Raw genomic sequence first — 144,179 nt, 5'->3', positions numbered from 1 at the left:
TCATAGATGTACAACGCCAATATAAACGTAATATAAATGTAATATAAACTAAAGACTTTGGATGCTTATGATGTGTCAATGTAGGTTGATTAATTGTAATAAGTGTACCACTCTGGTGGGGGATGTTGATAGTGGGGAAGACTATGCCTGTGTGGGGTGGGGACTATATGGTAAATCTCTGTAACTTTCCCTCAATTTTGCTGTGAACCTGAAACTGCTCCAATAATAATAATAATAATAAAGTTTTAACTAAAAAAAGTTTTTAAATGTGAATGAAAGTGACATGTGGAAGCTTTAAGAGCTAGTGCATGATATGCTTTCCGTTTTATTGCTACAATAACCAGAATGTTTCAGAGAATGACTGCTCTCTCATCCTGGTGCTATAGACTGAATGTTTGTGTCCCTCCAAAATTCATATGTTGAAACTTAATCTCCAGTGTGATGGTATTTGGAGGTGGGGTTTAGGGTGGTGATTGGGTCATGAAAGTGGAGGGTTCATGAATGGGAGTAGTGCCCTTATAAAAGAGACCCCAGAGAGCTCCCTTACCATGTAAGGACACAATAAGAAGACAGCCGTCCATGAACTAGGAAGTGGGTCCTCACCAGACACCCAATCTGCCAATGTCTTGATCTTGGACTTCCCAGCCTCCAGAACTATGAGAAATAAATGTTTGTTGTTGAAGCCACCCAGTCTGTGGTATTTTTGTTATGGCAGTCCAAACTGATTAAGACCAGAGTGAGAACCACACAAAGCAAAGCCTCCACCTACCCTGTAATTCATATTCAGCATGAATGAGAAAGAAACTGTGTTGTTTTAAGCCACTGGAATTAGGGGACTTTTATTGTAGTATTACCTGTCTCTTCTTACTGGTGTAATGAGTATATAAATATTTTAGACTGCATAGTCAAGTAGTACACTGTGCCTAAATTCTCTATTTTTCTTCGACTTCTCTACACTATTTCCTGCCCTGTGCTACTCAGAGAAAATCGATTTCCTCTTTTATATCTTATCAACTGTTCAAAATCATGCTGTAAATTTGTCTCCATTTTCAGTTATATGTCTTATACATTTAATTTCTTAATTGTATTTACCATTTTGCCTTAATATCAATGTCATATACAAATGTTTGGTTTACCTTAGGAGTGGTGGTCTTTAAGGGACTATTTATAGCAGAGACATAGAGCAGAAGTTGGACTCTAAATTCATAGATCCCACATGAAATAAACAGGGAACGAACCTAATAGAGAAGTTAGCATTGGAAGGGATAATATTCATCTACTTTTTTGAGAAAGGATGAAAAGAAAACAAATAAAAGAGATTCCGAAAAAAATTATATGCATTATAGGAAAGTTAATATTCAGGAAATAACTTCAGTTAAGTTGGAAGCAACTTCACCTCTTGTGAGTCCTAGATGGGGGCAAAGCATGATAAAAGGTATCCTTGATTACACAGACATTTACTGTGCAATGTTATTATGCTAGGGCCTATTGAGAGTTAAGTTATGTCTAAGACAGCCTCTCTCCAACAGGAAGGGACATCTTCTAAAAGGGAATACAGTAAAGACAATAAACGAATAGTAAATACTTCACCAGAAATACACTTGCTTCCTAGAATTCAGTTGAAGTATGGGAGATAGACAATTTTTAAAAAGTAAAGGTAGGTCTATATGATTAAAATGAAACATTCCATGGAGAGAATATCATGGGGACCATGACATCTTAGAACTCCAAATAGGAGTACCTGTTTTCAAGCTCATTGAATTTCTAAGCAACACACATTTCTTGAAAAGCTGCTATGAATAACTTGCTGTACTAGGCCTTGTTTCAAAATGTTTGTCAGCATTTCAAATACCACATATTCCCCTACTCACGAATTTAGAGAAACTTTCTATTGCTTAAAAAATCTTAAGCCTAGCCATCAATACTGTGTAGTAAATGAATCCTTCAGGCCTCTGTATATTCAACTATTATGATTTCACACTATGTTTCTATTCACTACCCACAGCAACTGTAGGCCTCCCAAACGAATTATGTGATGAACTCTACCTCTCTGCCTCAACTGCTGTCCTCCACTTGGTCTCACTTGGGGAAACTCTCTTATTTTCTTTCTCTTCTTCTAATCTTTTCGCCTAATATACTTCAAAACCATGCTCTAAACATGTGCCTACTAGGACATCTTAATTTACTTCAAGCCAGTTCTGGTCACTGTTTTATTCTAGTCTGCTTCATTACTTATAGATTTATCCAATTTTATTGCTATAAGAAGACATTTTATAGGTGAAGAAACTGAAGCTTAGAGATGTATAGCGATTTGTCCAAGACCAAAGTTATTTAGGGGAAAGCCAGGGTTAAAAGCTAGTTCTCCTGGGGTCAGCCCAGTAGCGTAGCCGTTAAGTTCGCGCATTCTGCTTCGGTGGGGCAGCTGAGGGTTCACCGGTTCGGATCCTGGGCGCAGACCTACTCACCTCTCATTAAGCCATACTGAGGCGGCGTCCCATGTAGAAGAGCTACAACTCTACAACTACGATATACAACTATGTACTGGGGCTTTGGGGAGAAAAAAGAAAAAGAGGAAGATTGGCAACAGATGTTAGCACAGGGCCAATCTTCCTCAAAAAACAAACTTATTAAAAAAAAAAAAAAAAAGCTAGGTCTCCTGGCTCTCCATTCATTTCCACACTTCTTATGCCATGTTTTTTTACTCCTGATTGACTGTAGACCTGACATTTCTCTGAAGTTGATTTACAGATTTTTTCTTCTCACATAGAACATAGTAATTTTAGATGTATTTTTAAAATAACAGTAATAAGAACTATCATTTAGTAGGAAATGTATGTTAATATATTTGCTCCTGGGGGCCAGCCCCATGGCTTAGCGGTTAAGTGCATGCGCTCCGCTACTGGCAGCCCCAGTTCAGATCCAGGCGCTCACTGAGGCACCCCTTCTCCAGCCGCGCTAAGGCGGCGTCCCACATACAGCAACTAGAAGGATGTGCAGCTATGACATACAACTATCTACTGGGGCTTTGGGGAAAAAAAAGGAAAAGAAGGAGGAGGATTGGAAATAGATGTTAGCTCAGGGCTGGTCTTCCTCAGCAAAAGGAGGAGGATTGGCATGGATGTTAGCTCAGGGCTGATCTTCCTCACAAAATAAAAAAATAAAAAAAAATATATATATATATATTTGCTCCTCCATCTGATGAAATAGGTGTTATCATAATGACTATTATTATTATTTTACATATGAAAATTTTGAAATGGAGGGGCTTAAATAACTTTTTCAAGATCACACAGTAGCTAACCTAGGGTTCAAGCTCCGAATGCTATGCTTATAACCACATTGTTATAGAGGGATATTTCCAGAATATATGTATCCACAGTAGCGTAGGCTCTTTCAAACCAGTCAGTTTGGAATATTACACATTTATACCAATTATGCTAATATTTTTCCCAGAATAGTTTTAGACCTAAGCTTCTGGAATGAACATGAGAATATCTGGTGCACTCTTTTGAATATTTTCTCAACAAGAGCAAATCGTTTCCCTATGTGGAAAATTTCTGTATTGGAGCTAGTCAAAAGTCAGTCATAGTAGGGCTAATAAGTGAGATGGCTAATCAAGTTTTATAAAACCTTATCCAATAGAGAATGTACTGGGAATATGAAATAATAAGACTATTCTTGAAGGGGTGATTCATAAGTTTTCCATCTAAGACAAGAGTTCCAGAAATATTTTGAATAAACTTAGCATCCCATAAATGCCTGAACAGATTCTAATAGATAACCTTTGATTCCATAGCATTTACTTCCTCTTCTTCCAGCCACATTGCCTATTTTCTCTTGGGGACATTGCACTTCATATGGTCGGGGTGATGCTTTTTGGCAGAATCGAGCAATGGGCATGCGACCCAGCATTAAGTTGGTCAAGCACTCATGCAACATCCACAGTGATTGGCTCAGAGGGGACACATGATTGAAGCACATCTGTTCAAAGTGACCCTCAGCCTCAGGACTCTTGCAACCACTCTCAGAAAAGAGATGGTCTATTTTCCCTCAACATGGAGTTGTGAGGCAGGGAGACTCTGGATGGGGGACCCAGTTCACCGCAACATGGAACCTGAGAATGAAATCAAAACATGGAGAGGAGCAGGGTCCAGCTAAGGGATTAAGAGAGACTAGGTCCTTAGAACTTGGTTTGAACCTCTATATCAAACTAAGCTTGAAATCAACTGTACCTCTGGACTTTTTGGTTATGAGAGTGAATAGATTCCATTTTCTATCACTTGCAGAAAGAGTTCTAACTAATGTACATCTCAAGGTGACTACAAAAAAGATACCACTCACTAAGTTTCTATGAGCACCCTCATCACTCTATGGTCATCCCTAGTGACTATAGTTTTCATTTCTATGCACAGCAGGGACTTAGTATAAGTTTATTATACTATACTTCTGGAAAGTTTTAGACTGGGGCATTCTATTTTCACTCCAATACCTGAAAACATCTGACATGCACAAATTTAATCTCACAGTCATCCATGTAGCATTACCTTTATTCCATGAGAGTGAGACCAAAATTGTGGGGAAAGAGCAGAAACCAAAATTTTATTCATATAGTCATTTTTCTGAATTACACACTCTTAAAAAATTAAGCTTGCATGCAGAGATGCAATAGCAATGCATTTTTAAAAATATCTTTAAATTTACAAGTGAGAGCTATAACTAAAATACTCAAATATCTCAACTGTTGATTTTGAAAGTCAGTTTATCTGGATAATCTGAGACACAGTTAAGCATTTTAATTTGATTTTATGAATATGATTTGAAAGTCAATATTGAGGCTGATCCTTTGCACCCTGCAAGACAAAATTATACATAATCAGTCATTTTAAAGTGATGCAAATCCGAATTAAGCTAGATAAAATAACATACAATAAACTAGAATTATTATTATATTATGTGAAATAAAATCTAAAATGTCAAAATAGCCAATATCTCTCCAAGGTTAGATATATCATCAAATTGCTACTCAAATGTAACAAATTTACGTAAATATACTAGTGTTTCTTATTCAAACTGCACACCCCAACTTTTGTAAATTTCTTCATCACTACTACTAGTGATGCAAATTGCATTGCCCTGTGTTATTTAAACTACATTAAATTTAATTTTCACAAGTCCACTAGAGTTATGTTAACATAATTTTTGTTTGTTTGTTTGTTTTCTGAATTTGGTTTCTATTCCTTAGAAAGAATGCATTGCAGACAGTAGCTTTCAAATGAGAAATACAATTAGACCGAGGAATAAACTGACTTATTCTGAGTGATTTAAAATTATTTTAATAAAGTCTCAATTCCCTTTGGAATCGACAACCAACATATATATAAAAAGCAGTGAGTAGGATTTTCAGCAAAAATAGCCAACTGAAGTAACTATTTCTCTATAAAATGTCATTTTTCCTGCCGTTAAATGTTATCTTCTTTTCAAGTCAAACACACTACAGGCAATTTTGGACATTCTGAATAATTTAACTTTCCGTTTACAATGTAAAACTTTTGCTTGTAGCCTCTGAGTTAAAATTATCAAACAATAACTTCTGCTTTCCTCTTTACTAATAGAACCAGAACCTTCCAGTCATGTAGTTTGGGTGCCATCATCCTAATCCACATTTCTAGTGATTGGACTTGAGTGGTCTGTGCCAAGCAGCAGAACTAAGTAGACTGTCCTTGCTTGCCACAGGTTGGGCTCAAGGGGGTTCCTATAACCCAGTTGAAGCCATTCATTGATTCATGCTTCCCTGATCACATTGACCCGTTCACTGAGGGCAGGTGACTTAAGTTGGTCCAATCAGAGTAAACTTGATATTTTTGTTCAGAGTTTGAAAAAGAGATACACTTCTCTTCCTGGACTTGAACAAGAAAACGGGAATTGTGTTTTCCCAATTATTGTATCCAGACAAGTTTACTTAATGCTACACTGATTTGGATTTGCTAGTATCTACATAGAAACAAGAAAAGTGAGAATTTGCTACTTAAGGTGAATTTTAAAACGTAGATAGCCAAACCAAGTAATTAAATCTTAGTGAAATAAAAAAATATTTTGTTCTCTACATTTCTAGGGAATGTGCATACAGAGGTTAAATCCAAGTATCAGAAAGAACTTCACTAGTCAATCATAACCACTACAAAATTAAAAATTTATTTCTGGTAATAAATATTTTAATAAATAATTTGTGTTTGCAAACAATCTTATATATACATTTCAAGACAGTAAAACCACATTCAACTATGACAATAGGTACACATTTGGTATTGTCAGTAGTCACAAGTTTTGTGTAGATCCCTGACAAGTGTTGAAATAACACATGAACTCCAGTTCTATTCGTATTAAGTTAAATTCCTGAATATCATAGAGTGGGATAAAGTTTTCAAAGATAGTCATTTTTTGGGTTGGCAAAGGGAGCAGTAAAAAAACAAAATCATTGAGGTATCCATTAAATATTTTGCTTGAAGGGCCGCACTGTGGCTTAGCGGTTAAGTGCACGCACTCCACTACTGGCGGCCCGGGTTCGGATCCCAGGCGTGCACCAATGCACTGCTTCTCTAGCCGTGCTGAGGCCGCGTCCCACATACAGCAACTAGAAGGATGTGCAACTATGACATGCAGCTATCTACTGGGGCTTTGGGGGAAAAAAAGTAGGAGGACTGGCAATAGAGCAGGTCTTCCTCAGCAAAAAGAGGAGGATTAGCATGGATGTTAGCTCAGGGCTGATCTTCCTCACAAAAAAAAAAATTTTGCTTGGAAACAACAAGAATATTGGAAGGTATAAAATTTCAGATACACTGCTTTCAATATCCTAGTTTTTCCCTCATTTTGTATGAAATAGAAGAGCAATATTTTGAGCAATAGTTGCTCATAGAAGAGCAATATTTTAGGTCTTTTCTATTTTTTCAAGATTATTCAACTACTTTTCTCATCACCTCTCTATTCCACAATGCACAAAACCCATCAGTTTTTTCCCTAAGCTCCTTGTTTCTAGAATAATCTGCACTCTTGACAGACACAAACTACTTGGGAGTTTTATGTTAATAGGCACCTGACAACATTTTCATAAGTTTCTTTTGACGCTACCTCTTAATTAACAGGATGGAGACTGAATAAGCCTGTCGGATGTTTCAACAAAATAAAAAGGAATATGTTATAAACTCACAAAAGTACATTGATTGTGTCTACAAAGATATATAATTAAAAAGTATAAATCAAGGACTGCTATTTTACACTTGACTTCAGTTATTTTGAACACTTGTGGTCTAGTAGTGCTCATTGTTAAGGATCTGATTTTATGTGTTTAGAGTAAATCTGCTGTAAGCAATATTATAGCTTAATGAAAATAATTATAGTTTGAGTAAGTAGTATGAAGTGTATCTGACGCTACTTCCCCCAAATAAGCTGGGATATAAATTATCATGATTTATTATTGTTATTCTTCTGGTCATGTTTGGAGTGGATTCTAGCAAGTAATGATGATTCTAAAATTGCAAAAAAAGCCTTTCAAGCTATTTTTTTTCTCAGGTTCCATCTTTAATTCCTCTATAAAATTGATACAATTTCTACTACGGTACAGTGTGTGCTACTGTGAAGATGACATTATTGTGCTGTCAATTTGACAGCTTATTTAATTTATATCATTTGGTGAAAGAATATATTTTTAAATCTTTTTTAATATATCATATGCCACTGTTGCTATTTGTTCTTCATTTTTTAGCCTATCAAACAGTAATGCTATGCTCTAATGCAAAGCCATGCATGTCCCTATTTAAACTGTTTACAGTGGCTGCGATGGCGGTCTCCTATTTTGGTAAGTTCTTAACTTCTCGTCAAAAGTCAGAGTAACAGATATTTTTCTTTTCTTTTTTAAATTGAAAGTGTTTTCAGACCTACCTATAATTTACATACACCTGAATCCACCCAAGTGCTCCTTTGACGTATAAAAAGGGGTTTCATAGGATGTAGGCATTCTATGAGCGACTGGATGATCAGAAGCAAGGCTCAAATAACTCTACACTGAGTAAAATATCTGATTAGAAAAATCATGGCTCAGTTTCGTACTTCCAAGATCCTCATTCCACTAATCACATCAATTCATTCTTCCAACAGACACTTATTGAGAACCAACCACACGTCTGACCTTGACCTAGACACTGGTGAAAATGATCAGGCCTAGAGAAGATAAACAGTTAGGTTGACAATGATACAGGAACATAATGATTTCTACAAGAGAGCAATGCACAAGATACTATTGGGGCACAAGGAAGGCCATCCGATGCACTACAGGAAGCTCAAATCCCAATGCCACAAACCAAGTCTGTGCGTAAATAGACTCAAAGTGTCCAAAGAACCAAACATTAAGTATAAAAATATCTTCAGATAGCAGGACTTGCTATACCACTCTTTCTCATTATCAGTTGGAAAATGTTTTGCCCTTTGAATTTCATCGTTAGAGCAAAGTTGGTCTATGTTGTCTTAAGGTTACAGAATCATTCTGGGTCTTTTAGCTATCTCTTTCTTATTTTTTCCTAAAACTGACTCCAAAGCTTCCCTGAAGGTTTAAATTACCACTCCTTAAGGACTTATTCAACAGTCAGTTGAAACACTTTATTAAAGGAGTCAGATATTGCACATGACAGAGGTCTGCCTTGGTTTACTGTGATAATCCCATTCATTGTAAACACAGGAAAGTGATGGCCATGGGTACATGAATATACAGGGCCTCTCAACCCCAACTGCTTAGAGAAAATTAAAAAAATAAAAAACTTTATTTTTTTATCACTCAGAGTTCAGACAAGACAGGAAAATGATTTTTTAATTTATTCTTAAAATTAATATACATCAAGACATTTGCATTTTGGTTTGGTTATTTTTGCTTGCCACTGATTCTTGCTAGGAGTAGCATTGATCCGGATATTGACTCTCGCTAGTTGTATGAGCATAGGTTTGAAGTTACATAGACATGGCTTCTAATTCAGGTCCCATTATTTTTACCTGCTATGTGATTACAACTAAGTTATTCAACTATTGGAGGCTTTGGTTTGCTAATTTGTAAAATGGAGGTAATATTTCCTACCCAAAGGATTGTTGTGAGGATTAATTATATAACAAAGTGCCTAGAAATTGCTCTGTGTCATTTATAAGTCATTCATAATATTTGAAACTACCTGATGCCAAGTACCAAACAGGGGTTAGGAAAAAGTCATTTTCTTGATAAGTCATAGCCAGGGAGGTCTACTTAGCTAACTATATACCAGAGGGGAGACAATTAACCACTGTTTTTATTTTACCATGTCAACATTTTCTGATTACTAACATGAGCATCAGTTTTGCCACCATCAGTACCTTGATTCACTATACACAGCAAATGATAATTGTATCATTATTATCTGAGAATCTTTTAAGGAACTCAAATTCCTGGGTCCCACCTTAAACTCACCAAGTCAAAATCTGCAGAGGTGAGACTGAGAAATCTGTTTGAAATTGCTTCCCAGGTGATTCTGATGCTCAAATAAGTTTAGGAAACACTGCATTAAATGACCCAAGTCAAGGTTAAGTACAGTAATACAAGTAATACCTTCTTGTCTAACCAGCTTCTACGACTTCAGTACAAAAGACTGACCTTGATCTAGCTGAAGAGCAATTAACTCCTATCTATCTTTATTCATCCATGTAAAAAAGGGCAGTGAAAGATAACACTGGGTCAGTTAAGCACCCTTTTCACAATGCTCTTCTTAATGTGCTATTTTTATGTCAATTTGCCATCATCTAAAACCTTAGAAGCATTTTTCTAAAAAAGAAAATTTTAGGATGTGGGATTTAAACATACTTCCATCAGAAGTGCCCTACCTTATTTACATACCGCTACCATTTGGGGAGTTTTTAAAATACTGATGCCTGTACCCACCTCCAGCCATTCTGATTTAACTGGTCTGGGTGCTGTCCAGGCATCCAGATGTTTCAAGTTCTCTTGTGATGCTAGTGTGGGACCCAGACAAAAATCACTGCTGTTGTGATTGACAGCTCACCTTGAGGATTCACCAGGAGTGAATCAGTTTCACAGGAGTACTTTTCCCCCAACCATCATTGTGGTATCCAAACTCCGCTGGTCCTCAGATTCCCTAAGGAATCATACAAATACTAGAGGTTCCTGAGAGGCCAATTCAAGAGAGGTGAGGAGATGTGAGAGTCAAGGAAAATGTATTGTTTAAAAGTTCTCCAGCTAACTTTAATAATGATGATAATAATAATTACAATGACTAATATCCACTGAGCACATATGTGCTAGGCAGTGTTCTAATCCCTTTGCATATATTAATTAATTTAATCTTCAATAAAACCAGTGAGTAAAAGGATCATTACCCTCTTTTCACAGTTGATATAACTGAGGAACAGAGAGGGTAAGTAACTTGCCCCAAATCACACAGATAGTAAGAGACAGACCCAAGATTTGAACCCAGGCTAAGAGATATCACAGGCATGCTCCTAATTCATTTAATTTTTACGGCAACTTTATGAGGTTGATGCACATTTTCCTCATTTTATTGGTGAGGAAATCAACATGGAAGAAAGCAATTATTTGAAGAGAACTTAAAAACCAATATAGTTAAATTATAAGCAGAGCTACTGATTAATCACACTAGCCATAAAATACCTATATCCTCTAAAAGGGTGAAATTATTTCACTGCCAATCTCTCTTCTCAGACTCTAAAATCTTCCCAGCCATGAAGGCCAAGTGCTAACAGTTGGTCCTGGTCATTTTCTAGATCAATTTTTTTACTGTTTCTCATTTCTTTGCTGGATTGGCTGCCTTTTAAATATACAGATAATTCCTCTGGAATTGAGCTAGCTGATAAAGCTGGTATGGTCCTTCAGTCACTTTGAATATTTGTTGATGTCCTGTTTTATTTTGTTTTTTTGTTTTTGGTGAGGAAGATTAGCCCTAAGCTAAAACCTGTTGCCAATCCTTCTCTTTTTGCGGAGGAAGATTGGCCCTGGCTAACATCCATGCCCACCCTCCTCTACTTTATATGTGGGACGCCTGCTACAGCATGGCTTGATAAGCAGTGCTAGGTCCGCGCCTGGGATTCGAACCTGCGAACCCCGGGCCACTGAAGCCGAGCATGCAAACTCAAACACTATGCCACCAGGCCATCCCTTGTTGATGTCCAGTTTTAAAAGAACTTGTTATTCTCCCTCTTTGAATGTGTATGTTGGCATATCATGGGTTAGGAGACAGGTCTCTTGGACCAATGGGCTGGACAGACATCCTATTCATGTTTTTATTTCCAATATATAGTGCAGTTCAGAGACAGTAGCACTTAACAGTGTTTGTTGATTGAATTAATAAGATTATAAAGCCAGGAAATCATGTCTCCTGAGCTTCACCAAACAGTAGACTTGAACATCCTCTCTGTGCTCTAATTTATCTAAGTAACATGTTCCCTTAGAATACATATTCTTCCCTAATGAAACCAGCCCTTCACTTTATGGCCCAAAATTAATGTTTATGTCAGTAGGACCATTTTCTCTGGAATTTCTGGCCATTTTAATTACAATGATTTCAAGCCAATCAATCACAATACTGTGTGTGCTACTTTTGGATTCTCAAGGGCTCTGATACAATGCTGTTCAATATGGTAGCTGCTAGCCACATAGAGTTATTGAGCACTTGACACATGACTAGGTTGAAATGAGATATGCTGTAAGTGAAAATATACACTGAGTTTTGAAGACAGTAAGAAAAAAAATAATGTAACTTACATCATTGGTAATTTTTATTATTATATTTTGAAATAAAAATGACTACACTCAAAAAAATACATTATTGAAACTAATTCCACCTGTTTTCTTTTACTCTTTTGAATGTGACTAGAAAATTTAAAATTACGTTTGTGGTTCACATATGTCTACGGGAGAGCATTTGCCTAAGGTCGCAATGATTCTTCTGGCAGCTCTTGCATTTTGACTACATTACTTATATAGCTCGGTGACCTTATACAAGTTACCTAATTTCTCTAATCCTCAATTACTTAACATGCCCAATAATACTATTTTCTAGGATTCTAGGATGCTAGGAATGACATGCTCTAATGCTTCCAAATTCTGGATACAGAACCAGGTTTCTCAATGATCTTTTCATACCACCAGCCTCTCACCCACTCATCCCCAAATGCAGTCACAACTTGGAAGGAAAAGATAACATAGCCGTTCTTCTCCATGAGAAAAGGGACAATTCATCCTTAAAGAAAAGGCATTCGAAAAATTTTAATCCTTCAACTTTTCCTGCCCACTTTACATAAAGACCATTTACAAACTCCTTCAAAGATTGAAATTGGATATATGCCAGTTAAATTTTTGGTTAATAAATAGCCAGTAATCAGGGGATCCAATCAAAAATTATTGAACCAAATGTGTTGAAGAAGCATAGATTACACTGCAATCAATCAATCAATCAAGTACTTGCAGCATATTTAGGCAGTAGAATTTAAAAGAAATAAATGAAAAACAAATAAATTATCACTCTAAAATTATTAAATTCAAATTCTAAATAAACTTTCACCATTGTATAATGTTTCATGTTAAATTTACAGCAGCAAAGATGTCATTACTTTTAAACATTTGATAGGACTAATTTTAGGATAAAATACAGCTCAGCACCTGATAAAAATAATTTAAATTCATTTATGATCTTATTCATGGAATTATTTTCTCTTCACCAGAGGTTTTCTCATCTGTATTACTCAAAGTAAAATTTTATGCTTTTGATAAATGCTGGGATGAAAATGTGTGAAATTTTGAATTTTTATAGATTTTTTTTTCACATCTACAAGAAAATCAAATTACCATAAGCACACAAGCACACTGGCGATTTATTTATAAAACACCTGAAAAATAGAACCCATATGTTCATAATCTTTAAAATGGACCCTGGTAAAATATCCATTAGTAGTAAAAACTTTATCATTGGTTGCCAGGTTATATAGTGGGAAGTGGGGGATAGTGATGCAGGATAAGGAGGTGGGTGCTAAAAAATAGTTATTTTAGAGCTTTATTCATCGTCTTAATAAGTTTTTTAAAGCAAGACATTAATACATGAGGAAATAAGAAGGTAAGTGAATACCTCCTTCCTGCCCCCTAGCCCCAAACTGGTATTTAATCTATTCTAGGTTGTAGAATGCTAACTCTCTCATTTCAGTACTTGGTGCATACTGTGTTCACATGCTGTAGAGAGGAATTAATTGACTGGCATAGTTTTATAATGAAATAATGCAAAGACTATTTAGCAAACTCAGTTATTGCTATATTTATCGAAGATGGTCTCCATGTGTTATTCAGTTGCAGGCAATTATTACAAGAACAATAATTCATGTACCAAAACTGTCTGTCTGTTTAATTCAGAAAGGCAGCTATTTGGACTTCGTTAAGACACCTATGAAGTTTTTAGGAGTTGCAGTTTGATAAATATTTAATGGAAATGTGGTTTGCATATGGCTAAAGAGCAAAGCACAATCCTCGCATAAGACTTTAGTGCAAAAGTGAATACCTAAAACACCAAATGAGCTTAAAATGCCAACAAAGCTACTAGATTACTGAGCAAAAGAGGAAACAGACAACAAAGATCTGTCTTTTCGTTCTGTAAGTACAGGTAAAATAACCTGATCTGCTTACTCAACAGCTTTTGAATTGCCAATTTATTTTCTAATGTGATAGAATTTTGAGAGCTATAAAATACTTCTCTCATAATTGAAAAATCAAGGCATGTCCCCTTAAATCTCATACGCTACAGGACATGTATATTTGCCAATTTCACAGGTTTATTAGTGTGTAAATAGAAATAGTTAAAATAGCATTTTAAATCCACAAGTTTCTAAATAAAAAATTGAAAGAATATAAGTATATGCAGTAGTTCAGGAGTTTAGGAAACTGAAAAACAGATGAAAACTTTTCTATCTTAAAGAGTGTGATTAATACTATAGACAGTGCATTGGGCACCTCTATATTGCCTGATATCAATCATGAAATCCCCAAATACTCCAAAGACTCTTCTAGCAGTACTTTCAACCCATCAGAAACTACCAAGTAATGGGACTTTTCTGAAAAAGCCTGTCTTCATGTGATTTCCAACTCTGTCTCAATACCAAATAGACTTGAATGCTTATCAGATCTGATCCGAACTGCCATGAGCTCTGAATCCTGCCCATCTGTCACCAGGTTATTGGTTCAAGACAATATTAAGACAAAGAACAAGAGACAAAATCAGTTGGAAAAAATTTCTTTCAACTTTCTATCCCTTTTCTTTATTGCCTATTGAACAGCAAGTTAATGTGTTTCCAAACTGACTTGAAGTTGAATCCCAAGTTTCAAATCAACCAACTTCCTTCAGGAATTAGTTACCACACACACAAAAATTGTTTGAAGGACTTCAGGTTACTCGTTCATCTCTCTCCTCTTTTCTCTATTCTCCCATCTTGTCTACTCCCCTCCATTCCCTTTTTCCTCCTATCCAGTGCCTTTGGTGTGAAAGAAATGCCAAAAATGAATATAAGGGAACTTGCAGGAGTAGAAGACCTCTACCAATTTAGGCTTCACTGAAGGAAAAGGCAGGGAATTTATATAAAGTTAAAACAAAGTTTAGTATGAAGTGAGCCATTTGTATTTGTAGAACTAAAGGACTTCTTTATTATAACGTTCTTTTATCTCACCTTGTGTCATTAAAATATAGGACACTGGCAGTAAAATGAAAAGTAAATATGCACATGTCTTTATCCACGTAGGGAAGCAGTAAATCTCGCTCACTGATAGCAGCTGTACCACAGCTATCATTTGAATAGTGCAGCTGCCACAACAATATCAAATTTTATAGTTAAAAAGCAGTCACAACTTTAATGTTACAGGGGAGGTAGATATATATTGCACTATAAATAAGCATCCTCTAATGAAGAAATGAAGCCTGTTTATTTTTTTTTCCTAGACATACCATTGAATAGCATATATCTCACCGACTGCAATCTGTCATAATAGAACTCATTATACTTGGACGTCTATAGTACAAACCTCTGATTTCTACTAATTAGGTTGGCTTTCATTGAGACATATGAGAACTTGAAAATCCCTTGCCTGAGAGGCAAACTTTACCTCTTTCTTTAAAAAAAAAAGAATTTTTTTTTTCCATTTCTTGCTTCAAAATATGAACCTAATGAATCTTTGGAAGGATTTGTTGCTCTTTTCCTTCCATACATTTTAAACTTGTGGGTTTGATTGGCAGAGGTGAGAGGTACATGCAGTTTGGGGAAACTTAATTTGACAAGTGTTTGAAGTGCAAATGACTAGCTCTGGAGCAGGCTTATTCAGAGCCATGTGATCTCAATCTAAAGATGGCATCACAAGGATTCTCCAGTCTCTCCCTCAGTGCTTTGTGGGATGTGGTTTCTGAGCTGGACTCTAAGCTACCAATACAAGAGTTTAGCTCTCCGCACACATTTTGAAGAGGCTGGCTTCCTCTGAGGGGAAAAATAGGAGTGTGTGTAAATATACCAAAAAAAAAAAAAAAAAAAAAACCCTTTAAGAGTCATTTTTAGATAGATTTCTGGAAAAGACAAAGTTGTTCCTTTTCCACTATCTGGTCAGTTGTTATCAAATAGGACACTTAAGTAATATGGAAAACAACATGAAACTATGCAACTCGTCTTTTGGAATGTGTCACATCTCTTCTTTAATGAGCAAAGATAGTTTATCCTAGCCAGTCTTAAAATTCTGATAAAGGAGCTCACCACAACTTTGAAAGTCTTGCATTTTACAATTCCTTTGCATGCCTATAACATTATGCTCTGTCAACTGGCATGTGGCAATACCAAAGTGACCTATTTTAATTGCCTCTCTCTTCCTCTGGGCCATAATTGGTACATTTGGCATTGAAGAAGCCACTTGAAGTAAAGCGTCCCTCACGCTATGTAGTTTTAACCTTTTGCTCACCACATTGCTATCTGAAATACAGAAAAACCAGCATCAAGACTGCTATAAATGAAACAATTAATGTTGAATCTATAAGCACCAGGAGATCCTGTAAATGAAGTTCCATTTCTAGGCTTACATCAACTCATGGATTGGACTGTATTGCTGTAAAAAAATCATGCAGAACCAAAAAATGACATTGATGTATTTCATATACTATGCTTCTTTGGCAGAGTCTGTGCAAAGGTGGCAACTAGAATCATTGATTGTGTTGAGTACATTGCTGTAAGAATAAACTTGGTGAATTGGACTAATTTCAAGTTCAATTTGGTACTGCTCCAAATGGTCCAAGAATGTACATTGGAACATTTGGGACATTGAATATTTGGGACAGGCCATTTTAACAAATATTTATTAAGTTCCCGCTAAGTCTAGAGCCTTAAGTATATCATAAGTATTATTTATTTATATAGACATAAATTATGCTCAACATTTTCTCAAAGCCTACAAAGCATAGGAAAAGATACTTCTATATATATGCATAATAAAAGGCTGAGTGTTTTAGGTACATGTTCCTACCTCACAGAGAAAAAGAGATTAATTAAAGAATACCAGGGCATTTTATTAGACAGTACCAAACACACACTCTCACTTGATAGTGATAATCACCATGAAAAGGGGATGTTATATATTCCCGATTTTGCGGATGGAAAACTGAGGCTCATTTCTGCCACTTGGACCACGGAAGGGCCTGAAGATGAGTAGGTTTTCAATACTCAGAGATAGTGAAAATGATTTCAGTCTTAGCGATCAGCATGAGTAGAGGCCCATAGTCATGGAACACCTGGCAAATTTGAGTACAAGTGAATGGTCTTGTGTCCTGGTGTATAGCAGATGTGTGCATGGTAGCTGTGGAGACACGGGGTAAGTGCAACAGAGGAAAAAAGAGAAGAAAGATGATCTAGCAAGGCCCCAGGCTGTAACTTTATCTATTGATTAATCCATTTGGAAATGGTATCATGATCCAAATGGAAAATAAATACAATCGGGGACAAGGGTGTCTTAGCCAGTTCAGGCTCCTATAACATACCATAGACTGGGTAGTTTAAAAAGCAAACATTTATTTCTCACAGTTCTGAAAGCTGGAAGTCCACGATCAGAATGCCAGCACGATTAGCTTCTGGTGAGAGCCCTCTTTCTAGTTTCTAGATGACCTTCTCACTATGGTTTCATACGGTGGAGAGAGAGATCATCTCTCACAGGTCTCTTCTTATAAGGGCACTAACCCCATTCGTGAGGGCTCCACCCTCATGACGTAATTACCTCCCAAAGGCCCCACCTCCAAATACCCATCACACTGGGGATTAGGGCTTCAGCATATGAATTCTGGGAGGATACAAACATTCTTCAATCAACCTCGGGGAGGAAGTAAGAATGTGTTAGGACCTATAACTCGATAAATTGCAAAATACATCTCTCCCACCAGTCTTGTTCCTGAGATCAGTTCCCACTTCTACATAATTTATATATATTAGGTACCACTGCATTTTCTATGAAATGAGCTATTTGAGAAAGAAACGCTAATGCATGCATTAATGCATGCATATATTATATATATATTTTTTCCATCTTAACTCTGGGTGGGAAAGTGGCCCTTCTGAACCAGAGCAAACTCTCCCACAAAGAATAAACACAGAAATGAGTGACTGAGAGCGTCTCTGTGCCATCCTAAGATAATAAGTACTTTTGAAGGAGCACTCATTTTTTCAGGCCCCAGAGACACCACGATCTGCCTGGAGATAGTAATATTCCTGCTTATCCCCAGGATACCTGGGAGAATGTGACTCACTATGGAAAAATATTGTTGAGAGCTTTAGATAAAAAGGAGTAATAAACAAGAAATCTACAGATGAGAGAGCTCTCTGCAACCTCATAAGCAAGAAAGACTCTGAGTACAGGAAGAGATTTGTTCTCTATATTTTGATAATTTAACAGTCAGTGTGGTCACAGTTTTGAAATACGTCTGATCTTCCATGGACTGAAATGCTCATCTACAAACTGAGGGTCTCAGAGAGCCTTGATGGAGATACGAATGAGGTGTGCTCGGGAAATCTCTGTGTTGTGAGGACGGAGAGTGGGGAGTCATTCCCAACCCCTAGTAAATCATCTAATTTGAATTAAAAAAATTCAGGCCCATTGTCAGAGATCCTGATGTGATAAGTCTTTCCATTTCCCAACTTACTTTTGTGAGAAATACCATGGCATGGCAGCAAATCAATAACTATTGCCTATGACAAATCTCTGATACCTTTTGTCACATTGCAGTCTCTGTGCCTAGGTTCATACTTACAAGCAAACTGTTACCTCAAAATATGAAACTCTGGCATTTAGAGAAATACAGAAATTACTCACTTCCCTGGAATTCTGCATGACAAATTAGTACTATGCTTTAACTCTAATAAATGTAGCTATAACGGAGTTTTCATAAACATTCTTGAGATGTTCTTCTGGAGTAGCTTTATTTTGGCACCCTACTTTTCCTGCTTAAACAAATGAAAAGGTTGGCTGATATTGTCAAAATACAGCACTTCTGGTGAACCAAGAGCCATTTATTAAAATAATGTATTGATGCGGTGTCATAAAACACAAAATCATATTTCTGCAGGAAAAACCTATTACCCTAAGCCAAGATTATTTTATTTTAAAAGAAAAATTATTGCAGTTGTGGATTCTGAAAGTAATATGATGTGGTTCAGACCTTGGCCTTTCAGAGGCTAACCAGACAGCTTTTAATGCACCGTGATGTGTTATGTAAAAGAGATATTTGTCTAATTAAGAAGTCTTCTTGTCTTTGTAGAAATGCATTAACTGAAAGTAGATTCTGGGTATCTTGTGACTCTAAGTAAGTAACTTAATAAGAACACAAATATGATTTTCTCTAGTTGTGGTGAGGCTTTAAACTAGCACATAGAGAAGTGCGGTAACAACCAAAATACACATACACATACACACACACACACACACACACACACACCCTCCTTGAGGGTCAGGGCTCTCCAGAGCTGACCATTTCCCTGACACCGTCTTAATCTTGTCCTTTGTCACAGCACTGCACTTTTTGCTCTAAAGATTTCAGCACTAAAAAGTGGGGAGGTGAAGCCATAGTTCAATTCAATTTATTTTTATATTGCCTCTCATACAAAGTCTCTCAAAACGCTTTACAGTAAGAGATAAAATAATCATATAACACTTGGCCATATTCGAAACAGCAACGATCACCCAGACAGCAAGGGGGTAAAGCTGTGTACAGTCATGGGTCAAAGTCCCCAGTGACGCACCCCTCGTCTAGGAGCTATATAAATGAACATTTCAGCAGAGTGACGTGGCCATATAATATCGCTCGCCAAGCCCACATTCTCGAGGGAGAAGTAAGAGGCTTCATTTTTCCATTCACATAAAGCATCATCTCCCCTAAACCTGTGGTGATCTCAACGGTGACCAGTTTCCTCTCATATGCAAAACCAAAGAGCCAAAGCACAGGAACATGTTTTCTTTCTATTGTTGCCAATTACTTTAATCACACATGATTTATGGCTTCCTGGAAAGCGGTTATTCTGGGGCACCTTTTCTCGTTGTCTGTGTTCCATATTTTGGCCCCAAGAGGTAAAGGAGAAAGGCTGATGGAAAGACTAAAACGAGTGGTCTTTCTTTTCATCAACCTATAGCACAGACAAAAAGAAATGCTTACACTGGGGACTTGAAAACTCAGAATGAATCAATGGTACTCTGGGGCAGGAAGAAGGAATAAGGGAGGATGATGGAGAAAGAATTTTTGCTAGATAAGGCAGCCCAAATTAAATAATAATTCCCACTGAAAAAGAAAAAACAAAAACTAAAAATGCAAATCCTGGCAAAAGGAAATTAGGTCAAATCGATATATCAAGTTTGTGTAGCACTTTTAATTTACATAAGCGTTATTCTAGACTTGATGTAAGGAAATTGGAGATGTTCCTCTTCTTTGAGAGTGGTAGAGTTATCCAGCATGGGAAGAAAATACAGTCAGCAGTTGAAAGCTACCACGTTGGCAAAGATGTTCTTTGATAGAGCAAATAGCAGTTTGAAATTACCAGGCCCCAGTGAAAGTAATTCCCAAAAAAGAAGCTTCTCCCCCAACCCCGACTCCACCTCCAACACGTGGTTTTTCAAGTATGGAGACAAAATATTCTCTATCAAAAACGTATTTTTTTCAAAACAAACAAAAATCAAAAGAAGCTTCTGGTTCCAGGAGAATTCACAGTATTTATATCAGTAAATAATCCAAAATGTATTTGTTCAGGAAGCACGTTTCTAGAAGGACATGAACCTTTTCTATCCTCTACTTCTTTAATAGAGTCACATCTTTATAATACATAATAACAAAACAGAATATATTGTAACTCATTTTTTGACCTTTTAATATTTCTGTCACTGATTGTCAGAGTTGAAAACTACTCTCTATCCTGAGGTGATGGATTATTTAATTAACCGTTGACCTTTTCCCAACATTTGTTGACAATGAGCACGGTCCCATGAAAGCTGCCTGCTTTGGATATCGGTCAGTTCTGTGCTGTTTATCAATAGGAAAATGCCATTTTTTGTAACTTAGATCAAATAACCAGAATTGCTTTTTGCCATTTATTTGTCCAGACCTATTTTCAAATAAATTCATGTGTTGCCTTTTAACCATCAGAAAAGAACAGTAGGTTTACTATACCTTTTTAAAACAAATTCCATGTCAACAAACATATCTAATGGAATTGAATGGAATCAACCTACAGAAAAATCATGTTTTCTAGTTTTGAATCTTTTGGAAAAAGTTGCAACAACTCATTTCTAGTGGTATACACCTCTCCAGGTCCCCAGTTGAATCCAACTCTTCCTAAGGGACAAGGCAGACCCTTTGGAAAGTTCACACAGTTATTTGTGAGTTCCATTCACTGGTAAGGAAAATGCCCCTGAATTTTCCCAAGGGCTGTTTTCCTCATAGAAGGCCAAAAAATTATGGAGGATTTTGGCTAATTAAATAGTAAAATTAGAATCTTTCATTTGAATGACTGACTTGTTTCAGTACTTGTAGTAAATAGCATCTTCATGTACCCCTTCCAACAGTCCCACATCTACACACTTTCCACCTAGAGAGGCTTTTCATCTTGGATGCCAGGGTGAAGCTAAGAGTATTGCAAGCACATGCCAGAGTTTTCATGGAGAATGCTCCATTTCTGCAGACCCCTCTGCTCCCAGAGTCAAGTAATGTGGTACTTCAGAAAAGGGGCAAGTTTTCAGAGGATCCTGATTGGCCTCTTTCTCTGTTGGCGTGATTACTACATGTTCAGCTCTCAAAGATTTGTTTGAGTTCTCATTTGATTGCAGGCATATCATAGCGTAAAGAGGTTTGGAGCCAGAAGGTCCTTAGTTCTTTTCCTTTCTGAGTGATACTGTGCACCTCATTTGTTTTCTCAGTGCCCCCATTTCCTCATCTATAAAATGGGAATAAAAATACCCACCTCTCCCACTTACTTTGAAATTGAATGGGATAATATATGCAAAGCTCTTGGCAAATGGAAAAAATCTAATGAAACAAAGCTGTTCTAATGTAATACTGAATTTTCCAGTTTGTCATGTAGACTTGGCCATTATCTCTGCAGAGTGGAATACAATATATTAGAGATGTTTCAGCAATAACTAAAGTTCATTTCCATCTCCCTGGAGGCTACAGTGTTTAAAGACTTGACACTATGGAAGTATATTGTCTTCATTAATTTCTGTTAATTTTTAATGTTAGTGTGGCAGTTTGGTGTAATATATACAAAAGCCTCTGTGTGTGTACTTATGTACACAAACACAACACACACACAGATATTGCAAGGTGAAAGGGTTTTGACCCTTAGAAAGCAGATTTTCATTAAAGCCTAAAAACCAAGGACATAAGATAAAGCATTAACTGTACTAGCAGACATTTTTTGTTTGACAAAAAAAGCAATTCTTAGAATGAAAGACGTTTTGAAATCAGCAAAAACATAGTATATTGATTGATCATATTTTATGAAAAGTGACTGAAATTAAACTATAAAGCTTTATATTGTGTCCAGTGAAACAGCACGTGCAAGCTACATTTGTGTTATTTTCTTATATATCTGTTAATCATGACATTTCCTGTGATATCCATCAATTTCCCTTCAAAGCCAAAGAGCTTATCTCCTGTTAGAACAGAGCCGGACGAGTACATCATCAGATATCTAGATGGTTAAGTTGTACGTTTGATACATGGGTGACGTTAATGTAATATTATGATGGATATCTATTAGCACGTACATCACCGAAACGTAGACTCTCTAACGTCTTTGACAGTGGCTGCCCTTTCCATGTCTGTGTCAATCCACACCAGAATCACGAGAATGAGCAAATGTGACAGGAGAGGCTGTACCAATTATAGATGAAGGGATACTCTCTACTCCCACCATTTGATGTGATTTATCTGGCGGTCCTTCTGCATTCATAGGCAGCAGATTGTAGCTGTTTATAAAGTGACAAATGGTACTCAATGACATTGAATGACTTCCCTAATCAATTTAACTTGTCTAAAAAGTGGTCGTGAATCCTAGTATTCATCAAATGTCAGCGGATATAGAAAAGGTTAAGCTTTTTACACTAAAAACATATACATATTCCAAATATGTCCCCCAAAGAGTGAAAGGAATAAGCAATAAAATTAGTTTATTTTAATGATAATTGTCTTTCAAAGGAGTTCAAGAAAACCATGTTTTATATAAGTTTTTAACTGAAGGATTTTCTTTATTCAGAGAAGTGGTATATTTTATTGACTTGAGATAGATTCTTTTTTTTTCCTGGTTTTATTTCGGGGAACGGGGAGCACCTAGTTATCTACATAAATGCATAATTCTTTGGTAGAAAAGTAAAACAATTTAACTAGGGTTGTCAATGAAGTAATTGAGGCTGCTATGATATAAAAAGACTTTGGGCTTATTATTTCAGTTATTGCCTAATGTTTTCAATTATTATTAAGGTCTTTTTAGCAAAAGTATTTTGGTCTAAGTGATTTTATTGATGAATATATTGAATTAATTATAAAATTTAAAAAATATATCTATTATGCACGGGTTCGATTGCACAAGCTAGAGTCACTTCTCTTAAACACTGCAGAAATATATACACTTTTAAACTTACACGTATTTAAAATAAGATGTTTGTCTTACACATATAACTAGTACAATGTAATAAAGTCATAGGCTGGGCTAACTTCACACAAGTGTATTTACATATTTATTTCAATTTATTAGACATAGGTAGTCTTTTACATACTTAATTCAAACCATTGCTGTTATAAGCCAAGAATGATTTTTTCCTATCTCTGTATTATTCAAATTTATTAAACAATATTTCACATTTGTTTGACACCATGTCAAACTCAGGACTCCTAAAGAACGGCTGCAGCTTTGGAACTGTTATGCTTTCTTGGACTTTAATCATTTTTGGCAAGGCTCCATTTCCTGTCAGAAAGTGAAACAGCTTTGGAATGTCATTTTCACGAAAGAAAACAGAGAGAATCCGAGAGGAAGTTCTCCTCCACTCCAGATCCCCTAAGATACTCAAACACGCTCACAGGAGGGCTGGAATACATCAAACATTAGCAGAGGGAAAAGGACACAATTTTCCCACATTAAAATACATGGATAAAGTTGAACTTCTGCTAAAAATAGTTCCCATGACTAATCCTATTAAGTTTAAAAAATTGGGCAGTATCTTCCTTGAAGCAGAATGACTCTCTGCCATCACACTGTGCTGCTGCCCGCCCCCCCAAAAGCCAGCAGCCCCTCAATGTTAGGCCCTCATCTTTCTCTTTGTAATGACATTAAGAGAAAAGGGAGAGAGAAAGAAATCGGTTGGTGGCTTTTATTCAGGTTTCAGATATCAAAAGAAACAAAAATAAGATATACAGATCAAAATTATCTCAAAATAACAAAAATTCTGAAGAGCAATATATTGTTTTATATATCTACAATGTTTTCCCACTCACTCTTGGACTCACTCAGTGTCCCCAGGGAGCAATGAGATTGCAGAAAGCAAATTAAGATTCCTCTAAACTATGCCACTTCAAGGCCTACACAACGTTGGATGCAAAAATTGAGCAGTAAATGTAAAAAGTCTATACTATTCTGGATATGCAAGCCCCTGATTTTTGCCCCATGTGACAACCATATTAACTGGATTGGGAGGAAAGGAGGGGATGAAAATGGATCACTGAAAATACTCAACAAAGCTGAAAGCTTCTGAACCAAGTGTGTATGTTGTCGTCTAAGAGAGGCTCCCACCGTCCCGCAGTTCATACAGATAGTCAATGTTCTTTTGGTCTTGGAGAGGGGGAGATATGGGAATATAAAGCAGTCACTGCAGAAGGATTCATTAGGTACCATGATATTGGCATGTGTTAGCTAAGTGATTAGCAATGGTGAGGTTCAGCTGCAATGAAACTTAAACCTAGCTGATGCCATTACCACGCTGGATCTAATGAACCCCATAGACCACATTAAAGCAGAGAAAGCAAAAGAAGAATTGGAGAATGGCGTTTAATGAAATCATCAATCCAGAAAAGGAGGGAGGATGGATGTCATTTAAGAAACCTTTGTGGAACCACCAATCATTTAAGCACTAGCTTGAAAGGACAAGCAGGTAACCTATACCTGATTATGACGAGATACTTTAGAACTTATTTGTGTTTTTTTAGCAAAGTGGTTCATCTTTCTAGTTTTGCATTAGCATGCAGAAAATGAATTGACCGACTGATTCAGAGTTTTCCACATTGTCACCATAGTGTACAAATGCTTATAGCTACAGAAGTCATAAAGAAAAGATCTTTCGTCATACGTTCTAAATCGAACTGTACACGTCTAAGCTATTCCATAATTCACAGCCACTTTAGCATTGGCTCTTATCCTCTATATACACACTTCATTGAATACTGTGACCTAGAACTCCATGAACATGTCGTTCTGTCTGGAGAAGATTCGTTCACCCTCAAGCTGACCACGTTTTTCAGTTTGCCTCGCATGTATAAAATTTCTAGCTTAATCGTTACCAAAGCCATTGAGAGGGAAATTTTTGAAGTTTATCAAAGGAAAGTAACCCTCAGGCTAACAGGCAGTGCAGTGAATAGGAAAGAATGGGGGTGCCAGAGCCTCACTGCCTGGGTTTAACCTTCAACTCTGTTACTTACTAATTCTAAAGTTGTAATTTCTGTAGCAATGTTGGGCCAACAGAAAAGGAAAGAATATAAGGAATTAAGATAGACAAGAAACAATGGAAAGCAGCAAATAGTAGTTTCTCTTCCCCTTTTGAGCATCAACCTATAATTCCCACAATGCTGAACTTCATATCGTTCGCTAGTCAGTCAGTTGGTGAGTCAGTGAGTTTGGGCCATGGCCTTCTATGGATATACATGGTTTGTCCTCGGCCTGAACCATGTAACAACAAATCTGAACCACTGTCCCCTGGGACCAGCAGGATCCAAAAGGCTATGAATTCAAAGTTTCAGAAAATTTGTACAAAGCATGTATGTCAGCACAGAAACAATTAGCAAGGATAAACCATTACTCTGTAAAACAGGAACATTCCACATCGAGAAAGGTTGCAATTTTATAAACCATTTATAAAAGTTTCAGGGCAGCATGACCCAAGCTCAGAGAACTTCAGGTTTCTGTATAAGGAGCCAAATTACAACAGATATTTTAATTTTAAAACTTAAAATAAGTAAAGGAACTGTTCTTTTGCAACACAGGGTATAGGCCCGATCTTAGCACATGTGGGCTTGTATGAAAATATAAACCCATTTCCCTAGAGTTAGAGGTTCCAGATATGATTCAGATTCCTCTGTTCTAACACTACTCGGCCACTAACTGACTGTGTAACTACTTACTTAATCTCTTTCTGCTTCAGTTTTCTGTCAAGTAAAATGGGGACGATAATCATGGCTACCTCATGGGGTTATTGTAAGAACTAAATGAATAATATGCGTTAAGCACTTAAAACACTGCCCAGGACATACAAAACCCACATTAAACATCAGCTATTTTCATTTTTGTGCTAGATATTATTGTAAATGTTTATCATGTGATGTGAAACTCTCTTAATTCCAGATTCCTGGGAACCAGTTCCCCTTTTCTTGTGCCTATAGTCACATCAGCTAACCTCTAGTAAAATTCCAGCATGAAAGATTCTTCTCAGACCCTCCTCAATTCCTCTGCATCAGTAACGGCCCTAAATCTTAGGAATCCAGTGAAACCATCACCTCCTGTTCTTCTCTCTTCTACTTGCTCTGTCCTGCTTCTCTTCTCTATTGGACTCATTTCTTTGGTCATCAACCATGAGTCTTGATGTCCCTAAATTCAACAGTCAGACCTCCCAAATTAGGAGAACTTTTTCCACAGGGCAAACATATCTGAATTTATTGACCAGCTGAGTCCATCAGCAGATGATTCTGACTGTACCCTTACTTTTCAGGGTTGCTTTTGTGTTGGCTTCTCTGCAAACCCAGCACTGTGGCCTAAACCCAGATTGCTGAAGAATGCCTGTAGGGGGATAGTCACCAAAGATCGACTCAGATGAACAGCTTGCTGCAGCTCTGATGGTGAGACATATAAAATGCATCATACATTAAATTTAATGTTGCCTCATTAGTCTTAATTAGATTCCTACATTACACCAGGATTATGGTTTCTCCGTGTTTACGGTTTCTCCTAAAAACGAGTCTACCCCAGATAATACTTCAGTGTACTTTTTAAACCTCTAAATAAAAATGTCCGGGAATGGATTAAAATCAATAATATTCTTGATCTTACAAAAGTAATACCAAAAGAAAGGCAAACTAAATTGTTATATTTCTAAGGAGTTTCATGTCATACATAAAGCCTATAAAAGATGTCCTGTAAATCAGGAAGAAACTTAAAAACTGCAAACATTTGCTCACTACGAAAAGTAATTGGTCTATTATTTTCTTTATTCCCCTTTCTATCATTATGCATAATATGTGACATGTTTTTTCAATAAAAGAAGAGTTGCTTCCTGCCTCTTCTCCCCGCTTTTCATAGTTTAGCTTCTCCTTTTATTGGCATCTACTGTGAAGACATATCACATTCAGTGTCATCATATAGCTATTAAAGAAAAAAAGGACTAAGAAACCATAGAATTTAACCATTTTTTAATAATAAAAACTTGTGGCCCAGAAGTTTTAGAGACTTGTGCAGTACACATAGGTAATGGTGGATCCATGACCAGAAGCCAGGTTTTCTGCCTACAATTCATCATATATGTGATCAACTCCATAATGTATCTGAATCCATTCTGCTGCCATGGTCCAAATGCACCCTGAAATGCAGGCCTCCCAACTCCTGACTCTGAGTTTGCATGTTCATGAAACTACCACACCTGAACACTCTGAAATACCTGTTGCTTGGCTGAATTTTTACCAGTAATCACACACTCATAAAAAGAAAACCAAAGAAAATACAATGTAAATAAAGACTGTTAGGAAGAATTCTTCAGTTCTCTGTCTCTGAAAAGTGAAAGGGTTGCTGGTGTGGAAGTCTTGAAAGACTGCATCTCATGCATGTCTATATGCCAGTAATATAAGGATTGTAACAGATATTAAACAATGGATTAAGGAATTCAGTCCTGCTGTAGACCCAGGACTAACCAGTTTCACCTCCTGGTAGAAATAGACCTCATTATTTCTTATCTTGTTCTTCTTGTCTCTCTGGGTTCCCCACTGCCCTCTAGCAATTGCTGAAATCTGGTCAATGCCACTGCACAGAAAAGTCTCATCTGGGAGGAAAATATCAAGATTCAGGGGCAGAAGAAGGAAACGAGAGTGAAGAGGAGAAAATTCAGAACCAAACAATATTCTTGTGCAACTTGGAAACACTGGCTTAGCATGGTGAACATTTAAAATTTTCCAGCCCCTTGAAACTGTGAACATGAGGAACAGATAGTCATGAGGAAAGTGGAAGGCTTGGAAAAAGCCAGTGAACATTGAGAAGTCAAAGTACACCTTAGGCCAAATAGATTTTAGAAAATATCTATATATTCTATTTCTGCAATCTACATGTTTTGGAAATGAAGACCTATTTGAAAAACTAACAAAGATACCTATATTTTCACCCAGGAATTATACCTAATTATCATGAGTCATTTTCCATCATTTTATGCTAACTAGTTGTTAATTAAATGACCTCCTTGTAACAGCCTCCTGGATAAATATTCTAAACCCTGGAGTTCCTAAAAAATTTTAACTACCTCCAAATCAATCCCAACGTTTGCAAGTTAAAGAAGCAAGTCATATTTTGGTGAATAAAACTTTTGATTACACAGTGGAATATTTAGGTAAAGTGATATCTGAAAGTTTTCTGAAGTAAAGAAAGAAATTTAAAGATGAGAACATATGCAGTATAACTGCTCATGACTTAAAATTATGTAATTCATGATATAATCACAGCATTTTTATTGTGCATATTCTAGAAGGATACAAACTTTAACAAGTTAAGCATTAAATACTCAAAAAAAAAAAAAAGATATCCCATGAACTTTTAGCAAATTTATACTGGAAGAGCCAGTTCTATAGTCATATAATGAAATGGACAGTAGCTCTGCTATTAAACTTTTGGTTTAGTAGCTAGCTATCAAACCACCCACGAAATGTCAAAATATTCTGTACACCTCAGAGTTAGAGATGCCTGACTTCCTGTGATTTATGGAAACATTATTTATAATGTATTTTCTGTTCATTTCTGTCCAGTGCTCTACCTTTTATAAACCTACTGATTAATATCAAACAGTGAACAAATCTGACAAGCAGGATTACCAATCTAACAAAACTGTTTATAATGTGAATAAAAAAAGCACACCATTTCCAGGCAGTGTACTTAATAATAAAATCCTGTTGTACTTAAGTGGTGAAGGGATTACTTAACTGTCAAAGTTCCTTTAACTATTAAGAGTTGCCACGTTAAAGATACACTATTCAAAAGCACCAGCAGAATATTTCATGCCAGTTTATTCATCATTATCATATTTTCATATTTAAATATAACATAATAGATGCGTATAAAAATAAAATAAATTCAACTATTTGAAATTAAATTAGCTCTCCCTAACGCATTTTTATGATAGAAAATAAACAAAGATTTAAGTATTTTCTTATATAGATTTAAACTCACCTTTTATAAATGTTACACAATTTTTATCAAGTAGTATGATATCAATATATACTATGGATTATATTTGAACATTTTTCTTTAGAAAAGGAACTTTTATCATAAACCTCATAATTTCTGTGAGATGTGAAAAACCTTTAATTTTGACAAACATGTGAGCCTGTCTTTAGTTACATAAATAGAATTATAGAACGACAGTTTATAGAGAGAAAGTAAAGTTTTTAACTCCATAATCGTTAAGACTATTGGAATGTCAGCAACAAATAAAATAATTTGTATTACTAAAATCAATTATTGGAAACAAATAAATTTGATAAATGAATGAAGAATTTAATAAAACTCGTCTAAAACTCTTTAAGACCATAAAATTCTCAAAACAAGGAGAAAAAAAATCACCCAAAGGGCTATTCCCATGATGATTCCAAATTGTGTTTTTGTTAGTAAAAGATATGACATTTTTAAACTTAATTTTAAAGTGACAATTTTCTTTAAATTATTTTTAATGAGCTTAAATAGTAAATCTATAGAAGAAACAATAGCTTTACAGAGTCCAAAACATCGACTTTTATTTCACATCTACATGTTGATCTTGAGCCTATGTTCATGGAAATCATAAGAGAAAAAGTTTCTGAAAACTTATACAGCAAGAAACCTAGAGGATATGAGGAAATAAAATCCTAGCACTTATTTAACTTTCCCCAGAGTGAATAAAATAACTGTTGACGAGAAGTAACAACATCAAAAGTGGCGAAGTAAGGAGTTCCATAGAGCCATCCTCTGTGAAAACAACCATTAAGCTGGCAAAAACTTTCAGAATCAACTCTTTTGAAACTCGGAATACTAACACAAAATCTTACAACAACCAGGGAGCGTTTAATGAACAAAGGAGCTGCTAAATTTTGGCATTTAAGGAAATCCCTGTCAGGTCACTGGCAGACTGCTGAGATACTAGGACAGAGACTTCAGTGACCACACATGACAAAGAACATAGTCTTTGCTGGAGCAGTTTGGAAACATTACTGAACAAATGGACAGCTGCAGTCCACAGGTCCCAACAGCAAACTCTGGGAAGGGAGTAGAAACTTATTTTCAGAGTTACGCATTATAATATGCAAAATGTCCAGTTCTCAACCAAAATTTATAACATATAAAAACATAGGAAAGTAGGGCTTACTCACAGGATAAAAAGAATTTGGCAGAAACCATACCTGAGGAAACCCAAAGGTTGAACATACTAGACAAAGCCTTTAAATCAACTGTCTTCAACATGCTCAAAGAGTTCAAGACCCATGGACAAACAAGAAAAGGAAACCAAGAGAATGATGTTGCAACAAATAAAGAATATTAACAAAGAGATAAGCATTATAAATAGGATTCAAATAGAAATTCTGGGGTATAAAGTGCAATAGCTGAAATGTAAAATTCAATAGAGGGGTTCAACACAGATTTGAACAGGAAGAAGAACTTGAAGATATGTCAACTGAAATGATCTAGTCTGATGAACAGAAAAAAAAAAAAATGAAGAAAAATGATCAGATCTTAAAATACCAGTGGAGCACCATCAAGTACATCAGTACACACAATATGGGAGTCCCAGAAGGACAAGAGAGAGAGAAAGAGACAGAAAGAATATTTGAAGAAATAATGGCTGAAAACATGCCCAATTTGGTGAAAAATATGAATCTACACATCCAAGAAGTTCTACCACTCTAGGAGAAATACAAAAAGATCCACATAGAGACACATTATAATCAAATTGCTGAAAGACAAAGAGAGATTCTTGAAAGCATCAAGGGAAAGATGTGACTTGTCTTGTACAAGGGATCCTCAATAAGTCTAACAGCCAATTTCTCATCGGAAACCATGGAGGCCTGCAAGCAGGGCAATGACATATTAAAGGGCTGAAAGAAAACAAACCTGTCAACCAAGAATTCTATGTCTGGCAAAACTATTCTTGAAAAATGAAGGAGAAATTAAGACATTCCCAGATAAACAGAAGCCAAAGGTGATATCTCATTGTAGTTTTGATTTGCATTTCCCTGATAGCTAATGATTTTGAACATCTTTTCATGTGTCTGTTGGCTATCTGTATATCTTCTTTGGAGAAATGTCTGTTCAGGTCTTTCGCCCATTTTTTAATTAGGTTGTTAGTTTTTTTGTTGTTGAGATGCATGAGTTCTTTATGAAATGCAAATCAAAACTACAATGAGATATCACCTCACGCCCGTCAGAATGGCTATAATTAACAAGACAGGAAACAACAAGTGTTGGAGAGGATGTGGAGAGAAGGGAACTCTCATACACTGCTGGTGGGAGTGCAAACTGGTGCAGCCACTATGCAAAACAGTATGGAGATTCCTCAAAAAATCAAGGATAGAACTACCATATGATCCAGCTATTCCACTGCTGGGTATTTATCCAAAGAACTTGAAAACACCAATGCGTAAAGATACATGCACCCCTGTGTTCATTGCAGCATTATTCACAATAGCCAAGACTTGGAAGCAACCTAAGTGCCCATCAAGGGACGAATGGATCAAGAAGATGTGGTATATATACACAATGGAATACTACTCAGCCATAAGAAACGATGAAATCCAGCCATTTGTGACAACATGGATGGACATTGAGGGTATTATGCAAAGTGAAATAAGTCAGAGGGAGAAGGTCAAATACCGTATGATTTCCTCCATTAAGTAGTAGATAATAACAACAATAAACAAACACATAGAGACAGAGATTGGATTGGTGGTTACCAGAGGGGAAGAGGGGAGGGAGGAGGGCAAAAGGGATAATTGGGCACATGTGTGTGGTGATGGGTTGTAATTAGTATTTTGGTGGTGAACATGATGTAATCTATGCAGAAATAGAAGTATAATGATGTACACCTGAAATTTATACAATGTTATAAACCAATGTTACTGCAATAAACAAAAAATTAAAAAAAAAAAAAACAGAAGCCAAAGGAGTTCATCAATAGTAGATGTTCCCTATGAGAAATGTTAAAGGGAGCTTTTCAGGCTGAAATTAAAAGACATTAGACAGTAACTCAAAGGCATACAAAGAAATAAAAATCATCAGTAAAGGTAACTTCATAGGTAAATATTAAAGCCAGTATTATTTTATATTTGGTTTGCAACTCTTATTTTTTTCTACATGATTTAAAATAAAAATGCATAAAATAATAATTATAAATCTATGTTAATGGACACAGATGTAAAAAAGATGTAATTTGTGGCAAAAACATAAAATGATGCAGGACAAAACTGTAAAGAAGCAGAGTTTTTATATACTACTGAAGCTAAGTTGACATCAATTCAAACCAAAATGTTATATTTTAGGATGTTAATTGTATTCTCAAGAGTAGTCACTAAGAAAATAACAAAAAAAAAAAAATGCAGAAAAAGAAGTGAGGAGGGAATTAAAACACTAGAAAAATTCAAATAAACAGAAAAGAAGACAGTAATAGAGGTACTGAAGAACAAAGAACATATAAGACAAGTGAAAAACAAAGTAAAAAAGGGAAGAAGTAAATCCTTCCTTATAAGTAATCCTTTTAAATATAAAGGATTTTATATTTAATATTTTATAAAATTTTATTTAATTTTATATTAAATAAACTCACCAATTAAAAGGCAGGAATTGGCATAATGGGTTAAAAAAAAAGCATATTCTAAATATCTGGTAGTTAAAGAGGCTCACTTTAAATCCAAAGATACAAATATGTTGAAAGTGAAAGGATGTAGAAAGATATTCCATGCAAATAGTAATCAAAGAGAGCAGGAGTGGCTATACTAACATCAGACAAAGTAGACCTTAGGTGAAATATTGTTACAAGAGACAAAGAAGGACTGTACATATTCATAAAAATGCCAAGACATCAAGAAGATAAAACAACGGTGGGCATCGCTACAATATAGCAGAATTTATGAGACCCAATTTTCTCTATTTAAAATACAACGTTAGCTACCATTTCCTTGATGGTAACCCCTAAACTGCCAACTTAAACTACTTTGGAATATTTTCTATTTGTGTAGATCTGCAAGAGGAAGTTCATTTATAGAAGCAGCATTTCTCTGTTGTTTTGTTTCCTGAGTCTCAAGTCCCAATTTATTCCATGAGCCAGAGCATCACCTTGTCCCACATAATCCTCTAGCCTAGAGGATTACCTACTGAGCAAATTGACTTTGACAATCTGGGTTTTCCTTAATTCATGATTTTCATGATTGTTTTAAAATTATTTTAATTGGGAAATGCACCATAATATTTGTCACATTTACTAATTGTGATCCTTGTACAATTATATTGCATTGATAACCATAGAATTAACCTACATACAAATTTGCATATCATTAGTCTAATAGGTCATTTTATATTTATGGGTAGAATACTCATAAGTGGATTAATCTGAATCAAATATATATAAAGTAAAGGATATAATTAATTTGTTGATGAAATATTCCATCTCAATTAAATTGCCAATTGAAAGAGTAACTAACCAACAATTACTTTCCTCAAAGTTCATCTTCAGTTAAAGTTTGAAGTTTGCTTCATTGTTCCTTGTCATTTTGTAATTGATTCATGGAAATCTTATCACTTGTTTATCCTCAAACTTCTTGGACAAGTTACCTTACATTTTGTTTCAGTATTTCTTTTCTTTAAACATGCTCATTAAAAGCCCTTGTAGATGACTAAAAGAAGAATAAAATCCAACCCCCCAAAAAGTCACATTACTTTAGGAAATACTATAATTTAAATTTGAAAAGGAAGTCTAAGATTTTCAGTTCTAATTCCCAAACGTCTGGACTCCCTTCTCCATTTCAATGAAATATACACTTGGCATTTATAATTTGCCAAGTTTTGGGTTGCAAATTATGTATCTTGATTAGTTCTTATGCTTATCTTGAACAATGTCAATTTTATAATCTTGAATACCTCATTAATATAGACTATACAGCCAAAACTGCATAAAATCATATCATGGCGAGTTAGGATTGGAGTCAAGAGAGAAGCTGGGAAGAAGACATCTGACATGCATTATTGTTGTGATCTTTCTCCAGCTCTAACTAGAATATCAACTACTTCTCCAGAGCTGAGCAGCTGCTGGGCTCAGCAGGTAGGTCACATCTGCAGGTACAAGAAATCTATGTACCCTAGGGAGAAAAGTGGTAATGGCAGGCAGGTTGTCCAGAACTAAGAGAAGCCAAGAGTTACCAAACTGAGTTCTTCCTACCACTGAGACAGCAAGTCCAAACTTCGGCTGTAGAGATGACTAGGAATGGAGAGGCTTCTATTTGCTGCCCTGAAGGAGACCAGCATTCACTGGCAGAACACCACAAGCTTACAGATGTGGATACAAAACCTTCCATCATGTGGGGAGCTGCCACCACACAAGGCAGCCAGAAGTTAAGCTGGCACCAAAGGGTAAGGAGAACAATACGCTGGCAAGTAATAATTACAATGCTCCTCAGGGACCAGCAGCCTGAGGGAAAGAAGAAGCAGAACACCCAGAGTAGGCAGTTCCTAGTAAAACAAAACTGCAGATGGAGTTTGATGAATTTGCCCACCACAAAACAAACTGTAAGTGTACATAAAATGATTCAATTATAACATTAGAAAAAAAGAACCCAAATAGAAAATACGGCTATTGAATTTTAAAACACAATAATACGTAAATTGAATACATAAATTAAAGATGAACATGTTACTGATGAGACTTGAATAAAGTCCTGAGAGATTAAGTAGAGGAGTAGGCTCAAAACTCAGAGCAAAAATACAAAGACCTAGAAATTGTAAAGAAAAAGCTTACAGACTTAGAGGATTTCTTGGGAGATGTTACATATAAATAATGCTTCATAAAATAAATTCCATACAAATTAAAGATTTAAGTGTAAACTATAAAACAATAAAAATCATAGAAAAAATTTATAATTTCATGTATTTACCTCATGGTAGGCCAAAAGATTGAAAAAGGGGGAAGAAAGGACATACTTGACTACGCAAACTTAAGTTATATAGCAGAAGAGAGCATAAATAAAGCCAATATGCACATGTAGGAGTTGGAAAAAAATCTGCAAAGAATATGAAAGGTTGTAGGTAAATAATCATAGTGTAGCAGTTATAAACCAATGAGAAAAATATAAGAATCTTACATGTAGTAGTTATCTATTGCTGCACAACAAATTGCCACCAAAATTTAAGAGCTTAAATTAACAAACATTCATTTCCTCACAATTTCTGTGTCAGACATTGAGGAGTGCCTTAACTAGCTTCCTCTTTCTCTAGATCTCCCATTAAGTTGCAATAAACTGTCGGCACTTATAGACTCATGAAGTCTCAATTAGGGAGGGGAGTCTGCTTTCAAGCTCACTCACGTGGCTTTGGCAGGCTTCATTCCCTTGCTGCTACTTGGGCATCTCTATAGGGCTGCCTCATGACACTGCAGCTGACTTCCCACAGGGTAAACATCAGGAAGCAAGCAAGAGACACCACGCAAGAAGAAAGTCTGAAGCCTTTTTATAACCTTATCTTGGAAGTGACATCCCATTACTTCTTTTGTATTCTATTTGTTAGAAGCTAATAACTAAATCCTGCCCACATTTAAAGGGAGAAGTTTACACAAGGGCATGAATGTCATGAGGCAGGGATCATTGACACCATCTTCGAGTATGACCCCTGCCCACTATGGAAAAACAGGCAAAACATTAGTAGGCAATTTACAGAAGAATGAATCCAAATGGTGAATATATATGTTTTTTTCAAAATGCTAATTGAGGAAATGCATATTGAAGTATTTTAGTAATGAGATATCACTTTGCACCCATCAGAATGGCAAACTTTAAAAAAGTAAATCCTACCAGAAATTTTAATTTTTATAATTAAAATTAAAATATACATATGTGCTTCAACCAAGAATTCTACTTCTTATAATCTATCCTGTAGAAATAAAATCAACAGTATTTAGAGGTATATGTGAAATGACATTATTTGTAATAGCTCAAAACTGAAGTTGGTTGGGAGTAGGATGAATGACTATTAATAGGATCAATGGCTAAATAAATTGTGGTTCATCTTTACTACGGAATAATATATACCCTTTTAAAATAACTAGTTAGAGCTGTACCAGTTGTCTCGGAGGGATTTTGGTAAAATGTTATGTAAAGAAGTAAACATAATGTGATTTCATTATTATAAAATAAAAATAACACCTATTGACTGATCAATTATGTAATTATGTGTATTTATATATATATACAATTTCATGAGAAGGAAAAAATATACAGAGGAAAACAGAAATATATGGAAGGATAAATACCAGGTTGTTCACATTGATTACTTCTGGCAGAGGGAGGATTGGTTTGGAAAAAAGGATGGAGAGACAAGCAAAAAAAAAAAAAAAAAATAGCTGCATTTTCTATATATACATATACACACATATAAATTAAAGTCAACAGAAATTTTAAAGTACACCTGTGGTTACATTTATGTAAAAATATAGAAAGAGGCATAGATGATAGAGAGATGGATACACACATAGATACATAGATGCATAGATAGACATCTATCTATCTATATATACATATATTTGAGTGTGTGTGTGTGCATGCAGTCATGCATCGCTTAACGACAGGGATATGTTCTGAGAAATTGCATCGTTAGGTGATTTTGTCACTGTGTGAACATCATTGAGTGTACTTACTCAAACTTAGATGGTATAGCCTACTACACATCTAGGCTATATGGTACTTATCTCATGGGACCACCATCGTATATGTGGTCTGTTGTTGACTGAAATGCCGTTATGTGGTGCATGACTGTGTATGCGTATGGAAATAGATGAAAGGATAGACAAAAATAAATCAAGATCGTATCACTCTTACAAGCATCTTAGAATCTAAAAGTAAGCAAACAAAAAAAGTTGCTGTGTCTACCATACTGTCAGTAAGGCGGCTCTTCCTCTCGAGTAACCATCCTAGGCAGGAGAGTTCAAACGGTAAAGCACATGTTCACAGGCCATCAGAGCTAGTGCTTATTGAGTGGGAGAATCCTCCTCCAGGAGATGTGGATGAGAGACCCGTGGCTCAGATCTGAGCATGTTATCCTTTTACCAGACAATTGTTCCCCGCAATTTCTTGCATTCATTTATGCTAAGTCACTCCAATGTGTTTTGGCGATAGCCTCTGTCATTTTATGTCTATCTGATTTTTAGAGTACACCGCACTTGATATACAGGAAAATTGTTAGAGCTGGAAAATGTACTACTTTGTTAGGCAAACAAGAAAAGATAACACAAAATGAAGGTCTTTCAAATCTGTGGTTGTTGCTTTATTTCTGGAGACGTAAAGTGCTTTTAAACCACAAGTAAGAGGAACAGATATTACCTGCACTACAGAGCATGGACCTTCACATTCTAACCATAAGTAAAAAAGAGCTAAAGTCTTGTGTTTCCACAGAAGAGTATCAATTAACAAATGAATTTTGAGGCACTTAAGGTATAATTCCAAAAGTTTATTTACAAAGCATGTGGAAGTTTAAAAAAAATAAAAGTGAAAGGATATTTCTAAATAGCAATCTAACCTCAGAAAACTTTGCCTGACCACAGTCAAATTCAGATCATCTTAGCTGTCTTTGGAGAGAGGCTTTTAAAACCACCAATTCCCACAATTCCGTGAAACATCAAGACACAAATAATATTTTAGTATCCTCCCTGCCATTAAAAAAGAAGATTTCTGTCTTAACATATTTCAAACTCCCATTGACTCAAATGAAAAGAGCCTTTTTACTTGTGCTCTTGTGGAAGCAATCCCTCAGCCTCATTTCATTCTTGAGCGGTCTGTTCTTAAATGCTTTTACATTATGCTATCTTCTTTCAATATGGCCTATTTACAACAGAAATGGAGCACGGTAACCAACTCCTGAATCTTTCTCAGAGACACAACATTCTCTCTGCACAGCTTTCCTTGCACTTGACACTACATCATACCGCCTCCATTAATGACGGGCCACACCTAACACTTTCTCATAGACTGCAATTTCACTCTAATTACTGTTACTTCACACTGCTGATGAATGGAACAGCTAAAATTTATATGCATACTAGACAACACTTCCTACACATTCATTCATCAGAAAGGTTTTCAGAGTTGTTAAGGAAGAGTAAAATGAATAAGTATTGACCATGTAAGAAACTCCACTATGTAGCTCACTCACTAATAAAAGTTCTAGGAGATAAATGTAACCCAAACAAAAACATTTCCTGAGCGAATGGAAAGAAGAGTAGTTCATAAAGACCTTGGAAACTCAGAAAAATACCCATCAGTGATTAGGATATTTAGAAGCAAAGGCTAAGTAATTCATGGAGGGAGAAAAACTGTAAATTCCAAATTTAAAAAAGTATAGTTAAGCACAAGTATTCAAAGAAAAAATTTGTGGTACATCAAAATGGAAAATGAATGTTTTTTTTTTTTTGTCAGGGAGATCGGCCCTGAGCTAACAGCTGCCAATCCCCCTCTTTTTTTTGCTGAGGAAGACTGACCCTGGGCTAACATCCGTGCCCGTCTTCTTCTACTTTATACGGGACGCTGCCACAGCAGAGCTTAAGTGGTGCGTGTATGTGCGCCCGGGATCCGAACCAGCAAACCCTGGACCACCACAGCGGAGCACATGCATTTAACTGCTTGGGCCACTGGGCCAGCCCCTGGAAAATGAAGTTTTAAATAAGGTTTTTTAAATAATGCCATCTATATTTTTAAATATAACAATAAGAATCTGAAGTATAAAAATTATAAAATATACAGAGAAACCAGTTCCTTGTTCAAAAAAAAAACTATGTACTGTAATGTTAACTTTTAGGTTTGAAGAGATCCTGGGAAGTGTCATAAAATGAGCCTGGGAAATGATAATGGTATTGAAAATGTCACACAGCTAGCAAATGACAGAACCAAGATTCAAACCCAGCTCTGCATGCTCTTAACTACTCTATCATGTTGCTCTGACTTATGGATCCTGTCAACAAATATCTTGCAATATAGTAGAAAGATAAGATATGACTATTAATTTGGATTTATGAATAAAGGAGGAATAATAGATTAGGAGAGTTTTAAGGTTTTGAGCCCAGATGACTGGGAAAATTATAATGCCATTAAGGGATAATAGAGAAAGAGAGGTGATTTGAGTAAAATGACCAACTGCTTTTTTCCCCCTCACTTGATATAGTTTCTCTGCTTCCCCAAATGCTGGTAGTCACTCTTATACTCTCCAGACGAGAGAATAGAAGTTCTCGCTCTGGGAAATTTATCAACCAAAGAGAAGAAGATCCAAAGATTTTGACATCAAGTGTTCCCCAAGGAAATGCCCCAGCCAGATACCCTTACAGAAGGACTCAATCACAGTCAACAAACCCCATTCATATGCTCAGGGCGTCCTAGAAAACTTTTGTGCCCCATTCTTAAATATTACCAGATAATTGAGGATATCTGAGCACCTAAAAAAATAGTCTAACATGAGAAATAAAGATGGAAATAATCAAAGATGAGGTAGGTGGAAGCACCTAAGGAAATAGATTTTATGCAAGAGGGAAAAAAAATTTCAAAAAAAAGCTTTAATTAATATTCTCAAAGAGATAAAAGAGGTTATTGCATTCCTGAAACAAGAATAAGTAGCTATTAAAAAGGAACAGTCAGAAAAATGTGCTCACAAAAATTAAAAATATGATAGCAGAAATTAAAATTCAAAGAAGGATAGAAGATACAGCTAAGGAAATCTCTCAAAAAATAAAGGAAAAGGACATAAAATAGAGGAGAGAAATAAACAAACGGAAGAGTCAGTCCAGGTAGTCCACTATCCAAATAATTCGAGTTCTAAAAAAAAAAAGAGAGAGAACAAAGGAGAAGAAATCATCCAAAAAATACTTCAAGAAAATATTCATCAATGGAAGGCATGAGCTTCTAGGTTGAAAGAACCTACTAAGTGCCCACCATAATGGATGTCATTAAATACACCCACCGTAAAGCAAACCTCCATGAAATATCAGAATATGAAGAGCAAAGGAAAACTTTTTCAAGCTTCTAGAAAGAAAACAAAGAAGCAATTAAAATGACTTTAAATCAATAGCAACACTGGAAGATAAAAGAAAGCAGAACGATTCTGTCAAAATCCTAAAAGAAAGTGGCTTTTCTGATCTAGAATTTTATACCAAAATATTACTCATATAAATAAAGACATTTTCATACATGAATACTTTCAAACACCATTCATTCTCTGTCATGTATTTTTTTCTCAGAAAGCTCTTGGAGGATGGCTTCAACAAAATGAGAGAATAAGTTGACAGAGAAAGACATGGGGACTGAAAACAGAGAATCGACACAATGAGATGGGCAAAGGGTAACACCTATGCATGAGGCACAGAGGCAACCTGTTCAGAATTGAAGAGGTTAGAAGACAGACAGAGATGACATTAATAACATTCCCGATGCTCTCAGCATGCTAGCAGGAGACTTCATCAACTGAGATGAGTTTAGAATAGCAATAGTGATAAGTACTTATTAGTAAAAAACTAAGCAGAAAAAAAAAAGAGAGGGGAAAATGATCCTATATATACATAATAAGGCTTAGATGTGGATAGCATTTACATAGCCATAATAATATAAACACTATATGTGGATCTGACTCAAAATACTGTAAAATTTGAGAATAGAGGGATAGGAAGAACCAAGATTCTGGTGTGGGAGGAGAGGAATGATAGGAAAAAGCTAAATCCCATTTTCCAGAGGTAATTGAGAAGCTAGTGCCTAGAGCTGAACATTTGAGAAATAAAAATACATACATGTTGTTTAGAAGACAGAGATAACAGAAGAAAGTGGGAAAGTGGGTCAGAGTACACTTAACAAACTTGAACTATTTGATGCTTTTAAACTACATACACCTATCTATCAGTAATAGAAATAAAAACTGAAGAGCAAGAGACATAATAATGGAAAGCCTCTCTCAGGAAGAATGATGCTGACTTGGATTTTCAACGAAGGGAAAGATGAGATCTGAGGAATGGAAGAAGGAAGGCCATTCTAGCAGACAGTCACCAATCCAACTGCCAAAATGCTAATCTAAGTACTTTGCTGATATGTAGCCTAGATTCTAGGGTTTGGGGTTTTTTGTTGTTGTTGTTGTTTTTTAGTGATCCTTATTTATCTCAGTTTTAGTCTTTTCACTGACTCAAATTTATTGCCAACTCACCTTTCAAATCACTTAACAATGTAACTTTGCCACCAAAAGTCATCTCAATGTACCACCATGTGCTATGAAGGGAACCAAGAATAGGTTCTAATGCATCCATCTAAAAACTCCATGATTAAACTCCTCATAGAATTCCCTGCCCTGAAACTGCATATAATGGGTAACTAACTGCTTAGTTGAACCAATAGCACAAATAAATGAAATATAAGCCCAGTTTATTACCATTCAACCTATACAAGCCTCAAACCAAAATCTTGAGGGGAGAAAATAGCTCCAATATCTCAGAAACTAGAACTGGTACAATATGTGTACTTAATCTTTATTTTAAAACATTCTAGGAAATTGAGAGTAACATTATTTCAACAGAACAATTAGCAAGATATAATAAAATGTTATTTATTTGAGTAAAAAAGAAATGCATGTTCTTAATATCACTCAAAATACTTTTGTAAACTCTTGCTGGATCCTGAAGGCAATCCTCTCAAATAGAGGATGCAAGACAGACATTCCTCTTCCCACTTAGAGAGGGTTCCCACCCTTGCCTGAGGCCCTTGGCTGGTCCTGGGAGCCAAGAAGAAACAATGGTCTGACTTCCAGCTCAGAGTTGATCCTCTGGTTACAAAATAGCCCTTTCTCCAAATCTCCAACCAAAATGCTTTCTTTATTCTCTACAATATGCTATAAATTCAGAAAATAGGAATATAAAAATGAATGTGGAAGGCACCTGTCTTATTTTATGAAAAGCGATTATAATATTAATAAAGTAATATAAATATTTAATAAAATCAACGTAAAATAGAAATTAATAAATAACTGTGTTGCATCCAGTGATTCCATTCTGAGTAATATCATAGAAGTACAAAGAGGACAAAAAACATAGATTAAGTGGGCCCAATATTTCACTTCATGTATTTAGTAAAGTCGTGAGAGTTTAAATATGTCCCAAAATAAATATTCTCCAGTTTTATAACTATTGAGTCTCAAATGACTTATTTCTTTTCTGGATAACAAATCTTTATATTCAGAACTGCATTACTGTAAAGAAACTTAGAATTGCGTAAAGATAGAAAACCACCAAAAAAACACGTAAGTCACTGATCTAGGCATATTTGTGTCTTTTAGGGAAATTATAATTCGTTGTAACCTTCTTTATCTCAGAATAGTTTAAGATTCTTTACCTTACCATATGCTTTTTGAAATTAGTAAAATGAAAGCATAAGACAATAGATTGATATGATTAAGTATTTTGAAAGTAATAGCATTGATCTCTTCAGCAATTAATAGCCTATATTTCAAGTTATATTATCATATTGTGCTTTCCAGAAACAATTCAAGCTCTAAATGCTTAGAATGTAAAGAACATTGAGGAATTAAACTGTAATGTAAAACAGAAAATGTTTCAAGAGTACATTTAAAGTGTGTTTGAGGGGCATGAGAAATAATAATGAATACTGTTAATTCTCCGTATTTGGAATTGCCCTCATACACACACAGATGCCTATTTATCTTTGATAAATCTTTACTATGATTACTGCACAATAGAAATGGTAAGAAACAAAACAGTAATATCAATGAGAGAGAATTTCACAGAAAATACTGATTACATTTGATATGGTTTGAAAACTGGCTTTGAATGAGTATCTGCTTAGAGAAATGCTTGGAGAAAGAATGTCCTTGGGAACAATCATAAACAGAAAACTCTATAGATTGGATTTACAAAGAAATAAATATATACATAGTCTATAAAGGCAATGTCTTGAGCGCTATGCTGGCAATTTTCCAGGAGCCCTGGGAACATGCCTAATTTCCATCTAAATTTGCAAACATCTTTATTGCAATCTCATACCCTGTGAAGATTTACTCACTCTCGCGTCCTTTGGCACAAGGGGAGAAATGAGATGTTTCTCTCTCTCTCTGAATACATCTCTCTCTCTCATTCTCGGTCTCTCTGTCTCTCTCTCTCTCTCAAAACAGTCAAATCAGTGATGTCCTTGCAAGATCCATCTAGAGGCTAAGTTTCATAACTTAAGACCTCTCCTCGGCATCACTTATATTTAAAGAATAGAAAAACCACAGTCACTACTTTACTTGTGGAATTTACTCCCAAATAATTTCCACGTTGGAATTGAGTTGTACAAATGAATCACTGAATGAGGCTACACCCCGTTGTAGTACTCTGTAACTCATCCCACCTGTGCATGTAAAACATGTATTGTCAAAGAATGTTGTTACGAAGTTGCCAAAGTTGACATCCCTTCAAAAGGACGGCTTCCTGCGTGTCTGTTTGAAAGCTTATTCCTCTCAATTATTTCCACCTTCTCCCTTTCTGCTGCCTCCTTGCTTTCAGACTAAAAACCCTCAATCCTAGGAAAACCCTCCCTAGACTAACACCCATTGAGTTACTGCCCTCTACCATCACATTTACTGCCAAGCTTTTTGAAAAATAGTTTAGGGTTCTTTCTCTACTTCTTTGACTCCTCTCACCCTCTTGTAATCTGATCTTGCTCCACAAAGTAGGGAAACTACTTACCTAAAATGTCACCAAAACCTTTGAGTTATCAAATCCGAGTGCCTCTTTCAACTCTGATTGATGAGGATGATGATGATGATGATAGCTGACTTCATTGACCATGAGCTATGTGTCTGCTACTGTGCTAATCATTCTCCATGTGCGTGTTAGCACATTTATACTCACAACAAACTTTTCTTTCTTTTTTTGCAGGCAAAGATTTGCTCTGAGCTAACATCTGTTGCCAATCTTCCTCTTTTTTTTCCCTCCCCAAAGCCCCAGTACATGGTTGTGTATCCTAGTTGTGAGTCGTTCTAGTTCTTCTATGGGAGCCACCACCACCACAGCATGGCAACTGACAGATAGGTGGTGTGGTTCCACGACTGGGAAGCAAACCTGGGCCACCAAAGCAGAGAGTGTCGAACTTTAACCACTAGGCCATCAGGGCTGGCTCACAACACACTTTTCTTTAACAAGATTTTTTAAATAGCAACTTGAAGAAATTGCAGCTTCAAGAAATGGACTAATTTTCCCCCATTTGCCCAGTTCATAAGTACTTTGCTGTAGTTCTGTGTATTTTTCATTTTCATTAATTAATAGTCATTTCTTCTTTGATGTTGTCTCATCTCTTGCCCTGTTCTACCTGGCTTTTCTTCTGGCTCTAGGAGGCACTGCCTCACTCTCCTTCTGTTAATTCCCTTCTTCGATGCATCCTTCTCAGGTAGTCTAATCCTCTCCATGATATTATCCTCTCATACCATTTCAATCGTCTCCTCCTAAGGATGAATTCCAGGTTTAGGTTTCTGGCCAAGACTTTCCTCCTGATTTGAGGTACATGTGGCAATGGTGCCCTCTTCTTCCCACTTCCTGTCCATATTTCTCTTGGTTTCCCTCACCCTTCCCATCTAGCCAATCTTGCAAACACACAGAATCTCCTTTTACACTATTTTTAAAATTTGCCTCCCCTTCTTTTCATTTCCAGTTGCCCAAGTGAAAATCACATTACTTCTGCCTGATTAATTGCAATTCCCTTACAATAAGGGAAAAAAATTAAAACCAAGAATTTAAAGTCATAAAGTCCTAAGTTTGAACCACAGCTTACACACTTACTGTGTGCTCTTGAACAAATTAATTACGTCACTATGTCTCAGTTTTCCCCTCAGTAAAATGGAAATAAAATAGTGTTCTTGTGAAGATTAAATGAAATCATAAATGTAGCTCAATAACATAACAATTCAGAAAAAAAGCCTTTATTATATCATTAACCTGAATTTTTGACCCTAAATTCTTCCCCAACCCATTTGTCATAAAGCAATTTAAAATTTTTGCAAAATTTATTTTCATGACTAAGTTCCCTTATGCTTCCATTATTTTTTCCCAAGCCTTATTTTCCAGATCTTTCCATTATACTATCTCCCATTTCTCCATCCCACCAACCACACCCTAAAGTCCCTGCAGTTCATCTGACAAGATTTCCCTCACCCAACTTCTTGCCTTTTCTTAAATAGTTCTCTCTCCTCAATATATTTTGACCCCAATATTCACAAATCAAAATTCAATTCATTCTTTGGGAATAGAGAAACTTTCAGACAATCAAAACTATTGTTTCCTGAAATCACCCAGTTAAGATGAATTTCTCCCTCTTCCACGTCCTCATTCCAGCCCAAAGCTCTATTTATTGAAATCTGTCCTTTGTTAGTGTTATTTAGTTATGTGTCTGTCTCTCTACAGATGGGAGGACAGTGTCTGTTGGTCCTCTTTCTGTCCCCTCAGTCTACCCATCTACTGCATTGCACAAAGTGCTGGATAAATATTAGACACATTTAAATAATTAAATATTTCCAGACAATATCCCCTATAAGTAATGACACAGAGGAAATTTCAATTTTCTTAATATCAGAATTTCCTCCCGAGAAGAGCTTGGTCTTTGTGGAAGGAACACTTTGCTGTGCTTGTTGGAGTGAGTCTTCCCTATGAGAAGTGTGAGACCCACAAGAGGGCATATTTGGAAAAACAATAGATGATCTATAAACTAACTTCTAAGGGGAGTTGGTTCAGTCAGTTGCAGACTTTGTAAGTGATTTGGGCATGTGAACTTGAAAAAAGGGCTCAATTTCTTATGACAAGAGAGTAGATTCAAGAGAAAGAGGGTTTGATACTGAGAGGAGACAAGGAAGTTATCTTGTAGAAAAAAAAATAGCAATGCCTACTATTTTTACCAATAATATCTCCTACTGACAATATGCCAGGCATTGTTCTAAGTTTGTTGTCTCATTTAATCCTGCCTGTAACCCAATATTACTAGTATTCCCATTTTACAGGCTTAGAAGCTTAGAAAGGTTGAGTAACTTGCCCACAGTCCCACAGCTAGTAAGAAACAAGGTCAGAGGTTAAGTCTGTTTTCATACTTTAATACAGATGTTCTCAACCACAGTATTTACTGCTATTAAGGGATCCAAAGGTGTATAATGTATAAAGCCTACCACCAAAATGCTTACAATTTATTCAGTCAGATTAAGCAAATATTCCTTAAAGGATAACCCCAAATGGTTGGGATTTGAGTTTCTAATTTCATTTTCAAAAATAAAAAATAGAAAGGCACTCGAGACTTAAACACTCTGAATGCATCAAAGTCCAAATTCAGCAAGTATTTGCACCCACGCATGGTGGTGGGTCTGACCATTTTTAGACAAGAGGAACACCAAATTGAGCACTGCGCTGAAGACCACAAAATAAGCCAAATAGATTGGTTGCTTTGGTGAACCACGTACACGCAGTCCAAAAAGATAACTATGAATATTTCTAAAGAACATTCTTTGGATCTTTAAAAAATGTCTACCTTATTTTCTTGGCCCTCTGAAAACCTTTTAACAAATATCTTACTAGATTTAGAATACTTTTTTTTCCCAAATGTCCACAAGTAAATATTGTATGCAGTCTAAAATAATTTTTAATTTCCTCTGCTGTTCTGGGTTAAATGGCTATTATATTTTCAGAATTTCATTTCGAGGTAGTCCTAAATTGTAAGCCAGTAAATTGTTGTGTTTCTACATTATGAATTTTCTAAGACAAACATCATAATTGTGTGTCTTTTCCTACTAAGAAACATCACAGTTTATTCTTGGGAATCATTTAGATGAGAGGAAATCCCTAGGAATACGCAGAAGGGAAGTGAAAGTTGATGTTGTTCAAACAAGAGAAAACCAGAAATTCTAATTGGGAATTCAAACAAGAATTGCTCTCTGGACAGACTTATAAATTATATTAAAAAAATTAGTTTAAATAAAGATCAGATTTCTATGAGAAATCATAAGAAATTCAAAGTTAATGTAGACATTAAATATTAATTCAGGAATAAAACAAAGGGCAAATCATCCGAGATAAAGGAATGTCAGTTGTATATTGAATTTTAAAACAAATAATGCTCTCTTGTTCAATCTATACCAACCTTAACTACATGATGGGATTTAAATTTTTGTGACAGACGTAAGTAAATTCACATTTTTGTTCCTTTCCACTTTATTCCATAAGTAAATATGGCTTTCATCTGAAGGAAACAAACGTATACTAGAATGTAATATTGAAGGATGCAACCCTTTACATGAGGATTCTTTATAGTAGGCTCCCAATATTTTGGTTTGGTATATGATTGCATGATTAGGTAGGTTTTTGTTTGTTGCTTTTCAACCCTTTTTTATGTACCCAGTAGACCAGAATGCCTTCTTTGGAGGTTAAGAAAAAATTACCTAATTAAGTCTTACACTGTGTGTAATAAAATCATTTATATGAAATCTATAGGGTACATAGGTAGTTATCCTGAATATTCCATCAGTTTTTTATTGAAGGAATAATAAAGTGACATTTTGACAATTACTCTACCAAATTTTGCTTTTATCTTTAATTTTAACCTAATTTACTTAAAAAATATACCATTTTATCTGGAAAATATGTACATTTTATATATGTTACATATATATTATATTTATGAGAATGTTTTTATGGATATAAAGAACAGAGACAAATTATTTGCTTTATGTTAACATAAAAACTTTCTGTCCTCATTTATTTAAAATAGTTAGAGAATTAAATATTTTATAAAGGTGAAATTTATCTTATAACCTGCTTCTGAAAAACAGTCTAGTTCTTTGCTCAGTCTCTCATCCCACTCTCATCATCATACCTTCCCCATTTATTTCCTATTCCAAAACTATATCAAATAGCTTTAAACTTAAACTTTGAGCCAGTCACATCAACTGTTGCTCTTCTTGGTGAGGTACTTTGTGCCCACAATTCCATCACAAATTGATCAATTTAACCAGAAGTGATCATCCATTCAGTGATGAATTCCACAAATAAATGCACACCTGCTCTAAGTTCTGGAGATTTAGCAGTGTACCACACATAAGAATCCTCGCCCTCATGCATCCTGATTTCTAACTGACAGTTGTTTCCTTTGAGTTGGTAAAATGAACAAGCCAGACCTGAATCCTCATTCCCAGTTACCAGACCAGACCTAAGTGTGTCAATATAAAGTAGATTTTAACCTATTCAGGGTCATTTGAAGGTCTTCTCTTCATAATGAAAACATATGAGAATATATGAGAAAGGTTTAAGAAAACATTTGCTTTCTTCGGGTGGCTTAGAGACAGGAGATTCCTGGTATGAGAGGCAAGTGAATGGCAGAAGGAGCTCAGGCGTCTTCTGACTGGGAGAGCCAGGCCCACTACTGCAGACTCAGAGCTAAAGCAATTTGGCAGCGGAGAACAAGCTGGCCGGGACCGAAGTTCATAGACAGAACGTGGTGCCAATAACCTCCAGGAACAAAGGAGAAGTTTGGGTTGGTGATTTTAGCTCTCTGAGACAGCCTTAGGGGTTATGGAAGAACTGATTCTGATACTGTGGAGAGAGGACCAAAACGTCTTCATGTTCCAGCCCCAACAGTGTGCAGTTTTGCCTTGGGAAATGATGACTGAGTATACATAGGCATGTGAAGTAAGACAACTACGGCTCTGGAGCCGCAGCATGTGGCACCACTGTGAGCTGTGCAGGGGCCCTGACATACGGGGCCGAACCAAAAGGCAAGTAGAAGCCTAGACTTTCCAGTTTTCTTAGCAAAAAACTTTGGAAAACAGGATACCTAAACCACACCACTTTTATATCAGCCAAGCCCCTGGGGTTCTTGAACAATTCAGAAGGTAGGAGGAGACCTCTCCCTATAGTAGACTTCCTGCTAATAAGCATGTGTGTGGGTGGAGTGAGGTACTGAAATAAGGAAATTATTACCAGACTTGTGCACTGGGATATTTAAAAAGGACACTCTGATTGAATTAAATTAATATCTAATTAGTATTTGTCATTTGTTTAACACTCTTTATATTTACCGTTTACATTCAGAATGAGAAAAGTTTAAACAACAACAACAAAAGATGCTTAAACTCTGAATTTGCAAGGGCATATCCAGTTTTAAATGGAAGAAGGTTTGTAACAGCTCTTCTTTCTGACCCTATAAATATGAGTGAAGACAGCAAAAAAAAAACAAAAAAAAAAACGTGCTGCTTCCAGGCTTTACTCAACTTTCTGCTTCATTTTACAACTACTCCCCGCCGTGCTATCCTCAGAGGCGATAAAGGAGAGCTGTTTATTACCAGACTTTCCCCACCCTCCATCTTGTTATTCCCTTGGCTCCACATACTTGAAGACTGTGATTGTGTCTTAACTGAAATAAATCTTATATGGAATATCTAAGTTCTATAAGGAAGCTAAAACACAACCACACTACTTTTTGATAGAGTGGACAAAATAACTTGCCTCTGAGGACCTCTAAATGTCAGACAAGTAAAAGCATCTAAGATGAACTCATTAACCCAACCTTCATGACCCTGCAGGATCAGGTCCCTACCTACTTGTACCCCATCTCTCTCCATTTCCCTGCATATCCTAAATTTTGGACACTTTGGTCTTCTTTCAGGCCCTTATATACATCATGCTGCTTTTTGCCACAAAAACTTTCTCTGGTCTGTCACCTCTACAAGGAAACTTAGTCCTTCACCTTTTCATTAGTTAACTCATCTTTCAGATCTCAAAACAATTGTCATTTCTTAGAGACACATCAAACCACCTGTTATATGTTTTCATAGTGGGAGAAACTCTGGTTTCTCACAGTTTCCATTTTTTTCCCCCCCAAAGCCCCAGTAGATAGTTGTATGTCATAGTTGCACATCCTTCTAGTTGCTGTATGTGGGACACGGCCTCAGCGTGGCCGGAGAAGCAGTGCGTCAGTGGGCGCATGGGATCCGACCCTGGGCCGCCAGTAGTGGAGTGCGTGCACTTAACCGCTAAGCCATGGGGCCGGCCCCCACAGTTTCTATTTTGTGTTGTGATTATATTTTAATCCCTGCCCGAGATTGTAAGTTCCAGCAGAGCTGCTAACATCCTTGTTTTCTTGCTCTTCGTTGTATATCTATGCCTCATGCAAGGTAGATGTTTAATTAATATTTACTCAATGACTGAATGAACAGAGAAGGCAAAGATCTCAACAATCTGTAATAATTGTGTCAACTATAACAAAATCTAATGTAAAATGAATAAATGCAAATTCCGATATTTATATCCATAAAACTAACTACACAAGTATGGAATGGGGAGCATGAAACTTAAGAGCAGCTCATATAATAGTATATTTCGGTGTTCTAGTTAATTACAATTTCCACGTGAATCAACAGTATGACATGACTGCCTCAAAACAGAATCACTAGAAGTGCAGTGCCCAAAATCATAGAAGAGATTTTCTCTTATACTCCAAATTGCTCAGACTGTCCAACAACACTGTGGAAAACTATTTTTATAGGAATGCCAATAAATTGGAGCATATTCAGAGAAAAGAAAGTGTGATGAAGAGAATTGGGAAGCCATTACAATCACTGAAAAGAGCTATCTTGTATTTGTTTGTTCATTCCTTCACTCGTTTAATTCATTCAATGAGTATGATTGAGTGTATCATACCAGGCAGAAATCTGGGCAATTGAATACATCAGGAGTAAAATAGACAAGGATCCTTGCCTCATGTAGCTTGCATTCTTTAAGGAATGACCTACGAGAAATATAACAAACAAGTAGAAGGTGATAAGCACTATCGGCAAAAAATGTTGAACAATTAAAGGGGTTCTGGGGCACTAGGGTGGAAAGAGGATGGGTGACAGGTTGAAGCATTAATAGTGTGATGAGGGTTGGCCTTATTGAGAAGTGATATTGGTCAAAGAGCAGAAGGAAGTAAAGGGGTCAACCAAATGGATATCTGGGGAAGAATGTCTCAGGCAGAGAAAACACTCTAGTGAATGCCCTACTTCAAGATGGAGATTCCTTGGCATGTTAGAGGGGCAATAACAAGGCCAATGTGGCTGAGGCAGAGTGAGTCTGTGAGGAAAACGCAGGGGAGGCTGCCTGAGAAGCACCAGGAGGCTAGATCATAGAAGGCCTTGTAGGACATTGCACAGGTATTGGTGTTTACTTTAAGATGAGTAACCAAATGAGACTGGATAAAAAGCTATAAGTTAAAAGGAACCAAAGAGTAGAAATTATAAAATGGCAAAATTTAACTCTATTTTAATAACATTACTAAAAATTAACATCATGAAAAATAGAATGGGCTATCTTATCATGGACAAAATTATTTTTGAATTCATAACTTTAATAAAATGGATCTTGAATGTACATCCTTTAATTCATGTCCATTTTATTTATGGAAAAATGAAGGCAGAAGGCAAGAAATACAAGTAAAATGAGATTTCAAGACCTCATAAATCCTATTTACTTTTTCATTTTATCATATTTCAATGCAGATATTGCCTCATGGTCCACCAGAACTTAGGAGAAAAGTCCACAAATAACAGAATTTTAGCACAGTTAGCATGTTTAAAATAATATATAATAATATATAATATAATATTTTTTAATATTATGTTAAAATATATAATTATCATATGCTTATAACACATAAGCATATATAAAATATATACATATAAAATATATTATGTATATACATATAAAATATAAATGTTACATAAATATTCAATACTGTAAAGTAATATTAATATATAATATAATATTTTGAACATTATATCACAAACATTTTGAATGTATACCATTCAGAATGTGTGTCATTCCTGTTACATAATGAAAACAGTAAGATTTCCAGAGCACATATTTCTTCTTCATTCAGGAGATTTTAAAAAGTGAGATTGTTAAAATTTATCTTTTGAAAAATTTTTAACTTATTTTTAAGTGCTACATAGTCTCTATTTGTTTTCCTAGGTGAAAATCAATAGAAGAATTTAAGTTGACAAAAATGCACTTCCATATACTATTCGACTTTTTTGAAATAAAGCTACTTTCTATATTTAAGCAATGTATCCATCTTGCAATTTTTTTATGAGGGGAAAAATATACAAAGAAACACAAACACTTGCATTGACACACACACACACACACACACACACCCCTGCCTAAAAATGTGTCCACTACTCCTCACAAGTCACCAAACAGCAAACCTAAATGATTAGACTAACTCATCCAGCTTACTAGTCAATTTAGAAAAAGGAGGTCTTCAGACTGAAGTAAGTGGACAGATTGAAGAACCAGGAGGGGGGTAATGTTTTCTGGAAGTAGCTCTTAGAAATCCTGTTCACAGCCTGAAACTGCATAAATTTTCTCTGCATATGTTATTGCTACCTTGGGGGCCATAATAGCATATGCATTTTGGGTTTTTCAAAAAATAGATATATGTACATGAATATGTGTGCTTAATGCATAAATATTATGATGACTTTTCTTTCATGGGACTCTGTAGTCCCTTCAGAATGTACTATAGTATATAGAGTAAATAAACAGTAATCCATTGAGAATGCATATATTTTTTGAGAAAACACAAAGTAGAGTTGAAAGGGGGCTGAATATTATTGCCCAATTTAGAATATCTCAGAAGTGAAAAATTATGAAGCACAATAAACTCAGCAAGACGATATAGACATTTGGTGGCAACACCGACTCCAGCAGAAGAATCAATATGAATATATAAACTGGAACACGCAATCTTGGAAAAGCAAGAAAATCACACTTACATGTTAGTGTAACAGCTAGAAAGTTAAAAAAGCAAACCAACATATTGTTAAAATGCATTATGTAATATGATTAGAAGAAAATATAACTGCTGGCCAAGTGACTTTAATAAAACTGGTAAGTTTAGTTTCTTGAACACCTGTAGGTTATTATTGTGAAAAGAATGTTATTATTTGAGTATAAATTCAGTCCTTGATGTATTTTGTTTTTCAGAATGATATATGTTCAATGTACTTAGTCTTACTCTTCTCTGTATACATGACAGAACAGGATGATAAAAGCAAATGATTGTAACATATTTGGTTTCCCAGTAAGTTCCCTCAAATACAGACTGACAAATCTAATATGAATCCACAGAAATTCAGTTACTTCTAAGCTTCAATACTCTGGAATACATAAAATAAATATATGATCAATGAAATGAAATATGACAAAATGTTTCATATTGATGTTTTCTTCTTTCAAAAAATGCCTTTTTGGTTAATGCCCCAAGTCACTTTTTCCATACATTTTCTTTTTCACAATGTATAGATTTCCTAGTTCTGATCTCAAGTTCAGGGAGCCTGGGGAGAAGTGGGAGATTTCTTCAAACCAGGGCTGTTCCTCAGCCTTTCACATGAGAAAATTGTTAGGAGCATTAAAGTATTTCTGACTATGCTGCATTCCTTTGTTCAGAGTGAGTTTTGGGAACACATCCTTTTCTCATTATATTTCCATAAAATATATTTGATCTATTCTATTCTTAGAATACCTCTGATGTGGTCTGTGAGTGGAGCACAGTATAAAAATATTTCTTTTTTATACGAGACAAAATGTTTCCATTTCTTAGACACATAAAAAAAAATCGCTGTATAGCACTCTAAGAAAGTAAAACTTGTCCGATACGTTTTCATAGTGCTCAAAACAGACCACAAAGGCCCCCTCTTCCTCTATTGTAGTTCAGAACCTCACCAAAGGCACAGAGCCCTCTGCAGAACAAAAGGAAATCTAGAAGAAAAAGGGGAGCCAGGAGGACTGGGAAAGATCCTGGATAATCCAACTAAGAAAACAAGTTTATATTTAGAAGAAATGAAAGAAGTTAACCTTCTTCCTCTAAGACTAAACGAGTTTGACTGAATTGGTATTGGGAACTAAAACATCATCAAAAGTTTTAATAGTAACTCTTCACTAATGTGAAGAGTTAACATTTCCAACTGGTGGTGAATAGTTGAAATATTTGCTTGGTTAATTCAATTTAGAAACCACTGGAAGCCAAACAAGTCTTTCTGGCAGTTTTCTACCACAGGCCCTGGGTACACAGCACCAGGCCACACAACTACAACCTGGCCTGGTTAGGGCCGCTGATCATTCCAGTAGCAAGCAATTCTTTTTGAGAGCGTTTTCTCCAAAATACTTGTCTTTGGCACTCCCTTGTAGGAGAACGACTACCTAATCTAGTTTGTCAGGGTCCAGTCGAAACTAAAAGTTAATCCTGAAGGATTGCCGCCCGCAAACTCACTCCAAAACCAAAGACATAGAAGAAATCTACCACTAGCTCTCTTTGATTACTCATATGATTTCGTATTTATAATTTTTATGGTTAACATAAGCTCTATGGGGGCAAGAATTTGGTCTATCTTACCTCAATATCTAGCATGTCTAGAACAATGCATGATACGACAGTAATTACTCAATAAATATTTGCCAAAAATATGAATAAATGAATGAATTGGGAAACTGGACCTCATTCTCTATCCTCTTTATTGCTAAAAGGGAAATATACAAGATGGCAATAATTGGCCCAGTTAAGCTGAGAACTTGCTAATTATCCAAGAAGAACTTATCCTTCCCAGATGAGATAGTTGACTATATATTTGAGAAACAATTACTGACTGCAAAATATACTATCATAGTTACAGACATGTCTGAATTCTTTTTATAAGAGATAAGTACAATGCTCCAAAAATTCTAAATATTTGTGTATTAGAGTAAAATACTAGATAGTGCTAGAGTCTCAAGCTTTCATACAGCCCCCACAGTGCTATATCCCTCTACAGATTTAACACCATCAGTATTACTGCTATTGATATTGAACCAAAATAAGCAGATATATGTACAGTCTTTCTGCAAAACAATGCAATAAAAACAATAGAGCTTATCAGGAAAACGGTGTTGGGGCATGACACTCAAAAACTTTGTCAGTGACTTAAAAAAAAAGAAACCTAATAAAAATGGTAGCATAGTTTTACACATGAAAATGGTTAGGAAACACATAAATACTACAGTAAATGTCACTGTATCTTGAAAAAGACCTGAAGTTTGGTTATATACGTGAGCCTCGGAAGGGTTTAGCTCATGTCTTATTGTGAAAGAGTAAAAAGAGGGCTACCTGAAATTAGATAGAAAGTCATAACACTAGACATGGAAGGGTGTGGTTCATAACACATGAGGTGAACAGGGAGCTGGTAAACATTTGAGGGGTGGGTGTGTGTGCATTTTATGTATTCCTAAGCAGCCCGATTCTACTGCATGCACTTTTCTATGTTCATTCTTCTTGTGTTTCTCGTAGACAAAATTGCGCATAAGCAGGCGCAAAATTTACATTATGCAAATTGTTTGCTAATATATTAACCACATTGGAACAAATTCATGTTTTCAAAACAAGTGCTATAGCAGAACTGCCTCTACCATCTTCCAACAGAAAGAAAGAGAAATTGACATAAATCTCAGCCCAATCAATACAGGATCATCCTAGCAGTTTGCACACTAAATAAAAGCTGTTTTATCTCCATTTTGAACTTCTTAAGAGCAACAGATGTTTAGCAGCATATCTAGGAGCCCTTTCTGCAACTACGTTTAATATAATAGGATTCATATTGTTTCATGAAAAAGTCAGAAGAATCATTGCAATATACCACTTCAATTAAGCAGTTTGACTGCTAAGGTAGCAGGGTGAAGTGTCAAAATTACAGTATAAATAAAGACATTGTAAGGTCATCATGGTTTTACATGGAGGTTGGCACTTGAGAACTTAAAATCTATATGCACATATATGCATCTAATAAATTACACCATAGCTATGCATCTAATAAAAAAATAGATGACGTTCAATTCCCATGATCCTATCTAATGTTGAAATTCACTGAATCTAAATTTTGAGGTTTTCTTGAAAGTAGATTAATGTAGCCCAATATTTTTGCTTCACTGTGTGCTATAAGTTAAATGGATATATAGATCTTGATAGGTAGTTCCACATTCTGGTTATTTTGGCTATTTCAGGACAGATCTGCAGCAATGGACTACACAAGAATTATCCATTTATTGAGTACCTATAATACGTGAATCACTGCACAAAATCATACCCAGTACATTGTTTCAAAACTCACTCCTCCTTTTATATTATCTATTTTAGTTAAATGTTTAGTTAATTAACTAACCAGATCTTACTGGCTGCATTGGTATTTGTTGCCTATATTTGCAGTTGTTGCTTAAACAACAAATTTATTTTTTCTTTCCTCCACAAGTTCTGCGCAGGTCAGCTGGAGTCCCTTTCCTGCTTTGTCGTCATCCTCAGTCTAAGACTGAGGATAACAGAGATACCACTATCTGGAATATTGTCAGTCACAATGGCAAAGGAAAATCACACATGGCCTCTTAAAGTTTTTGCCCAGGAGTAACACTTGTTACTCTGCTCACACTTCATTGGTGAAAGCATGTCTTGTGGCCACACCTTGTTCCAAGTCAGTAGGGAATTTGCTCTTCTGCCATGGGCTGAGAAGGCAGGGGTGCTGAAATATTTGTGAATAGTCACAGTAACATCCATCAACTTAATGTTCTTTCAAGTGTTTTGTATTTATTAAATTCTACGGTTATAAGAATAGGGCATTTTGCATTTAAGGTATGAGATTTTGGAATTTTTCAGATTATTTAGTTTGGAAATTATTCTAATATGAAATAGATATTATAGAAATGGACCATATCTATCCTTCAAAGATCCATTATTAATCACAGCAAAAATTTCAGGAGATTAAAATTTGATGGGCCGGCCCCGTGGCTTAGCAGTTAAGTGCAGGTGGTCTGCTACTGGCGGCCCGGGTTCGGATCCCGGGCGTACACCGACACACCACTTCTCCGGCCATGCTGAGGCCGCGTCCCACATACAGCAACTAGAAGGATGTGCAGCTATGACATACAACTATCTACTGGGGCTTTGGGGGGAGAAATAAATAAATAAATAAAAATTATAAAATTTGATAAAAACTATACAACCAGGATTTTAACAGTTTAAAGTGAAGAAAGGATTTTTTGTTTTGGTTTTGAACGCTATTTAGATAACACAAAAACACATGACCTAAATCCTTACAATGGTGGTAGGAATTGTGTGGACTAAAGGAAAATAAATGTGTTTGGAAACTTGTAAATGTTAGGAAAGTTTTATAATCATTAAATAGCTAAAGTCTGATGTTAGCGGAAAAACATAGTATGATCTCCATTAACGTCCCCTCGTTCTAAATGCACAGGCTCACATGTCAGCCATGGACTTGCCATGCCTGGTTAGATTTGTCTTCTTTTGTTACCACTCAGTTACTAACATAGCCAGGCTCAGTGCCTCCTCCCCCGCGTGGCTTGGCCGTCACATGTAAAAGTGATCTGGTGTGTTTAAACAGAATATTTTCTTACTGTTCTCTTTGTTATTATATATCATAGCAGAGAGCTTTGAGTTAATAAACCACCAGTTCACCACTGCCCACATGTCAAAATAGGTCATAGAACCTTCAAGGGAACATCATCAAATCAAAAGATTGATAACATCACCATAGCTTGTGCCATACATTTTGGAATGTGACCATTCTGCCTTTTGGTCCAGTGCCAATATATTCCAACCTCCATTAGTCTTGGATATTGATCTTCTTGTTCCAACTTGATTAAAAATTCTTTAGCACAGAAACCAGGCAGTGCACTTCTTTTGCATCAACTACAATACCTAATACAGTATTGAGCACGTAGTAAGTCCCCTGAATTTTTTTTTCCTGCTGACATCTATTCAAAACACAGGGAAGACAGAGGACTTATATTTCTTCATTCGAAAAACTATTTTGAGCAGCAACCACACAGCTGAACTGTATAAAATTTGGGTAAACAACCAAAAACAAGCTTCAAATCCTAGAACAGTGGTTCTCAATCAGGGTCAATTTTGCCCCTTAGGGGACATTTGGCAATGTCTGGACATAGTTTAGGTTGTCACAATTGAAGTGAGGGTGCTGTTGGCATCTAGTTCTTCGAGGCGAAGAATGCTGCTAAGCTAAGCATCTTATAATGCACAGGACAGCCCCCACAACAAAGAATGATCTCCTCCCAAATGTCAATGGTGCCCAAGTTGAGATACCCTGCCCTACAGTGTAGTGAGGGAGTCAGAGAATGAACAACAATTTTAATACCAACTTACTAATAATGGTGTCTTCTTTCCCTACTGTTCTTAAAGGCAATGATTTCAGTATTTGTATCTCATCAAACAATGTAACACTGATAATGACAACTTTAGACGCAAACACATGACAAAAACTATACAAAAGGATTACTGAGAAGACTTTTGTTACTGAGAAGATTTTCGTGGATGGAAATATAAACAGTCGTTTCCATTATTTCCTCAGAACAGAATTAGTATCTTCTTCATTAACAGAAATAAAGAAGATAATAGTAGGTAAGGTTAAGGTTAGGAAAGCTATATTTATGCTACAATTGTATTTCCGAAACCTCGGATAACTACTGGTCTACTCCACAGCCTGAGATCTAGTTAAGACTGGCTGAGACTCAAATTCTCTTCACTCAGGAGTCTTGAGTAGAAAAGTAATCTCATATAATTTCATATGTGATAATAACTATATAATACAATAGTAATATTTCAAATGAATAAGCAATATCCAGTTCATGTACAGGGATTTTTTTCAACCAGATAAAGAAGAATCATAATAAGGCAGAACCATGGGAATTTTACAGCCTTACCTTCTTGCCAGTACTGCAAACTTTAGTTTAAAAATACTGTGCTCAGTACTTTAATGCAAACTTGCAGTTGTTTGACAGTAAAATCTCCACAGTTAGAGGGCTAGCCTAGAGTTAGGAACCTTCTGGGCACTACCTAATTGTATCTACCCTATGGGGTAAGTGCCAAAATGCAGTGCCCCATTTATGCCTGTTACTGCAAAACCTCCATAAGATGTTAACTCTTCACGCCTATCACAGCTTCAAAGAATTATAGTAATAAAAAGTTTTAAGGATATACATCACGCCTTCTTTCCTACATGAGAGGTGCTAAGTCAGTCCAAGAAACCTACTTACTTATCTTTGAGTGTTGGTGTTTGTTTCTCTCTCTCTTTTTTCTTTTCTTTTTTTTCTTGTATCTTGGAGAATATAGACACAAGGCACATCCTTCTCTCTGATTCTCTTTTTCTTTTCTATCTTACCTAGAGTTGAATTAGCAAACTCTTCATCTCTTTGTTTTTTGTTTTTATTTCTTTGCTTTTATCTAACAAATAGATTTGTTGATCTATTACTACGTTTTTACGCAAGTCTGTTTTGTTCTTTATCTATATGTCTCTTTCACGCAATGAATAATTCTTTTTCTTTTTCCTGAGGAAGACACACTCTGAGCTAACAGCCATTGCCAATCTTCCTCTTTTTTTGCTTGAGGAAGATTAGCCCTGAGCTAACATCTGTGCCAATCTTCCTCTACTTTCTACGTGGGTCGCCACTACTGCATGGCTGATGAGTGGTGTGGTCTACACCCGGGATCTGGACCCGCGAACCCAGGCTGCTGAAGCACAGCATGTGAACTTAACCACTAGGCCACGGCGCCAGCTCCTCAGTGAACCGTTCTTAAGAACTAAACAGATGTTTTCCTAGTTTTAGTAATTGAATTATTTTACATTTCATTTTAAATGTTCATGCATTCATTCACTGAATTATTTAACGTATAATTATTGAAGAACTGTTGTATTCCTGGTTCATGTTAGGAACTAGGAATAAGACAATTAACAAAACTTATATTGCCCATACCCTCACTCTGTCTTATAGTCTTTGGAGAAGACAGAAAAGTAACTTGGCAATGATATTACAGTGTGATAAGCTCTTTGATAGCAGAAGTGGTATTCTCTGAGAACACATAGGAGAAGCAATTAAGTTAGTACTAAAGGGGTTGAGTCTTGAGAGACAACTGCCAGAGGTTTTGACATCTAGGCCTAAATGTGAGGAATTAGGTGAAATTACCCTTCTGGGCAATGGAAGAATGGTTATTCCAGGTGGTGGAAACAGCATCCAAACAGTGACATAACTAGATGCGTATTTTCAAAATATCCTGTTTTCCATACATTACTATGGTGAGGATGGGATTGGAAGCAGGGAGACCAGCCAGGAGACTGTTGCAGTTGTCTCTTCAAGAGGTGATGCTGGCTTGCAATAGAACAGAGACAGAGGAGATTGAAAGAGATGAACATAATTATTGTTAGTTGGGGATGAGGGTGGGAGAGCTAAGGCTGATGCCACAGCCTCTGCCTTGGTCAATTAGTAGATGATGGTACTGTTCCTTGAGAGGAAGAGCACAGAAGAAGGAGCAGGAGCCAAGAAGGTTGAGGGAGAGGAACTGAAGAAAGAACAGGATGAATTCAGTTTTAACCACATTCTATTTGAATTACCTAGAGGACATCTACACAGAGAGGCCCAGGGGGCAGTTGGCTATACGAATCTGAAACACAGGAGAGAAGCAAGTACAGTAGATAAGCTTTGGAGATAAGATTTTTTTCTTAATGGAATAAATACATTGTGCATATATTGAGTGAATTCTTTCCAATACAGATCCGGAAGTAAAGGATCTCTAGCCCAGTCCTTGATATGTATCATCAAAGGCTTTGGACATTTTCCCTTATCACCATACACTTGTGTTCCTTATTAGTATCTTTGTCAAAAGGTTGAATCAAAATAATTTTATCAATCTGTTATGTTTGTATAGTCCTTCACAGTTTACTAAAGTTCTTTCCTGTACAGCTCTGGACAAAGTCTTGAGTCTGTGAGCTGGCTCTAGAGAAGCAGCCCAAGGCCAGGAAACCAGGATAGAACCACAGACCAGGAGTTCTAATGAGGTTGCTGCAAGTATTTATTCTGGGGTCACAGCCAGTGTTCAGAACCAGAAGTCACAGAGTTAACCAAGCCAAGGCCCAAGATCCAAGCCAAGAGTCAGAGCCAAGGCCATGGGCAAAGCCAAGAAGCAGTCACAGGATTAGCACATCAGAATAAGCCCCAGAACTGCCGCTGAACCCATGGTCCTCCCTCAGGCCCCATGTACTTTGGAGGCATTCTCTTTTCATGGACTGGTGCTTTCAGAGGAATGCTATCGAAGAGTGGAATGGGGCAACTGCCTTTATAGGAACTTTGCTTTGGAGAACACAGCCAGAATCTCTCCCAAAGCATCTTAACTAACTTCTGCACATTCTTTTTAGACAAGTGAGGTTATTTTTTAAATATCAGCTTTGAGTGTTATTTATGAAGTTATTAAAACCCCTGGATGGAAAAAATCATTTTTCATATTAAATTAAAATCAACAGGAAAAAAAAATAATGATTCCAAATTCAGTTAAATAGAAAATCCCAAATTCTATTTTGAATACTTTCCTATGACATCTTATGATAGGTATTCCTTCATTCACCCTCTTTTACAGAACTTTAGTCATAATCACTAGATTATGTCTTTTCTCTTTCTCAGCTTGGATGTAGCCAAAAGACCCTAAGATCCACCCAGGTGAGAAACCTTAACTTTTTACTAAACCTGTATTCTTAGAAATGAATTTAGCAAAATACATTTGTCTTTTTAAATATAATTTTGAATAGATAATATATTCACATGGCTCAACAATTTTGAAAGTACACTTAAAAGGTATACAGTAAAACTTCATTCCCACTTCAGTCCCAATGAATTGTCCACGAAGGTAACTATTGTCGTTAATTTCTCACTATTCTTTCAGAGCTTTGTTTAAGCACAGATATGTGTTCTCATTTCTCTCCTTTTTAAGCAAAATGTAGCACACCATACACATTACTTTGAACCTTGCTTTTTTTCCATGTAAGTATGTGCAGAGATTTCTCACTTCTTTTTAGAATTGCATAGTATTCTATTGTATGGTGTACCATAGTTTATTTCACCAGTCTTTTAATCTAGACAATTAACATAGACACTTAGGTTGTTTCTTTAGCATTGCAAACACTGGAGCAACAAATAATCTCTTTATATGTCATTTTGCATATACACAACTATATCTGTAGGAAAAATTACCAGAAGTGAATTTGTTGAATTAGGAGGTATTCGCATTTATAATTTTAGTAGATATAGTTAAACAGCCTTCCGCAGTGTCATACGAATATCCACTTCCCCACAGCCTTACCAGCAGATACTTTTAACAAACTTTTAGACTTTTGCCAATCTCTAAGTGCAAAGTATGGTTCTTGATACAGTTTAATAAATTTTTCTCTTACTGTGCTTGTTATTGAGCATCTTGTCATGTATTTAAGAGCCAACGGTGTGTTTTCTTTTCACAATCTTTGTCTACATTTCTTTAAAATTGTTGGTATTTTTTTAATCATTGATTTCTAGAATATCTTTATGACATTAGCCCTTTTTCTAGAATGAGAGTTGTGAGTCCTTTTTCCAGAGTTTTGTTTATCTTTTGACTTTTGTATGTTGTTTTTGGCCACACTAATTCTTAAAATTTTTATGTATCAATTTTTTAAATCTGTATTTGGCTTCTAAAATATCAATAAAAAATACATGAATACCTCAACATGATAAAATATATCTCTCTCTTCCCCCAGTATTGCATCATGCTTATTTGGAATATACTAGATGTAGGAACAAAATAAGAATGCCCAATATCAACACTATGATTAATATTGTATGAAAGGTACTGGCCAGCAGAAATAAAATATGAGAATGAAAATGGGGGTTAAAAACATACTTAGGCATAACCAAAAAAATTTACAAGACCCATCTGAAAAAATGTTATAAATGCTACTGAATGACAAAAAGAATCCTTGAACTAATGGAAGGACTTATCATTAACTTGGGCTAGAAGACCCAACATCATAAAGATACCAATTTGCCATAAGTTAACACATATATTTTATGTACAATCGTCCCAAAACTAACAACTGGGTTTTGTTGTGTTTGTTTTTATTTGTTTAATTTGTTTTGCTTTAAAAACTAGGCAAGATAGTTATAAAATCCAAATGGAAAAATAAATACATAAAAATATCCTGGAAAACTCTGATACAGAAAAGCAATAAGTGTAGATTAGCTCTACAATATATTTAAATATATTCCAAACACTCAATAATTAGAAGAGTGTGTTAGTATCACATGAATACCAACAGTCTAGTAAAATATTATAATAAATCCAAAAATAGATCCAATACATACAGAAATTCAGTTTATGATGAAGACGGCATCTCAAATCAGTAGGTAAAGGTGAATTATTTCATAAATGCTGCTGGGACACCTGCATAGGCACCTAAAACAAAACATTGGGTCCATACTTCATACATTCCAAGCACCAGATAAATTCAGAATGGATCAATATTCCCAAAAGAAAAAAAAAAAGAAGGAAGGAAAGACAAGGAAGGAAGGGGGGGGGAAGGGAAGGGAGGGAGGAAGGGAGGGAGGACAAAAGCCCACTAAAAATGCATTGTAGCTGAGTTCTTTTATAGCCTAGAAATGGGGAAGACTTCTAATTATAAAGCAAATACACATTTTAGTATTTTAAAAAATGTTCTGTAGAATTCTAAAATCTTAAGAATCTTCCTTGGATAATAAAATATCAGCCTGTGTCAAAACTTAAGCAGAGATTTTTGAGAAAAAATGAATAATATCTTTTCTTTCAAGCAAAAAGATATATACAAGAATATCACAGGACTATAAACACAGAGAGGGAGTGGGATTTTAAAAGGCTTCTGGTTGAGATACAAAAAAAAAGAATTCGGAGCAATCTTTCAAGTTAAGTATGTTAAGCTCTTGTATACTTTAAAAAGAATACAGATTATAGTGATTCATAGTCGAAGATACAAGTTCAAGTTCCTATCCTCTTACTTAAAAACCACATGACCTTGAGAAAATTAATTAATCTTTCTGAAATTTAATTTTCTAATTAACAAATGGGATTAATGGGATAATTCCTGTCAAAGTCACCAAATTATTGTTTTGATCAAATAATCTCATCTGAAAATACTTCATAATCTATAAAAACTATGTAAGTGTTCATTGTTACTTAGTATGTTATATATTTAAGCACAACAGATGTAGATTTTAATATAAGAAATTCAGATTAATCAATCATGAGGATACTCTATACAGCATCCTAGCATTCTAGGAATTTACAGAGTAGATGTTAGAGTAAGTTTATTATTGTCTACGAAATTCTACTTTATTGATTTGAACCTTATTATTTAAAATTAAACTGGGTGATTATGTGGAAAAAGCATGATTCCAAACGGCATATTGCTATCTGCCAGAGGTCCATGGATGGAAGCAGCGGCAGGTACCATGAGGAATTGAGGCAGAGGCAAATCCCTGAGGCCCATCACTGAAGTGAGTCCATGTTGCAAAGTACTCAATAGAGAGTCTTGGCATGGGCACCTGAGCTACAGAAGAAGCGAAGGAGGCGGCTGTCTCTCTTCTCATTCTAAACCGCCACCCCTGTGTGCACGTCTCTCCATCTACAGCTTCTGAAGGGTCATGCAAATGGCAAAATGAAAAAGGAGGGCCCTTCTCCGCTCTAGGTTTTAGTAACACAGAGGATGGAACTTTCAGATACAATGCGTGACACGTCCCAACAAGAAAAAAGCATTTTCAAGTAAGGATGCTGAGAAGGGGGAGCGGCTTTGGTTTTGCTTTGGAATCTTAACTCTAATAGGCAGGCAGAGCCAATTCAATCCAGGAAGCCCTATGTAACAATACCCAGATGGGCTCTTTTATTTCTAGAGAAGAAAATGATTTTCTGAGAATGATTATTCCCACCATCTGAGATGAAAAATTTACATAGTTTGCTATACGTACTTACATGCTTTAAAGAACAGATAGTGTATTCTGATCCCATTGTCTGTTCTCAAGAACAAAATAAATAAATAAAAATCAAACACTCCCCTTCTCCTCCCCCACCAAAAAGAAAAAAAAGCAAAGAAAGAGGAAAATCTTTTGTGATCAAGAAAAATTTTTTGGCCAAACTACTCTGGATCCTTTCACTATGTTGCTCAGTTTCCACACCACATAGTTTGCTCCTTTCTTTAAGGTCCACATTACTAATTGTAGAAAATTCTTCTTTGTTTATTTAGTTGCACAAAGGATGGCTTTTATCAATTGCATTATTTGAGTAATCATCAGCAAAATTCTGTATGGGATTAAGCTTCCCTGAATATTTCTGCAGACTGTTCATTCTTGTGTTTCCACCTAGAATGATTAGGTGTGGCTCTAACCTGAGAGTTCCACGTCTTGGTTCCACCTCCTGCCAGTGGTATGCTGGAGTCAGCTTGCACCACTTGCCAAAGCTGATAATGTACATCTTTTCCCAATCCTGAAACTGGTGACATCATGGTGGTAGCTTAAATTTGGCCATGGCAGGGATATATGGAAAATGGCAAAAGCTAAAAGTCAACTCTACCCACTCAAGTCAACTCTATCCCCCTTGTTCGTCATTTTCCAGTACATCTGATTATCTACTAGGGAACCACTGTTCTCTAACCAGTGTAATGAAAGGGGCACATTAAACACATGTTGGTAGGATGATTTGCATCTTACTTGCAATATAGACCGAAAATGAGTGCCTACTCACACCAAAAGCTAAAAATCTTGTTGAGCCAAGTATAATACCATTGACATACCCCAGAAGCAGGACCTTGGGCTCTTAACTATATAATAATCACTTTATGGCACTATTGAGAACCTAGTCTTAAAAGGCATTCATATTTCTTGCAGGCACAAACTGCTTCCAGTCTTTTTATAGTGAGTGGTTTGGGTTTTTTTTAATCTTCCTCCAATGTGCTAAGATTACTAGGATTCACTGGTAACTTGTTGAGGCTGAAGTCGATTGGCTGAGTGACATAGTGTTCCATGTCCCGTTATTTGCGGCAATCCAAATGTTCAAATGATAAGTTGCAAGACTTAGAGGTGGAGGGTGGGGAGGCGGAGGAACAGGATGTTTGCTGTTCAATGATCAGCTCATGAATTAGGAACCACTGCTCTGGGGCAACAGAATAGGGGACTGTCGGTGTGAAGAAGATTCTTTTTTCCCAGTACCTTACTTCCTTTCCCTGCTTTCAGCAAATTTGGCTTTCAGCAAATATGGTGGTGGGATGGCCCAAAACACTTTCCCTCCCAGATGCCAGATAATTTGAAATCGTCTTTCAATAGATGTCCTATAGCATTTGTTATGGGCTGAATTATGTGCCCCCCTAAAATTCCTGTGTTGAAGCCCTAAACCCCAGTGGTACCACAGAATGTGGCTGTTTGAAAAGAAGACCTTTAAGGAGATAATTAAGTTAAAATGGGGTCATTAGCATGTGCCCTAATCCAATATGACTGGTGTCCTTATAAGAATGGGGGATTAGGATATAGACACCACCCAGAGGCACCATGTGAAGACACCAGAAGACAGCCATCTACAAGCCAAGGAGAGAGGCCTCAGAATAAACAACCTTGCTGACACCTTGATCTTGGACTTCTAGACTCTAAAACTTTGAGAAAAATACATTTCTATTGTTTAAGCCAGTCAGTTTGTGGTATTTTGTTATGGTAGCCCTAGCAAACTAATACGCCATTCCTCTTTGTTATGAACTGAATTTTGTGCCCCCCCCCCAATTCATATATTGAAGCTTTAACTCCCAATGTGACTATATTTGGACATAGGGCCTTTAGGGAGATAATTAAGCTTAATGAGGTCATAAAGATGGGGCCCTAATCTGGTAGAACTGATGTCATAAGAACAGAAATAGACACCAGCAATTTCTCTCTCTCTACACCTGCACAGAGGAAAAGCTATGTGAGCACACAGTGAGAAGGTGCTTCTACAAGCCAGGAAGAAAGGTCTCACTTTGGTCTTCCAGCCTCCAGAACCGTGAGAAAATAAATTTCTGTTGTTTAAACCAACCAGTGTGTGATATTTTGTTATGGCAGCCTGTGTGGTATTTTGTTATGGCAGCCTGAGCAGACGAATATACTTTGTATTAGTATCATAGTATCTTAGTACCTTTGTATTAGTATCTTCCTTTGTATGTCTTACTGCTGAATAGGTATCAGAGTATTATTAACTGAATGCAGTTACCTGTGAGGCTAAATCCAAAATGGAATCTGAGAAGAAAATAATGCCATTTTTTTTCCAAAACTTCAAGTACATTTCAAATAAGAAATGAATAAGAAAAAAGTTACATATAATACTTTACTACTCTATGGTTTTTGGCTTCCAAAGATTTCATTCCCCAAACTAGAAACATAAAGATTAGAGAGACATTTAGTTACTGGTAGACAGTGACCCTAAAAAAGCCTACCTATTATGCTCATGGGGCATAATTCTTCACTTAAGTCACCCAGCAACACAATTATTTGGGAGGAAACATGAACACTTCCTGACCACTAGGTTATCATGTAGTCTACCAATGTCAGAGTCATCCAAATGTGTGGTAAGTTCTGGTGATGCCCCCCTCCAACTCTACACTCCAGAACACCTCCAACAGAATCAGCGCCTGGCATTGCAGAGGAAATTGCAAATGAAGCTGTGCTGGATGTTTCTTCTCAGCCCTTCCATAGCTACCCTTCATCCTTTTCAATTTTGCTCTGTAACTTGGGAAGTGACCGGTACAGATGGCGTCAACAAATTACTGGGGCTGGCCCTGTGGCATAGTGGTTAAGTTCAGCGCCCTCCTCTTTGGCAGCCCAGATTCATGGGTCTGGATCCCAGGCACAGACCTACACCGCTCATCAGCCATGCTGTGGCTGGCGACCCACATACAAAATAGAGGAAGATTGGCACAGATGTTAGCTCAGGGCTAATCTTCCTCAAACAAAAAAAGAGGAAGATTCACAATAGATGTTAGCTCAGGGCAAATATTCCTGAGCAAAAAAAAACAAATTGCCTTTGCCCTGTGGCCTCTGGTTGGGTTTACCAGCAGAATATATCCAAGGACTAGAGGAGAGTGGGGCTAAGGTATTTATTCCGCTGACTGCCCTCCCCCTCTTCCAGATCACTGAACAATGATTGTGTTCCTCAATTGCAGATCACAGCTCCAGTCAGCAGCCCTGTCCATTTAAACATCCTCTCTGAGCTCCTGTAACCTCTCCTTCTACTTGCCCCTTTAGGCATAGGCTGTAAAGGCTCCCTCTTCTTCCTAGCGACTGAGTACTGCACCAATCCTTGTTCATTTCCCTAAATACTGCCCACAACTTTGTAAATAATCCCTTTATTAAACTGTCCTGAATTAATCAGTTTGCTTGAGCCATATTTTTCCTGCCAGGACTCTAATAGGTACAAGAGCCAGTGAGGGTCAAAGGTGTAGTTGAGCCAGATGACCCCAAAAAAACTCCAGATGACACCAAAAGGCTCTTCTGCACACCCCCATCCCAAGTTCCTGTGCTCTAATACTTTCCCACTTCAGGGTCTTTGTGCTTAGTGTTTTCTCTTCTGAAAAGCTCTTTCTATTATTCCTCACATGATTGGCTCCATCCCATAATTTCAGAGAGACTTTTTCTGCATGAGAGGTCCCTCTCTTTCCTTATCATTGCTCCATTTTATTTCCTTCTAACATTTATCAGAATCTGAATGTATCTTTGTTCAGTTTATTGTCTGTCACCCACTTCTGTTCTTCAGACTCCAAGAGATTAGGGATCATGGCTGTGTTACCACATCTCTAGTGCCCACAGCTGTGTCTGGGACATAGTTGGCTCTCAATAATTATATCCATCCACTTATCAACCACTCCCTACTCCCTTCTTCTCTTCATCTACACAAACACAAACACACACACCTGCACATACTCTCTCCACCATGCACATATACCTTTAAGATTATTCATTACCAAAATGTTCTTTGGATAAATACCCAACAGTGGAATAGCTGGATCATATGGTAGTTCTATCCTTGATTTTTTGAGGAATCTCCATACTGTTTTCCATAGTGGCTGCACCAGTTTGCACTCCCACCAGCAGTGTATGAGAGTTCCCTTCTCTCCACATCCTCTCCAACACATGTTACTGCAATAAACAAAAAATTTAAAAAATTAAAAAAATAAAAAAAAAATATATAGTGCACAAGAAAAAAAAAAAGATTACTCATACCCATTTTTAACAGCTAATTTCTATAGGCTGCTTTGGATGCTATTTTAATTGGATTACATATGTAAGAATTGTCGAGTAGCAAGGGTACTGTGCACACCCTCTGATTGCCCTAAGCCTAGGTCCTTCAGGCTCCCTAGAAATACCCTTTGACTAAGGCAACGAGGCAATAAATTATTACTAACATAGAGTGTTTTACTCCCAGGGAGGGACTTGGGCATTGGGGAGAAATAGTCTCAATCATTGATTCATTCAGCCAATTTCTATTTCTTTAAACAAAAAGTGGTACATCAATAGAAAGTTTAAGGATAATGATGGAACATTTAATATTAAATGAAAGAAAAACCAAGGAGACGTGGATGAGATTTGAAAGACTTTGAAGTCCACATGAGGAGGGATGTGGTCTTTTGCCTTCCACCTAGAATACATAATTAAGATGACTTTGGCTCCAATGGGTCACATGAGGACTGTAGAAGGATTGAACATTTTAGGGATTTACAACATGTCTACAGTTGTCTCTGCCTTAATTGCATAAGGGGAAAGCTTTTATTTTAACTCTGGCCAAGGAAACCCTAGTCATGAAACTGTTTTTATTTGACGAAATGTTTACTCTCACAGGAAAGAGGCAGGACTGTGCACAGTTGATGAGCCAACACTGAAGCAGTTATACATGAGCAGAGGGAGAGATCCAAGGAATGGGCATGGAAAAGTTGCCAAAATTATCACGACATCAGGGTCATAGATCAAATCTGTGACCTTCTTGCAATTCTTGGGAAATTCATGTTTACAAAATACATGGCACAATCATGAAACTTCTAAAAACATTCTCCAAACAGTCATATATTCCAAACTGCTAAATTGTATATCACAATGAATAAAATGTTAATGTTTCAAAGACTTTGAAAGCAAACATGCTTATGTATGCAGATTTCAGTTGTAGAGAAACCCTTGTCCTAAATGAACTGTGCATACCTTTTCTTTGCACAAATGTTGCCAAACTGCCAGGCAGCTGAAAGATAAAAGCAAACACTGAGAACAAAGCCCAGCATTAGAGCTAAGAGAGATCTGATTCAAGTCCTGAGGGTCCACACCACTCCTGACTGCTATGGGGTGTTTACTGTTCATGAAGGACAGAGGGAACGAACATTGATTATGAGCTCACTTGAATGTCTCTCACACCCAATAAACTGTGTTGCATTTAGGAGGTCTGGTGGGGAATGGCTGAGACCATCTTATCATTATGACTCCTCTGGAAGTTCTGAGATAATCTTGCATGGTCACAAATATCAATAAAAACCTCATTTTGCAATGCTAAATTGATGAAGGTAAATAATACATGCACAATTAATGACTATGGCAGGGGTCTGAAATTCAACAGCCTTGGGATCTAGTCTCAGTCCATCCTCTGTTTTATTCTGAAATCCAGGACACTTAAGCTTTTTCCCTCAGTTTCCTGATTCAACTTCATGTACTACCATGTATAAGCCATTTTGCTAAAAGATAGGAGGTACCAAGGTGAACAAAAAATTCACTAGGCAGTAAAGATTCTAACCCAGTCACAGTCATGTAAGTTAATACCTACTGAATGAGAAACATTAGGATTAACTCTGTAAGAAGTCACCAAGTTTTAAAGCTGAGTGAAAACAAAGGATTTGTATATCCAAACCCCCTGCGTTGAGCTCATGGAAGACAGTACAAGCTAAACATTTTATTTTTACTCTTGATTTGTGTTTATTGTTTGTTCACATATGCTTGACCCTTTAGTGAAGGCACAGTTTTTATCCTTATACAAATGTAATTTTAATGAGGACCAACTTGGATTTCCATGAGGTGTAAGCCATACCATTTCTGGAGGAAATAAAATATGATTGAAATTGTATAGCAAATAACACACCTATGAAACCTTGTCAGTTTCTATGTTGGCATGGCATTTAGAATTTTATTCTCCTTTGACTTATATTTCCAACAATATTATAAGGTCTTAGAAGACAGAAGTCTGAGATTTATACTTATGGATGAAGAGTGCCTAGCACTGAAAACTAAATACACTGGATGCTCAAAAAATCTTCTCTACAGTGTTGGATTCTCATGTGAAGCTACTTCTACCAGTGCAATTTCTAATTGGAGTGAAAGTAAGAAAAAGTGTTACAGTAAGTCAAAACATGTTTAATGAACATGGAAGGGAAAATTGATGAAAAATTAAGAAACAGAAGGGTAAAAATCTTGAATTATATCTATATGCGTATTACTGGGTCTCCAGCACCTAGAAGAGTGGTCCCCGTTAAATATGTATTCAGTCAGTGAGTTAATAAGTTAATTGTTAGTCTCTAGGACAAAATAGTAAGCACAAAGGGCCTCAGATGTCAGGTAGGTAGGCCCTGTCTCGTGAGAGGAATCACATGATCTGTTTGCCTCAAGATAGTAATATGAAGTCATCCAGCCATCACTGATATATCCAGAGCAGAGGGTAAGTAATGAGGGGAAGCAAATGAGGAAAAAGAATAAACTTCATGGAGGACTTACTAGGTATTAAGCACTGTGCTATGTCCTTTATATAAAAGATCTTATTCAATACTTACTCATCTCCATAAATTAGATACTATTATTTATTCTACAGATAAAAAAACTGAGTAACAAGTATAATTAGCACGCTCATTCAAAAGAAATAGGGAAAAGTGAAACACGATGTTGCTCAGGTCAGAGATATAACATATCAGAAATTAAATTAGCCTTCAAAATGTTGACATATTAATTTAACACTTTTATTAAAAATAACAATAAGCAAAATGCTTACTTAAGAAATGTATGTATGTGTTTACACACATATGCACATTTCTATTGGATGATAAAACTAAAGTAACCCTTAGAAAAATATAATGAACAAATTCAGAAAACTGTTTTACCAAAACCTCCTATAAATGATCTCAGTTCTGTTTTGGAAGAAACTGCTCTCTAAGGAGAAATGAAATAAGTTTTAGTTTCAACATTCACTGTCTTTTTCATGCTGTTCATGAATAAATTGGGCTAATTGTTGGATGTGAGAAGTGATGGTTTTATGATACATATTACTGCCCCAAAATTATTGGTTGCTAAATTCCTCATCCTTAACCAATAAGTTAGGCTGAATCTGGAAGAAAGAGATAGGATTCTCAATGTGGAGTCCCCTATGTTTTTTGTGCTCCCCAAGTGCATCTGCCACAGGTAACCTCAGTTACCAAGTACACGAACTTGAAACACTGAAAGAGTTTCAAATATCACACAACATTTCAATATTTCATATGTATTTTAAGCATATCAATTTCTGCATATAAAGAGTGACTAGCACATCATGCATTACAATGTCATACTAGTTCTGAGGAACAACGGCTTTCAATTTAAAGAATAAAACACCCTCCAGCTGAAGAAAATTCTCACATTACAATATGTTTAAAAGAATCTATTCCAGTTGTGGTTGGTTGTCTATGAGAAATCTTTTTCATGGGGGAAAAAAATTGAACATTCCCATGTGAAAGTCTTTCTTGCAAGAGAAAAAACTGTAAGTTGCATTTTATACAAACTAGGTGAATTCAAAATGATGGATCATTTCAAAAATATTCATTATACTATTTACTTACATAAATGTGGTTGTATAAAAAGTAAGAAAGGAATGCATTCACAATTGGTTTAAGTAATTTTCTCTTGGCAAACCACCATATAAAACAGGGGCGTCATGGCGCCACAGAATTCTGAACTGTGGTGGAGCATCATCAGTACACATGGCATTAATCTTTGTCTCGTTGCAGGAGACACCCTTGCTTGCATTAGCAGGCTGCCTCTTAAATGTAAGATGGTGTAATGTAACTCAGGTTTAAATAACACAATAAATAAGATCTATTTCCCTTTAGTCTTTTTCACCAATCTCTTCCAAGACCTCTTTGTTAAAGTGCTCCATTGTTTACACATTTTAATGTAAATAACAACTTCTTGGGGTGGGAGGCACATTTTTCCAAAACAGCATGGTAAAAGAAGAAGCTCGAGAAGTTAATATCAAATTTTTTTATTTACTACGTTAAGCAATTAAAAGACTTTTTTAAAAATCAGCATACGTATGTGAACATGGCATAATTACTCACCCCACTTTCTTACTTGTCTTTTAACAAGCTGACAATCTCAATATTTTGGAAATCTCACTGTTTTATATCACTTCATGCTCCCCATGACAAGGGGAACATTTAGCTGTCTTTAATGTCTTCTAATTAAATACTCAAAGCATTCTTCAAGTCTTCTTTTTCCAAATATAGATATATTTTAAAATAACAGACTTTTCCAAATGCATTTTTCTATTGAAATGAGAAGCTTTCAGAAACTGTCCCCACTGAATATAATGACTATTTAAGGAAACAGGCTATTTATGTGGAAATATTAAGAGGGATGATTTTGATAACCCACACTCAAGGCCAAAATAAGGATCATTGGGACTTTTACTGAAGAAGTTAATGGAGGCCAGGCCATTGGCAAATGACCTTGAAATCCCTCGATGTAGCCTCAAATTGGCTGCAGCACAAGCTTATTATTAATGCAGACAGCTAGTTTATACCATGAAAAGCACATAGTATCTCTTTCTGAAACCATTGCTGTCACTCAGGCACCCCCAGATAAAAATATAAGCATCAATGTGACAGCACTTTTACAAGTTTTTAATATGTATCACAAATTTATTAATCAGTATTCTGTGTTGCCTAAGAAAATTAGAATTCATCTGCTTAGTAGCAGTTTAACATATATATTAAAGAATTATCATATAAAGGTATTTAAGTGAAACATTACCTTACGTTACTTGCATCAGATTTTAAATTTTATTTTCCTTTCTGATTTGTAATGCACCAGAGACACATATAAACCACCTTTTATTTTAGATATATCAACACATAACTATTTTCCCTAATGTTTTTGAAAATTGATATGATATACTTCAGAACTTGCATACACACACACACACACACTCTCTACCCAGTCAGAAAGGAATTGTTTGCTCAGTTTGCAGATATGAAATCATTAGGGACTGGGTTTTACTTTGGGAAATTTGAGAACCATGTATTGTTAATGTAAAATAAAGAAATAAAGCCTGGGAAGTTATTTTTTTTGGAAATGTATGTTTAGAACCTAAAAAAAAGAAAAAAAATCTCCTAATGGTAAAGCATTAACAAATACTTTTTCATATGAATAAAATCTGTAATCAGTTAGATAAGAGCAATGTGCCTTTTTTTGGCATTTAATCAAACAATGAAATCATATACACATTTCCTGACACAAAAGACAAATGATGTAATAATCTGAAGGAGTTTCTCTATCTCCTTGGAACTTTGCATACTTGACTTGTTTTCCATATTTTGTGACTTTAAATGGTGGGAAAATTATATTAAAACGCTTGTAGCAGTTCCTCTAAACTAGCATCCTTTTTGTTTTATTGTATTTAATATAAAAGCAGCAATTATTTGATTTCAAAGTTATGAAAATATGTACCTTATGAGAAAACAAGCAATTTAAGCTTTAATTGGTGTCATTTTTCACAGAACTGGCAAGATTCTTGCATCCCTGGCATGTTGTTTTTCTATAAAACTGCAGAGCTGCCTTCAATGAATGTTTTACGAACACAAAAGTTGTTATATGAAGGTATATGCATAGATGCCTGGAAATATAAGATTTCTGGTGGGAGTTATTTACAAAAGATGTATTTCATTTGTTACTGAACGTATAACAACTCCTATTATTCTAAATGTTTTTCTCCTCAATAAGACTGTTCTTAGCTCATGTCTATGAAACGTTGAAGCTTGTGTCTAAAGTAGAATAAAAGCGGGTGCTTTGATGAGGCAAAAACATAACACTGTGAGAAATGTAAAAAGAAATGATCATTTTAACTGAAAAAGAAACCATACTGCAATATATTGAAAGGCTAATTCTGGTTTTAATCAGAAGAAAGACAATATAGAATATACACAGGGAGGTTTGCCTTATATAAATTACATATATGAACCACAAAACTTTCTATTTTCTGAAATGTGGGTTTACCATGAATACTCTGACTTATTCCGTTCAGATTATACATTTCCCACATTTTTCAAAGTTATGGTTTGTTCTGAAAGACAGCAGTTTTATATATTTATTGAGGGATTTCACAGCGTTAGCTTCTCTGAAGACTTCAGTGGTTTCCACACCTGAAGAGGTGTTTGTTTGTTTATTTGTTGCTGTTGTTGTTGTTTTTAATGCAAATTCCCAGAGCTACAGCCAGGGTTTCTTATTCAAAAGATCAGAATAAAGATAAAGAACCTGTATTTTTTTTAAATGTCTAGGTGCTTCCTATGATCAGCCAAATTTGAGGAAAACTGCAGATTAGTGGACTTGATGCAGGAAGTCCTTGTTGGGTAACTGGAAAGACAAATATTCTTTATATTCTATTTACATCTTTGACTTTCGTTTTGTGTTGGCAATATTTATTGATAATAATGGCTAACATATACTGAGTGTTACTCTATGCCAGTCACTGTGCTAACCACCTTATATGCCTGCACCCCAACACTCCTATAAAACAGAGATAATCGTCTCTCCTCTTTAGAGATGAAGGAATTATATGTTAGGGAGTAATTTACTATGGTCACACAGGAAGTAATGAACAAGTAAGAACTAGAAACTAGGTCCGTGTGACCCTAACGGTCACTTTCCTAACCACTGTTCTATGGTAGGAGATGCACACATAAACAGGACCGTGAGTGTTTTGAAAGCCTTTTTATGTTGGATGCCCAAGTTAAGCAGTAATGCCACTAGGGCTGATGTGACCCAAACAATTGATATCCCTCTCATTGTTATCGTTACTGGTTTGATTCAATTTTGATTCAAAATGAACCACCCAATGCTGATTGAATTGCATCAGAACAAACTTTCCATTGCTGCCACCTTCTATGAATATCAATATTAAAAGATTTAAAGAGTAGCTCAGTGGGAACAAAAGTATGTTCAGTCCATGTAAAACTGCCATCTATCAACTCACTAATCCACAACTGCATTAAAACTCTACCAAAACATGACCAAAGATACTGGCAGGGAAGTTAAAAATATTTTTCTCTGGGAAACCAATAAATTCATTTCCAAATGGGTATCAATGCATTGTGCATCTTTGAAAGATGTTCCCTGATCCTGGAAGTTTCCCATATTCTTCCAGTTTGGGTTATAGGTCTCCCCTCGGTTCCTCCCAGCTCTCTAGACTCATTTCTATCAGAGCGCTAGCCTGTGAACCCCTGAGGTGCAAGTCTTCCGATGTTTGTCTCTCTATCCCCAGATGGAGGCATATTGTTCTGGGCATATGCCAGACCGTGGTGGACAAATTTTTTCTATAAAGGATAAGATAATAAATATTTTAGGCCTTTAGGGCTATACAATGTCTGTGGCAACTACTCGAGTTTGGTACTGTAAAGCAAAAAACAGTGATAGACGTAAGTAAATGGGTTTGGCTGTGTTCCAATAAAGCTTTATTCATGGACACTGAAATTTGAATTTCAGATAATTTTTATGTGACACAAAATAGTACTCTCATTTTGATTTTTTTCTACCATTTTAAAATATAAAAACTATTTTTGGCTCACGGGCCATATAAAAACAGTCAGAGGGCTGGATTTGGCCCATAGTTTGCTAAGCCCCTACTCTAGGCAATCAACAGACACTTGTTGACTGGTTGAATGGCTAGATAACTGTGAGAAATTAGCCTCTGTTTAGACTGAACACACGATGAGGCTATGCATATGATAAACGAAAGCCTGTGTCATGACATTCAATTTCCACTTTAGAAATAATTACAAAGGACAGAAAAAGTACTTCTGAAGTAGTAATTAGTAGGCAAAGCCAAAATGACGCAGGGCCACGTAATTAATATCAAACTACAGATTTCTGGAAAAATCCAGATAGCATGTAGACCGAAACAACATAAAACTAAAGCAGTCCATCCTCACCAATAGGCAAGGACTTTGGTGGCTTTTTAGCTATTTCTGTAATATCTTGCTCAACGTCTTGTTTGATCTGCCTTTGGGGATCAGAGACCATCTATGCCCACATCTGGCTCTCGCTCCGTGCTCCTCCCCCCAGGCTCATTTTAATTATTTAATTATTTGAGTACACCAGCTACCTTGCTTTCAAAACTCTGGTAGGTGACTCTGAGCAGATGTGATGTCTTTCACATATAATTGCATTGTTGAGCTCTGACATTTTCCACAGTACTGTTTTAGGATTTAAAGTAATTTTTAGCGTGTGAAGAGAAAATATCTTGCAAGACAGAGTCCATTCAGGTGGATCTAGGATGGTAATTGCAGGGCCGTGCTGTGCCAAAGATGACGGTGAGCCTGAGGCAATGGTAGAAGTGGGCACACTTTGTCCTTGCCTGCCTCCTGAAATCCCTAACCTCAGAAGAACAATTCATGCCCCAGACCCATTAATCCCTGCTAAGAATATTAAGCAATAAGACTCTACATTAATATGTTCCATCACGTTCTAATTTGGGTTTCTTAAAACGGCCAATCCTGACAGGCACAATACCCTTCTCCTCCTCTGACGTTGCTGAGATGCCTGAACTTCTAGGATACAGATAATCAAGTCCCTGGCCCTGTCCCTATTAGCCAGGCCAGGTCAATCCATGTGCTCACATGTCATCACTTCTCCTCTCCAACTCAAATCACTGAAAAGCAAGAGAGTGCGTGAATGGTTACTTGGCTTACTAATTAGGAAAAAATGATGTGCCTTATTTTAGAAGTTGTTCTTTGAACTTTATGAATTGGTATTTGACACTGTTTACAAACATAACATTTAATCTCTGGCCTGAAAATACTTGACTCCAAAAGGAAATGGTGGATGGTGGATGGCGTTATGATATAGGGGGATTTTACAAGACAAGTACTCATAGCGATAATTATAGTGATAATTGTGATCATAGATTTGTTTGCTGAAGTTCTTATTCATTGTCACCCTACTAGACTATGAGCCCCACAGGAGTGAGGACTGTGTCTGTTTCTATAATAGTGTAAAACAGAGCCCAGTATACAACAGGTACTCAATTACAATGTACTGCACAAATAAGTGGTTAAAGGGATCAAAAGCTAGCTGACAAATGAGCATAGTTGTTTACTTGCAACAGGAAATAAAAAGACACTTCCAATCCTACACATACCACAGTGTCAAGTAAAACATTGAATTAAATGTCTCTGCTTTAGTCCAAGGTCTACTCTTCTCCAGCACATGTGTGTCAGCTTCTGCTCAACTGGTCCCTCATGTGATTTTGATCTTCTGCTCCATCCGCCACATACTCCACTCTCCTTACTGGAACTCATATTACTTCACTGGCTGCTTCTTCTTTTATTTTTTTTATTTTATTATTTTTTTTCTTTTTTTACCTCTGTTTTCAGGTACTTCTATAGCCCTCCTAGACCTAAATAATATCTCTCTGTTCCCTGAGGTAACACTTCCATGGTGTATGCCAGTAGTGAGGATATAACTAGTGGTCTTAACTGCCATTTCTCTTAGAGTAAATAAAGAGGATGGCATCTTTATCTATATCTATGTCTATGTCTATATCTGTATCTATATCTTAATCTATATTTATGTATATCTATCTATAGCACTCTCTTTAACACTGAAATAATGCTATCACCTCATGGTACATGCCAATTAGATCCATCTGCTTCTGAACATTGGTCACAAAGCTTAAGGCTCCTGTAATGTGACAGGAGGTCAGAAATACCGAGAAGTGGTGACCGGATTCCTCAGGAGCCGATGAGTGTCTACAATAAGATAGCAGCCGTAGAGTATGAGGATATGAATACAGGATAGATTGTAAACGAAAAATACTATAATTTGCCAACCAAATGATTATGTTATACAAAGGTAAATTACTTAGGACGCTTGTGGTCAACTGTCAGAAACCCAAATTTAGCTACCTTGTACAAGAAAAAAATTTATTATAGGGATACTAGGCTGTCCTACGAAACCTAAAGCTAGGACGTGGCTCAGTCTCAGAGGAAAGATGCAGCCAAGGACTCACAAGTATTAAGTCTCTCTGTCTTTTTCTCTCTTCTCTGCACATGTGTTCAATTCTTCTTTGATTCTGTTTTCCTCAGTTTCTTAGGCCATATGGCCTATTTTTATAACAGTAGAGAACTTGGTCCAACCATTTGAGGTTCCAAATCTAAATTTATGGGAAGAGATTTCTTAGTTTGAGTGCTTATCCCTGGATTAGTTCACTATTAAACTGCAGCCATGTGGAAGAGGGTTGGGTAAGTGGAGGAATATTTCTGGAAAAGGTGCCAAGTGGGGGCTACCTGGCAGACAATCTCACAAAGAGTGTACTACAAAAGGACAAGTATGAGTTAAATATGCTTCCAAACCCTTACCTTTAAGATATGATAGAACTCCCCCTGTGAATTGGGAAGACTAGGGAACAGGAAAGGTCACAAGGGATGGATGAATAATTCTGTTCTGACCCACATTGAAAGTGAAGGGGAGTTCTGACATTGTTAGTTTGCTCTAAGTTATCAAGAATTGTTATTGAATCATTAGAATTTTAGGTGACTATGGATATCAAATTAAATAATATGAGACTCTTTCCCTAAAGAACCTCATGCCAAATAAATATATATGAAACAGTGCTAACCGCTATAAGAAAATTACATATACAAGATTATGGGTTCATGATGGAAGGCAATATAATTCAGCTGGATCATCAAGGAAGACTTCATAGAGGAAGGGGTATTTCACTTGAGCCTTCACAGATGCGTAGGAATTCACCAAGCACAGAAAGTGGAGGAAAGAGATTCTATGCAAATGGTGCAGCACAAATAATATTTGACAATATCACGTTTCCTAGTTTTTTTCACTCTGGGGACCAGAGACTTGATAAAGAAATAATTAAACCTGGCCTACTTAAGGCCAGATATCAATCCATTTTATGAAGACAACAAAGTATTAGAAGAAAATGAATTAAACAACTTCATGGAAGTAGAAGAATACATACAATTGTCCAAATCATAATTCTATACAGCAATCTGAGTGATAGTCTGAATGTTTTGGCATGAATGCTAAAAGACTTATTCCTATTCCAGGAGGGACATCTCTGTTTCCACCTGGTCAACTGTTACTGGTCCTCCTGGATGAGCCTCCCCCTCATCTTGACCTTCAGTGATATGCACTGGTCTTGTGTATAATTTGTTGTTATTTATAGAAAATTCTTATTCTTCGTGATGCTCACATTTTACTAAATACCAAGTCTGTCATGGTATATTTAAGGAGGTCAGGTTTCCTCTAAGACATTCTGTAAATGACTTGGCCCTAAGGGCGCTATTCTTTCTTTTGGACAGCCTACGACTCCTCAGCTCTGAGTCTGTGTATTGTATTTGTTTCCTCGGGCCAACATTCTGCACCCCACCTTGAGAAGGCAGGCTCTATTCCTTCTGCATTTTGTCCCTTTGTGCTCTACGTGGCAATGAGTTCCCGAACTGAAAACAAAAAACTCATTGGGCAGAAATGCGACTGCCACTTCATTTCTGGTTAAGTACTATTAAAAATCCTACCTGGCTGCTACATTTCAGCAGTGTATTTTGCCATTTCACTCTCATAGTCTTATATAGGAAAGTGATGCATATACATGTTTTGTGGAAAAGTGAATCATCATAATAATTATCTCTGAGTTGTTGTGAGTGGCAGAGGAAAGGGGTGTTTCAGGAGGAGCAAGAGAGTAAAAGGATATAAGTGGTGATTTTCAACTATAGTAAAAAGAGATGATGATGATATAAGTCTTCAGACCATCTTCAACACACTCAACAGAAATACAACCAGAGTTAACTAGAGCTAAAATTAGGTTTAAAAAAATGTGGAAGCATGATTTTGTGTGTATGCAAGTCCACAAAGAAAAAAAAATTAATTTCAGGAAGTTTGAAAATAATTTCTCTTCAGAAGGGAGTTTTCATTTCTCAGTAGATTATCTATAGAGTAAGAGGAATAAGTTTTAATTTTTACATTAACACTGTAAAAGAATTCAATGAGAAAGAAACAGCTAACTGAAAAGCACTACACTGAGATTTAAACAGTCTGAAAAGATTTGGGCTGAATTCTGTTTTGTTTTATTTTTTATAGTCATTCCTTTTCTATAATCACTGCCATGAATCTGTGTGCATTTAGAAGTGAAATGCTGTATATTTTCAAAGCACTAAAAATTCCTCGAAATAGCTCCAGTGGTTCAAAATATGCATGATGATCAAAATAGCCACCTATAAATACTGTAGATCTATCACGTGATAAATAAACATTATCAAATATTTGTACATTCACATATGTATATATATGGAGTGGAAAGAAGAGAAGGCAGAGAGAGAGTATTTCTGTTAATGCTTGCAGCTAGTTGGCAAATATATACCCCACAATATGACTACATCGCATGAGACTTATGGGACTACGTCTTTCTGTATTGTATACATACACATAAACATAGAAATTGGAATGTTCACATGTACACATGCATACATATTTTAAATAACATTTTAAATGCAGTTTGAAAATACATATGTATATACATACTCACACACATTCTGAAATGCCATCATTCAACATAATTCATGATGTGTATTGAAATGTATCAAAGCAGAAACACATTCCAGCAAGAAATACTCACTGGTGCAATTAAATCATAAAGGAGTTTAATTTGTTCACTTAGTAGCTAAATGTTTATTTCAACATTTTGGCCAGCAGTTTCTTTAATGAGAATGTACCTGGAATGAATTAAATTTGGACATTATTTCAGCTCATGAGTTAAAGTGTTTCTTTAGGGAGTGCACTTATGCTTTGATGCATTTCAATGAATGCTGGACTTGAAAATGCCTGTTTCCACTACTTTAAACTTGAAACCTGAAAATCCTCATGATAATCTGGTTTATGAAACTAATCATGAATATCTGTGGGATACATAGGTAGGATGGGTAACTCGTTCTTTTTTTACATAACAGCTTTATTGAGATGTCATTCACATATACAATTTACCCAAAGTGCACAATTTAATGTTTTTTAGTATATTCACAGAGTTGTGCAACCAGCACTATGATCAATTTTGGGATATTTCCATCACCCCAAAAAGAAGCCCTGTACCCTTCAGAAGTCGTTCCCCATTTCCTCCCACCTCACCCCATTTCCAGCCCTAGACAACCTCTAATCTGCTTTCTGTCTGTATGGATTTTCCTGTTCTGGACATTTCATATAAATGGAACCACACAGTCTATGGTCTTTTGTGACTGACTTCTTTCACTTTGAATACTGTTTTTAAGGTTTTTCCATGGCGTGGCATGTATCTGTACTTCATTTCTTTTTATTGCTGAATAATATCAGACTCTATGGATATATCACATGTTATTTATCCATTCATCAGTTGATGGGCATTTGTATTGTTTCCACTTTGGGGCTATCATAAATAATGCTGCTATGAACATTTGTGTACGAGTTTTTGCATAGACATGTGTTTTCATTTTGGAGGAGTATATACCAAAGAGTGAGTGGTATATACCCACTTGTGGGTCATATGGTAACACTATGTTTAACATTTTGAGAAGCTACCAGAGTATTTTTTCCAAAGTGGCTGCCCCATTTTACATTCCTACCAGCATCCCAATTTCTTCGTGGGTAACTCAATTTGATGTCTACGGTCCCTCTTCCTAATTCATCAAATCAACATGTTCCCTAAATGCTGAACTCTGTGCTCTCCTGTGTCTTTCCGATGGATGTACGTGAGCATAACCACACAGACAAAATATGACCTCCCTGATTTACTACTCTTGTATGCATAGCCACAGAATTCTGTAGACCCAGAAATACCAGCCCTCCTTCAAGCACACCATTCAAGTTATCCCAAGGATGCTGTATACACTGAGCTTTATCAACTATAAGATAAAGAGATTGGTCCAGGGTGAACTAAGCCACTTCCACACTTGTTTGTGAAACTAATTGTTTCTATTTGAAACTTATTAGGCACATCTTGCTCCATGAGCAAGCCAGGTATGTAAGGAGTCATAATACTATTTTAGATCAACTTACTGTATTTTAAAAATACAAACTTTAAAACCGTTTAAACAATAGCCACTTGAGAAATGTATCACTTCAGTGAGAGAAGATAATCCTATAGATTGTTTAGATTCTTTTGAATAAGTATCCTCCAACGTGTACTCAAAAGAGACCAGTCTTTCACTGCTAGAGTAATTTTATACGCACTGTTGTTCTTTCCTAAGACTATCATATGGCATATGATGCTTTCACATTTTGAATGAATTGTAACTTACTGGATTGTGTGAATGTTCCAACTTGTTTGCTATATCCAAAACAACCTTGAATAGGGCATAATAAGGAAAACTCTATTGAAGGTCAAAGCATTTAATTAACTGAATTGTTCACTCTTTCATGTTTTTAGCATGTTATAGACATATGACTTCAGTGAATAATTAGTATATATACCAAGCCATACTATAGTGGAATACACTATTTTATAGTGAGGCTTAGGGATTATTAGCACAAGCACAACAATAATAAGAATGGTAATAATAACATCTCTAAATGCATAGTGTATGCCAGGAAATATGCTAATTATGTTACATGTATAATGTAACTTAATCTTCACAGCAACCCACTAATGTAGATCATTAATCTCTCCAATTTACAGATGAGAAAACTGAAGCTTAGGAAGTTAAATTACTGATGAGTAATAACTTTGTTGTACAGTGAGTAGTGCTGGGCCAAGACCAGGACCCAGGTTTGTCTGATTCCAATGAAACTTCTAAGCTATGCTCCATCTAACCAAAAAAATGAGACTGTCTAGCAACCTAAGTGTCCATCAACGTATGAACGGATAAAGAAGATGTGGTGTATATACACAATGAAATACTACTCAGCCACAAAAAAGATGAAATCATGCCATTTGCCACAACATGGATGGACCTTGAGGGTATTATGCTAGGCAAAATAAGTCAGAGAAAGAGAATTACCATATGATTTCACTCACACGTGGAAGATAAACGAACAAACAAATACATAGATATGGAGAACAGATTAGTGGCTCCCAGAGGGGAAGCTGGCAGGGGGAGGGCAAAAGGAGTAAAGAGGCACATGTGTACAGTGACAGATGGCAACTAGACTTTTGGTAGGGAACACGATGCAGTCTATACAGAAGTCGAAATATAATGATGTACACCTGAGATTTGCATAACATTATAAACCAATGTGACCTCAATAAAATTAATTAATTTTTAAAAATGAGGTTGTTCTGAAATATATTATCTGTAACTGCAATGCTTAATATATTTACTACCATTGAAAAACCCATTATTTCAGTAGGTCTCTGGGAACTGTCTGTAGATTGACAAAATGATATGTCTCTTCTACATAGTGACTATTTTTAAAAAATATGTAGAATATTTCATGTTTGATAAAATAAAAATTTACTGCTACTAAATTATACTAGCCTTACTACTACAACATAACATTTCAATCAACAGATAATGAAAATACAACTATCAATATGTTAGGATCTGGAAAATTGTATTAGATTGGAAAGAGAGCTTCATATTTGAAAATGCTAATATTTATAGAGCTAAAGAGTTTTTATGTCCTTAACAAATGAAATGTACTTCTAACCATATAGAAAGTATTTGTATATGCCCATTAATTTTAAAATGTTATGAAATAACGATAAAATACAGCATGTGCTTGAAAGTCACTTATTTCCATTTTGTAAATATGAAATCTAAAATATTAAAAGATTATTTCTCCTAGAGTCAACAGAAATAAAGAAGCATTGTCATAACAAATAACTGCATCTTGGCTATTCACTCAGAGTCCAGCTCCTGGAACATACTAGAAATTTAACAATATTTTAAAATAAATCTTCAATTCATCGCCTGCATTCTATGCTACCCTCCAGAGACCTCTTTACTTATTTAGCTAAAACTCAAATGTCTTTCTAGCTTGCTAAATTTAGAGCAGCACTCTTAGCATTGTCCTTAATTAAAATTCAATAAAACCCCTCAATTTAAAAATTATCATGGTCAAAACTGTGGATGAGCTACAAGATCCAGAAATAAAGGCATTTAGAATAGATTTAACCACCTGTGAGGTGTAATAAGCATGCTGAAATGCACGGCCCAGAGAGTTTTCGTTGTTATTATAAAATCAAAGATAAATATAAAAGTAAGGGAAGCATTCAGATACGACCATTAATAAATGACTATCACATAATTGACAGTAAATAAGGAATCACTTATTAATCCAATGTTACCCAACATCCAAAAACAAATTCAAAACTGTTACTTAGAAAATCCATGAATTTATCAATAATACATATATAAGAATGCTACTCATCATCAGAATAGTGTATTCTCAATATAAGAAGTGAAAAGATCTAGAGAGATCTAGAGAGATCATTGGGTCCAGAGAGGACCTGTATCTGAATCATTCAACGTAGAACACAAAATTTATACGAAGGTAAAACCTGAGGTAATTTTACATTTTATTTTGAGAGTCAGTCTGCATAATTATTATTATATAAATTTAATCTATTGTTATTCACTCATCAAATACAATTTCACATCAGATATTCCCATATTCTAAAAGACTATACCCAGCCTTGAACAATATTCATTGATTAACAAATATTTATTGAGTATGTATGGTGCGTTGTTATGAATGGTGTTTCGAAAGACACTGGCCTAGAACCCGAATTTTCTCTCTGTCCATAGCTAGTTCCAGGTATTCAGGACCTAAATTCCTATTTTAATTTGGTTCTCTCATGTGTAAATAAATTAATTTCACCCATCTCATAGGATTATTTGGAAAATTAAATTAAATGAGAAACATAAGTGAAAATATTTTGTAAACTGTGAAATAAATCACAAAATTGGCCAAATCAGTTATTTGGCATCTATTTACATGAAAGACATCATTGCCTAATTTTTAAAAACATTTTCAAGCATCCATTTTGGCAAGCATAAACTCAAATATATTTTCAGTAAGACAAAATGATTACTATTTATAAAAATTATTAACAAAATTTATAGTCTTGATTCATATAAGTAGAGTGGCTTTGAATCAGCTAATTCAAGCCAAAATTCATCAGTCCAAATGTGTTTTGAGTACCTACTACCACAAATATCTTGTATGACCACACTGGCATGGATATTTTTTTAACTTTTTCAATTTTCTTTTGTCTACAGCACATCAAAACGATCAGTTGTTTCTCATATTACACACAGCTAAGAATAATAAATTAATTTCCCCTCTAGCAATTGATGACATAATTTTTATGAGATTCCACAATCCTAGGTTACTAAACAGAGTTGTAAAATCTCCAGGAATCTCACCAATTTCTTATTTTCTAGGAAAAAATTAAATTTTCCTATAGAATTATTAATATACAATGAAGCTGATTCAGTCTTAGAAACGGTGAAGGCATAGAACTTCCAAGTGACTTTCCAGACATGGTCTTTTGAAAAGGAGATATAGATGACCAGAACTATGGGCAAATGACTGTTTATAAAGAAAGAGTAAGCAACTAGAATCATCTGGAAAACTGTTGTGAATGCATTTAAGATACACAAGTGTCAAACTCTTAAGCATACTTATTAATTCATTCAACAGATATTTGAGGGTTTTTATGCATCAAGCGATGTGCTAGGAACAATAGGAGTATAAAGGTAAGTCTTACCCAGACCGTGTGTGTAAGGGTTATGCACTGAATAGGGGAGCTGAGAAAAGCACATCAGATATAGATGCAGATAAAAATACATATTCAAATATAGCTGTATATGAGAATTATACTATTAGACAGAAATTGGTATGCTAAAAATATGTACAAATATAAAAATTTCAGCAGTGATGAATTCAGTGGAAGGATCAGTGAAAACTTCATGGAATATAGGGTCTTGGCAGAACATTGCACCACTCAACATAACAATGGAGAAGAGAGGCTTGTTAAGCCTAGAGCCAGTGAGAGCAAAGACACAAGAATGGGAAACTGTGGATCCAGCTGGGACAATAGTGAGAATATTTGACTAGAGTAAGGGAACCCAAAAGTAATCATTTGGAGATAAGTTTGTAAATAAGGTAGAGTCACATTATAGGAGGGCATTGAGTATCAAGTTCAGGATATTTTGTTAATATCTGGTAAACTTTTTGAAACTTTTGAGAAGGGGCATGTCGTTGTACACTGTCAGTGAGATTTCATGGGAATATTAAGTTGGCAAATGTTCATAAAAGGAAGTAAAATGAGGAGAGGCTAAAGAAAGGAAGACCAGGGACCACTGCAGCAGCCAGATGCAATGGAAATGGCAAGTGGGAGGTTAAGGAGGCCTGCACTTAGCTACAAGAATGAGAGGGTGAAAGAACATTGTAAAGACGTTTTAGAGAGACGATTGGCAAGGAGTAGGAACCATTTGGATTTAGAGTTAGAGATTCTATTTTTTTCCCTTTGGCAAGTATTATCTGGCATTTATCCTGTAAATTTCCATGTCTGCTAGAGCTATCGGGGTAGAAGTACCAGGAGGAAGGAAGGAAGGACGGTGATTTCCCTATTCTTCTCCACCTTTTTGAGCAGTGTTCAACAGGGTGTACAATTTCAGAATATCATCCTCCATTTAATCTTCCATCTATAAACTGACTACTGACTATATTCTCCCCTGCCCCTTGATATAAGAACATTTCGGCTGACAAGCTGGTGTTCTAGAATCCCCAGGAAATGAATAGAGGTGGGGTTCCCACAAGCTGAGGTTAAAACACAGCAGTTTGCAATAGCACCAATGAGGATTTAAATGACAATTTTTTACAGTATATTGTATCAAAGTATGTTCACATTCTGAGCTGAGCAATGAGTTGAAGACAATTAAAGGCTAAACAAACAAAAGTCCTCAAATCATCCATTTCTTTTCTAAGGAAAAGAAAAAGGAATATGAGACCCCACAACAAGCAATAAATTTGGATAAGTTTCAAATTAACTTCATTACATCAGTTTCCTCTGTGCCTTAAATGTGTACTATCTACCATGTTTTCTCCAACTCACATTTTAAAACTTTTGGTTCCTTCTTTCTCTTGATATTCAGTTTAATTCCTTTATGTGCTCTAATTTTCTACCACTTGTTTCCTACTCTGCACTTATTAATTCCTTGGACTGGGATTGAGCTATTATTTCCACGTTGATACTTCTTCCCCTGTCCCCATTATATTCCCTTTTGAATGACTCATTCCAGATAGGGCTATGAACACCTGAGCACAAACAGCGTCAGCAGCTTTAACCTGTGAGGTAGAGATGGAGGCGCCAAAAGCCCAGTCAGTGTCTCCTTAGTGCTAACAGTCTTGATGTCTTCCAGTCTCCTGTATTCTCACAGGTCCTTTTGCCAGAGGCTTTTCTTTATTTTTTCTTAGGAAATATTTCAAATTCATAATGTTTAGAGTGATCCATGGGTTCAGAAAAGCCTAGTAAAGTCTGAAAGACATACTGGCACTCTAGCATGATAGGGAAAATTAGTCATCCAAATTGAAAGATGAAAAACATATCTTAAAAAATAAGTGGGGGACTGTGTGGAGGGGTAGAAAAGTGTAGAGATGAACGTGGGGGACAGCAGAGAGAAGTAGTCCATCAAATCTTTCCAAACAGTGCATCTTGTTTGGATCACGCAATCTGAGCAGAATTTGGGGGTCAGTTTTTGTTCTAGTCTCTCTCACTTTTAGAATCGGTTTGCCCAACATTATGATACACATGTTCCCAGTTACCATAATAGACTACATATGTAATGTTAACTACATCATTTCAGAGCTCCATTTGCAGATTCTACATTTTATTTGACTCATACTCCCCCCACCCCAAAGGAGACAGGCTGTTAATCCCCATCCTCTGTGGGAAGCTTATGCTATGGCTGGCAAAAGGTGAGAAAAAAGGCTTTATATTCCAGTTGCCATGTTAGCTGTGATACACACACATATACATTTCATCTCCAGTGTTGTTCTTCATTAATTCACTTTGGAATTCATAATGCAGCATTTCAGCATCGTCTTAGGGAAGCTCAGAGCAGATTTTTCTGCATGTGCAAGGCACTGCCTTTACAGCGGAGTTTGCAGCTATAGCGAACAGGGGCATCTAAATTCGTACTCTTTAGGCTGAATCTTAAACTTTTAATAAGCCCTGCATGGAAACCCAGGCTCAGAACTTGTCACAGAGAGTCTGTGTCTCATAACACTGAGGGTGTGAACAATGAAAAAAGATTGGCTCTTTCCCTCTGTATATCTGATGTGAACTCTAAGTGTAACAAGAAAGTTCTAAATCACTTGAATGAATAGAGAAAGGAACTAGTCATAGAAATCACAACATCTACATTTCATATAAATACTTGCTAGCTCTGTTAAACTTAGGTATGTCTTTCTTGGTGAGAGTGACGAATAGTGAAAACAACTGCTTGTTTCTGTGTAAAAACTGGTAAAAATTGTGGTGAAAAAGACACGGATCAGGAAAAGGGAATATAAAAGCACAATGGTTATCGCAGGTGTTAACTCACATTAAAATATCAGCACTTTGTATTTTGGCACTTTAGAAAGAGATTTAATTAACAAAATAAACTTTATTTAGCTAGTTCTGCTAGAGCTTTGTTCCAGGAGAAATTACTTCATTTATGACTTCTAAGAAAATTTATATTAAAATGGGAAGAGTGTTAAGAAAAATTATTCAAAATAGATTTGTTCCTCCAACTACAGGAAAACTCTCTCTCCTTCTTTCTCTCTCTCTCTCTCTTTATTTATATAAATTGCAGAACACTTCAATAGGATTAATGCTTTCATATGACAATAATTTTTTCAGATGTAATAAGTGTAGTTTTCCAGAAAAGAAAATTTTTCATGAGACAATATCTGTGTGTTTTTTCTCTAAAAACTTAGAAAGGAATCATCAATTATTTCCATCCTTCTTTAATCTTTTCCTTCAAGTTCACCTTTAGAAATTCTTTCAGTGAACAAAAATGACAGTTTTCTTTTCGAGTAAAACCTTTGTAATTTCTAAGTTAAAAAATACTCTATTAATATGCAATTTGATATAACTATACTGCAAAATATTCTACCTTTTCTCTACCTACTTCTGCTTATTTCTTAGAGGACTCAACAATGAAATCATTATATTAAACAGTATGATTTCTGACACCTCTGGAGACAAAAATTATTTTTTTCTTATTTTAAAATTACAAATATCACAACAATAGACACATAAAGAATACTTTTCACTTAAAAGTACGATAAACAATATATAAAAACACTGAGAACAGCCTTTAAAAACCTTAAACACGAGCAAAATTAAATAGTAACTTTCCAAAGGAAAATAAAAACCAGAAAACGTGATTATAAAATATCAAATTAAAAACACTAGCAAGAGCACTGAAAACTTATTTGAAATTTTATTGGATCATTTTTACTTTCAGAATTTGTTTAATTTTCATACAAATAATAAAAGTGATATAAATATATGCACAAAAGTCACAGTTGTTATAGGTCAACTTTCCTCTCTAAATGTGTGTACCACTCCAATTTATAATATTTGGTCAATTTAATGTGTATCATGAAATTCCTGTGTTAAAGATCATATTATACTTTTTCTTTTGAAATGATGCTTGGAGATTGAGAGAATTTCACACAATCCTATAGACCTTAGATCTATCAGTCTCATCTATCACTCTGCATTTCATATCAAATTGATTTTGACACATCACAGTTGAATAAAACAGTGATAGAACATGCATACTCATTTACACTTCAATATTAATTGTTTCGCTTTTTATGCACTAAATAAATGTACATAATTGGTAAAATGCATGGGAATTAAGTCAAATTAGCCAAATATGCATTGTAAAAAAATAAGTATTTCCTCATTTTATGCACTGCTATGTATCAAGATATATAGTGAGATATATGCTATATATCATTACAGAAAAACAATTTACATCTCTATGTAAAATCATTTAAACAAATATTCTCCCTAGCCTGGAAGCAGAATAAACTTTCATAGAGTTTAGACTGGTGTTCAGAATATAGGATTTGCCCTTAGTCTAATATTGAAAGAAATGATTTCCTACATCCAGACAACTAAGTGAGCAGGTCAGAACTTGTGCACTTTGTAGAGTTCAGGCAGCCCCAAACCTTAGGCAGCAAGATTCCTTCAGGATCAGTGACCTCTAACTACTGGAAAACTTATAAGAAGGGGTGAAGAAGCCCAAGATTACAGTTAATCAATTGACTTTCAATAGAATCTCCTTAAAAATAGCTATGCCACTATAGACATTTTACCCTTTTGTAGGTGAAAATCATGTTCCCCTAAAGAATGCAGTTAGCAAAAAGTAGAGAAGAAGGGATCAGTTGGCCACCAATTTTCCCAATACTAACAAATCACAGCAGAAAAACATATCTTATGACTTAAACAATCAGAATGCTGTTAACATAAAGGTGGTTTTAAATAGAAATTTGAAAATCCGTTAGAAACATACTACACACCACAGTATTCATACCTCACCGTGATAATTTTTTAATGTAGCAATGGCATTTGAGCCAAATAACTATGGAAGAGAAGAAATTGCAAGCTCATCTCTGTGAAAAGGAAGTAGTTTGTGTGTGCACACAGGGGTTGAATACCTTAAAGACGAATACTAGTGCCTTACTCAGCTGGAGGTCAAAGGACCTCAATCTCTGAGAATATTTTTGTAATTAAGAAGTAAACGAAATTGGCCCCTGACCTTACCAATGACCATGAACCAAAACACACTTTTTTTTAACCTTAGACTAAGCTCCTGGATCCTCCATTAGGGCCTATTCACTTGCCCACAATCCTAGAACAGTGTTTCTAAGCCTGGGCACTATTGACATTTTGACCCAGGTAATTGTTTGCTGTGAAGGTCTGTCCCGTGCATTGTAAGTGGTTTAGCAACCTGACCTCTACCCAATAGATGCCAGTAGGATCCCCTTCTAAACTGTAACAATTAAAAATGTCACCCGATACATTGCCAAATGTCTCCAGGGGGGCAAATTGCCCCCATTGAGACCCACTATTCTGATGGGAGAGGAATAACCATTGTTAAAGGCAGGTTCACTGAGGAAAGCAAGAAGTAATAGCTGAAAGCTTTACAGTGAGGGAAAAAACTGAGAAATGAGACAAAATCATTACAACTGGTTGCATAGCAATATGGGGTCATTTAGTGTAGGGACATCAATCACTACACTAAGTATGCACATTACATGAATACAATAAATATAAATAGCAATTATTTTATTTGCGTTGGCAAAGAGATGGCCAACAGTGAAAGCATCCCTAAGTTAGTGCTGAATAAGATAAATTACATTCACTGTGGTGGTCCTGCATCATTAAGAAATTGTTAGAGTTTCTAGACTATTGGTGGTGAGCACGATGCAGTCTATATAGAAACTGATAAATAATAGTGTACACCTGAAATTACACAATGTTATAAACCATTATGACCTCGATAAAATAATTGAAAAAAAAAAGAAATTGTTAGAGTTTCCTTAGTGTACCTCATCAAAGAAAATTGAAATAATATAACACATTTGAGCAAGATTTCCATCAAAAGATTGAACTTTTCTAAATTCAGGCCAATCAATGTTTATTGGGAAAAAATACTTCTGTGTTGATATATATCTTGGATTTTCCAAGACAACGCTGATTTGGAATATTTTCCTTCATTGATAGTTGTTCCTTAATTGATGGTTCAGAAAAGAGACATCACTCATAAAAGGGACACCTTATCCTCTGGTAAAATCCTACTATGATACAGTCTGTGCCTATTTTGACTCACAGATCTTGCCAAAGATGAATGCTGCCAGCTCCTGCCTGGTCAGGGATGCCCATGAGAATGCTAGAGAGAGGTGTGTGTTTGGACAAGTCCTGGACGGTTTCCAAAGCCCACGTCAAAGAAATCTGTATCAATCTGGCTTCTCCAGAGGAATAGAACCAATAGGATAGATAGATAGATAGATAGATAGATACATACATACATACATACATACATACATACATACATACATACATAGACAGACAGACAGACAGACAGACAGATAGATAGATAGATAGGTAGGTAGGTAGGTAGATAGATAAACAGATTTATTGTAAAGAATTGGCCCACACCCTTATGGAGACTGAGGAATCCCAAGATCTGCAGTCAGAGACCCTGGAGATCCAGGAGAGCTGATGGTGTAGTTCCAGTCTAAATTCAGGTCCATAGTCAGGAGGAAACCTATGTCCCAGCTCGAAGACAGGCAAGCAGAGAGATGGCAAATTCTCTCTTATTCAGTCTTTTGTTCTATTCATCCTTCAACGCATTGGGTTAGGAGTTACCCGCATTGAGGAGGACAGTCTGCTTTACTCAATCTACAAATTCAAATGTTAATGTGATCCAGAAATACCCTCACAGACACACCCAGAATAACGTTTAACCAGATTTCTGGACACTTCAGCGTCCAGTCTAGTTGACACGTGAAATTAACTATCACAAAACTTCATGTGGAGAGAGCCTGCAAAGCAAGTCTAGGGTGCAAAGCAGAAGGAAAAGAAGAGAGGGGCAAAAAGGCCGACTACCCTAAACAAAACAATGGAAAACAAACAAACAAAAATTGTGGCAAGAGTCAGAACAGGGGAGGTCAGAGACCAAATGGGTATCCACAGGTCAGTGTTATTTCGCAAGAAGTTTTAGAAATTTGACATGCCCATTAGAGTAAGCAATTAAGTAAATGAGCAAGCCCAATTCTAAAGTTTGAATGACAGTCGTAAACAGGTTTATGGAAGCAAGAAAAGAGCTAGGACAAATGTCAACCTTTTCATCATGATGTCCTAAAGACCTCACTCCTCCCTGGGGCTATGAGGGGTTGGGATAAGCGGATTCCAGGGAGAGCAGCAAAAAGTATTGGAAGGTAATCAATAATTATATTCTCTGTTCACTTGTTTTAGATATAAAATCAAACAGCAAACATTCATAGAGGCAGACCTCAGTTTGGAATCCATCTCAATCACTTACTGGTGATGTAATTTTTGGCAAGTTAGTTAACTTCTCTGATTCTTAGTTCTCATATATGATATAAATACTCAGACCAAGTAAAACCCTGATGAAATGAACATTCACATTTGATCACACTACTAGTGACTGGCTGCCAATCTTCACCAAGTCCCCATTCTCCAATGAAGGTGGGCCAGATAGGATTGGGGTTTCATAAGTGATTGCTTGTGGTCATTTGGGACTCTCTCAGGTAAGTGTGTTGTCACTCCTTCACAGTATACATCTCAGTATCTTAAGTTTTGTACTTTTTTGTGACAGAACAGACCAACTGAAAAGCATCATTTTTCGTTAACTTTGCAATAATACAACCCTGTATTTTCTGTGGTTAAATTTTCTGAATGCACTTTTGGTGTTACAGCGATGTTTTACAGTATCTACCTCATAGGGCCAGACAAGGCAGATCGAGGTTGTGTAGGGTCTGAGGCTTATATAATTTGAGGGGCCTTTTTAAAGAAAAAAACATATAAAATTAGTACAAAATTAGGTATTAAAGAGAATGTTTATTTAGAATATGAAAGAGAATTACATGTTTTTAATGATACATTTAAAAACCGGGCTTTGGAAGGAACCCTTGTAAGTGAAAGCCCTAAAACTTAAACTTCATTGGCTTCACAGTACATCTACTTCTCGGGCTAAATGAGGATTAAAGAGGATCATGCGCGGAAATACTTAATGCCTGATGTTAAGAACTTATCTTCAGCAATTGTTAGCATTGTTGTTGTTATTGTCAAAGTAATTAATAATAGTGTACCATGTCCCATGACATGAAGATATGAGAGATTTGGGTGAGGCTATGGCAATAGATCACAGCCTCCTTAATCCTCTTCTTTGTCCTCTCACTGAGAAAGCATGCAGTAGGAAGAGATGTCATATGCAGTAGTACCAAGTAAGGAAAGGGACCTCAGCCCTACTGGTCTGCTTAGCAGAGTCAACCTTGGGAAGTCACATATCAAAGCTAAATAGTCTCCTGGGGTTATAAAAACAAGAATTTGAAAATAGAATCATTTTGTAAAGAAAATAGCCACAAATATAACTACAATACAATGTAAGCAACAAAATAAACACATGAACAAACAGTTATGGAACAAAAGTAGGCAATTAATTTTGTCCAGCAACATTAGAGAAGGCTCACAGAGGAAGAGACATTTGAGCATAATTCTAGACAGGCGGAATGGTGTGCAAAGAGAGATGTGTATGACCAGGTGTGGACCAGGTAAGACCAGTAGTAGCCTGGACTGAGGTAGGGTGACAGGAGATGAAACAGCAGCGGTAGTTTCGGCTGGAATTGTCTGCCATGTTAAGGTATTTGGCCTGAGGAAAATGAGGAGCTAATTAAGCGTTGATTTTTAGGAGCTTTGTAGTAACAGCGTTGGCGAAGTTGTGCAGGGTTCACTCCTGGAGGAGTAAAGGCTACTGTCAGGGAGAGTGTCATTGCGTAAGACAGCACTGGCTATGCATGGCACAACTCTGTGAGAGTGTCATTTGCATAGAACACTTCTAGGAGTTTTACACCAATTGCAAGGACAGTAACTCAGATGAGGGCTCATGAGGAACTGAACTAAGCAGATGTAAAGAGGATGAAGAGCAGATACCAGCATCAAGAAATATTTCTGAGAGGCAATTAGCAAGTATGGGGGACCATACATCTCTTCACTTTCTCGGATAGTTGTTGATGCTTTAAAGAAATACAAATGAGATTGGGACAAACTTGAAAATATAAGTCAATAAATTTTAAAAGCATTTTGGAAGAGAATCATTTCTTCTTAGGACTTCATGTTAACCAGCCCATCATTAATGCTAAATAAATGTACAGAATTAGTTGTTGTAGCTAAAGGATAAGCTGGAAATTCACGATGTTTCACACTGAATGTTCAGGATACTTATGAGCACTTCCCCACCCAGACACTTCTTGTTTGGAAAAACAAAAACAAGACAAAGTAAACAGATGAACAAAAACATCATTTGTTTCCATTTACAGAGTTCAAGGAAATAGCATTTGTCTTATTTTTCTCACCAGTTTCATTTACTACGGATTTATGGAATTCATGTTCACATTACCTTTAGGGTCCAAAGAAATCCGCAAGTACAATGGAATGCCAAAACACAGGAGGAAAGCCTCCAGTGTCTGTAGACATCAACCATGCACAAGAGCCATTCTGCCCTTTCAGTTAAAACCAGTCTTCACCTCCTCTCTAGTCTATTTCTAGTCACCACTTACCTGGACTAAACTTTAACTGCTAATAAAGCCCCGAAGCAGTAACATGTCCCTGACTTGAGATTTTTTTGTGACATTTATATCAAAATGGAATTTTCTTGTCTTCAGCTATATCACCCACCCAGACTCAAAATAAGACTAATCTGTTTATAATCCCCAGCAAGTTCATGGTTCACGGTCTGCCATTTCTTCCTTATCAGATCAATTATCAACAACCAGAAAGGAGTCAACTATTTGAAAACATTGATCTTTTTACCTCCCTATCTTCTAGCCTTTATTTTCCTATCAGCACGTGGCTCTGATATTTAAAAGACCTGATAGGTTTGGCTGTTTGTATTGTACTCTGTTTCGAGCTTTTCAGAAATACAGAATCTCAGGCTTCACCCCAGACCTACTGAATCAGAATCTACATTTTCACAAGATCTCAGATACCTCTTACTCACAGTAGAGTTTGAGAAGCACTGTTTTAATCTGCTTCATGGCAAAGGAAGCTGCCCAGGTACCAGGCTGGTTAGCTGCTTTAGTAGAAACCCCTTAAACACACACACGTAACTAATAAGCATTAGTTTTCCAAACGGAAATAATTTGGCTAGAGGAAGGCTCAAATAAAAGGATGAGAAGATGAGACACTCAGAAAAGGAAAAAGACCACCAAGAACATGGGAAAATGTAGGCTACAATTAGAAGCATTCAAGTTTCCAAGTTTTGAGGCTGATTCCAATAATTCAGCTCATAAAGACTACCCACAAAATACAGAAATTTGGTTCTTCTTGTTTGCATGAGTAAATACCTTCCAATGAGGGCAATATTCATCTCACATCATATTTTAAGATGATTATAGCCAATCTCAGGTGATTAAAGTCTTTTAGCCTTCAGCCTTGTACCTTATACCCCACTTGAGGGGTGCTGAGTTCCTTGAATGGGCTGCCTGTCGTGCCTTACTGCTTAATTATTATATTAACATATTGAAGCTTCCTTTGAATTAGCTCTTCTCTGTGAGTGTGTTTATTCTATAGAAAAGCCCTTCAGTGATTTGCAATGAAGGTAATTTTTCTTGTCAGCTTACTTAAAAAATCCAATAAGTATAAATCCAATGCAATTTGAGTTTTGCCAACATTTTGCTTCCATTTCCTTCTGTTTTGTTTCCTTCACATGTTTTTTTTCCAAAACCCCAAATGCAAAGCCTTCTTTTCTGAATGCAAAGCAGGCTGCAACCTCTCCCAGAATACACAGTGATGTTCTGCTGCTCTGGCTCCTGTGATGCTGGACCCCTTTGCCCACGGTGGGCAGAATCTGGCCTGCCCAGTACGACTACGTCAGAGCCCACTGTGAACTTTGGCCCACTTGGCGGAGTTTTGCCCGTCGACAAATTGAAAACTGACGGACGTTCATATCCATAAGTATAAAGCAAGCGAATAAAAGCTTTTTTGGAGCATTGCACATATAAAACTGCCATCCCCAAATTCACAGTCATCTTTATACCTGCTCCTTAAATCTAAACCTGTGGAGTGCTGTCAAGAATATATTAGTCAAAAAAAAACAACAAAAGAATGGAATATTCTGTGGTATTCCAAGTCAACGTTCACTTTTTCTCTGGTGAGAGCCCTAAGGAGTATTAGGTCCTGTTTCTAATTATTTTAGCCACACTCCCACAGTGTATCCTCCTCTTTAAAATTTTAGCACATGGTGGGGACTAAAGTTAAAGAATAAATATTGATTTTATTTGCGCTACATGCATGCCCTCACGATTTTTTATTGTTTAAGATTCAGAGGAAGAACTGCTCCCCCAACAGATTGTTAAGTTTAGCCAGAGCAAGAATCAAATTTTATTCATCACTGTAGTCCCCTCCCACTAGCACTTGAACTAGAGATTGGGTATCTAGTTGGTGCTCAAAGAACCTGATGAACTGTGAACCTACCCTCAACTCTGCCTCAAGGTGTTCAAATTTCTTTTTAGATCTATCTGACATGAGAACCACAACAACAACGAAAAGATATATATAGTAAAAGCAAAGACCTCTACCCCATTACTAAACTCAGGTTCCTGAATAGATGGGGTATTTTAGTTTATTAATCTACACCTACCACTCAAAAAAAAACTTCCCTAATTGTACTTTCCCAACACTGTAAAACGTTTCCAGAAATTCCTGTCTGTAAAATGTCTTTGAAATGAATTATAATCTTCTAAAATTGATTCATGTGCAGATTTTTTTCAATGCTTTAGCTCACTATCCTTTTCTCAGTGCTACAAACCCAGCTCAGTTCCTCACCTACATGAGACAGTACTCTACACGCACACTGTCATTTTTATGACTAAAGGCTATTGTCAAGTTAAACAAAATGACTTTGGTCAGGCAAGAGCTCAGGGGAGAAAGTAGAAGACAAATGAGCAGTGGCTACAGAACCACAACGTAACCTCATTTTAATCACAAGTGTTCACCCCTCAATGTGCGCAGCTGATAGGTTGGTGAGCAGACTCAGAATAGGTCAGTTCCAACCAAGTTTGAATCAAGAGGCGGCAGCTAGAGACATGGTGGTGGAGTTCGGTGGTGAAAAACACTGGCTTTGAACTCCAACAAGCCTGTGGTCCTTGAGTTATCTTGTGTGGCACTTAAGAACAAAACACAGAGGAAGATTAAGAACTGAAGCCTCAGAGAGGGTTATTTCCATGAAAGAGGCAGCGAGCATTGGGGAATATCAGCAATAGCATTCATCAACCTTGATATTCAATCTTCAGGTTTCAAGTCTCAGCTAACTATTTTTTTTCCAATTTCAATGCAATTGAACAACTGAGTGTCTACTTTGTACTAGGCCTTAAGATCTCTGAGGTCTGCACAGTCTGGCTGGGGAGACATGAAAATTTTAATAAAATAACTACTGCAAAGTGAAGCAAAACTTGACGGAGAAGCTATGGATAAAGTGGACAACACAGAAAGATGCGGTAAATCTGACCCTGAAGGAAGGTCTCACACAAGCCGGGTCTTCAAGCAGAGAAGGACTTTGCCAAGCAGACAAGGATGGAAAAGGATTCTAAGTGGAAGAACTGAAAGCAGAGACTGAGAAAGGTTAGCAAGTTCCAGAAATTGTAAAATATCCTGTTATATTCAGAGCAGAGAGAGAAGGGAGACAAGGCCAAAACTACAGGGGTGTAGGTGAAGGCTCTTGCAGGAAATGCAAAGTAATTTTGACTCCTTTTAAGGTGATGACAACTGATTAAGTAAAAACTTGATAAGCCCATCTATGTTTTAGACGTTTTTCTTTTCTTCCAAGACCATTAAATTCAATTGTGATGTCAAGTCATACTTTTCTTCTGCAACGTCCCTAATATTGGATCTTTTTCTTTGCTTTGCTAATACTGGCACCAATTCAGGAGTTAACCATCTCTCAATGTCTAGCATAATCTTCTAGGAGGTCACCTGGTCTCTCATCTTTCTTCCTTGAATCCAGTCTTTGCACAAGTGCCAGGCAAAGTTCAAACTCAATGACTCCCGAGGCCTTAAATTACAATTTTTTTCCAGTCATGACAGCTTTATTGATGTACTTATCGAAATAAATAAACAAACAAACAAACACACACACAAGTAGATATGGGAAGAGGCTCCAATCATGTGGTGCTCATAAAGGATACTCAGTGAGAAAGGAATCTGCCCACTGCCCAGATCAGAAGCCCAGAATTCTACCAGAGGAATTTGAAACTCTTAATGGGCCTTGGAAAACATAAATTCCTCACCAAATAATCTAATTCTTCTCCAATAAGGCCTCAGCCATCTTTTTTGGACCTATTTCCCTTTTATTCATCCATCTGGACCATGTGCTGTAACCAAACATACGCATAATTTCTCAGCCTCAGGCCTTTTTACACATTATCCTTGACATGAGGAATGCTTATATCTTGTACTCTTACTCCACCTGTAAAAACACTACCCATCCTTCAAGGCTTAGCTGCCACCTACCTAAAGATGGCTTTCTTTATCCACCCACCCCTCCGCCACACTCACATTGCAAATATTCAGAGAACTTTGTCCTTCACTTATCTTCCTCACCTTATTATACTTGTATTATAGTCATTGGTGAGTAACTTGATGGCAGGGGATGTTTTTTCCTCATAACTATACCCTCTGAAAATTCACCAATAATTTACTTGACAAATAATAACAACTTATTAGATTCCATTGTAACCTCTGATCAGGCATTGTATTAGATATCTATTTATGTGTAACAAATTACTCCAAAACTCAGAGGCTTAAAATCACAAATATTTATTGTTTCACAATTTCTGAGGATCTGAATTGTGGGAGCAACTTAACTGGTGGTTCTGACTCAACGTCTCTCATGAGGATGGTTGGTAGAACTAGAGTCATCTGAAGGCATGATGAGGGAAGGAGGTTCTACTTCAAAGTTCACTCACATTGCTACTGGCAGAGTCCTGAGTTTCTCATGGCTGTTGGTTGGGGGCTTCAGTTACTTGTCATGTGGGCCTCTCCATAGGGCTGCTCATGACATAGAAAATTACTTCCCCCTGAGTAAGTGATCCAAGAGAGAACATAGAATGAGCAAAAGACCAAGGCAGAATCTACAGTGTCTGTTATAACTTAATCTCAAAAGTCATATACCACCACTTCTGTGGTATTCTATTTGTCACACAGACCAATCCTGGTGCAATGAGGGAGGGGACTGCACAAAGGCATGAATGCCAGGGGGCATCATTGGGGGTCATATTGGAATCTGGCTGCCCTAGGCACCTTCATATTATACAGTAGAAAATGGTCTATTCAATCATTGATTGGATGGAAGTCTAACACTATTCTGGTATTCTTCATGTTTGAAAAAGATCAGATTTTTCTTACAATGACTTTTAAATAATAATTTTAATAAGAAGGAATTAATGACTTGGATTATTTCATTATTTAACAAACAAAAAGTCTCAATAGATGAGTGATAAATTGTTCAGTAATCAATCTTACTGATAAGTAGGGTGAACTCTTTTATATCTCACCAAAGAAAACATATTTTTTAAATTTATTTCGAAATCTATAGCCTAGACTAGTGCTGTCCAATACAACTTTCTGCATTAAAAAATTATGTTCTATATTTTTGCTATCCAAAAGAGTAGCCACTAGCCACAAGTAGCCGCTATCAAGCACTTGAAATATGACTAGCGTGATTGAGGAACTAAATTTTTTATTTTATTTCATGTTAATTAATTCAAATTTCAATTTAAATAGCTACATGTAGCTAGTGGCTATCATCTTGGACAGTGCAGGCCTAGACTAGCATTTATTCTTTTGCTTTGTTCTGATATAGACCTGAAACAGACCTTTGGTCTGATATAGACCTAAAAAACCTAAAAGTTTTTTAAATGACATCTTGGGACAAATAATAAAGCTCTAGAATCAAATTACTTGGATTCTAATCTAGGGTCTTCATTTACAAGTGATTTGACCTTGGGAATTGTACTTCACATCTCTGCCTCAGTTTCCCCAATTGGCAAAATAAAAGTACTTACCCCTATAGGATTGTGGGGAGGATTAGTGTCTAACGCATAATAATTGTGATAAATGTTAGCTGTAATTATTATTTGTGAAAATTTCATCTCTAATACCATGTTATTATTTGTGAACATATAGTCTCCAATACCGGGTATGACTTAGTTTAATGTGAATAAATGCATAAAATGAATCTTCACAATCCTATAACAAAAAATAATGTAGTCAGTGTAACTAGTGCATTTCCTACATGGCAGCTTCAGAAGAATTTTCCTTGAAAATAGACAAGCCATTAGCTGGAAAATCTTTTCTTCCTTCAGTTTTACATCAAAGTTTCGTGAGATTTTTTCTCAACATTTCAGTCATAAATTTGATGATCATTATCATGCAAAAGACCAGGAGAGTGGTGTTAACTAAATTTGTAAAGTTTGCGAGTATTCATTTGAAGTCATTGTTACTTAAAAGATGAGAATAATGTGGCCTTGTTCCCAAGGAAAGTTAACATTTCAATCCCTTACATGTGAGGACGAAGATATTTTATTTGCACAGGGTACATCATAAACCTTATTAGTCTCCTCTGGGGGAATAAGTGTAGTTTAGTTGCTGGCATTAAAAGTAAAGCAGTTTTTTAATTTACTATAGACTGAGCTAATTCAGATTAAGTACATATTGAGTGAAGAAAAATAGTTACAACAACATTTATTATAGAAACAGCACATAGAACTATGACTTTTCTATACTTCTTTCATTACACATGCGCGCCCACACACACACTCACAAGATTTTAAATCGGGGACTCAATAGAACACTATAGAGTATAGTCAAGTTATACATCTTCCTTTCACAATATATTATTGATCCACTCTCACTATAGTTTATTTTCTTCCTCAGGGGAAACCAAGAACTTCCTTATCAATTTAGTCAAAGTTTTTATGACTACTCTTTGTCTGACTTATAATGTAACATAATATGTTCTAACATCAATCTATAGGATCTTGCCCATCTCAGTTCTAAATATCACTCCTCCTCATACTGTGATTCAATATAAAGAATCTTTCCAACGATTAATCTAAATAAATAACAAGTTGGCTTTCAGGCAAATAAATTTGCATTGTTTTATATTCATCATAAATATTTCGCTTAATTACCGAGGTACCTTGTTCAGAAACAAAAACAACATTATAAATTAATTAGCACTGTCCCTGCTGATTTTTGAGAAGTTCTGTGGAATGTAACAGCCAAAAGTAAAAACAGCATACACGGCCAATCAGAGCAGACATTATATCGAAATGCTAAAGGCCACAAACATGTCATAGTATAATTTGTGGGATACATTTTGAACCACCAAAATTTTGCTTTTCATCAGGTGTTCCCCTATGTATTTTCAAATTCAAGGTCAAAGAAACAATTTTCCCATTTTTTCTTTTGCTTTATTATGATCCAAACAGACAAAACCTCATATTATCTTGAAAGCAATTTAAGAAGGTAGTTTTCTCTCATTGCAGAGCAATAAAATTGTAATATTGCTAAAATATAACAATGTATTTTCAAAGATGGGGGAGGTCAACATACTCTCATTGTATGTGTTACAGACTTCAGCATTTAATATCAAAATTATATTTAATATTATCCAAAAGCAAAGATAACACATTTCTACCTACTAATTGTAACTCTATAAAAATAACTTTTTTCTTAAATTATTGCATCTAAATACCTGACAATTTATAATGTTTCTAAGTGAAAGTAACAGCCTCAAAGGAATAGTAAAAGTTCATGATTTCTGAGTATAAACCTAAAACAACGTTTCCGTATTTTATTAAAATATAGCCATAATATTTTGTGAAAAAATGAATTTAAATGTAATTCCTACAGAATAAGCGATATAAATGTCAAATTAGTTCCCAAAACTTAATGCTTAAGCCCATTTTAAATTTTAAATGCTTCATTATATAAGTATTATTCAGGTTTTTTTCCACATGATCTTAATTATACATATAAGATCGTTATAAAATACTTGAGCTTTTTTGTTATTAGACATTAAAGTATCTGCTAATTCTTTACTGAAATCTCTTCTAAAGCAAGTTGTTTTCCCTCTTGGTGAACTAACAACAGCATGAAGGAATTAGTGCTGAGAAGAAAAAGTCAAGAAAAACAAAAATATTTTGTTTGACCAAATAAAAAGACCAAAAATGGTTTGGTTTAAATGATGCACTAATTCGTAAACTAGGTCTGATTCTGCCTGATTTAAACAGCTGGGATTTTTGTCTAAGTAGCTGGGGAATCAACTTAAATCCCTCTAATGCGTGCATCACATCTTCAACATGCCTTTTTTGGCAATACTAGGGAACGTTTTATAAGAGGACGGTAGTAAAACAGAATGCGAGTTACAAGAAAAAAATAATTAAAATATGGATGTTAATATAACGTGTATATGCAGTAGAAGTGAGTATATGTGCAACAGTCCAGTGAGACTAAGAAGCAAACTATAATCTCTGTTCTGAATTGAAGACTAAAAATAATAGCACAACACATATATAGGAATCCGAGTCACACTCCTTGGTTGACACATTTCAACTTCCTGAAACAAGAAAGAGTCAATTGGTAGACTTCTCAATTGCAGTTTCATGGTAGTTTACCCAATTAACCATTGGGCAGTCATCCTGCTGACAGTTTCTGAACCATCTTTCCTAGGCACACATGGAGTGAGAAAATCAAATAAATGCCTAATTTATTTAACACATTTCCCAAGTTTTCTAAGTAGTCACAATGCTCTGCTCTCAGAAACATGAGAAGTGCCTTCACAGTGTCCACATTGCCTGACCTCTAATTCTTTCTCTTGTCATGTTGTTTCTTTCGGCATGTGGCTTCTGTTTCAACAGTCTGTGCAGGGCTGCTCCGTGAAACCTACGTCATTCTGCCCTGACTTCTACATTTGAGGTTGCTACTACCCTTCCAGTTGGTTGTGGTACAAAATAGCTTGCCATCACAGGAAAAAAACTTAAATCATATGAGTGTGTGTGTGAGTGCATGTGTATGAGTGTATGAAAAGATGGAATGAGAAGTTAGATATATATTTATACTGATGATTGAGTAAAAGGTATTTTAGACTATCATTGCCATAAAAATGTAAATTGTTAGTAGTAAAATTTTATACTACTCTTTAATTTTAACATGTTTTCCATGTTTTCTGGACTATAATCTAATCTAAATAACCGACAGAGATGCTAAGTAATGGCTAAAAGACGAGATAAGTAACAATCCTACTGAAAGGAAAGGTAACTGGCCAATGATTGAGCTATCATATTGACTATAAGGAGAAATTATGGATTATTTTTCCCTGAAAAGGGTAAAAAATGGAAGATATGTTATAACAATACATATTAAATAAATATCTACAAGTATATATTGTTTTATACTATATAAAGTACATTCAGGAGATTTTCTCCCTTTCCAAAAAATAGAGAAATACCCTGTGCTTAAAATGGGGCAAAGCATAGGTTGCTAGAAGCAGAGATGTATAGTATAGGACACTTCATATTTCATATTATCCCATCCTTTAGTAACTTTGAGACTTTGCCTAGCTCCTTGGTCAACATGTGACCTCTGGTTCAATGACAAAGCACCAACAACTGATGCCAACAACGTTCTGAAATCTCCCCTGGATCCTCTCTGCTGCTCAGAAATCCAACCATTCATCTCTTTGGGACTGCAATTAACAGCCCTACAGTAGCTGTTCCAAACTGTCTCATTCATCTTCAATCTCTAACCCTCCTTCAACTTGCTTCATTCTCCTTACTATGACTCCATTTCTTCCTTTACTAAGAAGAATGAGGCCATGTGGTATGTGTCCTTAAATTCTATTTCCTCCATCTCAAAACTATCACTGTGTTATCTTTTCTCTCACCTCCATCTCTCCAGTTTTAGGAGGAAAAGCATAAAATATTTCTCAAAATTCAATTCTGTCTTGTGCTTTTTATCTCATCTGATCATACATCTTTTACTCATTCAATCATTCATTCGTCCAGTCAGTTTCTCACTTGGTCAGTCAACAAATACTTACTAGGTACATATGTAGTACAGTTGTCTGAAGTCAGAGGGTGGTTCTAATACCTGTTCTGTCCTTTTCTAGCTACCCAAGCACAGGAAAGTTCCTTAATCTCTCTGGCATTTAGTTTGTTCAGCCGTAAAATGAGTAACACCTTCTTCACATACTAGTATGAAGATGAAATGAAAAATGGCAGATTAAGCAGTTTACACTATGCTTAGTACATAATAATCTTTGTTCCAAGCAAAATGCTAGTTTCAGATACATAATTGAAAGATAGGTATGTAATATGTAATCTTCCAATTAAGATACATATCTTTCAATTATATATGATATATATGTGTGTGCATGTCAATGTATGTGTGTGTATATAAGTATATATGTATACACACACATATACATACAAACATATATATTTATATGTATATAAAACCTCTTGCAAGTTTGAGTAGTACAATATAACATGGAATAGAAATAAGTGGCATAACTATTATAATTGAAGAGTAATATTTATCCCTATTTTATTTACCCCTATTTTATCTAATTTACCCAAGATTTTATGATGGTACACTTGGCAAATCCAGAAGAATCAATTTTAAATTATAATTAATAAAAGAGCTAAGCTGAGAGGCCAAATACAAACAAATGTACAAAAATTTATATTGTTTCTATATTATTTAATGCCCACTTAAGGACAAAAAAGATTTTATATACAATCAGTGCAAAAATATAAAATATACAGGAAAAAACTTGACATGAAAAATATGAGATCTATATAAAGAAAACAATCAAGGTTTGCCAAATGATATAAAAGTTTGGAATAAATTAAAAGATAGACCCCTTTCCTGATATTATAATAGCTAGAATATCCCGAATTCAGAAGAAAACCCAATGAGATTTGTTTTGTACTTGGGAAAAAAAAAAAAAGATTCCAAAATGTGTCTGAAAGAATAGACAGGTGAAAATGGAACTAGAAATTTGAAAAACACAGGCATAACATGGGACACTTTTCCTACTACATATTAGGAGGTATGACAGAAGTACAATAATTAAAATAGAATGGAACTATCCCCAAATCAGCAGACAGAAAATGGAATACAATAGATAGCTCAAGAGCAAATCATAATTCATATGTAAAAGTATAGCATACAAGAAAGGTGACCTAATCTGTCAGTAGGAAAAATATTATTTAATAGTAAATTCACTATTTGGGATTTTTAAAACTAAATTATATATTTATCCCATAAATAAAATTGACCACAGAATATTTAAAAAATTGTCACATCAAACATCTAACATCAAATAACAATTAAAAGGCAAACAATAGGCTGTGAAAATATTTTATATATATCAATTATAGTCCTAGTATGTAAATCCCTCATGCAAATCAATAAGTAAAACCTAAAACCCTAATTATGTAAACAATCATATGACAAAAGGAGTACAAAGTGCTAATAAGAATGTGAAAAAATTGCACAGCCTCACTCTTTACAAAAGAAAAGAAACTGTAGGATACTCTTTCTGCCTGTCAAAATTAGAAAGAAATCAGAGTAATACAATATTCTGTGTTTGCTGTGGTGTGGTCAAACTAATACACCATTGTTTGGAGGGTAAACTGGTACCTGTACCGTTTTATTTGTATGTTCATTTATCCATTCAATAAATATTTCATGAGCATTTACTCTTTATAAGGAACTGTTTTGAGTAGTTAGGAAGTTAGTATAAAAAGTTTTTAAATGTTTACTTTCTTTATTCTAGGAATTACTTATAGGAAGTATAGACTAAAGAAATAAGCAATGATGAGCAAAAAGGTATATGTAAAAGATATTTACATCATAGTCTTACTAGCAAAAAATTTAGATATACCTAAAAGCCCAACAATAAGAATGATTAAATGATTGTTGATATCTTTACACAGTTGCTTGTATATTCTTTCAGCAAATTCATATTTTTGAGTAATGTTAAGAGTTTCAAGGGTAATTAACAGGACTGAAAGTTGCCTATAGCACAATCACAGTTTTGTGATACACGTACAACAAAGATTAAGAGAGATTATAGCTGGATGGAAATTATAGTTTGTTTTTATTTTCTTTTTTATACTTTACAATATTGCTGAGAAGGAGCATATATTACTTTTAACATCAAAAGAAATACTATCCATTTTTAAATTCAATAGAATAATAGGGAAAGAAGGTATTATTTTCACCTAAAAAATACGAAAAGGCCTCAAAGGCACCTTTCAGACTTTTCTCTACCATTATCTCTTCTCTCTTTTATTTTTAATCTTTCCTTGGCCCACAAATGAGCTCAGATCGCTCCTATTTAAAAATTACTTTCTCCTGTTCCTTTGAGCTAGCCTATATTGTCCCCAGCTATTATTACTGCCAAATTTCTTGGAAAAGCAGAAAATATGTCTTTTCTCACTTTGCTGCCATCCATACATCTTTTTCAAAACGCTTCCCACTCCAATACATTTACTGAGCCAGCTCTATCTCAGATCACTGATAAGTCCATTCCAAAATCAGTTTTCTCCATCTTTGTCACACTCCTTGCTCTATCTTCATTTTATGATCTTAGTCGTCTTTTGCTAGTTTCCTAATCAATACTTCATTGGTTCTTCTTTTTCCTCCCACTCTTTAAATGGATGCTTTTCCCAATATTCTATCCTGAGCTTTCTTCTCTTGTCACTTTCTATACTCTTTTCCTTGAAAATGTTATCCACTTGCAGATATTCAGTTATCACCTCTATGCATATAACTCATAAATCTCCGGTTTCCGACTCTCCCTGAACCATATCCCCTCTTTTTTTCAGCTGCATGCCAGAATTTTCCTCCTGGATGCTCTTCAAGTATCTCAAACTCAATACATCTAAAAGCAAAATATTCACCCTTCCCTTAAAATTTATTTCCCCGCATCTATTTCTTTTTATTTTCCCACAATTTTATGCATAAGCTCAAAATCTTAGACTGCGTCTTTTTCTTGTTCCTCCTCATGCTGTTAGCCTGTCAATCTTTTTTTTTTAAATAATTTTTCAATTCCTTTCTCATTCTTTCCAATTCTGATTTAACTACCCTTTCCGTAGTGTAACTTGGTCTGCTTCCGTAGGATTAATGACCAGTAATCTGATCATTAGTCTAAATTCTTCCACACTCGCCTGGTACCCAAAACATGGCCCAATTTATCTTCCTTCAACACCACTATGACTTTATCACTACCTACTCAAATGACTTCAACTGTCGCTCAAGTTAAATGCTATTTACCTTGACATTCAAGATCCTCTTCAATCCAGTCCTATCCTTTTTTGTACTTCTACTGTACAGATTTCCTATGCTCTAAGATGAACCACTTTCTGTGTAAGGGTTGTCCTTTCTGAAACCAACACCCTTCCTAAAGGCCCAGCATAAATTCACCCTAACAGTGCAGCCATCCCAGACCATCCCCACTAGCTCCTTGTTTTAATCACTCTTATGGTAATTACTGACTTCTATTTGTATTTTTCTTGAAATGACCATTCTCCCAAGCTATATTGTAAGGTCCTTGAGGACAAAAGATTGTATCAAATTAGCTTAGAATACACCACAACACTTGCCACAGTATCTTGAATATAGCAAATACTCAAATACTGAGGAACAAATCAATAAACTTACAGGCAGAAAATTATCCAATACTTTTTTGTTCACTATTGTGTCATGTACTTCTATTATCAATACGGTTTGTTGGTCTCCTCAGTAAGACTGCTAAATCCTTAGGAAAAAGAATCATACCTATGCTTTAATGACAGTTAATCCACTGTTTAAGAAAATCTTGGAAACTTTTTATATACAAAGTAATTTCACCAGGTGTTGTGCCCCTTACCCCCTGCTTCGTTTTTAGGAGCAGGTATATAAAATGAAAATAAAAATGCTATTTTTTCCCTATGATTTGTCAAAGAGTAACCCATAATTAAATATTATTATTTATTATTATTAGGGTGACCATGAAGGTTAAAGCTGCTTCTTGATGCAATTAAATCTCTGCAGGAAAACATAGGTGGATGCATAAGTTCTTTAAAAATAGGCACAATCAGATATCCCAATGGTATATGAATCAGGTAACTCTTTTATTTGGCAGATTTTTGAAGGAGAAAAAGCATCAAATGACCAGTCATTTCCCTGAGCACCTCTCTTATTTTAATAGCTATTACTCTCATTCCGTGCTCATCTCCCCTGAGATACTGTGTTGGATTCTTTTCCTGAATAAGTCTTTCAAAAATTAAAGATAAATACAAGTCTCAGAATACCAACAACATTTCTTTCTGAGATATTTCTTATATGTTAAACCAAAATGGGGTGACATTAGAACCCAGGCTTGCTCAGATCAGGTGAAGCCTTCCCTGGGTAAATCTATTACACAAGACCATTCCCTCAGCCCTGAGCCAAAAGAAACAAGAGTAAAAGCACAATAATATGGTAATATCATTCCAAGATCCCAAATGTATCTGTAAAACCTCAGCTGGAAGTTGATTTAACCTCCCGGGTATTGTCATGTGACCCCCGAGGTGGTACCTTCCCTTCTATAAGTGAGTAGAGCGATTACGTTTACCCGTGGAAGCCAGAGTTCCCTAGTGACTCGGAAGAGTCTTGAGAAGGGATAAAGTTTCATAGCTTAGTGCAATTCTTCCAGCACTGAAATCTCCTGGAGCTGAAACTCATTCAGAAATGATGAGGCATTTGAAGCTGCCTGAAATAAGGGCTCTCTACTAAAGTGACTGGCTAGTCCATATCCCACCTGAGATGAAAAATCACGTTCGGAGAGAAAAAAAATCCATCCATACAATGGAGCAGAGACAGTGGTTATTAAGCTGACTTGGATTCAGGCTGGTTGAACTCTTTAGATTCCTAATAGCCCATCTGCACTGGAAGTTTTAAATGCTGTGCTGATCTTTTAATTTCTCCCATCTGATTCCCGTGCTAACTCCTGTACTCTGGATAATTAGGGAACTGACCAAACAAATTGCCACCCTTCCAATATCAGAATAAATGCATTACTGCAAGTTTACCAGACCTTACAGAAAGCCTCCCCCCCAACAGCACAATCTCACCATAGTATCTCTCTCTGGGCAGTTTCCCACATTGCAGAGTGGCGGGGAGAAAGTTAACATGTGGGGGCTTCACTGAGGCTAACTCAGAATTTGGCTGTCATCCCACAAGAAGCAAAGCAAAAATGACAGGCCCCCTTTGCATTCACAAAATACTTGTTGCCACGTCTGAATGGATTTTCAAGTGCAATGGTGATCATTGGCTCATGCACCTCCTTCCTACTGGCTTCATCAGTTACATACCGTGTGTATTTTAAAATAGGCATCGTTTGATCAGGCTGGTGATAACAGCATTTTGTGCAGGACACTTAGAGCTACAGGACAAATGTCAGGAACTGGGAGAGGCTCTCAGCTGAGGCCATGTGTTGCGGGGGCAGGCTACACAGAGGCAGAGTTGTAGAAAAAGAGAAGGCAAGAGGAACATTCACAGAAGAGGAAAATGGACAAATGACACACAAAAACGGTAAATGAAAAAATTAAACACCTCGAAGACGGTTTAGCAAGCATTTAAAGTCAGCTGAGGTGGAACAGGATGGCAGAAGTCTAAGGGACCTACTGCTCTCTAAGAAGGCATCTGATTGCTTATGTGGACAGTAGCCTGGCTCCAAAGAGAGATGCTTTTAGATCAGTTTGCCCACCGGAGGTAAGAAAAAAAGGCAGCAACAGGAAATGGATGTTTAGGACAACTTGTAAGCGCACACAGGAGGCGGCTATTCCATTGTGGTGGTCCTGCTGCCTTCTACTGGCGACCGTCCGTGAGGACTGTCATTGTGGAAACAAGCAACAAGCTGCCTCCAAGAAAAGAGAAACATTTTAAAAGAAACAGAGCAATCTGTTGATTTTTTTTAAGAGAATAAATGTAAAGGACGAAATAAATGGGTTAGAGAGGCACATTCAACTTTTTCAGAACTGTGAAATGAAGAGCAGGGGGAGAGAACAGGAGAGAGAAAGGGAGGAAGAGCTCTCCAGAAAGAGGAGAGCCTACTAAAGAAGCCAGCCCCCCTGTACAGACAGCCTGACGCCAGATGGCTTCTTCTAATAAATATTCAACCTTAACTCTGTTCCCATGTAACTTTGTTGTAAAGCTGCCAGCACACCCACACAGATCTGGGCCAGCAAAATGATTACAGTAGTACAAACAAAACAGTGCAATAGAGGAAACAGACAGACAGGGTCCTGTCCACAGACAGGCAGGGCTGGAAGATGCTAGCTGATGGACCTTCAGATTTAATGCTTCGGAACTACTAATAATAAGTAGCTTTGGAGGGGAGGGGACCTCAAAAGAGGAGAAGAAACATTAAACTCTTATCTTCTCTCTTGCTTCAGGTTTCAGCACTGAAACCTACACCTTTTTCTTTAGAGATTACATATGAGATACTATATCACAAATATTATTTTCCAATGTAAGCTCTATGTTTAACTACGTTTAGAGTAATAACGACCTCACTAAAGTTCCCCCTTTTTTAAATTTGCAGCAATATATAAGACTGTACTTTGAGAGTTACCAGTTGGATAAAAATAGATGATTCACTATAATAAAAAAAATAGGAGTAATTTTCTATCAGTGTCTTTTTCTCCTCCTACCCCCAAGCTATTTGGTATTTAAATTCTATTTAAATATATAGATACCTCTTGATTCTGGGAGGAGGGGGTTCGGTACACATTTCAATGTTTCTGTGGGAGGTAATTAGAAAATATTGAGGTCAGAATAAAAAGCCATATTAATAAAGTAACATATGAAGATTTTGAACCAAACAATGCCAAACTCAGCTTGAGGGAAATGTTATTTTATAAATGTATATTTTGGAGTATATTAAAATGTGATGTTAGAAACAACTATTAGAGAACTATATCAAGCTTTTTCAATTTTAGTTTTCCAATGATATATATGAACTTCTCGTAGTTAAGAATGGACTAAACCAATTTAGTAATAAAATATAAAAACTTGGACGAATCATCTAAAATGGTTGGTATAAAAATGAGTTTCTAACTACATTTTATTTTCTATTTCTTGATCTGATATCTAAAATTGTCCAAAAAAGAATCCCTGAAAGAGTTCATCATAAGCCAAGGCGTTTCTTACCTCAAAATCAAGAATATATTTCCTAGGGTTATCTGTGAGCACTGATAGCACTGCGGGAATGGAGACGTAAGAAAAACCAACAAAACAAAAAAATTAAACACTTACAAAGAGCTAGATAAGTTTTGTTAAGTGCATACTGTTGTTTTGACAGTTTGAGAATCTGCACAGATTTTGCATTTTATTACACTGACATCAAAAGCTGTATTGATAGGAAAGGACCATGTTTCTAACAAAGAGAGACAGATAAAAATTAGCATTTATCTTCTGGTGATATTGAGCTTTCTAAGGGTAAGTCATAGCATTTTCTCCTTCCTGCAGAGTACTGTCTTAGGGAACTGAAAATGCATTGGAAGGTTAAGTCTTCTCAGTTAAGGACACGATGGAGAAGAATCCTTGAAAAGATATGTATAAATTGCACACGTGAAATACAAACAATGCAAACATATCCGTATACGAAATATGCAGTTGTACATTCAAAAGAGGTAATGGCATGCAATAATGGGAAATTATTTGAACATCTGTTTGCACATTAATCTGCATATTTTTGCACATGCAATCATCCATTTGCATCAGCATATTTTGCATGTCACATGCACACGTTAGACACCTGTTATTAAAAACCAAGTCCATAATATGCTACTGACTCTCTTAAATATAAGTCCATTTTCAAGAGATTTATAATAGAGTCCAAAGGTTAGTACTTTCTTAGGAAAATGGAAATACACACAGGATGATATTAGTAGAGAGTATGTGCACTTCTCACTCATCTATGCATGGGAAGTAGACTTCAGGATTCAAAGAGAGAGCCAAATTGGTAGGTAATGAAAGCAAACAACATGGCAGAGATGAGTCATGACACAATCTAGCTTCTTCCTTCTGGTAGAAAAATGATCAACCTCTGAGGAACAAATTGAGAAGTCGTGCTCATCAACTGTGCCAAGCACCATGTTTACCTAGCACCTAGTACATGGTCAATAAATATTTGCTGATTCCCTGGTTAAGAAAGGAATGTATAATTTAATTAAAATGTCACATTCAGCTAATGGTTACTGAGGAAAGATGATATAGCAGACTCTATTCTGACTGCTTTTGCAAGCTTATCTCATTTAACCCATATGGAAATAGCCTTTGAACAAATATTGAAAGACTGAGCTAAAAAGCTTAGGCTCTGCCACTAACTAGGAATGTGATCTTGGACTAATTTCTCTAGTAATTGATTTTGTAAAATGGAAGACTGGGTTGAGTTGGCAAATATGCAGTACATATGGTGCTACTATCCCCTTCTTTAACCAGGGTAGACATAAAAAACCTCCATCCCAGCATATTTTCCCAATGAGCCTGGACTTAGCCATAAATTCTTTCTTAACACAGCACTCCAGGCAACCACCACCAACTGATCAAATTTGGCACATGAGATGAATCTATTTTCTACCCCAGGACTATATTATATCTAAGGCCTCTTCCATAAACTGAATCAATAACTCTTACAGAACACTAAAATCCCATGTTTTTAAGAAACTATCCTAATTATTGGGCTGTTTTTTAATTACAATGTATCAAATATGCTCTAAAACTAGCTGACCGTTGGTTAAGACCTGAGAAATGCTTGCTCTATGTAGGATTTCACTGTAATAGTATTTTAAATGGATTTAACCCATAAAATATGCTAAAGCAAAATAATGTTGAATATATTTCCCTCCCTTGGATTATCCATAAAAGTACTTTCTTCCAGGCAGTTATGCAAAGCAGATCAGGAAAGCAGCATGAAGCAATACTTTGCACAGCACAGCCCTTCGGTGTGGAAGAAAGACAGCAGCCGTGGTCCCAGCTTCTGCCAGACAGAGCGTTGGTGGTGTGATAGAAAGCACAGAAACCTGTAGGCACATTAAAAGGACATATTCAGACTTCTCAAGTGATATGAAAGATGGGAAACAAATGTAGCTCTCAGAGAGGATGAGTTTTTGAGAAAAATTGCTGGGAAAGCCTTCAGTGTGATAAGCATTGCAAACAGCTGAAATGAATCCATCAAAAGTGTACACTGAGTGTTTGCTTTGTGTCCAGTGCTGTGCTATGTTCTCAGAGAAGTACAATAAAAGTGTAACACAATAAAAGCTATAACACAGTGCCTGCTTTTGGAGAAATTACATTCTAGTTGGAAGAAATAAAACTTATAGATAACATTACAAAACTGCTCATAAGCCAAGGACACTCTTTTTTTTCCAGCTATGTCTGTACCCACATGGACAGCATTTCAATCAACTATATCACTTCGAATGGCAAGGCTCCAACAAAGAATGCCCAGAGTACTCTTTATGAGGTAGCAAAATGTCCCCTGTTGTGGTTTTGCTACTTGGGTCATTTTTCTAGCTGTTTATTATGTCATGTCTCTTCATTTCAAAATGTTGGTAGAGACATGTTCTTTTTGCCTGCACATCACACATATCTCTTGCTTCTAGAACTTTCATCCAAATTTCCCCCAAGGAATGACCATTCTCCCACTCTCAGTCTTTGAGGATTGAGTGGGGCTGATCTTCACACCCTAGCTCCAAGTATGGGCACATGATCCAAGATGGAGAATCACAGTGAGCTCTAGCATTTGCGGGGACAATGTGAAAGAGAAACTCAAAGTATGACTGGACTAGTTGGTGGCCATGGGTAGAAGCTGACTAACAATAAAGCCCAAAACAGGAAAGCAGAGCTGAGAGATAGAAACAGACCAATCCCTAGTGGCATAATATGAGCACCAGGATATAGCAATGTCTGATTCTAGCTATATTCCTGGACTTTTCAGTTTTCCAAAACCAACAAATTCTTCTTTCCCACCCACCACCCAGCTTAAACCAGTTTAAATTGGATTTCTATCACAAGCAATCAAAACAACCTGGCAAATTCAATCCACATCACTGGCGTGCATTGAGGCAGTCAGTTGGTCCCATTTAACAAAACACACACAAAAAGAACTTAAAGCACTTTCCTGAAATCACATTAATAAATGTCAACAAAAAATACAGAAAGCAAAGGCCTTGCTTTTAAGAGCAAAATAAGTTGAAGCAGCACCTTATTATAAACTATTTTCAATAGCTATTTTCTTACCTTTGTGGGGCCTGATAACCAGGTCCCATTTCTCTTCATATTGCCCAAGACCCTCCCAAATTTACCCCTCTGGGAAATGTTAGGAAATAAGATGACCACCACAATTTCCTGTCACTGTAATCTTCCCTTGCTTAGGATTCTTCCAAGTTGCTAGTAGAGAACCTTTATGAAAACAGAGTATCTAATTATTGGGAAGAATTATCAGAATTCCAAGAAGTTCATTTTTAGATTTATGAGACTATTAATGTTAATTCTCAACTTAGAGCCCCTTCTCCTGCTTATTTCCCTTATGAGTCCTGCCAGGTCTCATTGAGTCCCTCAGAGAGAGAGGCCCAAGTAATACAAACCTCACCTCAGAATTCAGGGCATCGCCTGGAGACAACAGCCGATGATCACTCTTAAAGTCATCTCAGGATACTGGCAAGACACTAAGGTATTTTTTCCTGATCCAGGAAGTAGTTTATGCAATGGAATTATCTAGTTGGTGAAAATAAGTAATAAAGAAACAACCAAGATGAGGAGGGGTTAAGTTTCTCATGCATATATCAGAGTAAATCCGGAATAGCTAACTAACTGAACCACCAAGTCTTTAGCTCATTGCCTAGCCTAGGAAGTCACCCTGCTGTTTTAATGCAAGTTAGCTGTGGGAACATCTCCATCACAGCATCCGTACTACTGATACCACGTTTAAACTAAGCATTTGTTCTTTTTAGTCTACTTCCTGTTTAGAAATCGCTTCTATTTTGAGCAGCATGTTTACTTTTTCACCTTTTTGTAAGAAGAATTGCATTTTATTAGCTAGAATTCAAATACAGCTAAATGAGGAAAACTCAATAAAGGGACTGAAAAAAGTTTTTCATCCAATAAATTTGCTGTGAAATGCCAAGTTTGTGGCTGTGCCTGCAGTCATGCTAGTTATAAGACACATAGTAGGAAACAGTTTTGGGGTTTTCAGCCATTAGTTTATAAATTGAATAAAATAGATGTGTTCATTCATAGAGAGTAATGTAATTTTTCTTGGGAAAGTTTAATATTATACAAATCCATTAGCATATTTACAAATTAATCTTCCCTTAGGAAAAAAAGATTCAAGATTTACAGAAGGAAGGGCTTTATTACTTTTAAAACTGTATTTTTAAAGAAAATAGAAGAAAAAGAAGGGAAATTATATTGAACTATAAGTGCCTTTTTATGACTAACAGTTTTGTAACACCAAAATTTATGAAAGGAGAGGAAAATAGAGCAGAACATAGAACGGGTGTTCAAGGAGCTCAGAGAAATTGCAACTCCTATATCACAAACTGCAAATTCCTATAAAATTAAACTTCTTTATGCAAATGCAAGCTAATGGCATTAAATTCATTAGACACTTAAGGCTATGATTGTGAATTTCCCCTGGATAATTTTCTTGTTTGTTTAAACTCTCTACCTACTTGTTCTAATTTTTGACAAGATGGGATTTTAAACTTTCACAACACCAATGACAACAACAAAAATCTGTGCTCATTTCGTTTCTTCCTCAAACTCTCAGTGACTTGTTAATGTAGAAGAAGTAACTGACAACATAATTAATTCCTAACAATCCACTGTCATAAAATAGACTTTCCTATAGAGAAAAACTTGAAGTGTAGGGTAAAGGAAGTCTCAATGTACACACAAATTCCTGACATATTGTAAAAAGGAAGAAAAGTAATTTGATTTTCCCCCAGAAAGTCTTTTTTATGTGCATCCCTAGCATTTACTTTGTGAATGTCCTTTTTTTCCCCCAAGGAAAGGTTAAATGAATTTTCTACACTAACAAAAAATGTAGCATAATGTTAACAGACATCTTATAAATAAGATGTAAACTTTAACGATTTATTAATAACCACTTTTTGCAACATTTCTAACCACTGAAAAAATCAAAGTATTAGCTATATTAAGATATTATTCCACAGGAAAAATCTGTTGCAACATTTTTTGAAAATCATATATAATTCTTCAAGTTGAAAGTCATATAGCAATAATGAATAATAAGAATAAATGGGTACTATTTATTATTTGATCACTTCCTGTATTCCAGGACTCTACTAAATTCTCTCAATGCATTATCTTATTTAATACTCACAGCGACCCCATCTGGTAACCCCATCTGGTAAATACTGTGATCATTTGCATTTTACAGATGAGAAAATTTAGCTTAAAGATATTAAATATCAAAGACTTTCAACTAGTAAATGATGGAGCCAGAATGGAATTCCAGTCCCTCTGATTCCCGAGTCTGCACTATTAATTTTGCTTTATACCTTGAAATTCAAGTAATTAAACTTCCTTCCCAATGTTTTCAAACTTATTTAATAAACAAACTACTAATATCAGCTAAAACAATATCAGTGATATGGACTCACTAGTATAATTTGGCAATGCCAGATACTAGGAAGTTTCTTTTCATTATATTCAACCAAATTCTACTTCTATAACGTATATCCACTGGTTTTGTGTTGTCTTTCTTCATCTTTTGATTTTTGTTTTTCTTCTCTAGAAGATTACACTACCATTGTGCTAGCATGGCTTCTGTAAAGCATCTCATTTCCAGACTAAACATCCTCACTTGCAATAGCAGTCCCTGGGAGGATATGTTGTCAAATTCTCTGACTACCTTTTCTCCTTCTCCTAGGCCCACTGTTCTTCCAAGTCCCTCTTTAAAAAGAGCACCTTGGAGGCCAGCCCCATGGCCAAGTGGTTAAAGTTCCACATGCTCCACTTTGGCAGCCCAGGTTCACAGGTTCAGATCCCAGTTGCAGACCTACACCACTTGTCAAGCCATGTTATGGTGGTGACTCACATACAAAGTAGAGGAAGATTGGCACAGATGTTAGCTCAGGACTAATCTTCCTCAAGCGAAAAACAAGAGGAAGATTGTCAGTGGATGTTAGCTCAGGGAGATTTTTCTTCAGCAGAAAACAAAAAAGGTCACCTCAACTGGACACAACTCTCCATAAAGATGTGATCACCACGAGTAGCCTCCTGATTCTTAGCTCCAATCTCTTTCACCTCAAAGCTCTTACATTATGTGTAAAGTCATGGCAATTGGATTCTAGGATTAGCTAGAAGATGTATCATTTGCCAAATGGTATTCCTGAAAGGACTCATACATTTTTTCTCCTGTTTGGAAGATTTAACAGGCCAATGATTCAGTAGTAGCTTTGAATAGGAAAGAAATATATGGGGCAATCCTGCAGAGCCAAGCCTAGGAAAGAAGACTCTTCCTTCACAATCCTTTAGTGAAGATCCTGAAATCAACCAGAAGTCAAAAACTGGGGTTTTCTGTTTGGAGTCACTCAGACTAGTTTTACCACAGTAACAGAATGGAAGCCCTTTCTGATCCTATAAAAGTGAAAAAGAACTAAATTCAGCAACTTTCAAAGGAAATACTTGAGGATCAGTCTGAAAGAACCCCCTGAGAGCCTTTTTACCAATGCTGAAATACTAAATTCCTATGACAGTGACGATAGCATCAAAATGTTATGGAACACAGATATAAGCATGTAGTGCGATACGTTTGCATACCACTTCTGCCTTCAATGTATCACTTCATGTTAATAGGTGAGGTAGAAACGGGACAGCTATTGGTTCTCTCCATTCAAGAGAGAAATTGAGAGCTGAAAATGCTAAATAGCTTTTTACATTTCACCCAGTAAATGGCAGTGGAGCTGAGAAAAACAAGATTGGCCTTCCAGATTAATGCACTCTTCAGACTTCCTCTCGTGAAATGTGCTGCAGTTCATCACACTTAACCTACACTTTCCACACCTCCAGAAGAAGATATCCACAGATATACCTATTTACTTTGGCATGAACTCAAAGAAATAAGCTTGCAAAGCTGGTCCTTTCTTTGTGCATTAACTTTAATTTCTCCTTTCCACACATACCCTGCCAGAACATCAGGTAGATCCATTTACTTCCACCCCCTCATCCCACTGCTCTGCCTAAAGTGACATATTAATTATGGCTCATTTGAAATTTTCTCTTACAAATGTAGGCTCAGACTTCAACACCTAAATGAATTATATATACACCGTGCAAGCCTGTTTGTTCCAGGTTTCTTAAAAGGAGAAAATGAATGCAGTGTATTAATCATCAAACTGATGTCTCTGATTGAAAAATAAATTATTTAAATGAGTAACACTCTGGGTTTTTTTAATATGCTACTTTCTAGAAATTTTTTTCAACGTGCAAGGTGAAAAGAATGAAAGAAATGTCAAAGTATACTACCAAGATGATACACGGACAAAATTACTGCTGTGTATAGGCTACACAGTCATGGTCAATTCAGACTGTTGGGTCTTACTATCAACTGGTTCTGCAGTTTTCAATTAAATTTACTGGATAGGAATCTACGTTAGCTTTTAAGAAGGTCTAAAAATCCGGATTGACTGTTACAGACTTGAATACATTTTATCTTTTTCACACACAAAGAACGAATGCACCCCCTAAATATAGATTTATTTTTTAAAGAATCTTAACTTCCGTATGGAGTAGGGAGTACAAGTGGAATAGCTATAATATATGTTTATCCAGTCTATATTCCCTCTGATTTAACTTCTCAGAGAGCAAATTCCTCATGTTTCCTCTTTTATGTGAAACCATATTACAGATACCCCACACATACGACTAAAAATTACACGGATGAAACTACCAATAAGATCAAATACAAAAAGAAAGACATAAAACTCAAGAGGGGAAAAACCACCTTGAATAGAATGTAAGTAGTCTGAGTAGTCATTGAAACCAACACATAGAGATGCATGAATCAATAAAAAAAAAAGGAATACCCGGTGAGCACAATTTATTAAACTCAGCGGGTACAGAGAAGGCATTAAATGATGAGAGTTATATTAATCTGGGGAGGCTAATTGCTTTAAAAAAAAAAAAGAAGAAAGAGACTGAAAATGTGTAACGGCACAAATTCAAGAGAATTTTTGTTATTTAAATAATGATACTGAGTGGAAAAACGTTGATAGGGCCCTCCTCCATATAGTCACTTGAGGACTTAGGCTGATGGAGGCTCTGCCACGTTCAACACATGGCTTCTAAGGTCACCATGGGGATTGTCTCCCTTCCAGGCAGCAAGTAAGGGAAACAAGAATGGAAAAGTGCTTGCAGTGATTTTTAATGGGCCAGGCCTAGATGGGATGCACATCTGTTCTACTCACATTCTATTGGTTAGAGCTTGTCACATGATCACAGTTAAACATGAGAGAGGCTGGAAAATGTTGTAGCTGTGTGGTCACGAAGAAGAGACAACTGCGGATTTTTTTGAACAGCTAGCAGTTTCTACCACTGTCTGCCCTTCTGGTCACCATGGTCATGTTCATCCTTCTCCCCACACAGAACACGTTCAAAAATATCCTGTAAAGAGACAATCCACTTAATGCACCCAGCTCAACGTCCATGGGTCACTGAGTTGTTGTATTTATCTCTATTCAAACTTGAGGTGGTTTCTTGTGGTCCTGTGAGCTGTGAACTAAGAACACAAGTTCTTCTTCTCCCCCATACGTACCGCTACGTCAAGAGTAGAGCAGAAATGAGATCATTCCAGTAAAGACTCCAAACCTGAAGAGAGGAAAATGATAGACACACAGTAATCACAGATTCATAGCAATGATGAAACCCTGCTAGGCATGCGTAGTGAAGCCAAAATTCATGCGAGTTGGGCAAGTTCCAAGATCCGATTCAACTCTCTAAGAGAAGCTACCGTGTCCATTGTTCTCCATGACCCTCGCTGCACCCTCTGGGATATTTTTCCTTGTCCATTATCCTGCATTGCCAAATCCGAAGTGAGCTGTGAAAAATGTACTCACTTTCAGAGGTCAAAATCATCACTTTCCATTTCCTGCTAATGTAAGTTGGGGGAACCAAGGGTTGTTTTATAATCACAGAGTTTTGTAAGGCTACAATTATTATTTTATTGGCAATACAATTCCCTCAAATTCTTAGGTGGCTTCTGATCTATTTGTTTCCAGTCAGTTCCATGAGACAGTAATCATCTCCTAAATTCTTTTTCCAATTTAAGACTTAGGCCTCTTTTATTTATTTGTTCACTTAAATTTTCGTATGTTTAATAATTTATTTTGCTTTCTAGCTCTCATGCCTTTCTCTCAAGCTAACAGCAGCTACTTTGACTCATCTAAAACAAAACAACAAGCTAGGACAAAAGGTAACCCACTTAATTATTTTGAGATATAATTCACATACCATACTATTCACCTATTTAAAGTGTACAATTCAATAATTTGTAGTATATTTACAGAGTTGTGCAACATCACCACAGCCAATTTTAGAACATTTTCATCGCCTCCCTGTCTTGACATGAGTACAGCCATGTTTGGCCGCTCCATTGACCTACAGCCACCAGCACAAAAAAGAAATACAAGGCTGCTTTCTGCGTGGTGGGAACTGGCCCTTCTCTCACGGAGGGAGTTGCAAGTTGTAACATTTCAAGGCTCTTGGAGCGTCGTAGCACGGGATGGACTGGCCATCTGTGCCGGGCTGGGACGATAACCAAAGAGAACAATGCACGTACGCAACTACTGGGCTGGGACGTTAGCCAGGGGGCTCAGTGCACGTACGCCACTGATAACCATTTGTGCATGGGAACACTAAATGCTTGCTCTGCAAACTCTGTAATTGCTTACTCTGAAAATTACTGATGGTATAAAAACTGCTGGAAACTGAGACCGGGTGAGAGTTCCACCTGTGGAAGGGACACCTTGCCCAGGATGTGTGATCCTTGCCCAGCCGCGTCGATTGACAGGGCTCTCCCGGCAGTGGGGCGTGGATGTTGTGAGTAACTGATTTGATGTGAAGTAATTGATTTGATATGAAGTAATTGATTTGATGTGTTCTCTTTTCGGTCAACCCGGTGTTTCTCTTTCCGGTTGATTTGTGTCATTTCTCTTCAGCCGATGTGGGTGTTTTCCTTTCCAGTCGGGCTGATGTTTTTTCCCTCTTAATATTTGACCTATTTAGATCTGTTTGCAGACTGTCACCTTTACTATCCTCTATATAATAAAATATACCTTCAGTCCATTTGTTTGGAGTGGAAAGTGTCTTTTTCGTCTCCGATCGAATCCCCGAACCTCTGATAACATAATTGGCGCTGTGAGCAGGATTCGATTAAGGAGATGCCTTTCCTATTCAAACGAAAGGTAACTGAAGCCAAGGTGGAAGAAATTCCAGGATGGGAGGACCCTCCCTTTTGCACTCTGGCTGGGGAGTGGGCTCGTAGGTCAGGGTTATGTGAAGCTTGGGATGCTCGTCTGCGACAATTTGAACCGTTAGATGTGACCAAAGCTTTGCAGACGGTGGAAAGGAAAAAGAAAGATGATGTTTCTTTTTTGGCACGGCGAGGTTGATGTTTATTGACTGCTTATCGTCGGGCTATAGAAGATAGGGATAAGATACAGAAAGAGAAGGCACTCTTGGAAAAAGAGAATTCAGATTTGCAGTCTCGCTTGGCTATGATTCAATGTCAATATCATGCACTGGGAGATCAGGCTCGTAACTACCAAGCTATAGCAGAAAAGGCTGCTGTAAGAGTTGCCAAATATAAATATAGAAAGAGGAGAGGAAAGATAAATGAACGAAAAGTTCATATGGCCATAGCATCGGCCGGTCCTAAGTGGGACCCGGACACATGGGATGGTGATATCTGGGATGATGATTCTGAAACTGATTATGAGGAAGAGGAAAAACCGCCCAAACGCACAGAGGCACGTCCTCTTCGCCGTCGGCGGATGGAAATAGATGGTAATCATCCTGTAAGGAAAGATGTGATTGAGGATTTTAACCAGCAAAAAATTTCTGACATTTTAACCCGGGCTACACAAAAGCCTGGAGAAGCCATTATAACTTGGCTTGTTCGCCTATATGATATGGGCGCTACAGGAATTAATCTAGATGCAGGAGATGCTTTTAAATTTGTAATTTTGTCCAATGATCCAGTAATACGGGGAGCTTTCAGAGATTGGAGCATGAATGCTCACCCCCCAAATGATCGTGGACAAGACACTGATGGTACGACTTTATTGGCTCTTGCAGTAAAAGGAGCTCAAGATAAATACCCCACGGATGATATGTGGCCAGACACTAATAGACCCTGGTATACTTTAAAAGATTATGTTCAAAAGATGAGAGAAGAAACCATGAAGCGGGCTGTGTTTCTGGGGTGTGATGAAGCTTTAAATGAAATGACTTTAAGTGTCCAGGTGCGAAACAGGTTGATAAAAACTGCACCTCCGGCATACAAACAAATAATTACAACCCTTCTCATGAATGAAACTGAAAGCCCTATATCAACACTTGCAGATAAGATTATGCAGCTAGCAGACTTGGGAGACTGGCAGACAACTGAAAACTCTCCAAGAAGAGAAAAAAGAGAAACATTCTTTAAAAAAGATAAAATAACTCGAGGTGATATGTTTTTGGCCCTACTCCAGGCAGGAGTACCTAAAGACCAGATTGATAGAGTTGACACTAGAGAATTATGGAAACTATATAAAGAAAAAGGGCTGAATGTAAAACAAGTGAACAGAAGGGACAGTATAGAGAATGCTTCCAACCCAGTGCCTACTACACCTAGTGCACCACCTCCTCCCTTGGATCCTCTTCTTGCTGACTTATGTGATTGAGGGGAAGGCCAAACCTCTGTATCGATTAGTGCCACTATAAGAAAAGATATTAGACCACATGTACCAATTAAAATATTTTGGAAGAATGGATCTACAACTAGTGTGAAGGCACTTGTGGATACAGGGGCAGAGGCCACCCTTATCTATGGGAATCCAACTAAGTTTCAAGGTACATCAATTCTGATAACTGGATTGGGAGGAAAAGAAATCCAGGCAGTTACCACTAATCTTTCTATGCAAATTGGGCAACTACCCCGGCGCACATATCTAATTATGATTGTACCAATACCAGAATATATAATTGGGATTGATATTCTAAAAGGATTGACATTAAATTTGGCTGATGGACAATACCAATTTGCTATTAGAGCTTTGTCTTTTCATATTAATGCTGTAATTGTGGGATGTTTGCATCATGAAGTAGAAATTCCACCTGCCACACAAGTGATCAATCAAAGACAGTATCGCATCCCTGGAGGACAACAAGAAATATCTGAGACCATAGAAGATTATTTGGCTGTAAAAGTCCTTCGCAGAGTAACTACAGCCTGGAATAATCCTATCTGGCCTGTTAAAAAAGGTGATGGGACATAGAGAATGACTATAGATTACAGAGAGCTAAACAAAGTGACTCCGGCTATTCAAGCGGCCGTCCCTGATTTGATTACTCTCATAGAAAAAGTGCAATGTTATCCAGGCACTTGGTATGCAGTCATAGACTTGGCTAATGCCTTTTTCACCATACCTATACCTAAAAGTGTCCAAGAACAGTTTGCTTTCACGTGGCTGGGACAACAATATACCTTTACTAGACTTCCTCAGGGATATGTGCATAGCCCCACTATCTACCATCGACAGGTTGCTGAGACCTTGGCAAAGGTACCTGCTTCTGATGATGTCCAAATAGTACATTATATAGATGATATTATGATCCAAGGAAATGAAGAAGAAAAGGTACAACAACAGTTAAAAAAAGTAATGGACACACTTGAGGAGGATGGATAAAAAACTAATCCAGCTAAAATTCAGGGCCCAAGTTCAAATGTTAAATTTTTGGGAGTACTTTAGAATAATGGAAAACAAAAAATTTTACCTAAAGCTAGACAGAAGATATTAGATTTTGCAGCACCTCGTAACAAAAAGGAAGCACAAAAATTTATTGGATTATTTGGATTTTGGAGGGCACATATTCCACATTTAAGTCGGCTCCTTGCACCTTTATATAAAGTTACCAGGAAAAAATATGAATTTGAATGGGGAATGAAACAAAAAGAAGCTTTTGAAGCAGCCAAGCATGCTATTCAGACTGCTTTAGATCTATGGCCAATTAAACCGGGACCCATTGAGTTACAGGTAGATGTCATTGATCAGTATGCCAGCTGGAGTCTATGGCAAAAACAAGGTGCCCGACGTTATCCTCTGGGATTTTGGAGTCACAAGCTTCCCTGTTCCAGTGAAAGATATAGTCCTTTTGAAAAACAGTTGTTAGCCTGCTACTGGGCTCTAATAGACTCAGAAAGCCTTACCCTGGGACATGAGGTAATTATGTGACCTCAAATACCCATCATGCAATGGATTCATAGCATGCCTGTTACTCATAAAATTGGACAAGCCCAAAAATTTAATATTATCAAATGGAAATGATATATTCAAGACCGGGCCAAACCTGGCCCAAAGGGGTTGTCTCTATTGCATGAACAAGTGTCTCAATATAGCAGTGAACCAACTGTGTCACCTAAGACTGATATAACAGAATCTCCTGTTAAATGGGGTGTCTCATATGATCAATTGACTGAAGAACAACAAAACCATACGTGGTTTACAGATGGTTCTGCCAAAATGATATCAAGCTCACGGAAATGAAAAGCAGTTGCCTATAACCCATCCACCCAACAAACAATTGTCACCACCGGAGATAATATGAATAGCCAATATGCTGAACTCTATGCGGTGTATCAGGCACTTCAACAAGAACAGGGGCAACAATGTCATATATATACTGATTCGTGGGCAGTGACACAAGGTTTGGCAACGTAGATGCCACAATGAAAAAAACATGATTGAAAAATTAATGATAAAGAAATATGGAGAAAGAAATTATGGGAAGACATATGGTTATGGTGTCAAAATACAATTGTTACTGTATTTCATGTTGATGCTCACAGTTCTTTAATTTCTGCAGAACGAAAGCATAATTCTCATGCTAATCAGCTGGTGCAGATTCATGCAACGCACAACCCAGGCTTAGCACAATGGGTCCACGAAAAGAGTGGACACTTGGGAGAACAAACGTCATACAGGTGGGCACAACAAAGGGGAATCCTTGTCACCCATGATGATATTGCCACTGCAGTACAACAGTGTCAGTTATGCCAACAATTAAATAAACGGGGAGTTCCACACCCCTACCAAGGTCATATCCAAAAGGGATTATTTCCCGCCCATACCTGGCAAATAGATTTTATTGGACCATTGCCAAATTCTTGTGGATATACTTATGCCTGCACTGCTGTTGATACATATTCTGGTTATTTATTGGCTATACCAGCTAAAGTGGCCACCCAACAGAGTGCCATAAAATTATTAGATATAATCAAGTTATATTATAGAACACCAAGGCAAATTCAGAGTGACAACGGTTCCCACTTTACAGGTAAGTTGATTCAAACCTATACCAAAAAAAATTATATAAAATAGATTTATCATATACCTTATTACCCCCAAGCTGCAGGCCTCATAGAACAAATAAATAGATTGCTTAAACAACAATTGAAAAAACTTGGTCATGGCTCATTAAAAGGGTGGCACAACCATCTAAGTACTGCTCTAAATGTGTTAAATAACAGGCCACTAGGCCCTAATGAGACTCCTCTGTCAAGGTTGTTACCAGCAAAGATTACAAAAGTGGCAGCCGCCACCCATGAGCTTATGACCTTAACCTATTGGCCCCTGACTCAGTCTGCTAAACCGCCTTTTCGTGCCACGGCCGAAGCGGCTAGATTAGATTTATCTACTGTTCATTCTATTCAATTGCCCCCTAAGAAGCAGTCTATAGTCCCTACTGGGATAGGGGTACAATTTCCCAAAAATACCTTTGGTTTGTTAAAAAGACGCTCTGGACTGGCAGCAAAAGATATTGATGTACTAAGAAGAGTTATTAATCCAGATTATCAAAGAGAAATAAAATTTATATTATATAATGGTACTGACACAATACTAACTATAGAGTCTGGGGAACAAATGGGACAATTATTGGTGCTTCCCCTCCTGACTCCAAATGTGTCACAAGGACAACCTCCAAGTAAATTAACTAAAAGAGAAATGCAAAGATTTGGGTCCACAGATAGATAGAAACCTAGAACAAAGGTGTGGGTGACACATCCACCCAATGCGGCTCCACGTGCCGCAAAAATAGTGGCCCAAGGGCCCACTGCAACGCTCATAGTAATGTATCCAAGAAATAAACAATTATATCATGTTCCTAAAAATTCTGTTTCTTTGCGTGAATAGATATTCCTGCTGTGTTTGCTATGCTGTGCTGCACTTCCATGTCTGCTGCAGACCTACATGCCAACTAATGTCTCCATAGGACAACCTTTGACCCTGCACTGCTAGACCAACTGCTCTACACCAGTGAGACCTATAACCTGGACTATAAATGGCCAAAAAATTTGGTCTCAAAAACATCAAACAATCTCTCAATATAAGCCTATATCTGACCAGTCACGGAGAACTGGTTATAATTTCTCTATTAATTACCCTGCCTTCTGCTACCCTCTGTGATGGGGGCTGGTCTAGACTTCTGCAAGCTAATTTGTTAGGCCTAAGTGTTATCTTATCTAATGTTATCTTTGATGCTGTACATGATTTGCAAGATCAAGTTAATAACATTTCATATTCTAAGGGGTTGTTTGATTGGTTACCTTGGGGTTTGGGTCCTTTATTGCGAGATAGTTTTATAATTATTGTAGTCATTAGATTTTAGATTCTTAGATGTGCCTTATGTACTTGCGTATAAAGTTCATTGTCTGTGCATATGGTGTCTTATGGTTAATAGAGACGGCCACGGCCAAATATGTCTTGACATGAGTACAGCCATGTTTGGCCGCTCCATTGACCTACAGCCACCAGCACAAAAAAAAAATACAAGGCTGCTTTCTGCGTGGTGGGAACTGGCCCTTCTCTCACGGAGGGAGTTGCAAGTTGTAACATTTCAAGGCTCTTGGAGCGTCGTAGCACGGGATGGACTGGCCATCTGTGCCGGGCTGGGACGATAACCAAAGAGAACAATGCACGTACGCAACTACTGGGCTGGGACGTTAGCCAGGGGGCTCAGTGCACGTACGCCACTGATAACCATTTGTGCATGGGAACACTAAATGCTTGCTCTGCAAACTCTGTAATTGCTTACTCTGAAAATTACTGATGGTATAAAAACTGCTGGAAACTGAGACCGGGTGAGAGTTCCACCTGTGGAAGGGACACCTTGCCCAAGATGTGTGATCCTTGCCCAGCCGCGTCGATTGACAGGGCTCTCCCAACAGTAGGACGTGGATGTTGTGAGTAACTGATTTGATGTGAAGTAATTGATTTGATATAAAGTAATTGATTTGATGTGTTCTCTTTTCGGTCAACCCGGTGTTTCTCTTTCCGGTTGATTTGTGTCATTTCTCTTCAGCCGATGTGGATGTTTTCCTTTCCAGTCGGGCTGATGTTTTTTCCCTCTTAATATTTGACCTATTTAGATCTGTTTGCAGACTGTCACCTTTACTATCCTCTATATAATAAAATATACCTTCAGTCCATTTGTTTGGAGTGGAAAGTGTCTTTTACGTCTCCGATCGAATCCCCAAACCTCTGATAACACTCCCAAAGAAACTTCATTCCCTTTAGCTACCACATACCTACTCCTCAATCCCCCTAGCTCTAAGCAACCTACTACTTTCTGTCTCTAGAGATTCTTGGGTCATATAATATGTAGTCTTTTGTGACTGACTTCTTTCACTTAGAGTAAAGTTTTCAACACTCGTTCATGTTAAAGTATGCATCAGTACTTTATGCATTCCTTTTTATGGCTGAATAATATTCCATTGCATGGATATATCACATTTTGTCTATCCATTCATTGGTTGTTGAATATTTGAGCTATTTCTACCTTTTGGCTATTATGAATAATGCTACTACAAACATTCATATGCAACTTTTTCTGTGGACATATGTCTTTATTTGTCCTGGAGTGGGATTATTGAGTCATATCATAACTCTATGTTTAACCATTTGAGGAACTTCCAGACTGTTTTCCAAAATAGCTTTTCCAATTCACATTCCCACCAGCAGTGTATGAGGATTCCAATTTCCACACATCCTTGCCAACAATTATTATCTGAATTTTGATTATAGCCATCCTAGTGGGTGTGAAGTGGTAGCTCACTGTGGTTTTGATTTGCATTTCTCTGGTGACTAATGATATGAAAAAGCATATTTCAAGTGTTTATTGGCCATTTGTATATCTTCTTTGGAGAAATGTCTATTCAGCACCTTTAACCATTTTTCAATTGAATCTTTTTATTATTGAGTTGTAAGAGTGCTTTATATATTCTAGATACAAGTTCCTATCATATGTATGATTTGCAAATATTTTTTCCTATTCTGTGGTTTGTCTTTAAACTCTCCTGAAAGTTAATTTTGATCAAGTCCAACAAATTTATTTTTGTTGTTTCTCCTGCTTTTGGTGTCATATCTAAAAATCCATTGCCAAATCTGAGATCATGATCATTTACTCCTACATTTTCTTCTAAGAGTTTTATGGTTTTTGTACTTTGATCCATTTTGAGTTAATTTTTGTGTATAGTGTGTACATAAATTTTGTATATAGTCCAATTTCATTGTTTCGTGTATAGCTATCCAGTTGTCTCAGCACCATTTGTAGAAAAGATATTTCTTTCCCAGTCAATGGACACCCTTGTCAAAAATCAGTTGACCAAGGAAACATGTTTGTCTCTGGACTCTCAATTCTCTTCCATAGACCCATATGTCTATCCTGATGCCAGTACCACACTGTCTTGATTACTCTTGCTTTATAGTACGTTTCAAAATTAGGAAGTATGAGTCCCCAACTTTGTTCTTCCTTTTCAAGTTTGTTTTGGCTATTATGGGTCCCTTACAATTCCATATGAATTTTAGGATCTGCTTGTTAATTCCTACAAAGAAGTCAGCTGAGGTTCAGATAAGGATTGCATTGAATCTGTAGATTCATTTGGGAGTATTGCCATCTTAAGAATACTAAGTCTTCCAATGCAAGAACATGAGTGTTCTCCCGCTTATCTAGATTTTCTTTAATTTCTTAAAAGAATGTTTTTGCAGTTTTCAGAGTATAAGTTTTGCACTTCCTTTATTAAATTTATTCCTAAATATTTAATTCTATTTGGTGATATTGCAAATGAAATTGTTTTCTTACTTCCATTTCATACTATTCACGGCAAGCGTATAGAAATACAATTGACTTGTATATTGCTTCTGTATCCTGCAATCTTGTTGAACACATTTTTTAGTTCTAAAAGTTCTTTCTAGGTTCCTTAAGATTGTCTACATACAAGATCATGTCATCTGTGAATAGATATAGTTTTTACTTTTTCCTTTCTAACATGGATAACTTTTATTTATTATTCTTGCCTAATGCCCTAGATAGAATCCCTAGCACAATGTTGAATAGAAGTGGAAAGAGTGAGCATCATTGTCTTGTTCCTGATCTTAGAGGAAAAGCAACCAGTCTTTCACCATTAAGTATGATGTTAGCTGTGGGTTTTCATAGATATCCTTTATTAGGTTAATGAAATTCCCCCCTATTCCTAGTTTGCTGAGTGTTTTTATCATGAAAGAGTGTTGAATCTTGTCAAATGCTTTTTCTGAATCTATTGAGATGATCATTGAGTTTTTGTTTTTTATTCTATTGATATTGTATATTACTTTAATTGATTTTCAGATGTTAAATCAATCTTATATTCCCGGCATAAGCTCCACTTGGTCATGGTATAATTCTTTTTTATACATTACCAGATTCAGTTTGCTAGTATTTTGCTGATGATTTTTGAACCCATATTCCTAAGAGAGATTGGTCTGTAGTTTTCTTTTCTTGTGATGTCTTTGACTGGTTTTGGTATCAAAGTAATACTGGCCTCATATAACGAGTTGTGAAGTGTTCTTGCTGCTATTTTTTTTTTCGGAAGAGTGTGTGAAAATTTGGTTTTAAATATTATGTAAATATTTGGTAGAATTAACCAGTGAAGTCATCAGGGCCTGGACTTTTCTTTGGGGCAGGTTTTTTTTTTTTTACTAATTCAATCTCTCTATTAGTTGTAGGTCTATTCAGATTGTCTATTTCTTCTTGAGTCAGTTTGGTAGTTTGTGATTTTATTGGAATTTGTCCATTTCATGTAAATTATATAATTTATTGGCATATAATTATTCACAGTATTCCTTTATAACCATTTTATTTCTCTAAAGTCAGTAACAATGTCCCCTCTTTCATTTCTGATTCAAGTAATTTGGCTCTTCTTTCTTTTTTTCTAAGTCAACCCAGCTAAAGGTTTACCAATCTTGTTAATCTTTTCAAAGAAACAGGCTTTGGTTTCATTGATTTTCTCTATTGTCATTCTATTTTCTATTTCATCACTTTCCAATTGAGTCTTTATTATATCCTTCCTTTTGTTTGCTTTAAGTATAGTTACACTTCTTTTTTCCAGTGTCTTAAGTTGGAAGGTTAGATTATTGATTTATCTCACTTCTTTTTAAATATAGGCATTTATAGCTATAAATTTCCCATAAGCATTGCTTTAGCTGCATCTCATAAGTTTTAGTATTTTGTGTCTCCATTTTCCTTCATCTCAAAATATTTTCGGGCTGGTCCGGTGGCTTAGCGGTTAAGTGCACGTGCTCTGCTACTGGCGGCCCCGGTTCGGATCCCGGGCGTGCACCGATGCACCGCTTCTCCAGCCGTGCTGAGGCCGTGTCCCACATACAGCAACTAGAAGGATGTGCAACTATGACATACAACTATCTACGGAGCTTTGGGGGGAAAAAAAAGGAGGAGGATTGGCAATAGATATTAGCTCAGAGCCGGTCTTCTTCAACAAAAAGAGGAGGATTAGCATGGATGTTAGCTCAGGGCTGATCTTCCTCACAAAAAAAATATATATATATTTTCTAATTTCCCTTATGATTTCTTCTTTAACTCATTAGTTATTTAAGAGGGTATTGTTTAATTTCCATATAAATTTCCCAAATTTCTTTTGGTTATTGATTTCTAATTTTATTTCATCATGATCAGAGAACAAAATTTATGTTATTTCTATCCTTTTAAATTTATTGAGATTGTTTTATGCCCTAGCATATGATCTATCATGGAGAATGTTCCATATGTGCTTGACAAGAATGTGTATTCTGTTGTTATGGATGGCATGTTCTATGGATGTCTGATAGTTCTAGTTGGTTTATAATTTTGTTCAAGCCTTCTATTTCCTTGCTGATCTTCTGTCTAGTTGTTCTATCCATTACTAAAAGTGGGTTATTGAAGTCTGACTATTATTGTTGAATCATCTATTTCTCCTCTCATTTCTGTTAGTTTTTGCTTCATATATTTTGGTACTCTGTTGTTAGATGTATATGTTTATAATTTTTTATCTTCCTGATAGTTTGACCCTTTTATCATTAAAAAATGTCCCTCTTTATCTCTAGTAATTTTTTTGTTGTTTTAAAGTCTATTTTGTCTGATATTGGTATAGCCACTCCAGCTTTCTTGGGGTTGCTGTTTGCTTGATACCCCTTTTTCCATTCCTTTACTTTCAATCTTTTTGTATCTTTGAATCTAAAGTGTGTCTCCTGTAGAACAGCAAATAGCAGGATCTTGGTTTTTTTTTAATTTAATCTGACAATCTCTTCCTTTGGTTGGATTATTTAATTTATTAACTTTTAATGTATTATAATATAGTTGAATTTATCTCTGCCATTTTACTTTTTCATCCTTATGTCTCATGTCTTTTTGTTCTCCTATTTCTCCTTTACTGCTTTCTTTTGCACTATAAGCATTCCTAATGTAGCATATTAAATTCTTTAATAATTTTTTTTACTTTTTTTTTTTAGTTATTCCCTTAGGGATTGCTCTAGCGCTTGCTATATACCTCTTAACTTCTCAGAAACAACTACAGATTGTACTAACGTGATTCCAGTGAGATATAGAAATGTTACTCCTATGTAGCTCTATTCTCTTTTTCCCCCTTTTAGGATATTATTGTTATATATACAGATATATTACATCTATAAATGTTACAAACCCAACAATACATTGTATTTTATATAATTTTATATCTTTTAAAGAAGCTAAATAGAAAAAGGAGAGCAAGTATGTATTTATAGCTTTTGTTACATTAACCTTCTTGATCATCACTTCTTGTTCTCTTCATTTGTTCCTGTGAATTTAAGTTACCATCTGGAATCATTTCCTTAGCCCAATACAGCTTTGCTCCCACCCACCTCCTTGTGTTATTATTGACAAATATATTACATTTCTATATGCTATAGACCCAATAACACATTATATACCTATGGCTTTATACATTTGCTTTTTTAGTCAGTTAAGAGAATAACTATGTATTTGTACTGTCTATTAAAATTAAATAATTACATTTACCAGTGCTCTTTTTCACTTTATTTTGTTGGATTCGAAATTCTGTCTAGGATCACTTGCTTTCAGCCTGAAGAAATCTCTTTAGTATTTCTTGTAAGTCAGGTCTGCTAGCAACAAATACTCTGAGTTTTAGTTTACCTGAGAATGTCTTTATTTTGCCTTTATTTTTGAAAAATAAGTTTGCTAGATACAGGATTCTGGGCTGATAATTTTTTTCTTTGAGCACTTGATTCTGAGAAGGGATGGAAGATGTTATCCCACTGCTTTTTGGCCTCCAATGTTTCTGATGAGGTCAGTTGTAAATCTTTTTGGGGTTCACCTGTTAGTGATGGATTATTTATCTCTTTTGGTTTTCAAGATTTTCTCCTTGTCTTTGCCTTTCAGTATGTTTACTATGGCATGTGTATTTGTATATTTCTTTGTGTTTTTCTAATTTGGAGTTCATTGAGCTTCTTGAATGTGTAGGTTAATGTTTGTCAATAAATCTTGGAAAATTTCAGCCACTATTTCTTCAAATATGTCTTCTGTTAGTCTCTCTCTCTTGCCTCTTCTTCTGGCAGTCCCACCAGGTATATGTTGGTGTGCTAACAGTGTCCTACATTTCTCTGAGGCACTGTTTATTTTTCTTCATTCTTCTTTTCTCTGTTGTTTGGATTTCATAATCTCTATCAATCTAAAAGTTTGTGAGTCCTGTCTTCTGTCGGTTCAAATCTACTATGGAGTCACTCAACTAATTATTTTTCATTTCATTTATTATATTTTTTGACTCCAAAATTTCCACTTGATTCCTTTTTTTATAATTACTATCTCTTTATTGATATTCTGTATTTGATGCATTGTTGTCGTCATACTATCTTTTAATTTTTGGTCATGATTTCCTTAATTCTTTGCATACATATTTATAATGGTTATTTTGAAATCTTTGTCTGTTAAAGCCAACATCTGGTAGTTCTCACAGATAGTTTCTGTTGACTGTCTTTTTCTGGCATGTAGGTCATACTTTCTTGATTCTTTGCATGTTTCACAATTTTTGTTGGAAATTGGACATTTTAGATAATATATTATAGCAAATCTGAGTACTTGGTTCTCCTCCTCTGGGTCTTGTTATTGTTATTTATTTGTTTACTTGTTTAGTGACTGGGTGGACTATTTTAGTGAAGTCTATCCTCCCCCTACCCATAGTGTGAAACCTCTGTTGTTGCTCCTCAAGGAGCACAGACTTGGGTATGCCCCTGGGATGCCTTGGAATAACAGTGGTTTTGGCGGAACTCTCTTTGACTATCTTTTCCCTGACCACACTGTTAAGCTCCACTAATTGCTGGCTGATTGTTCTATTGTTTTCAACAATGTCCTGGGGCATAAATTGCTTCATAGACAAAGCCAATCAAGTCAGCTTCCTTTGAAGGGACAGTTCCTAGGTCATTGTTTCACATTTGGTCTGACACCAGCAGGGCTCTTCCTGGCTGTCTCTTTCCCTATTTCTTTCGAGCAAACTAGCTAGCTTACAATTTAGCCTATATCTCCAATGAATCTATCAATCTCCTTTCATCACAACTTCCACTTTTTTTGAGAATGCCCTTAGACTTGAACTTCTCCACCCTGTTGCAAATAAAGGCAATTACTCTGGGGAGAAGTTTGGAGATATCTTTTTTATGGCCTACTTCTCCACCCTTTACCCCCCAGAAAAATTTCTAGGTGAGGCGGGTAGGACAATGACATGCTTCTCTCTGAACATGAGTTCAGCTTCATTTTAGGAGCTTAGCACTCAGTAGAAGGGGGTAGGGGACTGCAGCCCCAGGTCTCCTTAGCTTACCTGTCACAGTGTGGAGCCTACTACCCCAGGAGCCAGGAAAAGGCAATCAGGGCCCCAGTGCCCTTAACAGTGCCACACCCAAGACAGAGCCTTCATTCCATAAGTGGGAGCTGAGCAGAAGTAGGGAACTCATTTAGCCACACTTTCCCAGAACTTAACCTCAACAACAGATAGCAGGGGCAGGATGAAGAATGCTGATATTCTGCCCTTCCCATGAAGATAACCCTTCAACTGGGAGGTGGAAGTGAGAGGGGTACCTGTGTTCTTGGCTGTAGCATTCTGGGATGGAGTTTCTGTCTCCCTGAGCTGAGAGGCAGGCAGAGACTATAGGTCTGGGTTCAAATACCACATACTCTCACAGTTCTTACCAATTTTAGTAAGTATTCTTGAATAAATATTTCTTCATTTGCTGTATGTCCATAGGATCATTTTCAGAGACTTTAATTTTGTTTTTTTAATTTTCATCATTTTTTCTGGGGAGAAGTTCTGAGAAACTCCTCATACTGTCACAACAGAGGTAGAACTCCCAATCTCCTTAATTTTTTCTTGGCTGTAATGGTGAGTCCATTTTTCTTAACCAAGAAGTATTATTGGGACTTTGACAAAGTCTTTTTCAGCCTTTTGTCTACTCTTTGTAGTACAGAAGCAGTTAGCTTTACATTCCTAAGAGGCCATTTGTAATTACAAATCAGCCTATTCTTTCCTGAGCTCATCTCATCCTTGTAATACCATGCTAAATGCAGCAAAGAGCAACACATAAATATTCTGGCTCTTACTAACAACTTCTCCTAGACTAGCAGGTTCAGTATATCTGCCTTCCAGGTTGTTGCAGGCAATAGTTTTACCAAATGTTTAGCCACCGCATAACACAGATCTCCAATATCTTTCCATTCCCCCATATTTGTTTCTTTGCTTTCTACTGCCCAACCACTATAAGTCAATGCCCCATATTTTACGTTTCTGATATGCAGTAATATACTTCGAGGACTAATGGCTATTTTAATTGGATGAGGCAAACGATTAAACCAGATAAACCCAACTGAAATTTATTTCTTGCTCATATAATAGTCCTCGGCTGGAGATCGGATCAATAAGTAGTACCCTACTTAAACTAAGATAGAAATAAAAAAAATAGAGGAACTATTTTATGAATGAGATGCAGGATATCTTTCAGGCAACACACAACCTAAAATATATTTTCGTCTTACTTAAAAGTATGAAAGTGTATATAACCTCTCCTTCATAGATTTAGAGATTTTTGTAGGCATTTATGGGCACAAAGATTTATTAGGTTGAAAGTTTTTTCAAGAGGGAATTTGCAAGCATGTTGAGAGGAGCATTTACAGAACATGCTAACATTAAAGGGGAGTTTCATTTCCTAAAGTCCTTGCATTTCATACATTTGTAATAGATAAGATTTGGAGAGAGAGAGATACTGGTTCCCCAATTCTTATGTTTTCACATAGGAGTGGAGTTTCTACTCCACTATATAGAAGAGAAAATTAGTGGGAGAGTGGACAGTTTAAGCTTCTCTCTGCTCCCCACTACATACCATAGTGTTATGGGCTGAATTGTGCCTCTCGCTAATTTATACGTTGAATTCCTAACCCCCAATATCTCAGAATGTGACTGTATTTGGAGATAAGACCCATAAAGAGGTAATTAAGGTAAAATGAGGTCACATAGGGGTGCCCTAGTCCAACATGACTATTGTCCTTATAAGAAGAGGTGATTAGGACACAGACAACATAGAGGCCTGGAGACAACCAGATGTAGACACAGTAAGAAGGTGGCCATCTGCAAGTCAAGGAGCGAGATCTCAAGAGAAACCAATCCCACCAACTTCTTGATCTCAGACTTCTATCCTCCAGAACTATGAAAAAATAAATTTCTTTTGTTTAAGCCACCTAATCTGTGGTATTCTGTTATGGCAGCCCTAGCAATCTAATACACAAGGTAAGAGGGTGTAACACACAATTGGTAAGTTTAGGAGAAGTAACAGAGCATGCTTGGAACCTTCCAACAGTAAAGTAGCCAATAAGCAAGGCATTTATTCATTTATCCAGAAGATAGCTATTAACTAAGTACTACAGACTGGGTGCTGGGTTAGATGCTGCTAATTCAGTAGTAAACATTCAGATATGATCCCTGCCTGTAAGAAACTTAGAGGCTAATGGAGAGGAAAAAAATAAAGCTACTTTGTGTACACAAGACACTCCAGAATATGGAAAAAAGCTAAGTATCCTGGCTCCTTCCTAGAAAAATCCGGGGAGCTGACATCAACACATATTGACCTACATTGGGTAGTGGGAGCTACAGGGAAAATGGACACTGTGGGTCAAAGCAGCCAGCCAAGAGAATTTTCTGATCTGCTGACCAGATTCTTTTGATCCTATGGTATTGAGGGGCAGGCTACCCTTGGATGGTAATTTATTTTGAACAGATGGAACAGGCGTTGGATATGAGCCACAGAGACAATTACTGGCTAAGGGTTTCTCTAGTTTTCTAACAAGTGGCTTACAGCTATAACCAAAACCATACTGGTTAACTGAAGTATACACCCTAAATGCTGTACAGTCAAAGCTAACACAATTCAATAATTGCATTCAGTTTATTTCAGAGTATGGATGCTATCTTAATAACAAGGAAAGCACAGGCTTTGGAACCAGATTCAATGTCAAATGAAACATACATGTTATGAGTAACAGTGAGGTGCCAATGAGTGCTAGATACTGAGGGAAGAGTAGTAAGAGAGAAAAAAAACCCACATGGTCCCTGCTGCTTGTGAACTTGGCCAAGTTATTTAATCTCTCTGAATCTACTTCCTTATATGATAAATCAGGATCATTGTAGCTATTTTGGATAGCTCTTGTAAAGAGTAAATTTTTAAAAAGGCATTTAAAAGTATTTAGCACAGTCTTGGCAAATAACCACGTGTTGAATGTCATTTCCTTCTCACTTCTCTCCACCTTTGCTCTCTGCAAAATGTACCGAGCTAAAAGAATCCCTTCGGGTATTATTCAAATGAGTTACCAAATATCATAATCTTCATAGCCAAAATCCCAGGCTTAGAAAAAGATGACTTAAAGAAGCTGGACCTTGTTGAGTAAATCAGCCCTTGCATCATCATGGATAAATCTTCTAGGATTTTAAGTGTATTCTTCTAGAAGGTATGTATATAGGTATTTTTTCTTCTCTATTTTGTCAGTTGTCTCATCCTTATCTCTATAGTATTGAACTCAGAGCAAAGAGAAAATCATTTATTGAAATAGAGTAGAAAGAGGATGTCACAAGGAATAATCTACAGGCACTGAAATAAAAATAATCCATCCTCTTAAAGCATTAAGAATGATCTCATATTTTTACATGAAGAATATATATATTTCTATATATAATATATATTCTAACATATAGCTTCAGTAATATATAAATATCTCTCCTTTCTCTAGAAGAAGATAAAAACAATACAAGATAGAGGGTGAATCAATCTCTGTAACCTTCAAAATAGTACTGAAAATAGTAGGGAACGTATAGTTCAGATAACATATCAACATGGGTATGTTATCTGTATTGTATTAAGCCAGATTCTCCATGTACCCAAGCAATGGCCAATTTGGTGAAGCATTCTAGGAAGAACTATTCTTTCCTTTTCATGACTTCAGGGTGTAACTTCAAATACTCACAGAATCTAACTTACTTTGTCGTAATCTCAAAAGTTTTGGTTTGGTGCACTCTGCCCCCAAATTACTCTCAAATCCTATACTCTTATCTATAACTATGAAGTCAATGAATTGCAGACTCTAGAGGCAACATGTCCCTTTCTCTTATCTCTGTCATCCCTTCTCTCCAGCTAGCCCACATCCAATGAATCAGAAGAAATTCAATTTGGGGTAAAATGCTAACTTTCTCATGGGTATCTTGCTTTTATTCTAATCCCAAATTCCCTCCAAACAGCTTTCCTAAATCTGCTTCCTTTATTTTTTGCACTTGAAATGGAGTTGGGCTGTAATTAGACTTAATCCTTTACTATCTATCACATTGATCAGTTATTTATTTTATTCTGTGCAGGGTACAGTGCTAAACGCTTTAGGGATTGCCAAGGGTGATTGTTATACTCAGATACAAAACCATACAATACTAATTACATCCTCATTTTTTCTCTATACTTTTCACATTTGTGCATAAATTCATACTTCTTTCATTAAACTAGTGGTCTATGATAAAATAAATAACGCTAAAAAAATAACTTTCCTCTTTAACTCATTTGGCTGTATGTAAAATATTCATAGCTGTGGTATATAATGAAACCACCCTCTGTTTAGAGATCCCCGCAAAATCTACATGCAGTGGAGTTCATTTAAGACAGAACATTCACACAATCTGAACATAGTGTTAGCAATATAATAAGCAGAGAACAATCTTCTGGGTAATACCAAAGTTTACTTAAACAGATTGATAACGTGTTCACCAAGAAATAGCAGGCACAGTTTTCACAGTTTGTTCCCTTCTATATGACTTACCCACCAAGCAAGATAGTACAATTACTGAACTTCATTGTAAATGCCCAGACCCCCTGATGCGCTCTGATAGGAAATCATCCAATAATAGCAATGGCATTTGTCTCTTTATAACAGTTTTTGTGGCTGTCAGAAAATATATACACTTCATTAAAATCAAGAAATAAAGGGGGTACATGTAGAGAAAACAAGGTTAAAAGAAAAAAGCACATGATTATTTTCTCTAGCCTTAAGTTGTTTCCTTTTCCCCATAGATGTCTTTACAAATCCTTCACTTGATGCTCATCGATAAGCTTGGCCAATCGAAATGTCTCAATCAGAAGTAACTGGTCCCACAAAATCCAACATGATTTCCGTAGCAACAGCCATGACCTTTCGCTTTTCCTTTTTGGTTCCAAAGCTGCCTTAGTGGTCCTTCAAATCATGAAAGTGTTAAGTGAGAGTCATCATAAATCAGCATTTTAAAGTCTGCTGCCTGGCATGAATGCTCTATATTTAAAAGGAGAAGGGGAGGAGATTTAAGGCCACGCTCAACAGGACTTCACAGTTGTTAAAATCAGCTTTCTGGTGATCTGGTAACTCTGAAATATATGGTCTTTTATTAAAACCTGACCATCCAAATATAAGGTATATACAGATATACACATGCACCCAAGTAATATCAGAAATAACAAACATAAAGCGAAATATTTTCAGAGTAAAATATCCTCAAATAAAAACCATTTAAATTTAAAGGACATTTAAGTACAGTATTTTATTCGAAAATACATGTATTTTTTTCTCTATATAAAATTAGATATCAATGCCTTTGCTTCCCTATTTATTAAAATTCGAAACAATAACAAAAGCAAAGACATATCAAGTTCACTTGTGACTTGCACAACCAGGTGAATCTCATTCATGCATTTCTTTGATGAATGCAAAATGTATAAGGACATGTGTTCTGTGAAGATCAATGTTTGTAGTACAAAGCTTGAAATAAAATAATTTGAAATAAAATGTGCGAGAGTCTCCATGCAAATAAGTTTAGAAACAATTTTTTTGGCCAAATGAATAGTTTAGTAATTGGGCATTTCCAAAACAATCGGTTGTTTGAATGCTTTTTGGAGGACACATTTTATAGCATATTTTAGCCAGTAGAAATAAAGAGCCACATTATGGTGTCTATCACTTCTCCAGACACACACACACAGTTAAATATGGCAAAAATTCTCTAAAAGAGGGATGGTCAGACATTTAGAAGAAAAGGCAGCCATCTACATGATGTGCTTTGAGAAGTACTGAAGAGCATCTCTGCCAAAAATATCTATTTCATTTTCCATATTCTTATTACTGTTTCTCCTATAGCGTTTAGAATTCTGATCACTAGTCATTATTTTTGGAAGTCATTACAAATCTTTACCAGAAAGCAAGGATATTATCTAAGAAGCCTTTAATAAGTCATTAACACTTTACCTTGAATTAAATCAATCAGACCAAACGGACAGTTTACTTAAAGACTCTGAGGGAGTATACCAAACAGGTAATTTTGATGAGGGTAAAAAACACAAATGTGGGGCCATTTTACAAGAAAAGCCCCTAAAACACTGGGTGGTTTGTCAGGGGGTGCAGAATTGCAGAGGGTCATAAGTGCAAAGGTTAGAGGAGAAGTGGAAGGGAGAAAATGTGTGGCATCATGTCTCTCCGAACCAATCAATATAAAACCTGAGGGTGATTGACAGCTTTTGAAATACAATGAGCCTAAATAATACAGGCTTCGGTGACAGCTCTCAATTTTGTATTTCTAAAAACAATTCTGAGTGAGATATGGATATCCTAGCACTAGGTACTTGATTTTTTAGTCTGAACCAAAGTGTAGGGACTCAGCAAACACATGTTAACATTTTACAGTGAGACACAGGTTAAGTGGAAGACTTCTGCACAATGCCATCAGTCACATTATTCATAAACATCATACGGTCAATTATGGAATTATTAAAGTTGCATCCAGATAGTTTTGAGACAAATAATTAATGTCAGTTACAGTGTGTGTGTGTGGTAGGGGGAGGACACCCAACATAATGGATGATTTGATTGAAGTAACTAATTCAGGCAGATGATCCGACAACCCTGGCAGATAATCCTGTTCCAACACATAGACACATCCTCACTCACAGCCGAGTGTTCAGCATCTCCAAGTCCTTTAGACTATTGGCCTATAATCAAATGCATCACTCTTATATTCAATAAAGAAGACTTCAAAATAACAGCATTTTATTGAAAATTACACTAGAAGAAATTCTCTGAAGTAAATTAGCGATAAAAGAATAAAGCTGTTAAACGAATATATTTTTCATGCTTCGGGGCTATGTATTTAACAGTTTTCTAACCGTTCACTCATTTATAAAAAAATACTTCAGTTATTATCTCCTAGAGTTGAAATTAGATACTTAATTGACTGGAGGGAATGAAAGTCACTCACTTTTAGATATGGCAACTCTTTTAAAATATTTCTATAAAATGCTTCATTGGACCACCATTAGCCCAAATTCTTGGCAAACACTCTTGTACGTATATATAGCTGTTTTTATAAATGTCATGCTGTAAGAACTAACTTCTTCAGAAAGAAGTTTATCTTCATTAAGAAAGTCAACTGACTTCTAATGGGAAGAAATGGGTATTTCTCTCTGTAGTATCGAAGGCATCAAAGGCCCATTTCCTCTGCCAAACCAATCTTCCTGCCTGCCTTCCAAACCCAGGTGATTGCAGACAGCTGAGCAGGCGTTTTCCCCAAAGCCTCTATTGACCTGGCTCCTGTCTTGGCTCTGTCGCCCCATCTCTCTCTCTGTCACTCTTCCTGTGTGGGTTTTTTTTGTTTTGTTTTTTTGCTTTTTTTTTTTTTTTTTTGGTGTATTTTTGCCTCAGGAAACCTAGGGATATTCATGGCAC

This window comes from Ceratotherium simum, chromosome 9 (assembly GCF_057802395.1).
Source record: "Ceratotherium simum simum isolate JZ-2026a chromosome 9, ASM5780239v1, whole genome shotgun sequence".
NCBI lineage: Eukaryota > Metazoa > Chordata > Mammalia > Perissodactyla > Rhinocerotidae > Ceratotherium > Ceratotherium simum.
This window is presented reverse-complemented; position numbering follows the sequence as displayed.